The 126,102-nt window shown below is 41.8% G+C and overlaps 2 protein-coding genes and 1 long non-coding RNA gene across 8 annotated transcripts; 2 read left to right on the top strand and 1 right to left on the bottom strand.

Annotated features, from left to right (window-relative positions):
- Window positions 1-11,044: 11,044 nt before the first annotated feature.
- CNOT10 (CCR4-NOT transcription complex subunit 10) lies at window positions 11,045-47,953 on the top strand. Of its 4 annotated transcripts, none has more exons than XM_064444201.1 (20): window positions 11,045-11,207; window positions 12,665-12,718; window positions 16,564-16,655; window positions 19,385-19,546; window positions 20,074-20,224; window positions 21,186-21,331; window positions 22,194-22,280; window positions 23,102-23,185; window positions 24,186-24,303; window positions 26,023-26,172; window positions 27,053-27,255; window positions 31,246-31,367; window positions 32,044-32,220; window positions 34,850-34,930; window positions 39,873-39,986; window positions 41,839-41,969; window positions 42,748-42,783; window positions 42,871-42,998; window positions 46,020-46,095; window positions 47,649-47,953. In XM_064444201.1, the coding sequence occupies exons 1-20, from the start codon at window positions 11,186-11,188 to the stop codon at window positions 47,801-47,803; spliced, it is 2,289 nt and encodes a 762-aa protein (XP_064300271.1). In that variant the 5' UTR covers window positions 11,045-11,185; the 3' UTR covers window positions 47,804-47,953. The 4 variants fall into 4 exon arrangements, with proteins under 4 accessions (XP_064300271.1, XP_064300272.1, XP_064300270.1 ...); XM_064444200.1 differs by lacking the exon at window positions 11,045-11,207 and adding an exon at window positions 11,643-11,769; XM_064444202.1 differs by lacking the exon at window positions 12,665-12,718.
- A 2,199-nt stretch (window positions 47,954-50,152) lies between these two features.
- On the top strand, window positions 50,153-61,356 carry LOC135312047 (uncharacterized). Its single transcript, XR_010371685.1, has 2 exons — window positions 50,153-50,499; window positions 58,894-61,356. It is a non-coding gene; the product is annotated as an uncharacterized LOC135312047 (long non-coding RNA).
- TRIM71 (tripartite motif containing 71) lies at window positions 52,624-117,760 on the bottom strand. 3 transcript variants are annotated; one of them, XM_064444197.1, is made up of 5 exons: window positions 117,518-117,760; window positions 114,970-116,687; window positions 74,159-74,326; window positions 63,159-63,293; window positions 52,624-60,387 (listed from the first exon to the last, which is right to left on the bottom strand). In XM_064444197.1, the coding sequence occupies exons 2-5, from the start codon at window positions 115,882-115,884 to the stop codon at window positions 58,936-58,938; spliced, it is 2,670 nt and encodes an 889-aa protein (XP_064300267.1). In that variant the 5' UTR covers window positions 115,885-116,687; window positions 117,518-117,760; the 3' UTR covers window positions 52,624-58,935. The 3 variants fall into 3 exon arrangements, with proteins under 3 accessions (XP_064300267.1, XP_064300268.1, XP_064300269.1); XM_064444198.1 differs by having other exon boundaries at window positions 114,970-116,621; XM_064444199.1 differs by having other exon boundaries at window positions 114,970-116,616.
- Between the last annotated feature and the right edge of the window lie 8,342 nt (window positions 117,761-126,102).

Below are 126,102 nucleotides of genomic sequence, written 5' to 3'. Positions count from 1 at the left end.
TCTGATTATTCTTTAATAGTTCACTGCATTTTAAATAGCTTGTTAGAAAACGTATCTTTTCTAACAGAGCTCTACTCCAAAAATAAATCAACTCCACAATAGTAGGCATGGTTGGAGAAGAACCTTTTCTGCTCCAGCTATTGCTTGTAGATTGCTACTAGATGCCATATAAATAAATAAATCTCTATTTTACTGAAGTTTAGTAATGATACGGAAGGAGACGTGTTGATGTAGTGAAGCAACCGTGAACCAAATATTTTATAGACTGTTGCCTGGAGATTTTGCTTTTTTTTATAATTACCCTCAAGAAAATTTGTTGAAGAATTTTTAATTAACATAATACACTAGAGCATAAGATAGATAGTGTTTATTGTCATTAATTTGTCAAATAGAAACAATGAGACTATAAAAGACGACATTCTGAGAGATTTTCTCCAGCTTAGTAACTTTTTCAGCAACTTTACTTAGTAACTTTACTTCATACCTTGCCCCACTGAAGTTAGTAAGTCCATTCCTGAAGTTCTAGTCAGGTAGAATAATGGTTCCAGAATCTAGGTGGATAATCTTTTTGCTTATACACTGTTATCTAGCAGTGCAAGAACTGAAGAACCAAATGTTGCCTCCTTTGATTCGATCAATGGCTCATCAGAATCAGAACAAAGGATGGAAGCACTATAATTAAAAAAAATAAATAAAATTCCTCTCCTGTTTCTCAGCTAATACAATATGTTGGGGTGGAGAAGGTTAGCCTTGTGCATTCAGCAAATACTTCAGTGAGCTGTCCAAAATGAAACTGAGCTCAATTGATTTGCCTCTGTGCTACTCCAGTTCTATGTGTACTGAAAGCATTGGAGCCATGCTATTAATAAAATTAGGCTGAAATAGAGATAAATCATACACAGTTTCTTGCTGAAATGATGACAAGTAGTTTCTCTTTGATTTTATTATTCTTTTACACCAGTCAATATAAACATTTTGCTAATATGTTTTTCACAACATTAACAGATTAGAAGTAGTTGCCTAACTCCATTTCTGCTTACAAACTTAATAACAACATGCTTATATGAAATAGACTATGATGGTCATGTCTTCAGCTACTTACTGGCGTAGCTCCAACTGCATAGCTGTTGACTTCCTGAGGATTTAGATATAAACTTAAAAGTTAAGCCCATGCTTAACTGCTTTGTCAATCTGTCTCTCTCTCCCTCTCTCATTGCTCTTAATATCATACAAAATCTCTGAAATTTAGCTCATGCTGACATATGAATGAATGTTCAGCTATCTCTATACATTCTTTGCACCCGAAAATGTGGTTGATTTACTCTTGTTCCAAGTCCCAAGAAAAGACTGTATCCACTGTGACTTCCATAGTGGTGTGCTCTGGGTGTGAGCGTGTGTGTGTATCTATTCTCAAAGGTGATGTACAGGCCTCTTGTCTAACCAAAACTTCTGTAATCAGGTAGACCACATTTCAGAATAAACTCTTTCTAGCGAATCGTCTCCTAAACTCGTGCTTTTTGCAGGAGATGTAAATGAAGTCCTCTTCCTTTGTGTCTTTTATTTTAAGTCACTTAATGTTTATCACAGTTACTGATACCCATTTTTAATGGTATTTAAAAACATTTACAGCAAAATATTACATTAGTAATAGTAGCAAAGATTTAGAAATTGAATTGCACAGGAGCTATTTTATAGCCTGAGTCTGTCATCTCATATACAAAACATAAAAGTTATTACACAAAGTATAATAAATTTATGGCTGTAGGCATTTGCTTTAATAAACAGTATAGGTTTTTCTAATACTTAATAAACTAAGAGATTTTACCAGAACTGTAACCTCATATTTCCGTGATTTACGTGCATTCTTCCCCAAAATAGCGTTCCTCTACAATAAGATTTACTTGGGCATTTATGCCTGACCAAACTAATGAGTGTGATATTAGACTGTCTAGAGAGCTATGGATATATTTAAATAAAAAGATTTGTAAGTGCTCTAATTATCTTGATAAATCAGGAGCTAAGTGACAATATTGGCATGGATTAGAATAACAAATATATTTTAAGCACACATTTCCTTAAATTTTAGTTCCTAAAAATGCTGACAGCATATCCATGTATCTCTTAATGTTTTTAGTATTTGCTAGATGTACTGTAGTTTGCCCTGGCATATGTGTCCTGTAAGGCAAGGGACAAGAGAATCAAGAAATAAACATCTGACCATGCCACAAATCCAATTAACTCTGACAAGGCTAGTAAAGTCAAGTGAGTAACAAAGCAATGCTCTCTGGAAGCAGCTCTGTGTTTTAGATTGTACTGGAGATAGTAGGACCCCAGCTGGACAAAGCAAAAATACTCTGGGCAGCTGAATTTTCTGCATCCACTAAGACCATCTTATACTCTGATGAGGTCACAGCACTATGGCATTTTTAAGTGTCACATCTCATCTCTTCACAGTTTCTAAGCTGCAGAGAGGAGGAGGAAAGCATTCCCCTCACAGAATGTAAAATATGGGCTAATGTCATTACAAGGTAATGCAGTGAAGCAGAAACCACAGTTAACATCACACAGCCTGTCCTCAACCACCACCACCACCATGTTTGATTATGATACTAACCTTCCACAGATTTCAGTGCAAAAATCCTCAGGCAGAAATTCTAGTGATTGTCTAATCCCAGGACCTATGCATGTTAAAAGTAGCTTTCTTTTTTCTAGCTCTTGACACAAGTAGTTATCCTGTGTCCCATTTAATGAAACTGAGTGATTAAATGATTGCTTCCCTAGTCTGCTGCATTCATTCATGCTTGAGACTCAAAAATGTGAGTGAATTTCTCACCTTGAGTATAGCGGTGTCAATCAAGTGGTACTCTTTTGGAAAAATTATTTTGGATTTACCTTGAGAGGAGAATCCATTCCCTGACCTGAGTAGAAATCCAAATTTTTCACCACATGTTTCCACATAGAAGGGAAATACATACTCCATTTAGTTTATCTGTGTAACTCAAACAACACTGTATTACACTTGGAAGCTGTACAGCTTTGTCTCTCATCTCACTCAAACCTATTTCACAGTCCTACAGTACCCCCAAGTAAAATGCTCACTTTCCATTTACACTTGAGTAGAAAATTTAGACCCATCAGGATTGCACAATATTCACTATTATTACTGTTAATTGTCGATGTTATTTGCAACTCATAATAACCTACTTTTCTAGTTGCCAGAGTAGTCAAACATACAGTTTATTAGCTCATATTAGAGCTGATCTTAGGGCCTTAAAACTGGAAGAAACAGCTGTCCTCAACTTTGGGATGGAGGAAGGAATCTTTCTTTTGGAAACAACATGAGAATTGGGGTTAGCTCATATCTCGCAGCTAGTTTGCAGCTGACTAGCATTGGAAATTTCCCAGTACTTTTCTAATATTTCTATTTCATTGAAACTAAAATTATATTAACTTCATCAAAATTTTCCAAAGGGAGATTTCTCCGGTTTAGAGAGGCTTTCTGGTCTAGAAACCAGAAACAAATACACTCGATGACTCAGTGGTTAGGTTATTAAATGATTAGATTTGGAGTAGGGAGATGAAACTGTTTCTCCTCTCCTAATTCCACATGTTGGTATGCACTGCATCTTTTGATTCTTTTCCCCCTGCAACTTGAAGAGGTTGGAGTTTTGTTCTCACATAGAGGCCAAAAAAAGTAAGAACTTCAGAAAGTCTGTAGTGCCTGTTTTCTAGTTAATCTTAGTGTTGGTCCCATCTTTCCTGACACTGAGAATTTAACATGGGATGAGTTAAATTTCTTTTAACTGTCAGGATGGTCCCTGAGGTCAGGGAAAGGAGCAAGGAAAGAATAAATAATGTGCAAGATTGCTTCTACAGAAAATTAAAAATTGAATGTATCATCATGTTTCTACATTTTTCTAACTGCAATGAAAGTTGATCTTCTTGCTACAACTTTGGACACAAATAGAACTTAGCAAACGGATGTGTGCTGTAGATGCAGCACAGGCATACGCTGACATACGATTACCATATGTCAGTCCACAGTGATTCTCTAGCTCCTGAAACATGCTTCGTTCTCTAAATAGCTTTCCATCTTTTTAACATTTTGGAACGTGTGACTATTTTCATTATGCTTTTTTTCTCCTTCCTTGGAAGCTACATGCATTTACAACTGACTTAGATTAGGCAGAAAGGACTGATAGAAAGAAGGTAAAATAGCTTTCAGAAATTACTACTACAGTCAAATATATTTGGAAGTTGAAGAGCCAACATGAACTACTGAAAAAAAATAAAATCTACATTGGTCTTTGTAAGTAAAGAAAACTTTATATGGATTGGGATTTTTGTCCTGGATTCATCCAGGATCATATACAATGTTTTACTCCTGGTATGTAACACAGCAAGTTAAAATTTAATCCAAAAAAAGAGAAAAACTTTTTATTTAATCATGCGTCATTGAATACTGAGGTTTCAACTTGAACTGGAGACTGCCTGAGTCAGAACCTTACAGTCTCACACAGAGAACAATGGTAGCTGCCATCAGGGTATTTCCTGTTGGTTTTCACAACAAACAAACAAAAATATTTGATATATTCATATGATCTGCAGATGTGCAGTATGAAAGCATTTAGACGCAAGTTTTACAGAGGCCTACTATTTTAAGCAAATAAACAAACCTGTCTCATAAAAAATCAACTCCATCAGAATAGTCTTAACATCTTTCAGCAAATTGTGTGACACACAAAATACACTCATTCTTATGTTCTTAAGTTCCAGAAAGTTTTGGAGGAAAAAATACTTTAAATTTACTTAAATGTCTGTAAGAACTTTAAGGATAAGGAAGCTTAATGAGGACATACACAAAAATTCTGCCGAACTGTGTGAAGGTAGAAAAGATGTACAGAATCCATTCTTTTGCTTTTGCAACATCTCATGTAAGCTTTATCAGTGAAATATGTCGTTTGTATCTTTAGTGAAAAAAGAATTGCTTTATGCTTCTCAAGAGAGAAGCCATCTCTTTCTGAATGTTTGGAGAAATACTGAGAATAATAACTACCATAAACAAGTAATTAGTAAGAATTTACTTTTCTTTTCCAATTTATAGTTTATTCCTGCCTTGAGACACAACATAATTTCTCAATAAACTCCAGCTTCCTAACTGTTGCAATATGAAGGGTATCAAGCACTAGACTTCCCTACAAAATGTATGGCCCTACAAAGCTTAGGCCAGCACAGAAAGATTTCTTAAGACTGGGCAAACCAATGTTTACTCAAAGCCTCTGATTTGACACAGATACATTCGCTTTCTATTTCTGCATCTCAGAAAGGGTCAAAGTGATCTGCAGTGTAGAAGGGCATAAAGTAATGCTTGGCATGTTGGACATAAACACATATAGTATGCAGACATCTTACTGTTATGAATAAATCAATTTGTGCTTGTGCTAACCCTTATTGCCCTCTACAGCTACCTGAAAGGAGGTTGTAGTGAGGTGGGTGTTGGTCTCTTCTCCCAAGTAACTAGCAATAGGATGAGAGGAAATGGCCTCAAGTTGCATCAGGAGAGGTTTAGATTGGATATTAGGAAAAATTCCTTTACTGGAAGAGTGGTCAGGCATTGGAAGAGGCTGCCCAGAGAGGTGGTGGATTCACCCTCCCTGGAGGTGTTCAAAAGACGTGTAGACGTGGCACTTCAGGGCATGGTTTAGGAGGCAGGGCAGTGTTGGGTTGTCGGTTGGACTTGATGATCCTAGAGGTCTTTTCCAACCTTAATGATTCTATGATTCTAAAAGGCACTGATGTAACCACTATATGTTTTAGAGACCTGATCCTTTTACTCTTAACTGTGTAACATGGAAAATTTTGCCATTCTGCAAATTGAGTATTAAGCCTTAGTAGACTTCTGTTGAAACAAAGGCTTTCCTGTCAATTTGAGCATTTAAGTGGAAGCCAAAGTTCCATAAGCTTTAGGTGAGCCTTCTTTACAGGAAAGTAAACAACAACAAATGTTTGGTGGTATGTGTCTAGTTTTCTTTCCACAACTACCTCAGTTTCCAGTGTAATTGTAATTGGGTGCACCAATTTCTGCTGGATGACATCAGAAGGGAAAAATGACAAAGATGATATAAAACAATTTTTTGTTTCTTATCCTAGGAGAGTCTTAAAACATAGCACAATTTGGGTGATCTTGACTTAAAACCATTAACAGAAAAAGATAACAGAGCTATCTTAAGAGCCAAATGGAAAGAAAATACATAACAATACCATATACAAGCAAAATCAGAGCAGATGCAGAATGAGGGAAGAGGGGAGGTACGTCATGCCATGAAGGAGTTATTTATCAGGTACTATGATGTGAGGAAAAGATGAGCGCCTCTTTTCAAAAGGGGAATCAGAAATTTATTGAGGATACTGTGGCGTCATTCCACCAAACCCCTTATCCGCCATTGTTCTCTCTGCTTCTCGGTGGTACCCCCCTGCACCCAGAATTTTTGTACGTGCTTCTTCTTCCATGTCCCAATGTTGACGAGGTCCTGTCTGTCTAAGTTTGTCTCCCAGGCTCAGTATCTCTATTTGACTGTAAGCAAAGCTGTCACGGTGGTAAGCACTACCAGAAAGATACTCTGCCTCTCTTTTTTGTCTGTGAAAGCAAGGTCTAACAAACCCTTACTCAAGGTATTTTGCTGACACTTCTACTGTGGCTACAGGGTGAAGGTGAACATTCCTCCCCTGCACCACCAAACAATGCATGTTCCAGCATCAGAGTGAAAAGCAGGATCTGAAACAAGTAAGCCAGTGTCACTCAGAAACTGCAGGAGTGAGAAAAATTAGAGGGATTCCTTCCTTCTGCCTGTGAAGTTTCTATGTAGACAGCAGAGGCTGGTATGAAACATCTGCATGGGACAGGTAAAAGGGGAACTTCCTGCTTCTTAGAAGTTCTATGGTTGAGGAAGTAAAGTTTTGTGAGATAGCTTTACTTCAGGGAGCCTCAGAATGTGTAACAGAGATGTGTGGTACTGGGCCAGTCCCCACCTGATGCAAAATGGTATTCTGGACATGTGTGGAACCTCAGCACCAGCTGTTTACAGCTGTCAATCTACTCCTGCTGGTCCAAGTGAATGACTAAAGTAAACACAGCCTATGCCGGTTTATTCACTGCTCACAGGCAGAACAAAAACTGTAGTAGTTTGTGATGCACCACAATTTTCCAGGGAAATATATTCCATAGCACTCTGAAAGCAAAAATGCTGTATTTAAATGAGATTCATAACAGTATATTTTATTGACTTTGAGAGACAGATTCAGAAAAAGAGGATTACCAAGCTGAGACTAATAGCTGCATCTAACATACTCAAATTTACACTAGTTTACATTTTAAATAGGAACTCCATCTGTAGGGAGAAAAATAGTACTTAAACATCCCTTACTTTATTAAATAGTGCCACCTAGGGGTTAAAAGCTTTTAAACATTAGAGTGACAAAGGATAGGAAGCCCTATTAACAGCAAAGTGTTTCTTACATAAAATCATTTGTATTTTGGAATTTACTAGGCAAAAAAGTGCTGCCGAGATTTCCGTACTTTGTAACTGGCAAGAGAATTGTAACTTTCACAGTTCCCTTTGGAGCTGGCCATACCCTTCTTTCTCTTCCATAGTCTGGCAGCGGCTGGGGGATGTCACAAATCCTGATTTTTCTCCTCTAGTAGCCAGGTCTTGCTGGTATGGTCAGTGGAGAGGTTATCTATACCTACTGCTGCAAGGCCAGCTAGGAGATTGCTTCTTCCTGGTTTTAGGTCAGCAAGAACTTAGAATAGAGCATTGAAAAGTTTGCTTTGTGAGGCCAAAATCAGAGTGGAAACCCTGGCCTGCTTCCATTTAATCTAGTCTACTAAAGGAAGGTACTGTACAAGGGAGGAAGGAGATGCTGGGACTACTCTGTCTGTGAGCAGATATGCCTTATTGCTTCTGAAACTTCCCCTGCCCTCTTGCACATTACAATTACAGCTGGCTCCTTTTGGGTTCTTTCGATGTAGCCTAGAAACAGGCAAAAGAAACTTAGAAAACTCTGCCCATCACTTACCATGTTTCTTTTTTCAAACTGAGTTTTGGGCTAAAAGCCTGAATTGTGGTCATTTCTTTCCTGAAAAAAAAAAAAAATATTCCAGAAGAGCTGGTGTTTTAGGAGAAACGGGGGGGGTTTTCACATTTTTTATTCTCCGAAATGGTATTTTATTTCATTCTGTATCTCCCACAGCAGATGGCGCACCTGCCTCACTGAGACCAGACACACTGTGATCTGCTTGCTTGGCAAGATTTACTATACCTCAGGCAGAATGCAAATCATACATACATGTAGTCAAAAAACTCTCTCCCGTGTCCTTAGAGGAAGGTAGTGATGCTTTCACAATATTTTTCAAGCTAAATCATCAACAGCATTTTTGATTGCATCACTCTGTGCTTGAACTGTAGTGCTAATGAAGGGCATGTGTATCTTCCCTTCCTTTGGCACCCTCCACACACAAAAGCAATTAAGATTTGAGTATTATTAAGAAGGGGGGGAAAGACCTGATTTTATTCTTATTAAGTTCATTCCCTTTTAAAATCATCCACACTGAAAAAAGAAAAAAAGTCCAGCTGACAAAAATTGCTTTGTCTGTGCCTTAGAAATTGAAAAATATTTTTGAGCTACAAGCCACAAACTTGGCAAAATGATGCTGCAAGATATACCAAAGGTTTCCGTAAGCACCCTCAGGTGAACAAGCCCTGTGGTAAAATCATATCATGACGGACAGAGCAAACTCTTAAAACTGTCGTCCAGACATTATGATGTAGGAGATGAGAAGCTGGATACCAAGGCTGCCATACCTGAAGCTGAATAAGCTTTGACAAAAACGTTATAGAAAAACTACAGCAGGGAATAGTAAATTCATGTGGTGCCCATCCTGATGCGGCGTGCTCTGGAACAAGCAGGCTCCTGCGCAGATACTGGCAATGAACAGTGTACCAAGCCTGAGAGGGAGGGAGACGTACATTCGCATCAGGTCCGTGTTAGGCATGCTTGCTCTGTCACTCAGGTGGGTTTTTGGTGACTTTCTTGTTTTGATAGAAGTCAGAGAGTATATGCAGCCACACTAGTAGGACAGTGCTTTTGCCTTTATAGGTTCTATTGCTTACCAAAACAGCATGGCTTTTACATATATGTATGTGTATATAAATACATGTATAAATAAACAGTATGCTAGCATAAATAATTACACTAGTAAATATGTAGACATTAGGAGGGCTTGCTATTACAACTTTATTGGCAGATATTCTCTAATACAGATACAGCAGCTATTTCTTTCAAAAGAAGATACAACAAATTCAGCAACTTGGAATAAGATACTTATGAATAAGGATTGCCAGATTCTCTCATTTGTGTGTGTGTGTGTGTGTGTATATATATGTCTAAAGGAAAGTCTGAAGATCAGAGTTTAGTGAATTGGAATTGGAGAAGTGGTGATTAACAGAAGTCATCATACATAATTTGGAGTACTCAGAATTTCAATTACAAAATAAAAAGGATCATGCTGCTTTTGAAATTCCTGAAATAATGTTTTCAGAATCTTTCATTTTACAGGGCCCGGCTCATGAACAGCTGCAATGCTTTAAAGGTGTTCGGAGCTGGCGTGGCTACAAACTTGTTTCTTTTTTTCCAACTGTATCCCTCTGTTCTACAAAGTATCTCCTTTCCTTACAAACCTTAAGTCTCAGAGGTGCCTGGCAGTAGAGTTAGGGAAGACATTGTAGCGGGAGGCCTACCCCAAGAAGACTAGTAAGAGGGAATCCTGCTGCTACTAAATCGCTTTTGCCATTGAGTTCCCCAAGGTCAAATTTCATCCTCCATTCTGGTCTTTCTTCACAAATGCTGTCCACCTGGCAACAACGTCAAAATGACGTAACGCAGAATCTGTTGATCAGATTCGGGTGAATCCACATTTACTGTCACAAGTAGAAAAACAAGTTGATGTTTAACTGGAATAAACAATGAAGGGGGGAAGTCTTGGAGAACCACATCTGGAGAAACAATACAAGAAAGTTAACAAATGACAATATCACGGAAACGGTGTCTTACAGGAGCCCTGCCGTGACACAGAGGAACCGCCCAGAGAGCACGATGACAAAAACTCACGGTCACAGAACAGCAATGAAGGGTGACTGCCCCTGCACCTCAGCAGCTTGACTCCAAGGGACAGAAGCACAGGGAGCCTTTTGGTGCCTGAGACGGGGCACCCCTGAGGCCTTTTCTCCTAACCTCATCCCACCCCCACTATATACATTAAGTGTATGAAGGTGAACTCTTAAATACTATGTATAGTATATGCAAGTCATAAGCATTTACTACTCTTTAATATTTATAACGCTGCAAATGTCATTTATCCCACATCTAGTACTTTAATGGCAAAGATGATAACAATGGTAATTAGAGCCCTCAGCCTGGCGAGGGTTACCGCCCTCCACTCCCGGCGCCCTGAATTCCAAGGACACCTCGAAGCGGCGCTGTGGGACTGGGGGTGGGGAAGGAACTCCGGATAAAATCAGCTCAAGCTTAAGGCCTCATAAATCCACACAAGCCAGTGACTGTTTTGAAGGTTTCCTCGCCACCGGCTGCTGACACCTAGGGGAAGCCCCCAGGTCCCTGCTACCGGCAATAGCAGTCCCGGCACGCCTAGACCGGACAGAAGAAACAAAACACGTTAGAGACAGCAGCCGAGCCCTGTCAGCCACTTCAGCACCGGCGAAGAACCGGAGCGCGGCCACACAGAACCTGCCCGCCGTTGCCCGCCACTAATATGGCTGCCTCCGCGGCGATGGCGGGACGCGATGCGCATGCGCCTCACCACCCTCACTCCCTCACATATGCTCACATATACACACACACACCCCCACACACACCCCTCACAACGGGAAGTGCTGCGGCGTCTTGACGTCATGCGTATGGTCCCCCAGCAACAGCCAGACGTCGTGAGGTCGCCGGGAATACGGAAGCGGCGGGCGAATAGGAGCAAGCAGCGCAGCCAGCAGGGCGGGCTCGGCGCGCGGAGGGGGCAGCGGCCGGTAGGCGGCAGCGGTGCGGTCAGTGCTCGCCGCGGTGGAGGAAGGGGGCGGCCTCAGCCCTATCGGCTCGCTGGGAGTCCGCGGCCGGACAGATGGCGGCGGACAAGGCTGCCGGTGAGTGGGGGGAGCCGCGGCGTCCGCCCGCCCGCCCGGGGCCTGGGTCGCCCGGTGCGGAGGGATACGCTCCCATAGGGGGCGGTGAGCGGCGGTACGTCCCGGGCGGAAGGAGCAGTGCGCTACGGCTTGCTCTGTGCTTTTTGCTTCCGCTGAGGAAGTAGTGTCCCCGTAGCGGCAGGACCGCCGGAGCCTGCGTGGGGCCCGGCGCCCGCGGGCCTGTGTCCTGGCGGGTCACCGACCGGGCCGTGTGGGGACGGGGCCCTCCATGCTCTCGGGGAGGGGGCCGAGCTGTGGCAACCCCCTGGCCTGGAAGGGCTCGGTAGGGAGGGGATTGTCTGCCAGGGCTCCGCAGTTAGTTTGGGTTCATTTGTTGAACTGGGACATTCGGAAGGTGCTGGGGAGCTTTGAACAGCTCGTGTCGCTACTTAATGTCTAGAGCTCAGCCCGATGCCCGCCGAGTTGCCGCTTTGGTTTCACGGGGTGAGCGGGGCTTTCGTCAACTCGGGCCTGAAAAGACACTGTAGAGAGAAATCACCAAGATTAAAAACCAAATATACTGGTAAATACTTGAAATAAATCTCAAGTGCAGCCGCTGTGTAGCTCGATAGCATTGCTAAGCTACTCTTCCATCTCCCATAAGATCACCCTTCCTGCAAGAAGTCCTGTCAGGAGAGGTCCTGCCTTCAGATGGTAGCTCAGGGGTCGGGGAGGAGGGCGATGTGGAAGAAAGCCAAAGGGATCTATTTGTGTTCTTCGGGTTTTTTCAGTTGGTGGTAGCATTATTTAAAATTGCCTCGAGCATTTTTTTTTCTCTGGATACTAAATATGAAACTCCTCAGTAACTGAAAATGATTGTGGGAAAAAATAGTGTACTGAACTGAGGGATGTGTACTAAACTATCCAGTGTTTGTTTATAAGCACTGTAAGTGTCTCCTAAACGACAAGAAAAAAAATTGGCATTAAGTTTTTTATATTTTTTGTTGTTCTTGGAAGTGTTGAAGGAACTTTTCAATTGTCCTAGCTTAGAAGAAAAGTATATGCCCAAATGAATAAGAGGCATGAGCTATGGCAAGATATTCTACATACTGTACTTGTTCATAGCAGGGAGTTACAAGTAACTTTCCACTGAAAAGTGTTTGCTTTTTATTGTACAATATGGAGAACTCTTATATTTATAGTATATATAGTGCAGTATACACTTCATGTATACTATATGAATGTGGTGCTTCATAGAAAAATGTAGTCATTGCCACAGACTGTTATTATCTTAAAGGCTGAACACTCCGGCTGGCCTTCATACCCTTCAAAATGGTTTTGGAACAAGAGTCATGTGATAGATTCCCCCCCTTTCAAGGAAGAGATTATCCCCCTGCCTGTAGAGTTCGGAAATAAAAAATAATTCCAGAGATGCTCTGGTATCCAACAACACAGTTCATGCAAGATGTAATTTACAGGGCCTAGGAGCAAGAGAGCTCAGGAACAGCAGTCCTTGGAGATACGGAGAACAGGTAGGAGATGGATAATGATTGCAATCACTCTCCAGGTGTCTTCATATATGTGTATGTGGGAGATGTGGCTTCTTGTTGCTTATATGCTATGGCAGCAAGCCAACGAGGAGAGCAATCTGCTTCTTCAGGTAGTGGTCTCATGCTTTTCCTCATTCTTATCTCACAGAGCCAGTTTTCCCAAAGTTCTGCTGTTCACCATGAAGTAACTTCTCCAGTATGAACAGCTGCCTGCTTGAGCAAAGCGAACAAGCCTCCCTGACATAGTGTTTCTGCTGCTTGGCCCCAGGATTGCTAACTAGGAAGATAATTTCCTGACTTGCTTCTTTAAGTTCAAACTCAGTGCAGCAGCTTCCACCAGATCAAAACCTGAGCAGTTGATTTTTCACATCCCTTTCCAGGTTGCCCCTTTCGCCCCTCATCACTCACCTGACAAGCATGAGTTTTAGTTGCTCTGTACTCATGAAAGTTGGACAAAATGAAAAGTTAAACAAACAGGTCCATGTGTAAACACAGTTTACAGAGAAATCAAGTCCTGTCATTTGTAAAGCAGAGAATCTGCACTGTTTCTGATATTTCAGCTGATAATTGTAGGAGCGTGTTGGTAGTGACTGGTGTGCTGTGCGTTACCCACACACACCACATGCTCCTGCAAGAGTGCTGAAGATCACTAGATCTGAACAAGCAAGTGGCATGCTGTATGTTTTGCCAGGAAGCAATGCACCTACCTGTTTTGTTTTCAAATGCCTCAAGAAATATGGAAATAATAGTTTTATTTTCAAGCGCTTGATAGCCATTTGCAGCACAGAGAGCAAAAGTACTTTTTTCTCCCCCCATTTAAGTGGAACTGGAGGGTTCCTTTTCAGTATCTTGTACCAGTCAGCTTTTAGGTGACTCCTGCCCGTGAGACCTCTCGATAATAAACATCAGCTGAAGCAGTAGATCCTGGTCTAAACAAGAGTGGTAGGATTACACTAGATTAGAAGGACCTTTAGCTCTTTAACAGATTTCAACTGTGTTTGGGCAAAAAAGGTAGAGTAGCTGAAGTGGGTTTTTTCAAAGGAAAGAGCTATGCTGTGAACTACATCAACTGGACTTCAGTTTTATTCTATCTTGGTAAGCTTCCAGTTCAGGTTTTGCAAATCTGATTTGTTTACTGAGTTGTAGTAGGTGCAGTTGATTGGATTACAGGCGTAAAACTGAGGGACAGTTCTGTTTTCACTGTAGTATTCCCCAGTTTAATTTTTTTTTAACATACCGGCAGACGTAGAGACATAGTGAAATCTGTATACCTGTCCTGATTTTTCTCTAGGAAGTCCATTAAACAGCTATATAAGTGGTGATTTTATTCCACGTCTTGGACAGCAGTCTCTTTGGTTTATCCTTCACTTAACTGAAGACATTTTACTTCAGGATTCAGGCTTCCACCTTCATTTGAGAGGCTTGTTTTATGAACCTGCATACAATGGCTGTAATCAGTAATGCACTCAGTAGTTGATGACAGTCTGCTAGTTAAACCTGTACGTGAGGAACCTCTTGACCAGACCAAGTCTTATCAGCTTCAAAAGTTTGAGTCCCAAGTCTGCACTATGGTTATTTTTTTGCTAGCATAATCTGAAAGGCACGCTCGGCAACTAAAGCAGATAACGTAACTGTTAGCATGGAAGTTTGAGGGAAAACGTGTTTGTTTATTCGCTGCTGTTCTAGAGATCCTTGGAGGGTGATAGCTTTCTGTTTAGCTATACAACCACAAGATTTAGAACAGGAATTGGATCTGTTCTATATTTAGCTTGAAGATGAGGTGCTTCTTGTTCCTCTCCTCTTTTGCTGCAGGAAAACCTTGGCACATCAACAATTTTCTGAACTTTTTTGTGTTTTAGTGTTCCCTCCTGCCTTTCCCTGCTTTTCCCTTTCAAGGAGAAGGCAGTGCAACTGGTGTTGATCAACCCCTTATGCACAGTCAGATTTTATAGCAGGTGAATACGGTTCTGTAGCCCCCTGAGGATCTGTCCTTCTGGAGTACTGAAACTGCTGAATCCTGAATTTTGTCTAAGTCACAGTGGGTCACTTTAACTTGTGGGTGTAAGATTGTTGAGATTTTAAAATCCTAATTTGATTGGCATCTTGATGCAGGATTTAAGTCACAACCAAATAATGTAGTTCTTGCTCAAATGTGTTATTGCATAGGGCAATGGAAGGGGTCTTGCTGTCTTCCCAGGAACAAGGGCAAACTACCAATAGATTACTAAATCTGCTTTATTCCTACTGTGGATGTTAATTGATGAATCTTCTGAAGAAGTTTGTTTGCCCCTTACTACTGTTGTCTGTCTTACCATACTTGTAAACTTTCATAGTCAGTCAGTAGCAGGTGATCCAGATGTAATGGTGATGATGAGGAATGGATTTGCAGGGGAGCTCACAGATAAGTGCTTTCATTTGTTCAAAGCGAAAACAAAGTTAGCAGAGTTTGTGTTACATCCTTGAATTCTAGGAAGCGAAAGAAGCACTGAATTTATGAAGCCTACCATGCCAATTAATATAGCAAAATGTAGGTCAGAGCAAAGCTTCCACTGTGAAATTCAAGAAATTATCTGCAAAAGTGGAAACCACTTCTGGTTTATAAAGTCTTTTTTTCAAAAACATTAAAAGATTTTTGCATGTTCTAGCATGGGTTAATGATTCTAGAAATAAGCTGTCTGGTGTGATGGTTGTGTGGTATTTTGTGTTGTGGATTTTTTTTTTCTCCCTCCAGTACTTTGTGTTCAGTGCAAGGAAGGGTTTGGTGGGTTTTTTTCAGCTTCTTTGACATAGAATGTCTGTACTGTAGTTTCTAATGCAACCTCACTGGATTCTTAACTACATGATGACAAAAGGGTTCTGTAGATTCCTTTCTGAAAAATAAGCTCAACAGTGACTGAAAGGTGTAATGTTAGGAATTCTACGTAAATTAAATGGAAGACAATTAAAACCTCATTATATTACTATATAAATGCTCAAAGGGGCCACCCACAATCATAATTGCTACATGCTGTTCCTGTTGTCCTAATCTGGAAAAGGAGATGGTAGAACTGGAGAAGATCCTGGGAAAAAAACATATGAAGAAGATGCAGAATAAACTGTGCCTGCTCACCTCGGAGGAGAGATGATTCCAAGAAAGATCTATAAGATCAGTGAAAAAGTGAACAGGCAGCATTTACTCAAGTCTTGCAGTATAATCACTAGATAGTCCATCAAATGCTATACTGAAGAGTACAAAAGCATAAAGCATTTTAAAAAGTATCAGATCTGTCAGTAGTTATTAACAATGATGGCTCAATTGCATCCTCTTATTTAGGGGGACTTATTCTTCCCGAGCAGGGAGCTGGGTGGAAATTCCAGTGTTTGCTCTCTTTTTTTATATTGTCTGTAAAGCATCCCCTGCTGGTTGTTTAGGAAGCATCACAGAGAGGATGCATGGGTTTTTTATCTCACCCAGTGTGTTACTTGTTTTATGATGTGTGGCCATCACTGCTAATTTTTGTGCAGATAAAGCCAATCCTAGTGTATGGCTGCAGCTTGAAAGAAGTCTCAAATGTATGCATTGTCCGTTAACTTACGGGACTTTGGTTATTGATTGAGCACAGTAATTTAGCTGGGATTATTACATTTACATTTTCTGGAGAGGAATTCACTTGGAGTATAAGCGAACTTGAGATATTTTAGTGTAGTAGGGAGACAGTGCTGCAGTTACCTGGAAAGTTACTTGTACTGCCAGGAGGATCTTGAGAACTAAAAGAAACAAAATTTTTAAGGTGAATAGCTGTCATCACATTTGCAAACTTCCATGTAATCTTCTGTCCGCTTTACAGATCAAGGTACTGAGAAACATGAAGGAGCAGGTACTTCTGGGATTACTGATCAGGAAAAGGAATTGTCGAGCAGTGCGTTACAAGCTTTTCTGGTAAGACAAAGCCAAACTCTGAGACTTCTAATTTACCACATAACTGCTAAATGGGTTCATATAATTATTTTTCTTCTTTTGTAGCAGTTGCAACGTTATTAACGGGTATTATATCAAAAGTAGCACTAGTTTTTGTTATAAAGCCAGCACATGCGTTTTCTGTCTGCTATGATGTAAGGAGATTGAAGGGAATATTTGAATGAAGTGTGCAAGAGCATGTTTAATCTCGGTTCTCAAAATTTAGTAGCCTTGAAAGCTGCATAATGAGTCAATTACAAGAAGCAGGTTGCTGTTCTGTATCAGCATTGGGAATGCATGGTTTCTCTGAAGAATTAATTGCTTCAAGCTAAAAATTTTGTGTTAAGGGGTTTAAAGGAGCCATGTGTATCAAACAGCAACCAAACAATCCTTTTTCATTTTAGCATCTTGCTATATTCTTTGACAAAAAGCATCTTATACTGTTCTGTCACTTTGCATTAAAACACATTCTTCAACACATAATACCTATGGGCAGTGTTTCTTGGAAGATTTTGTGTTTGTGTGTGTGTTAAAATTCATGCACCAAGTCTTTCAATTTACTTCTTTCTTTGTATTGCCTCTTAATTTCATTTAGTATAGGAAAAGACAGGAAGTATAATTGCTTTTCATTTCAATTGTTGTACCACTATCTCCACATGCCTTGCATAATTCCGTTTTGGATGTGTTAAATAGATCAGAGGAAGAATTGAAATACTGTCTTTTGAGATTCTTGTTTGTTTCACTCGTTACTGTTATTTTGTCTGGAGCGTTGCTACTTGAAGTGCATGTAGCTGGTCCTTAAACTGCCTACAGCTGTTGTTCACTGATGTCTTCTTGAATGCTTTCTAGCCCAATTGTTCTTTGTCAGGAAGTTTTTGCTCATTGACATTTGATACTGAGAACTGAAAGCATAGGAAAGGGTGGCCTGTTTTCCACCTTGCCCACTGATCTACATACCTAAAATATTTTTGATCTGTTGACAGCTTCATCTTTAGTTTTTATACTGGTCCAGAGTGTCTTGTTTATCTCTTTCTTGCTTTAAGAACTCCCTAGGTTTATGATGTTGTAAGGTGGTGATGGATGTCAGCAGAATTAATCTGGTGCCTTGTTTTTCAATTTTCTTGCTATTGGTTTCCTTTAAATAGCTTTGTGGACTGCCTTGCATGCTGCTTTATCATACTGCATTTCCAACTTCTGTTGTGATAGAATTACTATAAAATCGTATATTCTAGATCCTGTCTAATAGAGAAAATACTGGCTGAGGAAAAACATCGCAAAATAAGCTGAGCGTTTAAGGGCTCAAGGTTTTAGTCCAGCCATGGTTAGAAGCCTTCTGGCTGTGATCTGAAAGCTATTCTTGTCAAAGAGAAGTTCTGAGTGTGAACACATAAAGAAAAATCATTGGGAGATGAACTGCCTCAGTTAAAGAGCATGCCAGGAGCTGAGTTGCAAGTCCCTGTGTTTATGCACGCGATCGCTAGGCAATCCATGCTGTTGATACTTAGAGTTGTGGAAATACCGCATGTCAATGTCCTGCTACATCTCTCTGTATATTGTATAACTGTGCTCTTGCAGGAGACTGAAGGGACTGGGATGGTTCTGTTGAGAGTAGCCGCAGAATGGCAGCTTTCTCAGGAAGAGCAGAAGGACCACAGAGCCTTCCTCTGTTGTAATTCGTCCCTTAACAGAGGGAGTTAGGCAGGAGCCCAGGAGAAGCTACATGGAGCAGCACTTAAAAAGGAGGAGGAAGTGGAGAGTGGTCGTGGTACTCAAGAGCATAGCTTTTGATTGTGAAGCGTTGACAGAGATGGAAACAAATCTGCTTATCTGACTGACCAGACTGGAAGTAACCCTGATACAGAAGAGGTGAAGGTGATTACTCCTGTGTAGGAATTGAACAGTAGAGAGTGAAGGATCGTTTAGGCTTAACATAGTTGAAAGAGTCTGGAGTTCTCTTTCATTCCTCGATGCCACTAAATTCCTCCAGCACAAACACAGAAAAGACTAAAGCTGAAAGCAGAAAGAGGTGAGCCATTCTGAAGTCCTTGCCTATTCCTGAGGTCAAAGAAAGGGATTTCTTGGTTAAATCACACCTCAAAGGAGCATCATGCTTGGGTCCTAGTTTCTGTTTAGGCATGCCTAGATGATAGGATAATTTATTCAACAGCTAAAACTTGTAAAAATATTAGTTAAACCTGTACTGGGAAAGTGACACCTTCTTTTTCCAACTTGCCTTAAGCTGACTTCCACAGACTAAAATTGTAACTCCCAGTCTCTCCAGATGAAGAGAACAATGAACATAAAATGATAGGCTGGGACTTAAGTAAGCAACTGCAGCTGCTCACTGTACATGTTATGGGGAAAGATTATGAAAACTGAGGAACCAGAATCTTGAAGCTCAAAATAATATGCTGAAGAGAAATCAGGATAACGCTTTTCATGGAAACTTCTGTTTATAATAATTGACTACTCCATTTGTCCTTCCTCCACAAAATTCTTTTTGAAGTTTGGCTATGACCTCAACTTTCAGACTTGCTTCTCATACATATTAATCTGCATAAATAATGAAGTATGCCTCACTTGCTGTTGATAAAGGGAAAACTACTTTGCTCTCTAAATTTACAGAAGATACTGTCATTGAGCATTAGTAGCCTGTCAGATTAAACTTTGTATCTTCTAATGCATGTTTCTGGTGTGTGCGCAATTTCCAGGCTGGAAACTATGATGCTTGTTTACAACACCTAAATACCCTTCAAGACATAAACAAAGACGACTACAAAATTACTTTGAATACAGCTGTTGCAGAGTTCTGTAAAAGTAACCAGACTACAACAGACAATTTGAGACAAACCCTCAACCAGCTGAAGAACCAGGTAATGCGAACATATTGATATGGTACTTGATTTTGAGTGCTGTTAATGGTGGTGAGATTTTCCAGTGAAATAGGAGTAAAACTTCTGCCCTTTTTCCCCTAGATTTAATAAAGGAATAAGAAAATAATGTTGCTTCTAAATCTGAGTCTGTTTAATCATTTAGGATGGTCTTCTTTTATAGTTATGTTTTTAGTTATTGTTGAAATTGACCTGAAGCTGAAATGTTTCAGAGACTATAAGCGTTGAAAGACTTGCTGTGTTCTTTCAATAGGCAGTTCCTTAAGCTGAAATAGTTTGTTAAATAATAAAAAAGTGAAAATGTTGCTTTACTACTCATTGATGGGTTTCTCAATTGTAAATTTTCTTGCTGGATTTATGTTGAACAATAATAAAGTTTATTAGCTTATGACTCTTACTGATCTGTCTTTAGACAGATTAATCCCTTTGGATATTTTTTTTTTTAATATTTGACACTTTTAGAAATCGTAGGTATTGAAAGTTTAATGAAATGAGTGGGGTTTTTTCAGGTTCACTCTGCTGTTGAAGAAATGGATGGTTTAGATGATGTTGAAAATAGTATGCTGTACTACAATCAAGCTGTTATTTTATATCATCTGCGTCAGTATACTGAAGCTATATCAGTTGGGGAGAAGCTGTACCAGTTTATAGAGCCTTTTGGTATGTAGACGGAAAGAAGAGTTTTGTTCATGCAATAACTACAGAAAGATCATCCAAATCACTTGTCTGATAATGAGAAAGACTGTAAAGTGCCTCATACAGTTCTAAAAAAGTGGGGTAGGCTTAGGAATGAAGAATGTTTTACTTACATCAAGGCCAACAATTGAATTTGGGGGGAAGGTACTTCAGAGACATTTAGCAGGCAACTGTAAAGAAACTGAAATGGATTTCTGACAACTTTAAAAGGCATTTATGTAAATAATATGTACAAGCTAATAAAATTATTTAAGAGCTAGTATTTTGGGTCATCATACAACTTCATGAGTAGGTGTGTATATGTCAGGGCACTCATATTTTTATATGCCTGCATTAGATCATACATAATTGTATGTGCTCATATTTGAATATAAAGTCTCCAGCTTTCATGAGCTATGGCACCCTGTGTATTGGAATTGCCATACTGGCATGAAATAACTTCATAATCCTTGTTAAACTTTAGAGGCGACAAGGCTGAAGGATGTATATATGTGTCCCACAATAAACTAAGTAAATGCTACCATGCTACCGTGAAGCCAGCCAAGCAGAGATGTGTTTGTATGGAATTCTTTTAAGTTCTATGGGATTCTATGTATCCACCTGTCTATTTAACACTGGATCTTTGGTGCTGATCTGCTTTGACCAATTCTCAAAATCTATAAACATGAAATACATGTTAAGCTGTCTTTAGTCTATGCTTTTATGCTGATGCTGATTGAATGAATTATTTTTTAAATCAGTACACATACTTATCTGCATTGTGTAGATGTCTGCATTTTTTTCTTATGTAATATATTTATTTTTCTCATAATGTTACATAGATGCACTTTATAGTCAATTTTTTTTCTTCAGTCATGTCTGGAAGGATTTTTATTAGAGCTGTAAAATGTTGTGGTTTTTTTTTTTTTTTTTTTGCTTTACACAGAAGAGAAGTTTGCCCAGGCTGTGTGCTTCTTGCTTGTAGACTTATACCTGCTAACTTACCAAGCTGAGAAAGCCTTGCATCTGCTTGCTGTTCTGGAAAAAATGATTTCACAGGGCAACAATAACAGCAAGAACGGAAAAAATGAGGTAAGCTTAAAATCATATGAATGCCGCTAAGTCTTTCCCAGAAGTATGCTTTAGCTCAGCTCAAAATTACTCTTTTAAAATACTTGGGAATTATAAAACTGTTAACTCACCTGTAACTTCAGAGAGCAACTTATACATGCTAGTGAGTTAATTGTACACATCATCTGTTTGTTCCCTTTCTTCCACCCTTTTCTCTTACTAAGTGTCTTAAGATGTATTTCTTAAGTCAGAGACTTGCATTGGAAAGACAGTTGTCTTCAGGGTCAAATATACATAGTTATCCTTGTTTGTCTTGGATTATCACCACATGAGACCCTAAGTTTGAAAGGGAAGTTGGTGTCAGAGAAGAATTGCAATTGCATACCATAGTATGGGAATTTTTTACATAGTATCTGAAAGTATGAGGCATGCTTTCAAGTTAAATCTTTTTGGATATGTCTTTTGGAAAGATCAGCAGAATGAGTAGTGGCTTGGAAGTGAGGACAATTCTGTCTTTTCCTGTTGATGGAATGTTACACTTAAGATGATATTTTATTGTTAAGCATATAGTAATTCTACTGAAGAGACTCTAGAACATGCGTATCATCCCTCTGTGTAAAGAGAATTCTTAAAATACCTCAACTGTAGAGCAACATAGCATAACACTAATGTTAATATAGAATGCCGCTCTTCATAGGCTGGCACAGTTGTTCTTGGATTTTGATTGTTAGGCTCAAGTTAGTGGGGTGTGTATTTTTTGACTTATCAATCTCACATGAAGAAAAAAAATAAAAATAGCTTATGAAAGAATCTGTAAATGGAATTTAAAATGTGATTATTATAACACTTCCCCCCCTCCCTCTTTTCTTTTCATGATGCCCAGTCAGGTAATAATACAAATAAAGATTCCTCGAATCAAAAAGCTGAAAGTGGAGCTTTAATAGAAGTTGCTAAATCTAAGATACATCAGGTAAGTGCCTGCATATGAGTTTCCTCACTTTTTCTCTTTTGATTCTCTCCCCATCCCACCAGGGGGGAGTGAGTGAGCGAGCGGCTGCGTGGTGCTTGGCTGCTGACTGGGGCTAAACCACAATGTTTATACAAGAACATCAGTTCAAGTTTTTCTTAAAACCAAGTGCTATCTGCTTCATGTCTAGTTCAGCATGAATTGTGATAGTCTGTCTCTCCTTGAATTTCATCTTGTGAAACTAAAGAATGAATTTATCTAACTCTTCCTTGTAAGATTCATGTACAGGAAAAACTGACGTAACACAAAAAAAATCTCCAATTTCAATCCCTGCAGTCTATCATAATTTTTTTTAAACTGCAGTTAGTTGCACTGACTTTATATCTGTTAGACCTCCAACAGTCCAAATCATCTGATGTTTTATTTCACTGTACAGTTCTGTGGAAAAATACGTGAAGAGACAAAATGCTTCTATCAGTGTTCTCTTATTGGTGTTTTCAGTTTAGTAGGTGAACTTCTGGGATTAAGTGGTTAGATTGTTTTAATTAGTTTGTCATTTTACATGCTAGTATCTGTGTTTGAATATAGAGTAGCTCTTGACCCTTGAACAAAATGTGCATCTGATACTGTAAATACGAAGCCTATAAATTTGTTGTTGAAAGTCTGAATAGAATTTCATTTTTGAAAAGGCTTTTTGAACAGCTTCTTGCTACCTATTTTTAAGACGTATATAAACTATTCTGTAATAAATCTCTAGATACGGTTCATCGTGCAAACCTGCACAAGTTATTGGTTTTTATTTAACGAATTTAATTGTTTAACAGTATAAGGTGAGAGCCTATATCCAGATGAAGTCACTAAAAGCATGCAAAAGGGAGATCAAGTCTGTTATGAATACAGCTGGGAATGTAAGTATTCTTAAGGCTATTGTTTCTCTTAGCTAGATCTGTCGTCTATTTTAAAACTGAATTTGCTAGCTTTCTTTACAAAGAAAGGTTTTATTGAGGATGGATGTCTGAAATAATGCTTCATGTAGTCAGTTGGGTTTGTAATCTCTTTTCTGCAAGTGTAATATAGAATTTTCTTATTTGTGTTGTTTTCAGTTGTTCAGAAAAATGCACTTTATGGTTAATGATACCAAACTAACAGCAAAACACTGTATAATAAAGAGGTTCAGCTTGCTTTATAATTTAAGCAATGAGAAACAAGTTTTAGTTTGGTATAAATGTTACAGGTATAACAAGCTTCTGATGTCATTGGTGGTTTAAAAGTTTATAGTTCATAAAAGATCAATGCTGGGATATGTGGTTTTTTCTTATTGTAATTTTTGGAGGCCTACCTCTTGCTAGAAAGTAGCTTCCTTTTTTGTATAGGAGTTCTCAACTCAGAATTACGTCCACCTTGCCAGATAAATTCTACATTAACTGAGGAGCAGGGAATGGGAGGAGAGCACTTCCCTTTTGTTGCCAGTCTCCACAGCTGCTAGTTTGACAGAAATCTTTCTGGATCATGAGGTCTTTGTTGGCAGACCAGAAAAATCACAGCCTAGGAGGAAGTTGTTGAACTTCGCAGGGACAGTGGCATGAGGAGGAGTGTACTAGAAGACAGGTTGAAGAAAGATTCTCATAAAGAAAAAAAGAGATCCTCTGCGTTTAGCGTTCCCATGAGAGTTCTCTAGAATAATGTTGGGTTTTAGAGCAGTAACAAAGAGTATACATAGTTTTGTAGTTTGGAGGACATGAGTTAATCATGTGCTCAACAAAGAAATGCGACCTCATGAAACAATTAAGGCCTAAGCCCATGTATTTTTAAAACAGCAGCAGGGGCAAGCTGTTTGTAGAGTGATTTAGCACTAGCAGTAGAAATCATAAACCAAGATATAATTAACTCTTGTTTTCTCCTTCACAGTCAGCTCCTTCTCTCTTTCTTAAAAGCAATTTTGAATATTTGAGGGGCAATTATCGTAAAGCAGTGAAACTTCTAAACAGTGCAAACATTGCTGAACATCCAGGCTTCATGAAAACAGGTAAAATAGAAAATGTAAATATGTAGTATAATAGGGCTACTCATTGATACTAATTTTAAGCATATTAATGATTACTTAAGGGAGTAGGCCCTGAATGTCATTGCGGTTTTATGCTGGATATGTTTCCATCTTTCTTGTTGTGGTCCTTCACGTAACACTGTGTTTTTCATTGAACATTCTTCTAGACAGTGCAGTGGTTCTCTAAGCAAATGGTTTTGTGAAGGTGTAAATATAATATTTGCAAGGCTTATTTGGGTGTCTAAATCAAGACATGAAACAAAAGGCAATGTACTAGATCTAGAAATGAGATTTCAGATTGTACTCAGAGGAGACTAAAGCAGTTATAATGATTGTTGGGGGGAAATGCAAATGTTTCATGAAGTGTTAAGGTTTGACTTCTATTATATGCCATTTTAAGTTTCTTTTATATCTAGAAAGCGTATATGTGTACACAGTCACAGACACAACAGCACATAAATGTGTATACTTCTTAGATATCTAAGTTGTTATAGTATATATAAACTCACTGTATCCAATGTTATTTAAATATATTTGAGATTGTAGTCGACTTTACAACATCAGTTGAAAAATCTGGGAGAAAGCTGTCTTGCATCAGTAGAGTTAGGATTACGTGCACTGTAAAACTACTGAATTTCTTTACTACTTTGTTCAATGCTGTTTTTGTATAGTACTCTTAATTTCTTGTGCTGTAAGATCTTTTATCTAGTAGATATTGGTGCATAGATTGCAGTTAGATTATAGAAACTGCAGAGTTGGCCCTGGGAATCACAAGACAGAGTATATCTTGTAAACTTCTGTATTTACTGATAAATTTCATGGAAAACATTAAAAATAGTTGCCCTAATGCTCAGTCTAGCATATTTTTGACACTTCTTTTAGAATTTACTGTATCTTATCTTTTTGAGAGTTTTTATGTTTAAAGTTCTCTTTATAACTTAACATTTTCTGGAATATTTTCTTTTCATATAACTTTTTTGCACAGTAGAATGTTCACTTAATCTTCCTAGGTTATGGTTAACATAATGTCTGGTTAATTTGTGAATGGTCTCTCTTGGTTTTTTGGATTATTTAGTGTTTTTTACCATTGATTAAAAAAAGAGAAACCCTGTAAAGATTCAATTACCAGCAGATAAGTCAAAAGTTTAATTTTCTGTCCTGTATTATTTAGGAGGAGCTTCTTACAGTGTTACCTGGACATGATATATCTAGGAAAGAGAGTGGCTTTCCTGCTTGTATGGTTAGGTTGATGTATTTGTTTGTTCTACAAAACTTAGGCAGGTAATATAATTTGAGAATTTCCTTTTTTTACAAGAGCCATCTGTTAAAAAACATGAAGTGCTTGCATGCTAAATGCTACGAAAACCTCCAGGTGAATTTACTTCAACTTGCAGTCTGCCAAACGTGCTTTATTCCTGTCTCTCCTAGAATATGGTGCATAAGATCTGGAAATCTGTGGCTGCTTATATACAGGTCATGTTAGGTCAACTGTCCAAGAGAACTAGAGCTGTATGCAGAAATACTGGTTATTAAAATGCTTGTGAGGCAGGGATGTAACTGCATAATCCATTAACATCTCGCTGAAGAACACTTTCAATAAACTACCATAATATGCTGACCCATGAGGGAGTGGTGGGAGCATTTTGTGGGCTCAGTGACACTTTTTCAGTTTATGAAAATGGTCTTTTGCTGTTCTCTCAGGTGAATGCTTAAGGTGTATGTTTTGGAACAATCTTGGATGCATCCACTTTGCAATGGGAAAGCACAATTTAGGAATTTTTTACTTTAAAAAAGCCTTGCAAGAAAATGATAATGCATGTGCACAACTAGGAACGGGTAACTCAGATCCAGGTAAGACATTTAAGAGATAAATGTAGGTAGTGGAAGAGGGGTGGGCGAAACAAGAAAATAGAGGATAGAAGCTTTCAGTAATTATCAGTAAAATTCCTGTTTCACCTCTTTGCAGAGGACAGGATAGAGAGGGTGAGAATTTTGATTGTAACTTTATTTCAAAGTATAGTTGCTGTTGCCAGAAATAGATTATGATGAAATATGTTCTTTTTTTGCTGTTTTCTTTGACATGCAGCGGGACTGGGGCCATAACTTCTTTCTTGTTTATAGTCTTTGACCATCAGTCAGGGAGATGTGACAAAAAGAAAGTTTCTGTGGCCTATTATGCATCTTTAAAGATGTTATTTATAGTCCTGCTGGCAGTAGGTAGAATCATCAGGACTTGAAGGATGTGTTTTGTTTTGTGTTGGTGTTTTTTGTGAGTTTTGCTTGCTTGTTTAGTGGTGGGGCTTTTTTTTGTTTTGTTTTATAACTTGGAAGATCTAGAAAATGTGGAGTGCAATACCATTAAGTTAGCATTTAGAAGATGGTGTATTTCTCAAACTTTCTTACTGAACAATTCCCAGACTTGTATCCTTTTTAACAGCAAAGTGGTTTTCTTCTGGAATTTGAGAGTAACAAAGATGTTGATTCTCTGGAATTCAGTAGTATATTACATTTACCTTGAGTGATAAGTACTTAATGTACTTCAGCCTTTATTAAGAATACAATTAATTTGTCTTTGGTATCAGTTTTGGTCTGGAAGGAATTTATTTACGGGGGAGGGTGAAGTTTTTGGGCAGTTTTTTGGTGTTTCCCACAGCTTCCTTCCTCTTCCCAGAGTTATGTTTTCAGCTCCCCTGACCTGCACAGCCAGTATAATGTTATCCTTTTTCTGCAGGTAAAAAATTTTCAGGGAGACCCATGTGTACGCTGCTGACGAACAAACGGTATGAGTTGCTCTACAATTGTGGAATTCAGCTCTTGCATATTGGGAGGCCCTTAGCCGCCTTTGAATGCCTGATTGAGGCAGTCCAGGTTTATCACTCAAACCCTCGTCTTTGGCTGAGAATAGCAGAATGCTGCATTGCTGCCAATAAAGGGGTAAGTAGGTTTCTAAATTCCTTATCTTGATTGTAGTTACAAAATAGAAATCACAGAATAGGAAGAACAATAGAATCACAGACAGGAGGAAGTAATACCTTGAGTTGAACTATGCTTTTTAAAAGCCTGGTGTCGCAACACCTCTGTGTAAGTTCAGATTCATTCTTTTTATGTATATATGTGTTTGCATGTTTAATCTGAAGCTGTGACAGGTGGAGGAAGATTACCATAGAAACAGTGTCTTGAGATGCAGTGTTTGACTTTTCTAAGATCAGAAGAATTTGAGTAGGCTCTTCGAAAGATTGGCATGAGAAAGCACCTAAGTTGCTGTTATAGCTCTTCTATAAAGGTACAAGTTTTTGCTGGAGAGACTGGTTAACCATGATTTTGTTTTGGCAGTTTACCATTCCATTGCACCCCTTTGGTGACCCAACTCATAATCTGAAAGGGTAATCCTGAATTGGTTTGAAGCATGCTAGGTTTTGTGAAGTCACCTGATGGTTTACCTTACTTTGTCTTGAAATAATTTTAGAAATAAACATAAAGATATTATTTGGAGAGAAATTTGTATTGTTCTTTAATGAGGCATCACTTCTGGAAGCAATATGTTCTTTCTGTAGTGCGTGCTCTCTACAATGTAGGTACTAACATTAACAGCTTGACCTACTATTTTTGGGTGTTTTATGATGCTTCAGCTATCCACGCTCACTTGGTATTGGTAGAAAAATCTTGGGGTTTATATATTTATGTATCTATGGTGTATATTTAAAACCAACCAAACAAGAAAAACTCCACAGGTAATTCTCTCTTGTGTGTGAACAGCAGAATTAAACTTGCGCAAGATCTTTTCTCTGTACTAAGTTCTGTACTTCCAAGGATTTCTGCTCCTGGATTGCAGAAACAGCAAGGTGAGATTGGAGCTGGTGACCAATTCTAGTATCCAAGGAAGGAAAATTTTCATGGCTGCTCTTCCAGGTTTGATGTTAGAGTTGAGGCTTGATGCACAGAAACAACTGTGATAGCTTTTGTTGTTTATGGTTTGAGGAGGGAAGGGATTTTTCTGTTTTGGGGAAAATTTTTGACTAAAACATCTTGGATTTTTCAGTAGAGTCTTAGAATTACATTGCAGCCTCTGAAATGATGAGTTGCTATCTCAAGGTTTAGCTGGAGCAGTAGGCGAAAACATACAACTATCCAGTAGAGAACCTTTAAGGCTATATACTAGTGTGTAAAAGGTACAGCTGAAAGTATGTTGCTACTGTTTTAGCAGGCAGTAAAGTTAAGGTTTTTTATGTTTTCACGAATATGGTTATTGAGTCAGGCAGGCGAATAATCTTGTTTAAAAACAAAATACAACATTGTGTCCTAGAACTTTATTGGAAGATGCAAAGACTCTTGTAGAGGACTGCTAAAAGTATTTGATTAAACAGAAGCTTTCTTGCTGGGATGTTCTCAATTAATTATTTACTGTTGTCTTGATGTACAAGTAATATAAACTCCTTAAATGCTTCTTGTTTAATTCTGTCTGCTGTAAATCCACTATCCTAATTCAGATGTGGCTTCATTTTATTTGACTAAGCTGGATATAGATAACCAGATGTGCTCTGATTTCCATTGAAATCTTTGCATATGTTCTTCCTTCTTGTCAGCCAGCCAGTCATTATTTTCTCACTTAACTGCTGCTGAAGGTTGAGCAGGTGAGACTAGTGTGGCTACCATAAAAGTGGCATAGGCTGAGGAAGCAGAGATCAGCCTTCTCCATCTGAAGCTGTTGTGATCGTAGCTGATGGGGAGCTTCTCCTGGCAAAGTTTGTGGAAACCAGCTGGCAGCAGATGTATTGCATGTCCTCTCAGGCTTCAATGAAATCTCTCAGTTTCAACATGTTGATCCATGTCTGTTTAGGATAAGACTGTTAAAATTCAGATGGGTAGTGGGGACAGGCATTGTTCATTCCTTTGAACAGAAAACTGCACCAAAATAGTATGTCTGTGAAATTAAGAGATGTTGTATTGATTGCCTGTGAAACTGTAATTCACCCCTCTAGCGTGTGGGCATGATGATATAATCTGTAATTGCATGATCCCATGCAGTTATTTCCACAGTATGCCCATTTCACTCAGTGCATGGCATAGTGGGATTAATTGAACAGCTATATTCATTGTTTATTCTCCGTTTTCCCTTTCTGGGTGGCCTCTGCACCTTTATTTACTGTATGTTATCCAAATCCTTCCAAACACAAAATTTGTAACTTTTCCCTTGGGAATTTCCATGGTGCTTGTTATTTTGGTGTGTCTGTTTCAGAAAATTTTAGATAGATGTTTACAGCTTTATAGGAGAGGTTTGCTTATATCTCCATTTCACAGGGACAGCATTGAAGCTTCAAGAGCATTGGGTCAAAAACGCACTGACTTTGTGTATGTGCCAGCTGTTGTCACATAGTTCTGAGTATTTGGTTTTATAAAGTACAGCAAGTGCAGGAAGAACAGCTTTCTCCATACTGATTTTTGCGGTTTTCTGTGTCTATCCTACTGGTTACAAGTTGCATATAGATAAAGAAGACAGCTCATCATTTCTAGTGGAAAGCTGGATATGGGGAGACTGGATTAGCATAGGTTTTATGGCAAAAAGAAAAAAAAAAAAAAGCTAGGATTCTGTTTACAAGGACAGTGCTTAGGAGTCTGCAAAAGGGAAATACAGACCCTTATGGGACACATTTACTGCAGGCTAGCCAAAGCAATAGATCATGCCAGGCTCTGAAGCCTAGCTTTCTTCCTCCTACAGTTGTGGTGTTGTGTAGTGTACCAGAGCTTGAATTCATGTCACCAGAACAGCTTGCTGTTTCCTAAGTTTGTGATCTTGTGAGGAAAAAAAATTAACTTTGGATGCTGTTAATATTAATGGCAAAGGGGAGGTGTTTTTAATTATGAGATAGGTTTGCAGCATGACAAGCAAGGCCCTAAAATCAATAGTGTGTTTAATTTGACCTTGTAATTAAATTTGCTATAATATTTCTTGACATCAAAGTATTGATTCATATTTATGCTCTGAAAACCATACAGAAAAGTAATTTCACTGAAGCAACTTTCACCTGCTTTAGTATTTTAGTTTATAAAATACAGATGGAAGATGATTCCCTTTCTGCACTTTTTAAAATACATTTTTTTAAAATATATTCTTCGTATCCAAACTAACTGTATGTAGTTTTTTTCTGTTTGACAGTGAATGCCATTATAATGTCAATATTTTTCATACCAGATTCTGGTAAATTTTCTGAAAAGTTTTATTTATGTTATATTTAAAATACAGGTCTAGGATTAATTTTTCCTTACAACTGCAACTCCTTATCACTAACTTCACTTACCAACAAAGTTGTTAAGATGGCTCATGGTAAAACAAAACACCCCAGTAAATATGGTGTAGAGATAATTCTTGAGACTGAAGGTTACCATGCTTTAAGTTTGTTTGACCCCCCAGAATGTCTGTGTACTCAAAAAAATCTGTTAAACAGGTTAATTTAGTGTAACATCACATATGTTGTAGTTCCCCACGGGACAGTTTGAAAGCAGCTTTTTCAGAGAGCATTTTGACTGCTGTGTAAGCAGGGAGAGAAGATGGCAAGTGTTACGGTGCCAAATCTGAATATTATTTGGCTGATCATATGACTTCTTTTTAGATATCCTAGCAGTTCTTCTAATACTAGGTTCATTGTTCTGCTTTCAAAACAGAAGAGAAACTAGGTCAGTAGGCTATCAGACAAGCTGTCAGAACTAATCTGTGGTTACACTGTGTGCCGTAAAATCCCTCTGCAACACAAAGACAATAGAAGGTGCCTGATCCTTCATGGTACTTAAGATTTAAAACTGTACCCATATAAACTATTAATTTTTTACGTTTTAGCAGGGTTCAAAGTCTTCTTCCAGCTTTCACTTATTTTGTCAAGCTCTCATTCAACAGCCTTGATATTTTAGTCCTTTTTTTTTCCTTTTTAGACATCAGAGCAAGAGACTAAAGGTCTTCCCAGCAAAAAGGGAATTGTGCAATCTATAGTAGGTCAAGGCTACCACCGTAAGATAGTCCTAGCGTCCCAGTCAATACAGAACGTCGTTTATAAGTAAGTATGTTTTCTGTGGGCTCCTTATTTTGTTATCATAGCTTTGATAAACAGATACATACTCCTAACAGGCGTTTTTAAAACTGTCGTGGAATAACTGCTAATTTTTGAATTATTAACATAGTGGAGAGACACATGCTAAAATACTCAATGAGTCCTACTTAAACATCATTTGGATGCCTCCTCTGTGATGGCCAGCAGAGGGCTTAACTGTGTATTCATTGTAACTAAGAAGGCCATTAAACCTTAAAATTTGTTTATCTGAAACTTATATTTCCAGTTAGCTAAATCTGCCCTCTTTTTCTCACTTTAAAATGTTTTTTCAGTAGAAGAATATTTTCACTTTATTAGTCTATTATCTATTCTGTCAGTAGAAAAGTATATCTTTTCACTTTAGAGAAGTGCAGGAAGAATCTAGTTGCTCTTTCATAAAACTTCAGGAAGTCAAGAAAAACAAGAGAATGACTTGAATTATGTAGTTGAATCTGCTCAGTCTATTTGGGCATCGTGGTGCAAGAGAAATACATCTTCATAAATTAAACGTGTTATATTAAAACATGATTTAACATTCTTAGGATAAAGTTTTTTTCTGCATTCAGATCTTACTGGAGCTCTGCTTTTCTTTTTTAACTTAGTAGGATTGATACTCACTGTTTAATTTCTGTGTCTCTTTAAGTGATGGGCAATCCTCAGCAATACCTGTAGCCAGTATGGAATTTGCAGCGATTTGTCTAAGAAATGCCTTGCTGCTACTGCCAGAAGATCAGCAGGAACCAAAGCAGGAAAATGGATCTAAAACTAGTAATCAGCTGGGGGGAAATACAGAAAACAGTGAAAGCAGTGAAGCATGCAGGTAAACAGAATTCCTTTTTGTCCAAAGTAACTCTGGGCTGACAGCCTATGCCTGTTACCTATCCTGTTTGGCCAGTAGAAAAAAATAATGTATTTGTAAATTCTCTTAGCAGTGTTGGGAGATCCAAGGAAATTGTTTAGCTGGCTTGTTTTTTTTAATCGCTGGTATGCTAACTTAAGAATAAAATACTGAGTTGATTCCTGCCATTCCTAACAACTTTAATAAATTTAACAATGAAATTCACTTCTTTTTTTACTGGCCATCTTTTTTTCTGTGCTGCAAATGTTATGTTTTCCCACACCCTCCCACAGTGCATATTGGTATTTCTCTAATTGTAAGTGAAGTTTCACATGTTACAATGATTTTATGGCGCATGTGCACACACACATACTTGATTCAATATATAAATGTCCAGCAACTCAGTTGTAAACATTTCCCCATGATTGGATTTGACATCCATCAGCCCTAGCATGCTTTGTTGTGTTTGTTTTAAACTAGAAATGGGAAACTAGATTTAGAAGATAAGTAGGAAAGCAGCATGAAGCTATTGCTTAATAAATTGCATTTTACAAAAAAGAGTTTTAGAAAAATATCTTTTTCCTCAGAGCTTCAGAAAATGTAATTTGTAGACAATGTATGACAAATGTTAAATAGCAGGAAGGTGTTTTGATTTTTTGCGTTGATCCTGATGCATTCCAAGCTTCCTTTTGAAAATTAACTTTGGGCTGTAGCCTGCACTTTCGTTAATGACCATTTTGAGATGGGGAGAGTTAAAATAACTAATCTGGAAAAAGTGGCTATGTTAGAACTTGGACTACTTAGAGAATAATGAAAAAACCACAATGTTTTTGTCATACACAAGTACAGATAAATGTTAAGAAGATAAGATCCATTTGTCACATGGCAGGACTTACTGCACGTATGCTTTGTTGTGTAGGCACAAGGTACATCTCCGTATATTCTGCGGTTGTCTGGGGATAGGCTAGGGCTGGGAGTCAGTGGCTGCTACTGCTGCAACAATATTTCAAGGCTGTTCTCTGTAACCCTTTTTTCCTAATGACAGTCTTTCCTGTCAAGTGACCAAACGATTTATAAGCTTCTGGGAGGAGGGAAGTGTTTCTTTTTTCCTTACTGAGGTTGGAGGTTGTGAACTAACTTCCTGTGGCAAGTTGCATGCAGCCCGTTGAGATGAAGCTCCCCTTGTTTAAACGCGATTTCAGTTTTAAGCTTATGAGGCCCACTGAGTGGCAGTGATGCAAACAATGTGGTGGTCCTTACTCAGACAAGACCCCCTTTTTTGTTTTGTTTTTGGTGGGGTTTTTGTAGGAGTGAGGAAAAGAAAACATGCCCTGTATGGGAAGATTCTTTACTACCTTCTGCTTTCAAAACCAGATGCTTTTTCAGCTTAAAAGAAATTTTAAAGAGACTCCCTCAGATCTCCCTGTAGTCATTGCCAATTTCAAAATATCCAGCAACAAAGCAGGCTGCTCTTGAATTTGTGTGTCACATTCTGAAAGTTTCTCTGTGGATTTGTTCCTTCTGACAAGGGACTCTCTGCAAGAGAACGGTAAAAGAGATAAAGCATTTGAAGGAAATCCCACTAATTGAACAGGATGGTTTTGAAGCAAATCCCACTAATTGAGCAGGCTGACTCTGAGATAGTCTTCTTCGCAAGAAAACAGTGAATACTTTCAGTGGTTAAGGGTATTTTTAATCTGATTTTTGGCAAAGGCATGAGGTATATACACACTGCAACAATGTTGAGTACAGGTTTCCTTGGTGTCTGCTACTGTCTGTTTTGAAGGTCTAAGTTGGGGTTATCTTACCTGTTTGTAATAAACAGATATGAAACTACATCAATTAAAAAGTTCTTGTTAGGTGGACAGACTCTGTTACAATTCTGATTTCTTTAGTCTGTTTAGAAAAAACCTTAGCGTCTCTCTCTGCCACAGTGCAGCTGTTAACCTTCTCTTCAATTCTCATTCCAGAAGGAGGTTGTCTTTCAGCTTGTTGGAGAGCAAAGTTGCATACTCTTTAAATAGAGCAAATACTTGCTCCCCAAAAAAATCCAAGAGTAACTTTAAGTGGAATTTTATTTAAAATAAAAACAACAACAACAACAAAAACAACCAAAAAAAGACATTTTAAAATAATACTACTAATAAGGGCAGCTAGAAGTCTAAAGAAAGCTGTAGCAATTAATGGATTATTTTTCTAGAATGTTTATGTAATTAGTTTTTAAGATGTCTAGGGAGAGAACTAGTTTACTGTTTTTCTTACAGGCTTAAAAGAAGAGAGGCTACAAATGCAGCAGGTTCTGCGTTTCTCCAGTTTAAAGTTCTTGTCCTACACCAAACTTCAAAAATAGCTTGAGGCTGTGGAGAATGGCGAGGGTCGTTTGGCCTGTCAGTCAAATCCTTCCCAGCAAATGTCCCCCTTCCTCCTTCTCAAATAGAACATTTAGGATAAGAGCATGTGCCTCAATTTCTGCGTAGCTTCTTTTCCCTGTTTTTAGGCTATAGAATTTTTGCTGTCCTTTTAAATGGAGTTAATAAATACCAATGCTTATTACACTGAGAATTTTTACTTATAGTCACTCCCTATAATTAATACACTGTTTTTATTCTAGCAATAAAAGTCATGAAGGGGATAAATTCATTGCAGCTCCACCTTCTTCACCTTTGAAGAAACAGGAATTAGAAAATTTAAGGCAAGTAAATAATATAAAATAGTCACCACTGAATGAGCCCTCTCTTAAACTGTGCTATGATTCTGGAGTCATTGCTAGCTTATTTTTTTAGGCATTTACAACATTGAATTGTAGCTGTTAATCTAAAGATGCCTATTTCAAATGCATATGCTTTTTTTTTTCTTCTGGGTTTTGAGTCTGAACAGGTAGAAACCATCCAGAATTTCAATTCAGAAGGTAGATCAGTTTGTCTTGGATCCCACTATTATGGGCTTGGCATTATATATTGGGCAAAACAAAACAAGTCCTATAAATGACAAAGCTAAAAACCTGACAGTAGTGGTTGTGATTCGTGGAAGGGGTAGAAATTACTGTATGGTACCATTTCCCTGTAAGGCCTTGGTAAGGCTAGTTTGGAATTCAGCCCCCCCAACATTATATGCTTGTTGGATGGAAAAAAAAATGAGTGGTAAAAGCAGCTATGCTGCTTTCAAATAAGAATGGTTTTCTCCTTTTCAGCAGGAGTAAATCCATAGTTTGCATAAAATGGAAAGAAAAATTGCCTCTTTCCAGGCATTTGACTCCTTCACTGTGGAAGAACATAGGTAAAAGTTGACTGTAGATTTCATGTTCTCAAAGATCCTTAAACTACTTGTTCAGCAGTCTTGAGTGCTCTCCAAACAGAGTAAATCCCATGTGTCAAAATAAATATCATGTTATCTGGAACCTCTTTACTTTTCCCCAACAAGATTATCATTTGCTGGCAATGTTAATTATTTCAGGTGGCTGCCAGCCTGCTGAAAATCTCTCTCCCTATAAAGCTTGCACCTGTTTAGAAGAAAGAAATGTGTTTTAAGTTTCCATTATGGACAAAGCATACAGTAATTTCCCACTTAAACTCTTGGGTAAACACTCCGTTCCAGCCTAACCCCAGGTAACCTGTGTTTTTATAACGACCAGCTTAACCTTTGCGTTGCTCCACTATGTGTAGCAAATCTACTTGTATTCGTTTAAAAGCAATTTAGCAGGAATCTGTGAGGAGACGTTACTGAGACCTTGATTGTTTATTCTGAAGTGGTACAAGAGTATGCTACTCAAAATAAAGCACTGGATTAATTACAGTGATGTGGGTTGGTTGTGGGTTTCTTTTTTCCTCCTGGCTGTTGAAAATGTGGTTGCCACATGTCAACGTTACATGGTGTCACACTGATTTTTTTTTTTTTTTTTCTTAATATGTAGTCTTTTCTTTCACAATCAGCTGTTATCTACTGATGAAACCTGGCAACACGTCAGGAAAAACTTCTCACTTTAGCAAGAATTACACTGCTTCTGGTAAAGAACATCATATAAGGAAAGGAAAAGCATTTATTTATTTTTTGCGGTATTTGCTTTGGTGGTTAAATCCAGAAGACATCCGTAGAGAGTGATTCTGCTAAAACGATTTCTAGGTTTCTGCAGATAGCTGTGAAAAGCAGAATACATTATACTCAAATGTTAGTATATTTCTGTGGTTTTGCTCACTACGGAGCTAAGTGAGAAAACTAAAATTCTCGTCTAGTCAGGGAAAACTAAGACAAAATTCTAAATGCCAGCAAGGATTATCCTGAAGAACAGGTGTCCATTCAATACAGTTTTTCCCAGTTAAGTCACTGGATTGAAAAAACTCTATTGCTTCTAGAACTGAAATGGGCAGCTTAAATGCTTTTTTGCATGATTATTGTATGGTTGCATATCCCAATAAGAGTTTAAAATGACTGACTGACTTTGCCTCTAAATATTTCTTACAAATTAAACATACCATCTAGAAAAGGCTTGTGTGTCATATGCATTGTTTGGTACTTGTGTACAAATTAGCTGACAGACTATTCTCATAATTAGCAATAATTCAATTGCAAGGTTTTAAAAGCAACAAGCAAAAGTCTGGGGACACCAAACATTGCTAAGAATTTATGCATAGGAAACAGAAACTACAGAGTTTTCTTATGAGTTTCTTTTAAACAATTCTGGTCCTTGCTGCTTCTCACCCTCTGAGAAGTTGATTCCCCTGCTCTGCTGTCAGCCTGTGGTATGTTTCACCATGCCAGAACAACCCAACATCAAGAGTAAAGGAGTTCTGGTAGACCACAGTGCTACATTTGGAAAATTTTGTGGATTTTTATTGTAAAAGTAGAGCACCAGTCCTTGTTGTAGTCTTTTTCTCCCTAGATTGAACAACGTTGTGTGAAAATGTTAATTTTCCCCTTCAAAGCGGCTAAGAGATAAAGGAATAGTTTGATCAGCTCCTTTGCCCTGAGTAGATTTGAACTGCAAGCCCTTGCTACAAGGCATGTGATACAATTTTACTATTATTTTTTTTTCTTTTGACTCTTGGCCCTCTCCAGTCCATCATTATGCTTTATTTACTTATGTATTTTTGAAGTGTCTGTATCCTAGTATTTCCAGGAGCATCACTGACATTGCTAATAATTTCACAAGTAATACTCTAAGGACAACCATTGCCCACCAATATACCATGTCTCTTTTCCACACCTACCTAGTATCACCTCATTTGTCCACTTCGAGTGCAGTGTACTGTCTGGCCCTGTCACCATCCTGCAAGCCTACAATGATTATCACCTGTAGCTGTTCCACTCTCTTCTTCCTCACCAGCAGCCACTGTGTAGTCCTCCCCCACCTCCCCTTTGCTGGTGCTGAATTTCTTCACTGAGTAAGCACAGTCTGCATTTTGTATTTCTTAATATGTTGGATAGTCTTGTTGATGTTGAAACATAAAAAATAGCTTATATCCACTACTGTGCTTAGATAGCTATTTTAAATTATTTCAGCTCGGTGATGTTCTCTAAATGGTTTAGAAGTGCCATTTTTGGTGCCTTGATAATTTTTTAACAACTGGATTTGCTCTGGCTCGTCCTTTGCCTGAGAAATAAGCCAAGTCAGATGTGGAGTTTGGGTTCTGTAAACTTGCAGGGAGTGTGGGCTGACAAATCTTGTTGCCTAGACCTACACAAGAGGCTGTTTGACATAATCTGGCAGTTTAAAAAAACATTTTTCTTTTTCCTGGTGCAAAGGCAGTTTTATTTAGGGCATGCAGAGGCTCAGTGATGCTGGAAGTCTGCCATGCTCAAAGGCAACCTGTGGAGTTTTGTCAGAATCCTGACCGGGGTGAAAAACTAGTTTGTCTTTTCCCTTGTGGTGCAATTCTTCTGCTCCGGTTAGCTGTCAGCTCTCTTGAGCGTTTGGTTTAGCTGGCTCAACAATGGATCCATGTGCGCGAGAACAGTACTGCAGGAAAGAAAACCTGAATGTTTTCCTCTTAGATGGCTGTTGCTGAAGAATCTTGCCAGCTCTTACGTGGCTTAAACAGTGACGAGTCCTTAGAGCAGAGGAGTAGGTTTCCGTTTTGCTGAACTTAACTGTTGTGCGATTGGAGTGCATCTTGTGTTTGAATTTACACTTTCAGAAATAAAAACAGGCTTTAAAAAAAAGTGGGAAATGGAAGGCACATATTGATGAAAGGGTAGTAGCAACCAACGCTGCAGGCCTTGACTTGTGTCTAAGCCTATTTAGCTGGTGATACTTAGCATCTCTGCTGGATTAAAAGCTGTGCTTCCTTGAGGCAGAGAATGAAAAGAGGCTAGTTAGAAGCAGGCTGTTATTAGAGATTTTTTTTTCCCCTATTCCCTCCCCCTCCCTAGTCACAACCCTTCACAAATATTTTAGGTTTGGGACTTGAGCTGGGGAAGCTTTCCTCTCCCTCTCTCAAGCTTTTGTATGTGTTCAGATTTGATGTGACATCTGGGCACGGTGGAGAGGAAGTGGGGGGGAGGGAGAAATGCTGGAGAAGGTGCTTATCCTTCTTGTGCATAATTAAGGAGCATGCCTCCTGGGAAAGGGGAATAAAGGCACCCCAGGTCCTGCCACAAATTACATGACTTACTGCTGGACCGAAAGTGGGCTTGACAGTTGCCAGAAGGTTGGCGTGGTAATAGCCCACCTACTGGCGGGAGAGTCGAAGGCTCTCCTCCCAACGTGAGACCTCACTAAGAGGATCCGCTCTTTCTCCCTGGAGAAGGACAGAGTCTGTGCTCACAGCAAGGGTCGTGGCAGAGGCTTGTGCCCAGAGGACACAGCAGCCTGCGCTGAATTATGTCTTACGAAGTGGAAAATATCCCCAAGTGCTGTGTTGGGAGTGGGGGGGGGGGCAGTTATTACAGAGTGTGAAGCTTGGCCTAATGATGGCATCCTGACGTGGGTTATTGTTTGAAGATGGAAACTGCGAGTAGTTCAGATTTCATTACAGGAACTGTCAGAGATTTTGTGGTTTTGGAAAGATAAAGTCTGTGACGGCAATAAAATGCTACATATCAGTCAGAGTCTTGGCAGCGGATTACAGCTCTCAATTGAACACAAAACTGGAAATGCCAAATTCTCCAGTGTTTATTGTCTCCCTGTGTGCAAACATTTTGGAGTATGAGTGAAATATGTTACAACTTCATTGATTGCTACTACGTGTTTGTAGACCCTATGTTATAGAAATCTACAAATGTACTACCCTTTGCTGCAGCGTGAGGGGAAGGCAGGGAGGTACAAATGAGAGTGCAAGGTAAAAAGAGGGTGGGAAAAGGAGACTGTCTATGAGAAAAATTGCACATATGGTGGGATCCATCTTTTTTTTTAATCTGTTATTTCTGGTTAAAATTGCAAAATCTTACTGAGCGCACTGTGGTGGTCAGTAATATACTGGTAGAACACTATATATCTCCTAATTCAGAGAATGTGATTGAGGCCATAGATAATTAAACACTAGCTCTATAGTTTGATGCAAAGACATTATTGAAAATTATTATTTATTTCTTCAGCACTTAAGAAATTTAACAGCTGCATTTGGAATCACAGAGTTCTCCGTTTAACATACTAGCTTTTTCCCATTATTTTTTTTTTTTTCCTCCTTTTTCCTCTCCAGGTGCTCAATACTTGCGTGTAGTGCTTACGTAGCTCTGGCTTTGGGTGATAACCTTATGGCATTGAATCACGCAGATAAACTTCTTCAGCAACCAAAGCTGTCAGGGTCTCTTAAGTAAGTGATGTGCTCATTTCTTCTTTCTCAGCCCTGCTTTTTGCTGGAGAGTTCTGAGTTGAAGCTTTCAATGTCTGTTGCTGCTTTTCAATTCTGCATCCGATGCAAAGGATTGCTTGCCCTGCTTCTGTTCTTTTTGAAGCCCTGACTAAATGTTCATTGATAAGCGGGAACGTGAGTCTCCTCGTTTGTGCATGAATTCCACATAATTCGGAATCTATCACTGCTTTTGGTGCTATTTGTTATTCTCCAGCTATGGGTCCCAAGGAGTGGCAGGACTGCCAGGTCTCTGTCCTGATTCACTGTGGGGCTGCACGTGCTGGTGTTGGCACAGCAGAAGGGGCAGAAATGGGCAACTGGGGGTGGACAACATCAGCCCAAGCCAGCGTGCTGCTGAAAGCTCACTTGTGAAGCTACAGCCTCAGAGGGGAAGGTTTCCTCAGTCACTAGGGTACCAGATCTTGGGTGTGCAGGGCTGTCACTTCACCTGCTACTGTTGCTTATATAGGTTCCATTCCTTAGTTTCTCTTTTTCAGTTCTCATTTGGCACTATATTTTTTTGAAAGATACTCAAAGCTCATTCTGTTTCTACCCACCAGTTCTCAGACATCTCTGCAAATTCAAAAAAGGCAGCTTTAGCCCCATCCTTCTGACCTTGTTTGTGCATTTAATTTCTATGTCATACATAGGACAAAATGGAGCGGAGGTTTTTATGGTAGTAATTATATTTTTCAAAATTGGTAATGTACTAGTGGAAAGCAGGCTAACTTGTGCTTATTTTTATATGCTGGCAGCATTCTCTAAAATGGTCCATGCCAATTAAATTCATTGGCCCCCATGTGTCAGACTACTGCAGAAGTTCATCTTTTGCACAGTTGTATAAGCAAGATCTTAGAGGAGTTTGCAAGGTAACACATAATTTTGTGAAGGCATTGTTACCATTATGTAATGCAAGAAACACTAGATGACAGATTTTTGCAAAGACAGAGCACCGTATATCTTGGTCCCAGGAAACTAGGTTTTTGTGCAAATTAGGAATATTGACCTGTTCCTGTTTTCTGAAGTGAAATAAATTGCACGTAGAAAGTTGTTTGCTGTATCAGATCTAAGGCGCAGAAGTTATTTTGGATTGTTGACTGGTATTTCACCTGATGTTTTGTAATTTGTTACAACCAACTATACAGTCAGTTTGAAATGTACTGTATACGGGCGCATAGAACATGTGTGAACTCCTTTACTCAACTTCTTGTTTCAAATTAAATATTTGCAACCTAACTATGCTGTCGATTGACAGGATTCCATCTGTTCCAAAGTTGAAAAGGAAAGCTGCTGATTAGCTGAGCTGAACTACAAGTGTCAAACATCAGACTTGGTTAATTCTTTTGCAAGACCTGCAGTTGGAAAGGTGTTTGTGCCCCATGGGCGGGCCTGTATAGCTGCTGTCCTTAGAAATGCAGCTATCTTACAGAATTAGTTTGATTTCTATTGAATGTAAAGTCATTTAACACCTGAAATTATAGCTGTATCTCTATCCTGGGGTGTTTTTGAAAGGATTCATTTTTTTAATTCTCTGAGATAAAGCTATACCAAGGTCCTGCCTTTCTGGAATGGCAATTCCTGTGCATGAATGAACTGTCATTACTCAGGTGCAGATTTTTTCACAACATTAGTGCCTAAAAGCAGTAAATGGCAGAACTGGGTATTATGACAATACTTTATAAGCAAGGTAACTTCCATGCAAGTCTTTAAGGTTTTCATGTGCTCGCATTAAACACTGCATTCATTTTGGTTTATATTACAAATTGTGGGGGTGGTTATGCTGATATTTGTACCTAACCCTTTGCTGTTGTAGGTTTCTTGGGCATTTGTATGCAGCAGAAGCTCTCATCTCTCTAGACAGAATATCTGATGCCATCACTCACTTGAACCCTGAGAACGTCACTGATGTTTCCCTTGGGATCTCTTCAAATGAGCAGGATCAAGGTTAATGAATCCACACTTCATTAGAACTGGTTATGCTTTTAGATGCCTTCCTCCTGTAACTTTCAATATACAAATATAATGATGATTAAGATATCTCGTTTTAAGACCATAGGCTGTTTGGGGGCTTTTTGTTTTCATTGCTGTGTTTTCGTTTTCCTGGCTGTAGTTCATGTTTGGTTTGTCTTTCGCATGTTTGTCCTTCCTTTGAAGTCACTAATTCTGTAACATAAATAGAACTGTGTATTGTAGCATTCTGGCTTGTTTGAAGGTAACTTTTGAAAGCTGCTTTTGTTAAGTGTGCAATTATGGTTAAGTTTGGGCTTCATAGCTGCTTTTCCAGCATTTTAGTCTCTATACCAGGCTTTGGAATACCAGTGAAGTCTACTTACTGTGTTTAGTGTGAGATAGGAGTGGGGAGAACTTAGCTAAATCTGTATCTTAAGCTTCTTGTAGTGCTTCCAGCTGGGAGTGTGTATTCTGTAACAGAAAAATACTTTAGAGCCCATCTGTATAGTTAAGTCTACAGCAGCTCTGATTTCAGTGGCAAGTCTACTGTTTAAACGTCACTGTACTCATCTGCAAATCTAAAAGCAAAACATTAAAGATAGGAAGTCTTAAATGGTGTAAACTCTTGATCAAACTGGTGCGTTTTCCTTCTTTAGTGTAGACCATGAAGAAAGAAGCAAACTTATATCTTTTAAAGCTTATCACAAAATGATACAAAAAGTTCATGGAACCTGATGTTTTTTGTGTTTTGGGTTTTTTTTTTTCTCTGTAGGGTCTGACAAAGGCGAGAATGAGTCGATGGAATCCTGTAAGTACCAGCCACCATATTCAGCACAGCTTACTTGGCCAATTTGAAATAGAAGTATAAGAAAAAGACAATTTTTTTTAATTGCAGCTGGCAAGCAGACCCCACAGTGTTATCCTAGTTCGGTCACATCTGCACGAACAATGATGTTGTTTAACCTTGGAAGTGCTTACTGCTTGAGGAGTGAATACGACAAAGCTCGAAAGTGCCTACATCAGGTATGGAAAACAATCTGAAGACAGCTTTAGGGACAGATGTACTTCCTTCAAAGTGCTATTTAGATGCCAGCAAATCCTGGTGGTTTCATAGCTCAGGCTTATTTGCAGACTTCGGTGACTCTCTTCTGTCTTTATGAACCAGCCTGTATTAGTAACATAAAGAAATTCCAAATTTTTCTTGTCTAAATAGTTCAGTACCACTATGTGACGCTTTTGTTTTTTCCCCTCTACATCATATCAAAACATGGAATATGACTAGGAAGCCATTTCACTTTTTCTAAGTTTTGGTTTTATTTTTTTAAAATGATCCAATAGTAATTGTTATTTCAGAGAAGAAAGCTCTTGAGGGCCTTGAGTTTACTTGTCTCTAATCAGTTGTTCAGTCACCATCTAAACTATCAACTTTAGGGCTGTGAGAACAACTACAGTTCTGCTGGAGGTGTTTCTTGCCTCTTGCCCCAAGAATTCTCAAGTACTGCTTTGGAAACTGTCTTCATTTAGCCTGTGTCATTTGGTTCTTTTTATGGCTGGGACTGATCTCTTTCAATGATGATATGTTTGTTTTTGCAACCATTCCTGTCTGTCAGGAAGACTAATCAAATATGTTGTTGAGCTGCAAACTGAAACAGCAGTCTTCCAAATGACTTCATACTAGTTGTACAGGTGAACAGGTTCAACTCCTGTGAAGTTCTCAACTGCTTAAGGCAGTTGTCTTGCACTTTTTCCTCCTGAGGCCTCTCAGGCTTGGGCAGGTGTCTGTACTTGGGCTCTGTAGCACATGCGTAAAGCCCAAAGGAGCGTAAGGCCACCTGTGGATGTAAAGTGTAGTAGGTCTCTGCATTTACAATAAATCCAGTGCTTTTGGGAAGCCTCAGTCATTTTAGTATGCACACATGAATTATTCTGTTGTGTGCAGCTACATTGTATGAGGGGGAGCAACAGAGAGCGTGTATCCTCCACTGAAATGAGATGTGTGGCTCCCATGGCGATTTGAGCCCCACTGAGCAACAGAATAAAGGCCAAAAAAGTATTACAAAGTGTTTAATTTATGAGTGAGACTCTAGGTTTGCTTGCTGAAATGCTGAGGCATTTGAGGTAATTGCTGAAAACTGCTTGTTAAGGTAGCTTTAAAAATGGATAATTACCGGTTGTCCATTCTGAAGAGCACCTTAGACTTCCTAAAACAAAACAAAAAAAAACTTATGTGGTGGTTCAGAGTTCTGAGCCAGAGTGGTACAGCAGGTCAGGGCCAGGGTGCTTGCAGAGACTAGCCCTTGCGTGAAGGGAGGAAGCAGGGATTGATGAACAGGTTATTTCCAGATCTTGGCTGTGGTGGGGTTTTTGGAGTGAGGGTTCTTCTGGTTTTTGGTTGGGTGTGTTGGGTTTTTTTAAGCACTAAAGGAAGTAATTTGCTTTGCATTTCAGCCTTCCTAATTCTTATGTTCCCTATGTCCTAATACGCCTTAAGAAGAGTTCAGATTCTGGATTATGGGGTGCAGATTATAGAGGGATGAGACGGATACTCTGTTATTAGTGGTCAAACTATGTCCCCAGTACAAGCTCCTGGTGAGATCGTGTCTGTCAGGAGCGGCTCACTCCTCCTCTGCCAGAAGAATATAGCCCATGTTACTACTGGGTATTGAATCTTGAACTGTCAGATATGAAATACTGTGTAGAATGGCTTCTTTGCTGTTTCGTGGATGGCCAGATCAGCCAAGTTTTATTTAGCTTGTTACCTAAGTGGTTTCTTCTGAGGGAGCATCTCCACCATCTCCTGTGGTACCAGGAACCACAACCAGGTATCCCTGTGGCAAATCATCTTCTCGCTCTCGTTTTTAATACAGAATCAGTCCTGTTACCTTGTGTAATTTGTGCAGATGTGTCCTCTCTTTCTTAAGAAATGGATGAGTTTGCAATTTAATTGTACAAATGTGAATTTTTCCCGCCCTCTGGACTGGGCACTTCCAGAAAAGGTGGACTTGAAGGATTTGGTCTTACTGAGATCATGGGAATCATCCTTGTACTAGGATTATCAAATGTTGACATTTGACATGTAGTTGAAAATACTAAGTTTCAGGGGTTGAGACAGAAATTCTTCCTTACTCATCATTTTTCTTTCTATTCATGGCTGGGCATTGCCATGCAGAACCATTGGTCTGGCACTTAACTACCAGTATGGTGACAATATTCAGTCACCTTGGAAGAGGGAAGGCAAAAGGATAAGGAAGAGGGAAATAATGTTTTCCTTTCAAAGGCCTGGTAGCCTGCTCTCTTTTTATGTTCCTCCTCCCTGCCCCTTACTTTCTCCACCCCTTACCGACTAAGATTTAAAACAGCAGAGTGCCCTTCTATTTGAACTGAAGGGGATGCGAAGCAGAGTCTGGTGATATGTGGTATGATTCTGGGTGTAGAAGCTGGTGAGACAGAAAGCAGGGACCTGTCTGGAGGTTGTTCTGCAGAGCTGTGTTGTTCTGGAGGCTCTCAGCTCAGGACACCTGTCAGGTGGAGCACAGGGACCTTCAAGCCAAATTAAATTAATGGCGTGTACCCAGCGTGCTGTGGATCAATAGTAGTGAGCTGGATCCAGAGGTAACGTAGAAGACAGCTTCACTGACTTCACAGCTGAAAAATACTTGCATATGGAAAGCTAATGAATGATCCTTGTTAACTTTGAAGTCTGAGCTTTGGAGCAGTGGAGGTTACCTTCATCACCTGTCATCTCACTAGGAAAATGTGGTAGATTGGCCTGAGAATTACCGGTTCACATTAACTTAAGTATACAGCAGATGGTGCTGCTAATTAGTGTGAAACAGTCTTGCATAGCAGATAATCCTTCGGTCTCTCCTTGCATACATAAACCTGATAAAGTGTATTAGTTTGAAAAATCTTATCTTAGTTTATGAATTATTTGTTTTTATTAGCTCAGATTATGGTAACAATCTTGTCAAGAGGTATTTTCTTTGAGCTGAATGTTTCCCTTAAGCACTTCCTCTCCCTACCCCTTTCTTCTTTTTCAATAAGGCTGCTTCACTGATCCACCCCAAAGAGATCCCTCCAGAGGCTATTCTGCTGGCTGTGTATCTTGAATTACAAAATGGTAAGGAACTGAATTTTTTCACAACATTAAAATCCCTACTTTAACATGTAAGCTGCAATGCTGAATGTAACTTGGTATTTTTAACATTTTGGATTTTTTCCTTGAAGTTTACAGCTAGCCCTCATAGGCAAGATGTTAAATTCTGAAGCTTTCACATGTTCTGTCGACCTAGATTTGGGATATGAGGGGAGGAAGGCAGTAGTCATCAATCCTAGTCTTTACAGAGTTCTGCCAGTAGTTTGAAAGACACCCTTTAGGCCCTGTCTCCATTTCACACTGCTACGAATCCATGTATCCACACCTTCATTTCCATTGTTTATCACAGTCCTGATGATCATACACAGTCCAGACTTCCTAAACATTCATTGTCTGAGCTGAAATCCTTTATACTTTGTGCAGACATCAGCAGCCTTGGATAGGCTCAGTAAAACCCTTGATGAGGTTTATATTATAAAGAGGGCTTGAGAGGCTTTTCATTAAAAGACAATTGTAATGCAAGTTTCCCAAAGAAGCCATGTCAGGAGCGCTGTAGCAAGTACTGTAACAAAGCTTGTAATATTGATAACTGTCTTCCAAAATCCTTCCTTTGGGAAGTTCACTGTGTTTGCATGGGAAAAAAAACTCTACATAATGGGAAAGTGGAAAGATGGCACTTGAATTCTGCAGTGGGAGCAGACGGGTACGGCTGCATCATTGAAGCCATCATGGTTGCGGACCTGTGCCCCTTGGGGCTTAATATCCGAGCGCTGTGAAATGTTCAGTGTGCTTGTTCCCCTGCAGTTGTCTTGCGTTGCAGGCAGGCAGGGGACTGGAGCATTTGTATTCAGAATTGAGACTTCTACAAAGGCTTTCTTAGATGTTTCCAAGTTGGAATTTTGGAAACCTTTCTTTCTGCAACAAAGTACAGAGCAGAAGAAAGCGGGATTTAAGTCTCTCACCCCCTTCTAAGTATAGAACCAAAAGGAGCTAAACCCATTTTTTATTCTGTAAGTGGCAGCAAAATGGTGCATCTCCTCTGAATCTAAAACTTTAGTGAAAGAAAAGTATTTGAGAAGAGGGAGAAATGATCTTTTCAGGACTTGGCAGGTGTTCTACAATTTCGTAAGTTTAATTTTTAACAATAGTTTTCCCATTTATATAGGTATTTATTTGATGGGCTATACATACAGTTGAAAAACAGATTTCTTGTTTTAAAAACATCTTTTATACACACCCTTGACACTTGCATTACTGTCTGTAATGTCACATTGTGAGGCCATTTTGTGTGATGTCTAGACTCTCACTGTGCAGATGGGAGAGAGAAGAGGTGCCCTTCAGGAAGTTAGAAGGTGCTCTGAGATAAAAGCTCAATGTCTCCGGCTAAGAATAGGTAGAAACAAAAAATACTGTTATTTCACATTTACTTCTCATGTCCTCCTCTTCAGTGAAATGCTGACATGGGCAACTAGTGTATGTGGCCAGGGCCCAGGGCTGGCTTGTCAGCTCTGTTCTGAGAACAGGGATTCATAAGTCTCACGAAGGTACTTTTTTTTTAATTGAAAGTTGTCTTGTAGGTAACACGCAGCTGGCGCTGCAGATCATCAAGAGAAACCAGCTTCTCCCTTCTGTGAAAACCCTCTCTGACATGCGGAAGAAGCCTGTTTTTCAGCCAGTCCACTCGATCCAGCCCATTCAGATGCCAGCTTTCACCACTGTTCAAAGGAAGTGAGGTGGTGCTTCAACCTGCTGCTGCCCGGGCTGTGAGGGCTTGGGGTTTTGTATATTTTTTTTAACCTAGGACACCTGCATACCCCAATTGCTGGAGTGTGTTCACTTATGTAAATTTTTAATAAAATATGCAAACAAAAAAGGCATGCTTAGTGGTGTTCATAAAGATTCTGTCATAAAGGAGGAGAGGTTGGCATCTGTTTTGAGTGTGAATGGTATTTTACTTACCAAAACTGAAGTGGTTAACCGAGTGTGTAATTCAGCTCTTTTTGAAGAGAATACATATGAGGGAAGTGACTGGAAGGAGAATGCCATTTACCTGAAGTCCTGCTGAAATAGCAGTTGAGTTGTGCAGCGTGTGCTGTGGTTTGACACATGAGCTATGGTGTTGCATTCCTCAGAGCCTTTTGCCCAACCTTTTTGTGTTGATGTAGGTGCGGTCCACTACCCTGCAGCAGCTGAGCCTTTGGTCCTTGATGTAGCTGAAGCTGGCCCTTCTCAGAGGCACACGGGAGGGTGTATGTGGGGAGGGGTGGGTGGGGGGGTGTGTGTGTGTATATGTACGTGGGGAAATGACCTCAGCTGTAAGGCGGGGAGGGTTTTTTCCCTGCAGGTCATAGCCAACGGTGGAAGAGGTTTGTGTGCCATTTGCTCCCTCCCCCTCGAGTTTCCTGTGGTTACCTTAAGACAATTTGGAGCTGTGCTATTTGCACTTAAGTGCTAACAGTGCAAAGCCCTGGCACCCAGGGTTGGCAGTGGCTTTCACATAATCTTTCTATCCTCCTTAAAGCTAGCAGCTGTGCTGCTGGCCAGATGGGTTTAGCAAGTGACAGGATGTAAGAAGTTGTGGCATAAGGCCACGCTAAGGCCCTTTTAACATTGCACTGCAGTACGTGGCCAAGCAGCAGTGACTTAACTGTCATTAGTTTGTTTTTCAAGGGTGGCTTGTACTAATTATATACAAACAAACAAAAAAACCCAAAACAAAACCCCACCTATCTGTGTGCCTTTTGTGTGGTTAAGATGGCAGAGTTGGAGCCTGTGGGAGAAGGAGCTGGTGCTAGGGTTTGGGACCAGGGTGCATCTGTTGCCTTGTCATATGCTACACTGTGAGGGTGATGGAGCTGGTTGGTAAGTGGCCCCTTCTGCTGCTTGCAGGCTGCAGTGCTTCTCTACCACAAACCAGAGGGGCGGTGCCTGCTCCTGCCTCAGTGGGGGTGAGAGCAAAGGGCAGTTTTCCAAAACAGGAGAGGCAGACGAGCTGACTGGTCAGCACAGACAGAACCTGGTACAGCTGCTAAACCGTTGTCAGTGCAGCAAGGTGGGGGTGGTCAGGCTGCAGGACAATGGTCACAGTGGGTGTGCTGAAGGGACCAGTGCTGGAGAGCACGCTGGCTTTAGCTGGGTGGGAGTTGTTTGTGTTGGGGGAGTGGAGAGGTTTGTGTTTGTTTTCCAACCTTAACAATTCTATGATTAAAAAAAAAAAAAGACCCTTAAGATCAGCGAGTCCAACCGCTAAGCTATCACTGCCCAGTCCACCCCAAACCATATCCTCAAGCACCACAGCTACCCTTCTTTTAAATACCTCCAGGGATGGAGAATCAACCACTTCCCTGGGCAGCCTGTTCCAATGCTTGACAACCCTTTTGATAAAGAAGTTTCTCCTAATGTCCAGCCTAAACTTCCCCTGGCCCAGCTTGAGGCCATTTCCTCTCATCCTATCGCTCATTACTAGGGAGAAGACACTGACCTGTCTCACTACAGCCTCCATTCAGGTAGTTGTAGAGCACGATAAGGTCTCCCCTCAGCCTCCTCCAGACTAAACCACCCCAGTTCCCTCAGCTGCTCCTCATAAGACTTATTCTCCAGACCCTTCACCAACTTTGTTGCCCTTCTTTGGACATGCTCTTTCTTCCTTTCTTCTCCCTGGTTTTCCTTTGTCCTGAAGGAAGGTGTGATAGTACAGGTAGAGTGGAAGAGTGCCTGGCTGTAAGAAAAAGGGAATTTTTTGTTTTTAAAATCGATTTCCACTTCAGAGGACTACCTCTTTCTTTCAGAAAATTTTCTTCCTTTTGCTCAACCCAAGAGGCTGTAAGATAGCAGCATAAGCAAGGACCTTCTGGTTACTTATTGTGAGCATAGGCAGAGATGAGCCATCCTGCCTTGGGACTTAATCCAGGCAGAAGCTAATCAGAGCCCAACATGGTATGAAGCCACTCATCACTTCTCCCTGATTGTTTTGTGCCATTTCAGCTATTCTGAGACTTTTGCCCAGATAATCTCCAGGGCAGAGCTGGGATAACACCTTATCTCCCTGTGCTGCTGGCATTGTACTTTGCCTCCAGCCACCACCAGGAAGGTCACGCTTCCAAGCGGCCATTTGGGACGCAGGTCCCGCAAGTTGTGCTCTCAGTAACTTGAGCATTAGGTAGTACAGATGTGTACAAGAGAGGAAGTCAGCAGGACCCTCCTGGCTTTGCTCCGAGATCGTGAACAAACAAGCCACAACTGCCAGAAGAATATAAGTAAGTTTGTTAAACAATGGGCAAGCTGTGGAATGCGTACAAGCGTGTGTCCCTTCAGCAGGCTGCTAGCCATCATGAAGCAGTACAGCAGAAAGCTTGAGACCTGCTACTATCCCTCTTCTGACAGATAACGGGCTTCTCTACTTTTCAAGGCTTTCAGAGCCATGACCAAGTAAGTATCTGACTTTTTCCAATAAGTTGTCTGTTGGCAAGGTGGCACCTACGCTGGCCTCAGGTGGGCCAAGCAGTTCCTGAGTATTAAGAATAAAAAAAAAAGTGTGCAGAGATCACCTTTCTGAAAGAAGAGGGAAGGGGAGCTGATACGTCCCTCAAGTCAAAGTAGATTGACTGATTAACCTTTTTTTGTATTTAAAGATGCTCGCTGTGTGGTCCTGGGCCCTGAATAGAGAAGATTCTTCTCTGCCCTTCCCCGCCCCCTCAGGAATGCGGGGCATTCACATGCAAAAGCTGCTAATGCCTTGCTTCGGCAGTGCCCAGCTCCACCCGGAGGCACCCGACGCTCCCCTCGAGGCTGGATGAAGGATGCAGTTGTTGCTCCCCAGATACCGCACATCTTATCACAGCTGCATTTGCATGTGAGCAGGAGCTTTCAGCCCCAGCTCTCCCCTCACAATGACTGCTCTTCTGCCCTAAGGCAGCTGCATTGACCAAGGCAGCTCTGGGTTTTGTCTTCTGTTTTTTGGTCGTTGTCGTCGTCCCCACCCCTCCCCGCTTGTGGCACTGCTACTTGGAGAGAGGGGCGAGTCGTGATGACTTTCAGCTGTTGGGTTTCATCGTTAACGGTAAAACTGAGGGGGGGGGGTGTGGAAATAAATATCAAAACACATCTAGCAAGGGAGCGGTCAAGGACCTGCTGCCCCCTCTGGCGTTGCCGTAGGCGCACAGTCCACTGTTGCCTTTTCTCTCAGTTGCTTTTAGGCTCTTTTAGTAAAGTGAAGGCCAAGTAACACTGCATATTGTCCTGTGGTAAAAGCAGCGGGAGCAGGCGCAGCGCAGGCAGGGCTGTGTGTTATTGACGTTCGTAGCTTAACACGTTATTTTGGTTTGGGCTGCTTGTTGAAGGGAAGGCTGGCTGTGCCTCTCTCCCTGCCCTGCCCTTGCCTTCAGGATCTTACCCCCTGCACTCATGTGCTGGCTCGTACCGCCGCAGGAGGAGAAAGGGGTTGCACTCCCCTTCTCCCAGGCACCACAGCCCCTGTTGCCATCGCAGCCTCCTTGCTCACATGCTGTCACAGGCTCAGAGCTGAAGCGTTTTAGGCAAGGAAGCGTATGATGCAGTGACCATAGCCATGGTGCACAAACTGTGCAGCACTTGTTCAGCTGTGCCCAGAGCCCTCTCATGGTGCACAGAGAGCTTCCAGGATCTGGTTTTGTTCAGGGAGAGAGCAGAGAAGCCAAGCGAATACAGACACAGTACCACACAAAGCTGGCCACAGTAGTAGCCTTGAAACTCACCTGAGCAGCCTTTTCCCTCTCCCTCCTTTCAACTTGAAGTTATCTCTGCACTGCTGACATGTTGCCAGCTGCTCCAGCAGGAAGAAAGAGCAATGGTGAAGGATTTTGATGGATAGAGCACAGCATGGTGCTGAGCAGTCCTACAGTTGTACACAGCTGGGCCCAGAAAGCATCTCAGCTTTGAAGAGCTAGTGCAGTCTGGAATCCACCTCCATTTCTACCCATACTAAGGGTTCAGTCAGCAGCCTTAAGTCTCAAACCTTACTCAAAGGGCATCTCCTATATGCTCACCATTTATTTTCCAGACCTTTTCCAAAGCTGTAAGGAAAAAGAGCACCTTTTCTGCTCACCCAACCCATGTCGAAAGTCTGCTCTGCAAGATGCCAGATATATACTATTAAATGTTCCGATGGCTTTGCTCTGCACTACCACTCAGAAAAAAGCATTACTTTCACAGTTGCAAAGGTGAAGTGAAAACCTAGAATAGGACCCAACAAGGTTAAACCATGAACTTTCTGGAAAAGTACTGGGGAAACTGCACAGAATACAGGTGGCGAGTCCAGTATTAAAGCTATTTCCTCCAGTCATGACAGTGAGGCTGTTTTTTTAATAGACCAGACAACTACACGTTTGACACCGCATCAAAATTTTAACACACTTCTTTCCACAGCACCCCAACGTTTTTCCTCCCTCCTTTCAAAGCAGGTGCCTCTGGTTAATGTTTTCAGTAGCCATCACCTGGAAGCAGCCAGGTTTGAATTCCGGCAAGAGGGGTTTTTTTGTATCCTGACATAAGAGAAGTCTTTGGCTGGGTAATAACAGAAACACACATACACAGATTTGCCATGAAAAAAAAAACTCCTCACATTTATTTGATTAAACAAAAATAAAATAAACTGCATAGGAACATTTTAAAGTCCAGAGAGACACTGACTTTGTTTTAAGGCTGCCAGTAGCTGATACATCATCTCCTTGCTACATCCTTCAGCCTTCCCTATGGACCACAAAGATACATTCAGAAGCCTCCATTAACACAACGGTTCTAACATTTTGCTCACTTATTCTACGTAAAAGTTTGCACATAACCTGTCATGCTTTTTTCTCTGCAGTACTCAACATCTGACATCTAAAAATGTCAAATTTTGTCCAAGTAGAAATATGATGCCCTTTTTGGAGCATGGAAGTTCTTGTCACAGCCTGTTTCATTATCAATTAGATATAAAAGCTCTGAGCAGCTCATTAAAAGCAGAGCACTGTCTGTCCTGCTGAGACATTTTTATTATTATTAGGAGAGCAGCATGATTAATCACTAAAGTAAAAGAGAAACAACTGCAACAGAAGAGGAATCTACAAAATTAAACTACCCAAGACGCCCAACATCCCAGGACTGACAAAATCATTCTGGATCCCGATGCAAACCTGCACCAATACAACGCTACTTATACACTGGTAATGAAGTTTTATGAGATGGAACCATACATCTACAGTCAATTAAATGAGGGAAAGGAGAAAAAAAAAAGCATATTTGTGGCATTGGTTTCAATGTGGACGACCTCCACTTTGTTCCAGGCTTCCAATTTCTACTTGACTTAAATTGCAATTGCGTGTTCAACTCCCTCACTACTCCAACAAATTGTGCACGAACCAAGCAGCGCATGACAGGTAATGCACAGTACAAAGAAGAGTCACATACAGTAAGAAACCCCCACCAACTCAGGTGACTAAGCACACCTTACAAACTAGTTAAAAACTTTTTTTTAGTCATTTTAGAAAAGAAACTAAAAACAAAACCCAGAAACAGACATGTCTCCCTCTGAAGGAAAAAACTACTACATTGTCTGAAAAGTACTCTACAAACCTATAAAAGGACTTTTTTTTTTTAAGCTAGTCTGGTAGTTCAAAAGGAAGTTACTTAGCTACATCGCTACACAGACACTTAACATTCAGTCAGTAAGGCTCTACGAAAAGAGCTTAAAATTATCTACCTGAGTTTGTAAGTTGATACAATCATTAATAGAAGGTCTAAGACCATGCAGGTACACAAAGCATTTTTAGAACCATTATTGGTTAAACAATGATGGAAAAAAGATGCCAGTCTGGCTCGTTAACCCGTAAGATCACTTAGAGACATCAATGTACATTTTCCACCATAACATTTACCAAACCCAACACAGCCTATCGTTATTAGGGGTCTCCTGTACCCATTTCTGTCACCTCCTAATATGAGCAGGGGAGGAAAAGAGATTCCCCCCTCCCCCCCAATATAGTTACCTGAAAATGTGCTTCTGCAACTTTACTCCACAGATAAAAAAAGGGGCATGTTGCATGTCACTTGAAGTTGCATAAAACCCCAACATACTGGTTTTAAACTGCCTCTCCTGAGAAAGTCTGAACCTAAACTGCCCTCCAGGAATAGGAACTTGGTTGCTTTGTCATGGTGGAAAAAATCCCATTGAGTCAAGAAAGCTACTAATACAATCACCAAGTCAAAAAAAAAAGTCAGGATCTTATTCCCTTCAAGCATTTGGTATCATGTTGTGTTTACAGCAATCGTAACATTAGTCTTTCCAAACAGGACAGATTTGTAGGCGTGCATAAAAGTTCCTCTTGTAGAGAGAAGACCTAAAGGTCTTATGGACATAAGAACACTGCAGATGAACATTAAGTATGTCATGTCAGCTAGTAATGTCATAATACTGTAAAAAGTTTACATTTCCAGACTTCTTAGTGAAAACAGGACAAACTCAACAAGTGTTTCAGGTATCTCGGTCCAGTTTGCCCGAACATTTGGTTTTATTTACAGATTCTCTAGCAAGGGCAGCTTAGTATTTCCATGGGCAGGCAGCAAAAAACAAAAGCTAGCAGTCACCACATTGTACACACTTGGTATCTCTGTTTCATTTAAAATGCTTGTCCAACAGGCAGGACAAATCCTTCCCCCAGGCAGATTCTCAATTATTTCTGAAACCTGTCTGATGCTAAATTGAGGTAGATGATTTACTTCTGCAAAGTGAGGTAGAACTTCAAGAAAAAGATAGTGGCATCTCTAGTTGTGCATTTTGTACCACAGCAAACTGGGTTTCAAACTCCCAAGGACTCAAAGACCAAAGGTACAATATTTGTCTAACGCAAGTACCAGTGTTTGTTTTTTATACAGCTCCAAACTGTTTGTCTAAATATCTCTATACTTTTAAATACCCTATTACCCTTTTGGCACCATTTGGCTTACACTCCTTTAAAAAAAAAATAAGCAAAACACTTTGGCACAATTTTTTTTTTTTTTAAACCAGAACTGAACAAAGAAATCTTATGAACAAAGTTATGGCAAGATTAGCCTATAAGTCTGCTGTCTTCAGAAATTAATTTGGGTTTAACGGTAACCTAACAGACTGGGCCCATTTTCCTGCAATTCCAAGGGAATGCCACATCCAAGTGCCCTGTTCTTCTTTCTCCCAACTTGGTTATGTCTGGCCCCAATATGCATTCATTTTCAGGTGCTGTCATCCTTCCCTTGCTTTCTTCACAAGTTTGAGGTTTATGGGCTTCCTTAAATAAATTATATTTAAAAGGTACTAAATAAAAAGGAGTGGATTATCTGAAGGACCTGCATTATCAAGTACTGAGTCTGCTTCAGTTTGCTACTGAGGTTCCCGTTTAAATAGTTCTAAGAAAGGACAAGATTGTTTCATAGGCTGAACCCAGAACAGCCGTGCTGACTGCTGACAACATTTTGTCAAGCAAAAAGTTTACCAAGAGCCACTGGTTTAACCCAGCATAGTGAAATTCCTTTGGGAGTTCTAGCAGACAGGTCTGTCACCCACACCTGTTGTTCCCCGATGTCAGAGCTAAGAGAGGGGGGCACAAGCTCACCACGCCCTTCTCCAGGCCACTTCCAGTAGTTGAGAAGATTACTCTGAATGCTTGTTCAGTTTGCAATCCAGCTTCAAAGCCTTGCTTTTTCTCTCTGCACCATGTATGTTATGATAGTGGGGCATTAACCTGAGAACATGCATAGCCTGAGAACATGCACGGAGAAACAGAGCAAGGTTTGAATGTCGTTTAAGTATTACTTTTTAAAAGCCCCTATGGGGCATCTGATGTTGGCATTGTATATTATTCACTACTTTCATTGCATATAAAACACTCCATTTTATAAGCTACACTACCACTTCTCAATGAGACCAAGCGTGCTTAGCACTATCTATGACAAGGATAAGGAATTATTTTGGGTAGCTAAAGAGTAGTGTTTTTAAAACGAAAGAAAGCTCCCCAGCATGTGAGGTCAAACACTTGAGGTTTGGTTTATAAGCAAATCCCACTGAATTAGACAGCAACTTAAAAAGTTAAAGTCATTTCTCTTCCTGACAGAGCTGGACTGGGGGTTTATGCAATGGCTCCATACAAAATAGCGAAGGGCAGCTTCAGTGTCTGTCACCTGCGTGGTGCAGGCTGGAGAGGGGCAAGAAGGTTTCTGCAGTTCAACACAATCCTGAATGCACACTTTTTTAATGCCTAGGGAAAAAAAAGCTCCCTTCTAGTCCTAGAGAAGGGGGGAACCCAACAAGCATTAAAGCACAAGAGCATTTCTAGCTTACTCCAACACTGTCAGCCACTCTGGTCAAGATATTAAGAGACCTGGCATTTTTAAGACATGATAGGACAAATGCAAGGGCACTGCAAACTAAACATTAAAGCTTTTTTAAACGAGTTTTCTTTGGTATCTAGATCTTGCAGGCTGTTAGTTTTCACAGCCCGTTGCAAATAATTCTTGGACTGAATAATACAAGACAAACGTGGACATCTGTCACAACTAAGGCCACCCCCCAGAAGGGAGGCATGTACACAAGCAAAACTTGGAGAAGTTGAAAGTAAACTAGCTTTCTCTCATAGCCATATTTTGAGTGGCCACACAAATTTAATGAGAGACATCTGTAAAAAAGATTATCCTTTAAAGACTATTTTTAAACCATGCTATCCTAAGATTAAGCCTAACTGAAACACACTGCTTTGAAGAGCTTGCTTCCTTGAGGCTTTGGCTGAAAGGCAGCACAGTTATTTTATCTTATTTAATTCAGGTGTTTTTTTTCTCACCTTTCTTTCAAAAGAGGTTTTGCCATCTCATGAGTCTGTCTCCTTCCGGTCCTTTAGTTTAAGCCTCCTCAAAGTGGCAGCTATCAGTCTGCACACATCATCAGGATTTCTACAAAACCCAGAAAGTTAACACTCCTTGGAGGGGAAAAGCAGCAAGAAGGAAAGTGCACCTTGTGATTTCTCACAAACTTGTAAGAGAGCCTTTCAATCTCGGGTCACTTTTGTGCATGGTGGCTGGCAGAGAGATGAACCCTTTCCTTGAAGGATGGTTAAGGCTCTTCAGACTTTTTAGATAACAACCATGTTTATGTTTCAGAGATCTTCTCTTGCCAACAGTAAGGTAAATCCCATGGCATTTCCAAGCCTAAGAGGACTGATACATTAGTTTTTCCACTGCAGAGAGACAGAAAAGCCCTCTATTCCCTATTTTAACCATTCTTATTTGCCACCAAAGGCCTTATCCAGAGGGTGAAGCAACAGCTCGGTAGAGACCATATCTGCATTAACAGCTAAACTGGAATGCAAGAAATCAAATAAAATACTTCCAGGGACTCAAAGTCACATTTTGCTAGAGATCTCTCTATTCTCCCAAGAAGTTTCTGCTTCTCAGAAAAGCTTTTGTTTTTTATATCCCCAAAAGGGCTAACTTCCCCCTGCCTCCAAGCTCTTAAGTATCATACGCATTTATTTTACACAGAATTCTTTGGTACTGCCCTGGGAAAAAAGCAGCAAAGTTCCCTCTTGATGCAGTTTGCTTTATGCTGGTACTGGTAACTTCACTTGGATCTGTAGCAAGAGATACACAGAGCCCACAGGGGCCAGCCCACCCTAAAAACTACAGTAAACCATCCCAAATTTTTCAGTCCAGCTCTCTAGGGAAGCCAGAAGATTTTAAAAAATGTCTTTGTCACTGATAAGAGTTATTGCAATCCTCTTAACACAAACTGTTGACTTCTCCAAAACGCACCCTGAATCTCCAAAGCTGTGCTTATTTCTTACTTTTGGAAAAAGGTACCACTTCTGTTCTAACAAATCCAAACGTTATTCCCTTAAAGTCTCTCTATGGGGAGGGGCAAAAAAAAAGCTAGTCATTTCAAAAGAAAGTAAATCAAAAGGGTTTGATTTTCCCTGTTTCAATGCTCCTTGTAACCTCTTCTGTTATCCAGATTAGGTGCACTGATAAAAGAAACAATCTCTTTAAAACTAATTTAGCTTTCAGGTGAAAGGGTAAAAAGAAATACTCAATGACAGGATACGTTAAAGGAAGCCTTGCTTTTTCTCTAAACTTTACAACGACCGCACTAAGCCACTAAAATGAACAATTTGGTTTAAACTTAAAGAAATTTTGTGCATTTTCATCAGCTTCACTTTGTGCTGTCGGATTACTGTGTTTAAGGAAAAAAATACACAGAAATGCCAAAAAGATGCAAACTTGCTCTTCCCAGCGAGTGAATCCCACTCACTTTCGCAAAATGTTCAAAGTAATCTGGGAACAAGACACTGTGCTTGCCAGTAAATCAAACACACTGAGGTATAAAAAGGAGAACAGGAAAGAGTTCTCTGCTGCAGCAGCAATTCAAAAAAAAAAAAAACCAAAACACAAAAGTCCCCCCCTCCCATGTCCCCACCCACAGAACTGCAGTATGGTCAAGAACACAAATTCTCTATAAACACCTACTATCATTTTCTCCATTTATAAAGTTACATAGAGCCTTTTTTGGCTTAGTCTACAGAACTCACCACACAAACCACCTAATGTGCACAGCAACACTTGTTTGTGCATGAAACCCCATCGGGGGAGAGGTAAAACGTTCTGAACTGTGAGTGTGTGGGGATGAGAAGGGGGCGAGAAACCAGGGAGGGAAGGGAGGACAATGAGGTAGATAGAATTTAACTTTACAGGCTCACTCCCTGCAGAAAAGATAAGTACATTCATCTGTAAAAAAATTAAAGATGAGGTAGGTTTGAATTAACGTTGTATTTTTTCATTTTCTCTTAGAAGAATTTCCCTGAGACAGTTTCTTCCTAATTCAAACACAGATTAGAAGACGAGAATTCGATTGTTTCCAAAGTCGACCACAACAATCATGCCATCAGGGGTGACGGCTATACCTGAAGGACGGTCCATCTGACCAAAGCCGCTTCCCTGAGTGCCAAACTTGCATAAAAAGCTACCATTTGACTCAAATATCTGCACCCGGTGGTTCCTGGAATCAGCCACGATGATGCGCCCCTCTTGATCCACTGCCACTCCCTGCGGGCGCAGGAACTGGCCGTTCCCGGTGCCCTCCGAGCCCAGAAAGCGTGCTGACTGGCAATCTGGATGGATGACCAGAAGGCGATGGTTGTTGAAGTCTGTCACTACCAAGTGACCCTCGTGATTGAAAGTCACACCTCTGGGGGAATCAAAGTGCTTCCAGAGTGCCCCTTCAAAGCCATACTTGTTAAGAAACACACCGTCAGGCCCAAACAGCTGAACACGATGGTTCCTTGTGTCGGAGACCAGGATCTTGCCCTCTGTGTTGACGGCCACATCCCATGGGTAATTAAATTGCCCGTTCTTTGTTCCCTTCTCCCCAAACTTCAGAATGAACTGACCCTCAAATGTGAAGATCTGGATGCGATGATTGTCCTTGTCAGCCACAACGATCCTACGCGAGATGTCACAGGCCACACCAGCAGGGCGATCAAACTGGCCCGGCCGGGAGCCCAGCGTGCCAAACTTGTGATGGAAGGTCCCGCATGGTTTGAACACCTGGATGCGGTTATTACTGCGGTCAGCAACAATGATGTAGCCTTCTTTGTCTACACTAACCCCCCAGGGGCGGCAGAGTTTGCCGTCACTGTCTCCCTCACTGCCAAAGGACAGCCCCGGCAGCCCAATGCCAATGTAGCTGCGTCCAGATTTCACCACAACTTTGAAGGGGCTGTTCTCAATGTGTTGGTTGCACATCATTACAGATACCAGGTGCTCTCCCTCTAGCTGTGGACGGTAGCTGATCAGGTAGGTCCCATTCTGCTGATCACTGACGTCTGCCCCGAAAAGGTTTCCATCCGGGCCCATCACCACTGCAGAGATCATGTCGCCTCCTGAAAGGCGAGGCTCACCATCATGGTCATAGCCTATCACTGTGAAAGAGGCCACTTTGCCCTGCAGTGCACGCTTGAGGCCTTCCCCAGTGGCTTTGGTCAGAGGAGCAAAAGCCCCGCTGCTGACAAAGCCCATTGATTTAATGGCCATATACAATGCCTGGTCAGGGGGAGTGAACATGATCCTGTCATCTTCCTGTGGCTGGAGAAGGCCTCTCACATTCTTCAGCTCCTGCACCTGAGCCAGCATGCGGTCCCGAGCCAAAAGAATATCCATGGTACGACCCTCCTCCAGGACCTGCTGAACAGCACTAATGGTGTTATCCAGCTTATTTAGGTTCTGACGTAACTTTTCAACTTGCAAGTAGAGTGACTTAGCCTTGACTTGGCGAATCTTTTCCACCTTGGGGGGAGACAGGAGGGGAGAGAAAAAGCACACTTAGATCAGGGAAGGCAACCTGTAACACAGGAACATTTCCTAATGTCGCTCTTCTACATAAAAACTAGTTGTGCAGTTGTTGCAGCATGTTGACACAAAACCAGAACAAGCCTCTAAAAGCTGTAACGTAGGGAAGCAGAAATGGGGAGGAGTAATTATTTATCCAAATTCAGGATTATTATTCTCTCCCATCCTCCAGCCAAAATCATACATTCTTACTCTGCAGATCTGCTGCATCAGAGTGCCATCTGAAAGGAAGAGTCGCTTGCTTACTAATAATGGATTTGCTTCCTCAAATGCTATTTCATTTTCTAGTTGCAAGGTACTTGGATGATCTGTCAAAGGTACGTCTTATTTAGGCTCCAGGGAGGACAGAGGTTACTGCAGGCTCTCAAGAAAAAGCAGAGGCTGAGGCTTCTCTAACCAGAATTGAGACCAATTTCAGAAGGTAGGCTGTCATCACACAAAAGCTGAGACTAGCAGTCAGCATCAGCTAATGCATATGGGCTCTTGTCATTCCTGTGCCTGCCAGAACTGTTTTCATGTGACTGGATAATACCAGGCATCTATCTCCAGGGATTTTTAGGGTCCAATTATTTTAATATTTTCTTGCAAATACTGGCAGCCCTGCTGAGCTAGTGCTTTACAACACGATGCTTCAAATGACACAGAAGGTTCCTGCCAGTCCCTGCTCGGGGACTGAAGCTCAAGCAGAAATGGTTTGTTTGTAACTTTCATATAAGCCTGTATTTATCTTTACATGTGAAAAGTCACTTTACTCCATCTGGCAAAAGACACCTGCCTTGTAAAGATAATGAAACATGTAATGGCTTTATTGTTGCAACAATACATTTCCTTATGTCTGAATACTTGCTTGGCTGCAGAACAATATTAAAATACATTGCTAGTGAGGGACAACTCACTGTCTGAAGACTCCTTGGTTTTACACTGACTAGATAACAGATGTACAATTATGCTATTTCATTTAAAGTTAAGGCATGCAGGTTTTACCAGACTGTTAGGAAAAAAGTCAGAGATGCTTCCTCCAATACATTTCTTAAATATTACTAATCCCAGGTCTCAGCTTAATCCTCGGCCTCAGCTTTGGTACCCAAAGCTATTAACTAACACACTTCACATGAGGGTTTAATACACTCAGGGTTTTTGTTTGTTTGTTTTCTAGAATGATTTACCAAGAACAACTTTCCTTCTTAAAATGATGTTTTATAACCTGAAGAGAATTTGCTCTCGGTGCAGACCTTCCAATAAAGTGCATTTATGCAGCCTCTTGGGGTACAAATAGCTTAAGGGCAGCTCTTACTTCATTTGTACCAAGAATACCTCAAAAGAGAAGGCTGCCAACCTTCTTGGGGAAGGCTAACAGTGGAAAGCAAACCATCTCCATCTCCCTCAATCCAATACTGCAGAAAAAGCAGCATTAGAAGTACGGCAACTATATAAAGTACATTTTTAATCTTGCCACTGACACTTACAAAAGAACTACAGAAAACCCAACTTTTCTTAAGCGATTAGTCTCACTGTAGCTAGAGCAGTTCCATGCAATAAACTCTTATCAGAGTGGTAATTTGGCTGGCAACATATAAGTCAGAAAGTTACTGTTCCAATCAAATTTGATGGAGAAGAGGCAGGGGTGAAGCACTTGAGCAGGATGGCACCCCTTCTTGGCAGCATCTGCCTCACCAACCACGTGAACATGCCATCCTGTCTGGCTTTGTTAGTATAGGCAACGGCCACACAGCACCTGGTTTCCGGCTGTGCTTTATCTGGTGTGACTGCATAATACAGGAGCATTCTCAACTTACTCCTCAACTTACCCCATCTTGACCACAGATTTCTCTCCCCTACACGAGTAAGCAATCATGTGGTCATAGAAGAAGTCAGTTTGACTCACAGATCTGAAAGACCTAATCCAACATCAGAGTGGCTTCTGTTCAATCCTACAAGTGGGGCCCAAGGGGCCAACCCAAACTACTCAATGCTAAACAAGCAGAGCCATGACCACTAAGTTACCTTTCCAGAATAAGAAACTTGGCTGTTATTTCCTTTCCTCCTCTCAAAATAACACACATGCCTCATGGCTGAAGTGAATATAGGAGTTTGGGATTGTGCAGATACTCTTGCTGCTCTTTTCTTCTACTAGTAAAAAAAGCCCAGAGGGACATTACCTTGACTGAGAGTACGGTAAGTTTTTAGGTGTGGGGACAATGAAAGTTAGGCTTGCAGAATCTCTACTAGTCTTTCTAAACAAGGACACAGCATATACAGCTTTGCTCCTTCCCTTTGTTTGAGAAGTGGATCACATAAGAAAACCCACATACTACGTACCAACTACAGCAACATAGTAAAGAGATTTTAACAACGCTCTTTAAATAAGGTGTTTAGAGGCAACCTCTTCTGATGTGATGCATAGCTGCTGAGCCAGCAGGGGGAGTGCCCACCCTACTTGTGGGCCTGAGCTTGCATGAGGATACCTTTGTCCCTACAAAAACCCAACTCAGTTCTCAGATTAAGATACACTCAAGCACAAAACCAACCAGGGCCAGAATCCAGCATCCTGCTACCTACCAAAAAATGAGTTCACAGTAGACTGTAGTGTTTCAATTTAGTGTTCCTTGAGAGGATATCAGAATCTGGGCATGTTCTAGTTAAAATGCATGTTTTCAGTTTGAAAAGGCACTTGCCAGCAGTTCAAACCACAAATATAAGGTGCATACCTTCCACAGCAGCTCACACTCCCGCTCTTCCAAGGCCTTCTTATGTCTAGTAGTCACTGCTTTGACTTCAGACTGTACCACCTTTGCTTTCATCTCAACCTGCTCTGCCACAGCCTGGGCCTGTTCAATACTTAGCTGGGGAGAAAAAAAAACAAACAAACACCAATACAGTTAGGGCTCAACCAAACCAATTAGAATTACATCAGAGCACTGCTGCTTGCATTTCACTACACCTTCAGGTGAAGGCATAAAGTGACAACTCTTTTTTTACCAGGCCTTTGCCCATTTCATACATCAGAGCCTGAAAACTGACATAATTTTAAAAATACATCTATTACAGGGAGTTTATGCCTTCATTGTACCATGCACCAACACCACAGGACTACCCTGTGCAATTCCAGCAAGCAACGAGTATGAACTCAAACTAGAGACTTGCACAGAAATTTATACTCGTGTTTTCCTACATACAGAGAACCCAGTTTGTCTTGTCCCTTGAAACAGTTGAGACTGTTGTGTGATGGTTCTGCTTCTAGTAAGAAATGACACTGTAAGGAACAGTGTTTTATCTATGCATCTGAGCTGCAGATATACCCCTAACAGAACTAATTTAATCAACTTTAAAAGAAAAAACCCAAATATTAGATGGTTATCATTAAAACATATTTAGTTATTCACACCTTGATAGAGACCAAGTTTTTGTAATAAGCTTGTAATACTAGTATTTTAAAGTGTTCTGTAGCAGTATTCTGCAAATATGCAGAATGGATCTGGAAGGAACATCTCCTCTCAAAGAAAAAATGTTTCCTTGAGTCTTCCCAAACTGCTCCCAGTTTCACAAAATATTACAGAAAAGGGCATAAAACTAAACAAGATAGAGCAGAGAAATCTGAAGGATCACAGCTCCCAGTGCAAAAGGTTCAACAGCATCAGTTAACAATCTTTTTCAACACTTTTGTCACATAGTGAGCCAGATTTACATGCTGATGAGGCTGTGAACCTGTAAGAGGTTAAAAAGTGGTAATTTATTACTTATAAAATTCTAGTACAAAGTGATGGAATGTGAAGATATTCAGCCTAGGAAAGAGAAACGCTATGGGGGATCTTACCAATGTATATAAATTCCTGAAGGGAGCACACACAGAGGATGGGGCCAAGCTCCTTTCCAGTGGTGCCCAGTGACAGGCCCAGAGGCAACAGGAACAAACTGAAACACCGGAGATTCCCTCTGACCATCAGGAAACACTTTTTTACTGTGAGGGGGTGACCGAGCACTGGCACAGGCTGCCCAAAGACAGGTTGTGGAGTCTCTGTCCTTGGAGATATTAAAAATTGACTCTAAGTGGCCCTGTCTGAGCAGGGGGGTTGGACAAGACCTCCAGAGGTCCGCTGCAACCTCAACCATCCTGTGATTTTGTGACCGTACCATCAAGCATTTACTTTCTCTTTTCGTAAGCTTGCAACACCACAGTATTTCTAGAATTTTAGTATTAAGCAACATACAAGACATCTAAACCACTACCAACACACTATGCATGACTGTAGCAGCTCAACAAGTTAACAGCAAACTCACCTTCACTTTCAACATTACATATGGAGAGCCATGGAAATAGCCATGGGTATTTGTTTTTAAGTACAGCCTTTTAGATGGACTTTACAACACTTTTCCCTCACTCTGGTCTGAGGAACTGGTCCACTTCAGGACTTGAGCTGTTTCAGACTAAGTAGCCAGAGAATGCTCTGCCAGAAAATATCTTTAATATTTTGAAATGCAGGCTTGGTAAAGCAGGCAAAAATGTAATTTAAAGGCTTTACTGTACATTTAGGGCCTTATGGAGAATATCCTCAGTTTAATTCTGTATATGAGTATCTACCAAGCTAAGAACCACCCGATACAACAATCTGAACTATCCAATATGATCCAGCTTTGTCTAGAAGGTCAGACAGGGCTTTTTGTTATCTTTTATGGAATTAGTTGTTAGTGTTTTCAAAGTCTGATCTGTCAAGTTCAACAAGTTTTATGCCATCAACAGGAATGCTAAAACATGAAAACCAGAACTGTACTGTTACTTGGACATTTTTGTTCCAGGTAGTTATTTTAACACAACTATTTTGAATTGGATGTCTTCCAGGTCACATAAGAATAGAACTGAAAGGAAAAGGAAGACTAACTTGGTCAGGTGAGATTTAGTCTCTGGAGACAAGGTGAAGACAACCCTTGTCTTATCTAAAGATCAGAAGCATTGCCTTGTCTTAATCCAATGAAGCCTTTTGCAAAAGGGCAGAGGGAAACAGGAGTGCTACGTGACAGCCCTCCCCAACCCCCCCGCCCCACAGCACAGGGCTCAGTAAGAGGAGCATACCTGTCAGCTGTTCCTCCTTCATGCAACTCCCAGGTTAGAGTCACCTTCCCTACATTTTCAACAGGGAAGGTCTTAAAACACATGGACAGTCTAAATATCCCTGGTCCCACAGGAGGCAGACCTGACCTACCTTCAATCAAAGCTTCTGGCAGACAATTCAATTCAACACTTCAAGTTGACAGAAAGTGAAAATCTCATTACAATGATCAGCAACACAGACAAGAAGTCACAACTGGTCCCAGATTAAGGCTTCATAGAAGCCAGTAAGTCTCAGTCATAGAATCGTAGAATCATTATGATCCTAGAGGTCTTTTCCAACCTTAAAGTCCAACTGTCAACCCAACACCACCATGCCTCCTGAACCACGTCCTGAAGCGCTATGTCTACACGTTTTTTTTTAATGCCTCCAAGGACTCTATCACCTCTCTGGGCAGCCTCTTCCAATTCCTGACCACTCTTCCAGTAAAGAAATTTTTACTAATCTCCAACCTAAACCTCCCCTGAGGCAACTTGAGGCCATTTCCTAGCTGGAAGAGTCTACATGTAACAATACTGTGCTTCTATCATCTCTGCTTTGCCACTCAAACACAGAACCAGCTTCTCCTGCAAGGAAAAGGTATGTATTTCTTCAAAACAGGCCTGGATTCTTGAAAACACCCTATTTCTCTTGCAAGGAGAAATGGGTCCTTGAGAAGTGTTAGGGAGACTATGCATTCAACTCATTCCAATTCTAGCAAGCATGTCTGTGAAAGCAGTAATGTCTGGGTTTACTTGTTTGAGCTTTCTGTACGGCAGTACCATTAGGACAGCTATCTGCACATATGCTTTCCTCATGCCTTACAGCTAAGGGCAACCTCAGCTTTCCTCACAATTGGTCACCACAACCAGAGTCCACCTTTCAAGAACTCCATCATAGCAGGAGAAGTATTAATTCCCCGTGGATGCTGTGATCTTTCATTTGTAAGAACCAGTTATGGTAGGGCAAGTAACTGTACTCAATAGCACAAGCTTGTCTACCAACAACTCCTGTCATCATCTGGATTTATTTTTACTTGCCTGAGTCTGAACAGCTCAGATCAGTGGTAGATGCCCAGAACACTAAGGCTCTAATACTGTCCAGGGTATTGACAAAGTTTTGGTCAAATTTACATGATCCTCCACTCTGCCAAAACAGGCTAGAAGAGTCTAGCAAGGCTGACCAGCATCAAACAGACAGCAGCAGGCAGTGGTATGGTGGGGAGGGAACAACAATAGGCAGGTTATCTGAAACAAAAGCCAAGAGCTTTAAGTACAACTTTCAGGAGCCTTCTTTACATGGAAATCCCTTGTTCTCTTTGATTACTCTAAGATATCACAGCTCTACCATGATAACTCTCCTGCTGTTCTGCAGGCATTTCCTGTGCAGAACTTGCCTTAAGAGAGGTCAGCTTCCTAGGAAACATGGTTAAGCAGCAACATTTCTTGTTCTGCTCAGGCACCGTACAATCTTTTTAACAAATCCTTTTGAAGAAAAGCAGCTTTTATGATTCACTCTCCTCACTGTGTGTCATAATTACACCAGTGCTAGTGAATGAGATGGTCAGCCAGCTCGCATGCTTGGGAAACAAAAGACAAGGCTCGTGATTAGCAGAGAACCTCATTGGGTTACTGAATCTGAGATGGATAACAACTATTTTGTTTGCTGCTGTTGGCTGATACAGTAAATTGCCTATGTGCAGCTGTACCTATTCACTTGTGGCTTTCCAGGGGCCCAAAGATGGCCAATACACTCCCCATTCTATTAGAAATGGCATCAGTGCCTTGTGTGAAAAAAAAGATAAAGAACTTTGCAATACATCTTGTAATCTTCAGGGTTGAAACTGGTACTTGCAATTCCTCAGAGCAAAATTTAAGTAATACAGGGTTTGTCCAGGTGATATGTTCCAGAGGACTGCAACAAAAGGAAACCTCGCAAACAGAGCTTCCAGTGGGGTGGACAAGCATCTTTTCATGAAGGAAAGCAATGCAGGCACCCATCAGTAGCTACTGCTACCAGCACATTTCAGAATTTCTTACTCTTATCAGTAAACCTACCCAAACAGCAATGAAAAGATTCAAAACACACACTTTAGCAGAAGATGACAATGGCATGCAGTATTACCTCTGGACATTTTGTACAAACCAAAAAGGCTTTGTTAACACCTCAAAGTAGTTATTCCTGTAATTCATACAGCATTTTTACATCATCTTAAACCTAGCTCTGCATAAAGATACTCCTATGTGAAGTGTCACTGGCACCCAGGTGTCACTGCCTACACACAACATGCTAAACCAGACACTCCTTCCCAGGACAAGGCAGCAGACCCAGGCATGCCTGGCCAGTTCCTACATGCTCCAGCCAGGTTTGAGTAAAAGGTGAAGAGCAAAGTCTAGTTGGACCACAGGTCTCCTTTGCAAGCCCCCTTTAGGTAGACACCTCTGTGAGCTCCCCTTTAGCTACATTTAACTACCTGGGGGGGGGGGGGGGGGGGGGGGGGGAATAGTAACGAACTCACTACAGTGGCTCTGACATGGCAATTGATGCTACAACACAAAGCTATGAAGAAACCGACTGCAAGAGCCAGGAGTAAAGTAGTATCCTAGAACCTGGCTGCCCTTCTGGATATCTGGGCTGACTATATAGGAGGAGCCCAAATCAGGATGTGCTGGTTTTTGTAGACAGCCAGTTTTCAGCCATTTTTCACATTTCCTGTCTATTATTGGGCATTAGGAACTGGAACCTCAAGTTAAAAGGCTTTCTACTTAAATACTCCATAGAAATATTTAATGTAATATTCTAGAAATACCACTGCTCCAAGTTTTCACTCGTGCTGCTTTTAAAAAGGAAATATTATGATCAGAAGCATGCAACACTCCAGGAGAAAGAAACCATCACAAAGCATGTGCTCCAACAGACTACAAACAAGAAATGCAGAGCTACTGTAAAGGTGCTGATGCCCTCACTGCATGGTTTCCACAGTCCAATACCCAAATTAAAATCAGTATGTTCAGTTATGTCCAGACAGCACAGTTAAAAAGGCTAACTTATATCTCTAAAACAGCAGAGCCTGTTAACCCAGACGCTGAGCCATGACATTAGTTGCTCTATCAATTCAGTTTAGAAAATTATCCATTTGAACAAACTTCAGCACAACACCATGATATGTGCAAAGGCTGCTTATGGTAACTGTATTGCAACTCATCAACGCTAGCTTCCATGAGCATTTTTGAAAAGGTCCTTAGGGTTTTAAATTCCATCCATCCAAAGATGGGAGGGAGGCATGATTTTTCAGGCATTAATTCCAATGAAGGTGCAAACCTCTGGAAAGAAAATTCAAGCTTGAAAGCAAACTGTTTTCTTCAAGGAATCCTTCAGTATTTCAGGGATGAATAGACCACAGGTAACGCCTAAAGAACCTTAAATACGCATTTCCCTACCTCAATATGGAGGATTTACTCTTTAAGCACCAAGGAATTTAAGAGGAAGTTAATCCTACTTAGAGAAAAAAGCTTTGAGATACATATTCACTGGCAAACCCTCTCTAGCTTTTAAAAGCACATACATGGAAATACTTAAGTTTTTTGCATTTTGTCTCAAGTTAGCCCTCTTCCACCAAATGCTAAATGTGTTCCATCCATAGATAGTTTTCAGTTCCTTATGGTAACAAAAAAATACAGAGGGCTTGTTTCAGAGCACTTTTCTAATTACTTATCACTCTTTCAGAGCAGGATAAAACAATCAGGACATCACAGCCAACTTTCTCCAGCATCAGGAACTGGATATAAACTTCCTGATATAATAGAGAAATTAATTGGAAGATCCTGTATGAACTATAGTTGCAGTAAATATACTAGGATTAATAGGCTTAGCAGTGGCTTTGCAGAAATATTGGTGCAGCACAATATAGCACAAATCACAGTAGTTGGACCAGTTGAAAGATTTCAGCCTAAAAAACCTTAACACACTAAAAAATCCTCACTTAAAGAAAAATTCTCATAAATAGAATTTTAAAAGAAGCTTTGAAGGAGGGAGGGCTATAGGCCAGGTTAACTCATGTCAGAAAGCAAACAATTGCTTAATTTTGTAGTGCAAGAACAGATTTGTTTGCCTACAGTTTTAGGCAGAACAGTAGTTTGGTCAGTGACACACGTCAAATCCATCTTTCTGATAACTATCCACTCATATGTTACACTACAGAACTCACTAACACACAATTACTACAAGTACAAAGAAATTCAGCCTCTGTTAAGAGAAATCCTAGATTTAGAAAAGCACAATTGGATCAATTTTATTTACAAGGCTTCATTTCACATTCTCAAACCTGCAAGCCTGACTTCAAAGCCACACATAAGGGTGCCTGAGCTAACTTGATGTGACAGCCCCAGAAGGATATCTTGCGGCACCGCAGTGCCATCCTTCTCAGGTATCAACCTCCCAGCAGCACAGATCCATATGGCAACCCACAGAGAAGCTTCCACTGAAGGGCAGAAGCTCAAGGCAACAGATCAGCTTCCTTGTCCGGCTGGCCAAGTTTCTTATAGTACCTCCCTCCCCCCTTCCCTAGAATAAAGATGTTAATCTACTTCATACCACCTCCTCCACAATCTGGGAGAGAAGAGGCATTGCCTTAATGGCTGACTCACCTTACCACCAACTCTTAAGCCTTTCATGCTGGTAGATGAGAGTGGCTCCTTCCATGTCCTGCATATGACCAGTCTCACTGCATTAGTTTAAGTGTGGAAGCCTGCACTGTCAAACATCCCAGCAAAAAAACACTATAGGCTCAGCTAGGAAAGAATTTGTTTGTTCCCAATAAAACCACTTTTAAGACAACTGACATGAACAGTTCAAATTATATTTTTAACATGTTCACCTGGAAATTGACCCTAAACAGGAATAAACACTCAAGGCTTTACTGTTACGCAAGTGCATTAGATTACACACACACATATATACAATTACACATGTATAGATGTATTTTAAGAACATGACATTTTGAAGAAGCCATCTATCTTTCATCATAACAGATTTACGTTCAGTTTGTGGCCTAGTCCTTGGAAAAAATTATGAAAGAAGACAGCTAAGCGTGCACTTCCATGAGGTAAACAGAGGCAGCAGGACAAGCTCTTCCATATAGATAAGCAGCAGTCCTGCTTCCCCCCACCCTATTAATCCAGTGTCAACTTTGGCTTTCATATCATCCTGTGAATCAATTCAGGTCTCTGAAAAGGCTACAAAAGCATCCCAGCAAGGAACACAGCTTTCCACTGAGACAAGAAAGATGTCCTACAAGCAATAGAGTTGGGTGCTTCTGCTCCATTCCCTGGTACCATCAGCAGTCCTTGTAGCATTGCAGTGAACCAGCCAGGGGGCTGACCCAGCCAAAAAGTCATCCTACAGAACGGTTACCCCTTCCGCTGGATCAGCTCACCACCCAGGCATACAAAAGTTCTTGCGTTAGGGAAAGCCTTAGAAATGTGCGATCCAGGCCAGGACTGGCACAGCACAGGGAAGCAGGGGAAGCTTTCCATTGCTGCAGAACCTCACTGAGGGGAAAAAAAGCAAGCCTCTTGCTGCCGGGATTATTATTTCTTACAGAGGACTTCAACTCCTTTGAACAGTGAGGTCTGGACTTTTCAGGAGTGACAGACTAGATCAGACTTCAGTAGATCAAGAGGCTGAAATGTATCCCAACCCACAGCATTTTTTTTTAAGTCTGAAAAACAATCTTTCCTCCAAAGCAACAGGAAGAGTTTAAATAAACATTTCTTCTTAAAAGCCTTCAACTTTGGTTAACTAGATACTCTCCAGCCAGTTGACTCACGGCTTGATTTCCTCTCTCCTGCAACGCCCTTCAAATTCCACCTTTTCCCCTTCACTCTCAACTACCCCTCCTCGTTCATCCTCGACATCTCATGTCAGAAAGCTATTACAGTCACAGCCTATTAAGAAAAGGTTATTAGTACAACAGTATGAATCAGTCCCACTAAGAAGTGTTACTACACTGTATTACTTTCCAAAGCCTCATAGAGCTCCAGTCTATGTTCCTCATTTTGCAACTTGTACTTGCATTTAATTCCCTGTTGACTGTTTTCAAACTTTAACAAAAGCATTTGAGCCAATTTCTTTTAATTTAAAGGCTAGTTGCTTAGAGTTTTAAATTTAGGCTGACATGCTGTCTCCACCCTAGGATAAATATATAGCTTCACAGCCCTATCATCCCAAGAACAAGGAAAGCTCTGCTCCATAAAAACTTTCATACACTCACTGCATCAACCTTAAAAGCAGAGATGCCCAATTCAAACTGCATCACATGCTCTCCTAGTTGTTGCTGATGCTGCTTGCTCAAATGGCAGCTGTCTTGAGTCAGACAGTCTTCCCTTTCCTGCATGTGCACACAAAATCTTATCACTGATTTGCTTGCTCACTACACCCTTTTTTCTGTACAGCAGTCCATATTAAAAAGCCCACTAAACTAAAAAGGCAACTCAGTTACTGAAAAGCACGGTTAATTTTACAGAATCTTTACATAAGCTGCCCAGTCAACACTTCCACGACAGCCTCTTCACCTGAGTGGGCTGTAGCTAGACCAGTGTAAAACTGCACAAAACTAAGTTCAGTTGAGCTGCTTGTTCGAGTTACACAAGCATAGCCAGTACCAACCACCCCTTTACCAGTACCATCATAAAGTAGTCAGCTCACCACAATGGCAGGAGCCTCCAACCTAAAAGGCAGAAGAAATGGGGGAGGAATAGCAAAGTAAACCCAGTAGGAAGCAAGCTGGCACAAGAGAATTAATGCAATAGTAGTAGAGTGGTACTCAATGATATTCTGCTAGTTTCTACTCTACGAGTCAGTCCCTTCTTAGATGATTTATCCACACCAGTTAGATGATTAAGAGCCCTGGAGGTCAAAAGCAGTAATCTAATTACTAACAGACAAGCCCTTGTCTAAAACAGCCTGGAGAAGTTCAGAACACTGCACCAGTGAGGTTCTTTAAACTAGTATAATCCCTTTCTTCTTGCTCGTTTTGGGGACATGTTAAATGTTTCATTACGGATACTGCTGAAGAGCCTTATGACCCAGTTTAAAACAAATTTTGGAAAAGTTTGCAAGATTCTGTCTTAAGGTAGAGTTTAAATTAGCCATCCAGCTCCAAGAACTTGCTGTTTGCTGTCCTGTTCTAACAGGATAACATCACAAGCTAAAGGGGAACATCAACAGTTTAATATCTATACCATCATAGTACTTATTTCATTCCGCAGGTACAAAGACTTAAGGAGAGAAGTTAGCTGCTCCTGTCCAACTGAACAAAAAGTTATTGCTATCTGACAAGCTAAAAGTTACGGCTTATTCTCACTAACCAGTGAGACAGAAATCACATCACAGAAAGGGATCTAACTTCAAAACACCAAGACATACAAGCTCTACATCTTGTAACTTGCCCAGAGTACACAGGAATTCCATAGTACTGCAGGGAAGTGAGCTAGGAGAGACTGAAGTACTAGTCACTGCCAACAACAATGGCAGAACAGACATTTTAACATTTAGTAAAAAAAAGAAATTAACATTAGAGACCCACTCAAATCCTCATCTACTAAAAACAAGCAATGATGGGTGGACAACAGGTTGGTTTGAGATTTTTTTAAATTTTTTCTACCATGCACATGCCAGGAAAGTACACCCAATTCAGAAAGTAAGTTTACTTTCTATACATGGCATTCTACCGATGTTTACTTAAAAAGTCTCATTAGTTAAATCACACAGAAGTGTTGAGTTTCAGAATATCCAGCTCAAATCTACAGCATTTGAGGTTAACAAAATGAGAAGCTAGTGGTATAGAGTGTAGCTTCCCACAATGCTTTCCCCAAAGTCTTTTACACAGGCAGAACTACTGCTAATATCATATAACCATTGCTACAAGATATTATTCAGCAAAAATAACTATCTACATATCTCTACAGGCCACTTCCCTGTGTAAATTTTTTCTGCAGTTTGAAGCACTGAACTACCTTCCTTCCAGTCCTTGCCCAGTGTTAATATTTGCATTATAAAACATAGTGAGGTAGAATGCAATAATAGGCAGTTACAGTAGGCATCCGTCTGTGCAGAGTAATCCTTATAAGGCTCTAGAGCTATCTCCGTCGCACAGGCAGGTCAGAAGTTTCACACTAATCCAACAGCTGATTAGTATTTTATATTTGGTGGCAACACTAAAGACATAACCAAGATTCATAGGTAGTTACAGTGCCAGATTCCATACAGGCATGAAATACAGCTGAAAACAAGTCTAAGTTGTAAAAGACAAAGCTAGGCTTGGCACTGCTATGCAAGATCAGAACTTCCTTCAAAATGCTTCACGCTCAAGTACGTTTGTACAGAGCTTCATATATAATGTGATTTACATGACAGGGTTATATTGCAAGGATGCAAAATTCATATAACAGTACTTTGTTTTCAGCTCCACAGCCACTTCTGTCAGATGTGAGAGAACAGAAGGGGTGAGAAGACTGACAGCAGAAGCAAAGAGCTTTTTGCCTTGACACCTTGCCCTGTAACAGACAAGCTGAGTGGGAAAGAAGGGGCGGGGGAATAAAGTACTCAAGTTGGGAGTATCTTACTTGAATAGCCTGTCGTCCTTGCTGAGCATCTGCCAGGAGCTGAATGGTCAGAGTCCTGGAGTCCTGTAGGGCATCTTGGAGGTAGATAAAGCTGTGACCCACATGTCGTCCCATGGTACATTCCCGACATATGGGGACAGAACAGGTATCACAGTAGAAATGCAGTACCTAGAATGAAAAATAAAATATCTGTATCACTATCTAATGAAGAATTAAAGAAAACAGTGTCAGGATGAAAAAAATTCCAACAGCTCAACTACAAAGGAGATGGTTAGAGGCAGTAGCAATAGGCAAAGACTTCACAATAGTTTGTCTAAAGAGGAAGAGCTATCCCTACCAGTAAGCTCCAAATCATACTCTAACAGTTAGATGGAAGTGTCATTGTTTTCTTTGCAATACAATACTAGGAAGAGTGTCCACATCAGCTCCTCTTAAGAGCGGAAGCCATCTGCCAACACTTGCAGATTTGAGATGTCATCTATGGCAAGTTTCAGGTGAAGACTTTTCCTGCATACACAAACACTGCATTCTCTTAAGTGGGTTGTTTAATAACCACTGCACTGGAGATCCACAGCACCAGCACACTCACCTCCCAGAAGGGCAAAACAAAGTATGCATGCCAGAGAACCATCCTTCTTTCTTCCTCTTCTCTCCCTCCTCCCCCCCACCCCCCCCAAAAAAAGCAAATTCCTTCTGTTCAGGGTAGTGACAACATTAGGCAAGACTCCCTTCTGCCATTCCCAACAGCACAGCAAAAAAACCCTTTGCTATAACATAGTGTTTCTATGCTAGTGATACTCAGAGATGCTTGAGTTGGAAGAGAACAAGACTGGAACATTAGCATGTCCATCAGAGGATTTGAATGCTATGGTGAACTGTGGGTAACCACTAAAGCCCCATTCTATTCACAAAGCACTTAAAAACCCTATATTCAAATCACAATAAAAGTCTTACACGAGATGTTACCCTAGGAAGTTGGATCCATTAATCAGCCATAACTGTTCCCATTCCACCCAGTAGAGGGAAGCAGCACACAGAAATAGCATCTTCCATGGAAGTGTGTTTTCTTACAGGCAAGCAGAAATCAGATGGTTTGTTTTCAAAGATGCATGTGAAGGAGCACAACATTTAAATGCAAGAAAGTTCTGTATTCAGTCTTGCTCTTAGCTACTTCCACTTTTTTTTTAAGAGTGTAGCATTAGGAAAATCCAGATTGCTATGGAAGAGTCAAAAATCTACTATACAATGGCAAACAAGGTTTCATGGTACAATTTTTCCATCACTAGCTATTTTGAAATCTACCTCAGAAAAGAGCAAGAACAGAACAAAAGACTGGACAAGTGTTTGATATGCCTGTCTTCTCACAGCTGTCATCCAGCCACTCCTGATTCCAGCTAACGGTTTATGGTATGGTACATAACTTCCCCCTTTCCCTTCTCCCCCAAAAGGAAGGGGGAGAACAGGACAGGTGATTCCCTCAGATTGCCTGTGCTGCATAAAGTGACATTTTAAGCTCCTATAAGCGCAACAGCTGAAGTGGTATATGGATTAATTTCTCAAAGGGGTATGTGTGTGTTTGTGCACATGTGTCAGATTTTACTAAACCACCACTTCTTCCCCCCCCCCCCCTTTTTTTTTTTTTTAGGTTTTGCTGTAGGGAAACTGGACCAGACTGTTACATTTTTGCTTCTGTTCAAATACTAAACCCTCAAGCAGTGCCTCAGATCTTCTGTCTTTTGTAAGGAAAAAGCTGCCTTGGCTCTGAAATGCCTTATTCAAATGCATCATCTTCCTCAACTAGAGGGTTCCTTTTCTTTATGCTGTGGTTGTCTAAATCTGTGTACAATGTTCACTTGCTAATGCAGTTCTGTAATTTTGCTGTTGAAATTACAGGGAATGTTTATTACATGTTGCTGAATGACTCCACTTAAACAACTGAGAGGTTGAGAGAGAATGAAAACCAAGACAGGGTATCAAGTTAAGTCATATGAATCCGATACACTTTAAAAAACATACAGCAGGGATTTGGGGCCTCAATCAAGCAGAGCAGCTGAAAGGAAAATGGTGACCATATGAACATAAGTCCAGAAGCAAGTTAAAACTTATTAGTCCTCCAAAATAGTCGACACCAGAAGCAAAAGCTTGGTAAAACACTACAGATCAGTCCTGTCACCCAAGCACTCCTGCTGCAAGGTAACAGCACCCAGTGAGAGAGTCATCCACTTGACACCCACCAAAATGTGGTGGAAAACACCACTCCAGAATTTAGAATGAAGAGGGACAAGAGGCATAATTTAATTTCAGAAATACGCAGATTATGTAGGGCATGGCAGGGGAAGTCTTTTGGGTAAATACTACAAAGCCATTGGTAAAACCTCGTATTTGTTTTAGTCAAAATTATTAAAACAACCTAGATTTAGAGTCTGAGAGAAAAAGAGTTAACAGGCTCGTGTGACTGAGAAAGGGAGGACGTAGACAGTGATGGACTGATCTCCATCATTACACTGTTATTTAAAACGGTTACCTTAAATACACACATGAGAAAGCACAAATGCACAATCCATACTGCGCTCTGTGTGGAAGTGAGTGAGTCACCAGGAGTGAACTGGAAGAGTCACCCAGCTTTCAAGATGAACTAGGAACCCCCAGAAACTCCTCTGTGGACATAAAGGCTACAACAGAAACCCCAGCTTGGCAGAGGTACAAGGACAGTCCTCCTCCTGTGGTCAAGCTCACGTACTCACTGTCAGGAACACCCAACAGGCTGTACATCAGCTCTACCAAGCACTAGAACTACACTCCCAGAGAACTGAACTGGAAAGTACCCAGCTGTGCAGGCCGCAACATAGAGGGGGATCCCTACCAATCGGGCTAACAGAGCTTGGAGCACAGCATCGAGCTTGCCTGCGCTTGCAACCACCACCAGGCATTTATTGTTAAGCTCACGCCTGCTCCCATCCCAGTCCCTAGGCCATGTCAATAAAGGTCATGGACTACTAGATGAAGTTTCTATGCCTGTTTTAAACAGAAGGGAGAGAAAATAAGACAAAAAAATCCACCAAAACCAGCAATCCCCTGCAAAAACACTCATAGCAACGATATTGTCCTGCTGAAGTAGGACAATACGAGAGAGTTTCTCAATTCAGATTTGACACAGTTGTAGTGTACCTAAAAGGCTAGCAGAGCCCCCTTCTTCCACGCTCAGCATTTTGAAAAGGCCACCCCCAATTTCAGTTGCACTGCTCCTTTTACACTCATTATATGACAAATAACAAGACTGGTCTTGATTGTGCATGGGCAGAGGTAATGGGAAGGAAGGGAAGAAATACTAAGTTTTCCGTAACAGAGAGATCAGCTTATGATGCTGAGCTTAAACACACACACAAAAACCAAAACAAAACACAGTACTTAACAGAAAGTCTTAAAACTTCCCTCCCTCCACCTTATCTGAAAAGGCAGAGATGATACAGTGAAAAGATCCAATCTGTAAATTATTGTCCTGTTAATTTCACAATTTCCCCAAACTATGAAAAACTTGTACAAGCAAAAACCTTCAAAGATGCTGTTTCTTTTAACCCACAAATGTTCTGACAGGCAGCAAGAGAGAAATGAGAAGGAAAGACATCTCCCCTTTCGAAGAAATTCAGAACTGTGTAAATTGCATTTAATGAATTGTTTGTTTCTGTAGTAATTATTAAGTAATTAAGTAAAACTACAATTGTTTTAAGGTAAGAACTTCTGCCTTTCCAACACCCATTTTGGTAGCTATCTAGTAAGGGGAAAAGATTCATAAGCAAGTTTAGTAGATTTAAAAAAAAAAAACCTGCTTCAGTACATTTAGTATTTTAGAATTTCCACCAAAATTAAATGAAAAGAGAAGTCAGAAGTAAAATGGGAATAATTTTAGAGACAGTTAAAAGTGATTTATTTTAAAATAAATCAGCTATGGGTTGATTATTTCCCAAACAGGAAATATTTCCTGAATTGGTGGCATACAATTTTAGACACAAAACAATAAAGAGAGCCTACTTCAATTTAAACAGAATCAGTGAACCATATTACAGGGCTATTCATCTTTTACAGCCACAGCAGCCCAAGAAATACAACAGCAAGGCCATAAATGTGATTGCTTCAGGAAAGGCTGTACAGTGCACCGTAAAAACATTTTACAACAGCAGGAATTCCTGGGTGTCGCTCTCCCCATTTTTTGGTCCATCTGCTTTCAAAGAGGGCAGGGGGATGGGCGGAGATGTTGTTAAACGTCTCCTGGGACTGCACAGCAATCAATCATCATCTGATGAATGGCCACTAAAGTTAAACCCTGACCCCACTCCACAATTCCCACACCAGCGCTCCCCTCCTTACTGCTGACCAGCTTCCAACGTGTCCCCCCCCACCTTCCAGCCCTCACCAAAATTTCCCAAATACCAAGCCCAGACAAAAGCAATGGAATGTAGTAGGCACCATGACAGTGGAAAATTCAGCAGAAACAGCAGTTGAGGAGGCTTATCCTTAACCTGTGTTTAAACAAATGTTCCTTCAGCAATACTCCCAGTGCCCTTCTCCTCCCAGCTTGCAAACACTTGATTTCTCTCCTTTCAGAGCACATTTAAGAGCATATATGCATGCGGTTGTCAAAGCACCATGTGGAATCTAACCATGTTTAAGCATTTGTTTTCTCTCATGACATTTCAGTGTCTTGCAACAAATTTATTTAAGCCTACAGTGTTAAGAATTTATACAAGGCAGCAATACATAAGGTCACATTATTTTAAAGTATGTCTGATGCTCTGAAAGCTACCCTGTAATCTTAACCAACAATAAAAAAAAATCTACAGGAAAAACAGTAGCCTCTTGGTTTCTGCTTTTGGAAAAGTTTCAGCATGGCATTTGTAAGTTAACTTAGTTTCGAGTTTATGACCCAAAAAATCATATTTACCATAGTCTAAAGTTTTCCATTACTTAAGGTGTTTTATTATCTAGTTCCCCTGACAATAACTCAAACACCAGTGGCTTTGTTAGGTAGTATATAAAGCTTATATGACTGTGAACTCAGTATAAGCTAATTTTCCAAATGAATTTTTGTCCTCCCCCAGCACTGTGTTTTGTTTGTTTTGGTGCACACACACACACACCCCCAATTGGAGAAAAAGCTGCTTCCCTGTATCATGCATGCAGCATTTTTTTTTTATTTTTTAAAGAAACATAAATACACCACTCAGGATGACTGGCTCAGAGCTTGGTGCAGATAACTGTTGCAAGTTTAAATGGAAAGAGGTAATATTTTTACTCTGTAGGAAGCTAGCTGGTCCTCAGTTTCCATTTTAACAGCAATTTGTGACAATTAACTTGCTTCACACCATGGTCAGAGTTTTAGGAACCTTAACATCTGCACTAATGTAACTCTTGAAATTTAAATACAAAATAAAAGACTGAAGATATGAGCAAGCCACATGATACACATCAGAACTACAAGCTATTTCCCAGTATATCTCATTTTGCTGTCAGAGATACTTAAAACCCTCATGTTTCTGTGTACCAGTTAGTGATCAAGTTACTCTTAGAATCTGTATTTTGACTTAATGCTCTGGTGTAGAAGAGACTGGCTTAGCACCAATTTTCCTCGCTGCATCCAGTAGCAATGGGAAATGGTACATGAACTCCAGAAGGTCTCCAGAGCAGACAAAAGAGTTAGTTCTCAAATTCAGGTCAATATTCAATTATAAAATTTCTACAAGAATATGGGCACCCTGAAGCATTACATCCCATTACACAGGGCGTGCAGTACACACAGAAAGTTGTACCAAGTGAGATTAGTGAAACCAGTATTACCTTCCTTTGTCACTTGGATGAACAGAGATGGTGTTTGGTCCATTTTTTAAGTTCGTCGAGTGCAAGAGGATCATTCAGCCCTTCTGATAATTTCAGCTTGATTTCCTTACCCCACATGGAATAATAAAAGCCACAGATGACTTTAGAACTCATGCAAGTCTATTTGGAGGAAATAAAGCTGTAATTCCACATGCATTTTTTCCAGCCCTAGTGTTAATACCCATCCTTCCCTAGATGCTCCAGTGGATTCTGTTACTTGCTCCAGTTTCTCAGCCACACAGGCCCAGCACATGAGGAAGAAGGAAGCTTACTTATAAAACCCCCAATCTAACCAGCACTGCTCCAAATATGAACCACACACAGCACAAGGCTGTCATTTCACTCCACAATTAAACTGACAGCCACTCTAGGAGGAAGCCCTATACCTCCTGCCTTCCTCCTTTCCTCCCCGCTTTCACTGCTCCTCCAGTCTCAGAGGAGAGATTTGGGGATCTTTACAGAGAGCAGAAAATTAATTTTAGAAAAAGTTTTATTGAGTCGGCCCACTCTGGGATCAGAATAGCAGTAGGGCCAGCACAAAGGATGAAGAACCACCCACAACTAAGGGCATGGAGACATCAGATGACAACTATCTATCAAGCATCAGCTGAGCTACAGTGCTTGCTTAAGCCACATGGTTCAGTTCTGGTACTTCAGTTCTGCCAACCTCACAGCTGGAAATCTAGTTAAATCTTCTCATTGATAGCATTCATCTCAAATTCTAATTGGAAGAACAGTATCTAACTGGAGACTGGAGCTGAGTCTGATAAACTAAAAAGGCTGTTAAACCAAACAGACTACCATACTCTCAAAATTCTTGATGTTTACCTTCTCCAATCCTCCTGTGATGTCATGAAGCCAGTAAAAACAGCTGTGTATTTTAGACAACGGTGATGTGACAAGTTGGGTCAGTCAATTCATCTAGTTTAAAAGCAAGGCATTTTTGGAAGACATAGTTCCATTAATCAAGTTTAGAAAACCCAGTGAGTGTTAACAGTCCTGTAGGAGCAGAGCTGTTTAAACTGTCTTTGCCAATGCAAACAGCATTTGCAAATGCAAAAGGACTTGGGTTAGAAGGGACAATCAAGACCCACTTTACTCTGAAGGCCACATCATCACTGTAATGGTGAGACAACAGGCTGCAAACTGGCATGAGGAGCAGGAAGTCACACCTTTGACAAAGCTGGTTACTGGATCTGCTGGCTCCCGCACACTATAAAATTGCATCCTGCATTTCTCACAGCAGCACTCCCCTGCTCATCCATTCTAAATATGGAGGGACCACTATACCACTCACCTGGAATTTGTCCAGTATTTGGAGATTAACGTCTCATCAGCTAGCTTTCTAAAAGCTCTTGGGTGCAAGGTAACTTGGCCAGCTGATCTAATGTACTACCTCTCAAAGATTCACACTATTGATGGACTGGAAAGAAGACCTCACATACACCTTAACTCATCACTCAAATTCTTCCTAAATAGGGATAAGCAAGGCTTAATATTCTTCTGTTAGTACTGAGGTGGCACATGTAATAGTTATCCCACACTGTGCTATCGTTTAATTACTGCGTAACAGTTAAGCCTGCATTCTACAGTTTTCAAGAAATTCTTAAAGAAAAACCTGCATTTCTTTTAAGACACAGCATAACTTCAGCACTAAAGCAGGTAAAGTAGCCAATCTATGGAAAGATGCAGTAGTATCAGTAGCTAGTAGATTACTTAGCCAGTGGTAAGTCAGCTCTTTTACAGATTTCAATAGGGGAGACGGGCCTGTGCTTCAACATGCAACTCATTAGCTGTTTAAATGCAGCTTCTGTGCCAAATCTACATGACACGAGTAGCAGCAGGGTGGTCTTGGCACAGGGGACAGTGGGTGGATCTAAATATTCAACAGTTCAAGCAAGCAAGCTAATAGCCTGCTGTGGAAGCAGACATTAGAGTGGGTCAGGACCCACTTGCAAGCCCATCTGTCCAAATCACTGCTCTAAGTCCCTGCAAATCCTTCACTGAGCCTCCTTCCAGCTCTCTGCAAAGCTAGAATGTCTTAGTTTTCAGCCATAGCTTGGCCATGTTTTCTCTGGTGCTGTAAATAGTAATGGCTTGACAATTGCTTTGCTACTGCACATGGCATTTTTCTTAGAGAGAATCAAACTTCAACATCCCTACAAACTCCTTATTTAACACATTTTCTCTTTTCCTGCACAGCTCAGCATTAGAGGTTTTGAAGTTCTATGTGAAGGAAGGGTTAGAACAGGAGTCAAGGTACACTCGAAGCCGCTGCATCCTGCTCTGTGACTAACATCAGGATAGGCCTCACCTCTCAAATCCATATTCCTCAACTCCTTGATGTTCCTACACCACTGCAGAGAACGCTACCTCCAGTCAGGCCCTTGGCAGCTGTTGACCTTCACATGGAAAGCTGACAGCAAGGATGCTATTATATGCCTTGCAAACAAATAGCTAGAAAACATTTTGTCTCACAATATACTGGAAAAAACCTTACTCCTTGTGATTTGATGGGGAAAGGGAGCAGCAAGAGAAGCAAACCCTGAAGTTCCCAGATTTCACTCAAGGGCCAGCAATCCTCATGCTGAAGCCAATGCTGAAGCCAACTGAGAAACAGCATCTTAAGCCGATGGGCTGCGTGCAGTTTGCCAGAGCAGTTTCCTGATCCCAGCACAAACAGGTCTTTTGTAGTTTTGTAGGATTAATTTCCTTACAGGGCTAGTCTGTAGTAAACCACCCACTACCCTAAGAAAATTTTCTTTGGTGCAACAAGATTCCCATTAATATTTTTAGAGGGCTTCTCTGGGGGGTCAGAAAGCCTATCAGGCCAGGCATCTTGAATTCATAATGCTCAACTGTTAGGGAAAAAATGAGTACAAGGAGAAAGAATACATTTATCCAGAGAAACTGTGGCTTTACCTATTTTAACTCTGTGATAGGCTCTACATGAGTTTGTTTTGTGTAGGGTTTTTGGGTTGGTGTTTTTGTGGCTCCCTCACCCTTTTTGTTTTAAGCAGTACTAGAAACTTTGGTTCAGAAAAAAATATTCTTTAGAACATGAGTGTGTGCTTATTCTTTCACAGTGTAATGGTTCAGGTTACATCATTTAGTACTTACTTGTTACAAGAAAAAGATTGAAAGTGGACATTTGAAAGCTCTGACAGTTTAACCACCACATTTAACCTGCAATTCTAACTGCAGTAGCTAGAGAAGACTAGAAAGCTAAGTATGAGAAAACTAGCCAAAGAACCCAGAACCAAAACTAGAGAACAGTGCTCAAAGTAGTAAGTTTCAGATAAAGCCATTTTTATACAGAGGTACCATTAATATAAAACCAGAGGTATATAGTAGCTCAACATCTTTAATATCTCCAAGTGCATACTCTGAGTGAGGTTTGTCTCTGTACCAATTATTCATTTAAATCATTTTAATAACATTGCATAATCTCTGCAGAACTAAAAAGGCATCTCTACACTTTTTTTTAAAAGGAATATTTACATTAGGAAAAAGGAAAATGTATCAACTTTTAGACTAACAAGTCTTTAAGCAAAATGAAGCAATTCAGATTTTTAATGCCACCACTACTAGACTGATCATTCCAGTTTGCATAATAGCCTGGTAGGCAAATCAGCCCACATACTTGTACTAGACACTGTGCCTGTCATTCCCCCATCTATCTTCTCTCTCTCCCTCCCCCCCCCCCCCCCCCCCCCCCCATTTCCAATATCAGCTCTTCAGAGATTTGCCTAGTATTATGCAAGCTAATGTCACTATAGAGATAGCAATTACTGAAGGGATAAGGCCGCTTGCAGTGACTTCTTGTGATAAGACTTGCATACACAAAAAAATTAAATACCTCTATCAGTTCAAATTTAGAAACAGAACCATAGTGATCCTATGGCAGTTTGAACTATTATGTGGAGTAAAAACAAAGAACAGTAATAAATTTATGCATTAGGGCATAAGCTGATCACCTGGGATATTACAGGAAAGAATTCCTCCTTCCTCACACACTTGCTCAGTGGAAACTGCCCAGCTGGCCAAGCGAGTGAAGCAGACAGGAAGAAGAAAGCGTCATCCTTCTCTCCTCTCCTCCTCCTGCCACCACCCCAGCACTAGGCATTGGCTACTACTGCAGCCTGGATGTCGGATGGGAAGAGTGCAGTTAGTTCTGCTGTTCCTCCCACTTCTGCCTTGCACTCCTGTCTTCAGAGGAAAGCTGTAACAGGAACAGCCATGGTATTGAACCCCCACAGCAGGAGCTGTTAATTTTTTTTCCCCTTCTTTAATTGTGAAACAATCCATGCCTATTAACCAAGTCCAGTTACCACCAGTGCCATATGCACATCAAACTCAGGTCAAAGTGAATATGACCAACTATAGCCTTTTATTAGGAAATACAGGCAAGACTGTTGTCTGGGAAAACTGACATATAAACCCATTCCAAGTGTTTTATACTGCAATGTTTTTAGTTACTGCTTATGTGGAACAGCTTTTGTGGAAAGCACAAAGGCAGCACTGAATTGTCGCACTCCGTTCTTTGCCTTCCCTGCTCTTCTTGCCTTACTCAGGCCAAAAAGTTATATTTACAACAGTTATACACCCACATACCAAGTCCTTACAGAATAAGGCCTTTGAAGGAACTTCTCTTTACTGAAACCCAAAAATGGCTAACACGAACATTTGGCAGGTATATTTTCAAAAAGCATTCAAGCTCTCTCTATATACCATCCTCTGAAATGCTCACACACTAAAATATGCAAGTGTAAAATTTTTACTAGCTTAAGTACACATGTTTCAGAGCAGGAAGAAAAATTACAACATGTTGAGGTTTCAGTTGGGATTCCTCATAAATGAGGAATCTTAATTAAGCAAAAAGAAATTTGGATTGCATTGAAAGAAAAAAATTGTTTGTTCCAGATGCAGGCAGCAGTTTCTAAAAGTATTACATACACACTGTATCCTCAGTTAATACCATCAAATAACACCATCCATATCAAAAATAATCATTGTCTGCTCCCAGCATAGGACTTGGCACATTTACTTTGGAGAGAAACAATGTTGTCCTTGATGATCAAAGCTTTGCTGCTTGTAGTAGAATACCAGGCTAAATTTGTCAGATTAATACACTTGTTATGATTCCTCTTAATTTTAAGGAGGATTATACAGTCACATGAAAGATTCTTCATGGAAGTGTTATCCTATGGGTGCTAGTACATTATTACTTCCAACTGAACTCTAGTATTTAATGTTTGTTTTGGAAGACCTAGCTGTCTTAACAGCCACAGGGCATTCCAATAATCATATAACAAACATTACTGCAGGTTACTCTTTAATCCCTTGCAAGTGAATGAGTAAATTCTTGTCCATCTATCATAGAGTGACACAGCTCTACAGGTACTGCTGAAAATGTACTGTAAATCATAAAAGAAAAATATCTAAGAATAAGGAGATCTGCTCTGGGAAGTCAGAAGTATTTACTCAAAATAATTTTTTCTTCATCATTATAGAACAATAAGACCAACAGATAAACCTTCGTTTACAAGCCATTAACACAAAATTAGAGACATTTATTTCTATCTCAAGATTTAAGGCAAGTCCTGATGGACAATTTAAGTATGTCTTCATATATCTCTAGCTGTTTGCCTCTGACAACAGAGTAGAAGCAAGGCCTCAGAAGTATCAGAACTCTAAATTAATCACTTACCTGCCCCACACTTATTTTTAAAGTGGTGAAATACAGGTACAAGCAAATTTAAAGTCTATGTCCACACCCCACCCCCACCCCCGCCTCCCACCCCCCATGGTGGAGTTTTTTTATTCTCCCCCCAGGCGAGGAAAAACCACACACAATAAAACCCCACAACCTACCACAAAAGGCAGCTTTTGCCTTTCTGTCATAGATTTAAGTGCTGTGGTGTCCTACTATAATAGCCCTTTTCCTCGTGGAGAGGACTTCAGATTGCCTACCTTTTTTGAATTTGGGAGAGATGGGAAGAGATAAGCATTCCAGGATTAATAGTCGGTTAAGTGAAAACTGAAGCAGAGCAGAATTACTGCTCCTTCAAACTGCAGGGTAGATTTGACATGCTTACAGACAATGAATAAGAAACACTAACAACTGCACTTTGTCATTTTTTCATAGACACCATTATTGAGTCATAGGGTCAGTTTTGGGACAGTAAGGACAATCTTCTACCCCAGTCAAGGTTTAAGTTATGATTGATACACACACTCTATTTAACCCATTCCAGTGGGCTCCCGTGGGTCAAGTATACAGTGCCAAATAAATTCTGTTGTAGAGCATTACACTTTTGTTCTATCGAAACTACAGTGGTTTGGTGCTGCCCTGTCATGGTTCAGTTTTTTTTTTTTTCTGAAAAAGGTTTCAAGGATCTTTAAGAATTTGAAAGCCTTTTGAATTTTTAAAAGTGCTAAAATACTTTAAATCCTTCAGTGACAGCACCAGCCTTTTCAATTGCTGCATCAACCATTCTACCTAACATTAGCTTTAGATTGCTTATGTTTTGTGCAGGCAAGTTAGCCTTACCCTAAACCTTAATTGTGGCTTTGTTTGAGCTTTGAATCAGGATAAATGTAAATATAGAAGGCTTGCTCAATCATCAGTGAAGGGAAGAAAAGCTATCCAGGCTGAACTAGAGGGGAAGAGTCAAATGTGACTCACTTTACCAAAGGAAGAAGGGAAAAGGGAAGGCTAAGAAGGTTAAAAATCCTTGCACTAGTCTTACTATTTAAAAGCTATTTTATATATGACAAGACAGCAAATATTTTATCATAATACAGTTCTATGGAAGAGACTATTCTTACAGTGAAAGCACATGAAAGCACACCATGAACATGTACATTAGAAATATGCTATTTCTGGCAAGGACCAGCAGGAGTTTGACTGCCATTTGGGTATACCAACTTACCAAAAGGCTGGGTTTACACAAGGTACAGTGTCCTTGTTTTCCCCCACCCCCCAGCCCCCCAGGGAAGAAGCAGGTAGACAAGGCAGCAAGGCAGAAGAAATTGTTATCTCTGCAGAATCAGCAAAAGTTTTTAGGAACACTCCTGTGTATACACAAGTCTTACATGTTAAGCCCTGATCATTAATTTTTTTATGTATTGCCAAACAAGTCCTACACGTCCCCTGCCTGCTAAGAAGAAAGTTTGAGGAGGTCATAGTTTAGATTTATTCTCTCTAAAGAAGAAAATACTTTCTGCAATCCAAGCAGAAGAACAAAACATGTTTAACCAGATTTCCAAGCACAAGACAATTAACCTATTGAGTCAAGTTTGCTCAGTCAAGAGACTTTCGAGGAAGCTACCTGTCTGCCTCTAGAATATTCTTCTATGTAGTGTTTTGTAGCACAGGAACTCCAAGACAATATGCTGAATTTAAAAAAAGATGAAGGATAGGCTTTTGGACAGCATGGTCATGCAGTTCTTTCAGCAGCTGTGTGCACAGTGCTCAGCACTCTGCTATGCATGATTCCTAAATAAATTATTAGGTTAGTTGATTCTAAGACACAAATGGCTTATTGGGAGAGTGTAATAGGTGTGTGATCAAAAGTGCATGGAAGAACTAACACTCTAAGTTAACGTAATAAGGGTTTCGGGAAAAGCTCTCTCTCTCTACATTTGCCCTCTACCAAAAAAGGTTAGCTTGCTGCACCCCACATACCACTTCTGCTATCAAAGTAACAGAGCAGCTTTAAGGAGCCACACACAGGCAAGCACCTCTGGTAGCTTACTAGCAAGACAGACCTACTGCATCAGGAACATCGCTTCCTGTAACTCTGCTTTCAAGTAATAACCAGACCCACTGATTCACTTAAGATTTAATGAGATTACAGCTTGAGGTGATTTGACTGGAGACCGTAAAAGTTTTAGGAGCCCATCTGCTCTGCAAAACTAACCTCTCACACAAGCCCGGGTACGAGCTGACCTTTTGAGAGCTGCAGCGTAGTTCAGGCAGGAATCAAGCCCGACTGGTACTTGTGATGGGCAGACCAGACAAAACGGGAGATTTGCACTTTCTGGCAAAGAGGAGTTTCCATATGCATCAGTACTCAAGGGGAGTCTTTCCAAACAATCAGTAGTCTTTTCATTAAGAAAAGGCTACCCACCTTAGGGTGCCTTCCCCACCATTATCACACCATTAATAGCAAATTCAAACTGTACTGGCAACGATTGCAAAATTAGCGGCGGTGCAAAAGCCTAATGCAATATTCACCTTGTACATGCATCAAAAATCCATGACAAAGTACTCTTGAGCAAATGTTACAGTGCTTTAGGAAAAAAAGGAACTTCCTAATCACACTAAAAGCACAATCCACCACTGCTTTCCATCTCACTTTACACTTATTCCCCCACCAACAGCAAGCACGTGCGTTTTCAAGAACCAGCTGGTTATTTTTCTGATGTTTCCCAGTATCAGATCAAACATGTGACTTTTAATAAAAGAAGAAATACTGATTTGGAGAAACAGGGCGGAAAGGGAAAGAGCTACTGGTTTTGCTCTGTTACTTTTTACAGAGCTGTAAAAAGCGCACCATTTCAGCAAGACTGCCATTAAAATACTTTACATCTAGATGCAAATGCTGGACAAATATTCACATTTTGTTATTCTAAACCTGACCTTGTTAGCTGTAGAAGAGTCAGTCTCACTGGACAGCTGTATTTTGTAGCATAAAAAAAACCTTAGGTGCTGTTATTTTTCCTTCCTCTTGTAGGCTGAGATGTTTTGTTGTTTTGTTCTCACTTCAGTAACAGGCCTCAATATGCAAGTTACATCTGGAAACAGACAAAAGCAAACTGCCCAGCAGTATTGGAAAATTAAAACATTGGGTCAGACTCAAACAGACTAGGAAGCCAAAGGTCAAAGCAGCATTAAATCATTAGTTTCCCAGCTGCCACCAAGGCATGGAGTTGACCTTTGATTTTGTAAGAAGTGGTCCAAGCAATTTTCTGGTGGCAATATGGGCAATCTGGCACAGTGGAATATTATCCTTGAAAGGGGTGGGTGGGAGGGAAGGAGGAGTTTAAGGTCTTGCAGGCAAAGATTAAACTCTTTAATCTCTCCAGACCAAATTTGCACTGTGAAGCTGTAAGTGCAAATAATGATAATTTAATTTCATTTTCAACTTTAAAGCAAAGACACTCAGGCATTTGAATCGTTCGAGTAACTTTTGTTCATCTAGCAGGGAGCGCAAGTAGAACTTAAGAACATAATGAATGTACATCAGAGAATACTAGAATATTGTATTTCTTTCCTGGAATGATTTAAGCTTTCAGAAATTACAGTTGAAAGCAGTTTACCACATTGCAAATTTTTGAAACAATACATCTGAGACAGATATCCTGCTTCTTCAGACTGAGAATGACCAGAACACTGCATTTAGCATATTTGTATCCTCATTAATGATCACTTTTTTATATAGTTGAGGTAGCAAAGACAGAAAGCAAAGGCCAAGCTTGTTTTGCCTTTCTCTAGCCTCCATGATCTTAAATTTCATCTGCTACTGCCCTCTGGTAGTATTTTCCGACTGGTCCTTATAAACTGCCCTGCTGAACGTCTGCCTTGTACGTGCGGAATTCTGGTCTGGCTGCTTCCAAGTTCCTAGAAAGGGGTTGGTTTTACTGCCGCTTGGCAAAGGATCAGCACAGGTATCAAAGGGGTTTCCGAAGTAACCAAGGTACATTTGGAGAGCATGTTTGATCCTCCATTAGTAGCTGAGCACGTGCACACACATGTAAAACCAGTTTGCATGCAATCAGCTGTTAATAAATGTCTATGTGTATTTAAGACATTTCTATGCATCTTTAGTCAATTTCAAGCTATTTCTGTGGTCTAAAAGGGTCACCCAGCCCACACGTGCTATTGCTTTCCTTTGTGTTTTAGAGAGCAGCAAGCTGTCCACACAGAACACGAAGAGCCCTCTGCCCATCCTATGCCCCAGTGTTCCAGTATTAGTTACTACCAGCTATTCAAGAAATTAAGGCTGAGTCTTAATTAAGGCTTAATTAATTTCTTAATTAATTAATTTCTTAATTAAGGCTGAGTCACTGAAGTGACTTCAGGCATGGACCGAGTCATATACCCACAATCCCTAATGGTGGTGGTGGGAGGGGAGGAATAGTATTTTCAGAAAAGTGCAATTAGGCAATTAATGACTTGAGTAAAATACATAACTGTGCTGCTAGCCACCTGGACATGTTGGGTCAGGTTTGTTTGGTTTGTTTTTAAGTACAATCAGTATTTTCACTGGCAAGGTGAAAAGCACGCCACCCTTAACAAATACGTCAGTGAATAAGGACGAACAGAACAACTTCTCTTCCCACACCCTTTCTTTCTAGGAAAGGTTCAAGATCACACAGCAAATATAAACATAACACATTCTGAACATACAGACTGTTATATACAGGTCAGAGCACTAACCACAGGAAGCAAGACTTCTCTCTCCAAAGAGCTTGATGTTATAATGCTTGCACTAGTGAAATAATACTTAAGTCTGCTTTAGTTATAAATACAACCAGAACAGAACACTGAAAGACCATGTTGATCATTTCTTAGAGGAAGCAACTTCAAAGTTCATCCAGTTGGCAAATCAGAGATATACAGATGGGCAATTAATATTAACCCATTCTGCAAGTACCCAGGTAGCACTGAAGGAGCAAAACAAGTAACAAGAAGCCTTTTACTACAGAGACTTGGGAGACACATATTTCCTCCTCAAGACCTTTCAGAGAAAAAAAATTCTTCGTTAATATTCTGGTTTACTCACATTAGCACAAACTCCAATTCACTACTGAGACACCATGGAAGTGTTACCCTCACTTCATGCAGTCTGCACATGCCCACAGTTTCCCAGATAGAAGATAGGTTCTACCACTGCAAATTTCCGTCCAAGGGAGAAAGACCAAAGCTTGCATCAGGTCTGCAAGCTCCAATTTGAATTAACTTACAGTTGTTGCTGCACTACCTTCCATGGTCTTAAGAGGACATAAGATGCACAAGGCTAAAAAGAGACCTTACTAAAAATAGCTGTTCTTCACATTTCTAGTTTAAAAATAAGTAGTTCTCAAACATGCCAGTCACCAAATGACATTGGTTTTGGACTGGATAGTAAGGCTATTTCTGGAATTGGATACTACACTGACACAGCTTCTGCCACAAAAACTTATGAAATCTAGCTACTTGGATGCCTTTCCTGAAAGGATAGTTCTGTTTATTGCTTGAGCTAGAAATATGACAAGACTGTGCCCTAGAGCTCTTCAGGGGTTCAAGTATACCCTCTGGACCATAACCAGCAGCCAAATGCTGGACCAGCATTACAAGGTAGTAATTTGCTCTTCAACATGGCATGGCATGGGAGTGGAACAAGATGGGAATCATCCAGGTGACTGACTTGCCCTGATCTTGCCTCAGCCTTATTCTGCCATGTAAAACTGAAAAATATCTTTTCTGTTTATACTAGAAAAAACTATTTTTCCATTAGACCTCCATTCTAATCTCTGTAAATGAACTAGAACCAGGACTTCAAGTTTACAGGAGAATAACACTTTAAACCATTCACAAGAAACTCCTAAAGAATCACCAATGTAGTGATTTATGTGAGCATCCAGTCTCAATGATGAAAATCCTACATATGCCCATGCAGCTGAAGTTTTAGAAATAAGTCAATAGGCTTTTTTTTTTTTAATTGAATAGGGTAATAACTGCCAAAGGAGTCCATCAAGATAACACATGAAAAGGGCAGAGTGTTATGCAACTATCCCCTTCCACACCCCAACTGAAGGGGCCCATTTGATATCACCCAATGACAGTAAGGGACCTTGTATCCTTCTACAGTGAAGGTTAGGGAGAAGGAAGACAGACCTTTAGGAGTTAGACGATGGGCAACCAAGAGGCCCCCTTCTGGGACTGTATGTTCCTCCTCATCTTTGCTGCTTGTCTCTTATCACTAGAGCCAGATGCTAGGGGAGCCAGTGGAGAGCACAACAGCCAGCAGCAGAAGCAAGGGACAATAGCCTGGATGTTCGGGTGTGGTGGCCAATAGCAGCTAAAAACAACTACTTAACACAAAGTCTTGGGGATGGCTGAAAGCACCCCCACGCCACCATACATTCTGAGAGGAGAAGCAGGAGACACACATGGACCCCCTCACCTAGCCCCAGACCTCTTATGCACAGTGCCAGAACTTACAGCCTGAATCCTCCCTTCAGTGCGGGTAGTTTGTTTTGTCTATTACCAAGCAGGTAACAGGCCCGCTTGTATCTCCACAGCAGCGTTTGTGTGAAAGGCCCTCTTGCCTCCAAATCCTTTGTGATGCACACAAAGCAACAACAAGGTGTTTTTTGAGATGTGGTCTTTTTACTTGGTCCTTAACATGCTGCTCTGGGAAGTGACAAGACATTACTAGCCATCATAATTTTCTTACTGGGAAGATGATCCTATAACCCTACCTCAGGGCAGGAAACAAAAAGGAATTTGGAGATGCCTCCAAAACAGCAGTTAACAAAAGCCAGTAACCCCCACAGTTTCAAGAACAAAAGGCTATTGTGTCTGACTCCATGGGCTTAGTGGATGGGCTTTCTAGTCCACTCTCTCACTCCATGGGACTATGGGTTTCACCAGAGGCAGAGCTTCCATTCTGTTTGCTTTCAATAGGAGAACCACATCCAGTTTTACTTTCCAGCTCATGGTCTACTTCTACCTTTGTCATTTCTGCTATTCAGAAATGTGTTCAGGTCTGTACTTTGTCAATCACATGGCTCAGTCCCCTTTGGAACCATTCCAAGCCTGATCTGGGGTGCAAAAATGAATCTCCAAGTAGCCCAGGGTACCAACAAAGTGCTCCTGGGAACAGGGAACATCTGGCATTCCTCTGATCTGAGCAAGGCCATGAACCTAGAACATCTTATCAGCCAGCATCACTATTCAGAGATACAAGGCAGGTTAAATGATTTATTTCCAGATGCTAAGTCTTACCCTGGTCTTTCCTGCTTGAAGAAAAGCAAGGGCCAAGAATGAAAGATTACCTTTGACATGCAGCCTCACAGAAAGAGGTTCTAGGAGAAGAGGAAACAGACCTTTGCTTTTTATCCCACTGGCTTTCTTCAGCTTAACTCTCTCCCTCAGAGCTGCCATTAACAGCTTAGAAGAGGAAGCACAAGCCACAGCAGCCTTCTCAAAATCCAGATCACTCTGGGACGCAGTGGGTCGGAACAACTAGCTCTGGCAGAAGTGAAATTTGAAGTCTAGATATGTCTGCTCCTGGGAAGTTCAGGTCAGCTGCCAGCCACAGGCAGTAGGGGAATACAGGGACCCATGGGCGATTTGAACTGAACACGTATTCCTTTCTGCTGCTGATATAATCTGGGACTGGCTGGCAACAGACCCTTGTACCTTAAAGTCAACAGCTCCCTTAAAGGCATAACAAAGATGTTGTCAGTAAAGACAAGCATGGGGTTTTCTCTATTAGGAGGTACTATGTATGATCTCAAATATCCTCCTCTGCTGGCAGAAAAAAAGAGAAATTAAGAGTCACATGCAGTATTCTTGACACTGCCTTACCTACAATGCAAATACTGCAGATCAAGAGGATTAATATAGTGCTCTAATCTGGTAGATCAGTAGCTGAAAACCTCAGTTAGGTAAAGCTTTAAATGTGACCTTTATGAGCAAAACTGATCTTGCAGGAAGTTGCATGCTTGAAAAAGTAATTCCAGTGAAACAGAGGCACTCAAGATGCTTGAGATCTGGAGCTAATACATACCAGGAAGGGATTTCTTTTCTTGGGAGAAGGGAGGAGTCAAGAAGTAAAAAAGGAAAAAGCTTACTGAGAATGTTAACAGCAGACATTGTATCTAATTTCTTTGCATTCCTTCCCCCCTCCTTTTCCTCCCATTTTTAAAAAACAGGAGCAAACTTGCGAGTTAAGGATTCTGATCAATGCAACATGTTAGGAAAAGAGAGCAGGAGGTCAAGAGGAAATGATTAATCCTGTGCAGAAGACTGGCAGGATGGGTCCTGGAATGGCTTACCAGAACAATGCCCCCACTAATAAGCAGGTCAAAAGACCCTTACAGTGAACAGAAGCCCCAGTTACACTGTACATTAATATTCTTCCCTTAACCCAAAGTTACATTTGTTCATTAAAGCCAGATTTAAAAAAAAAAAAAACAAGTGTTGAATTAGAAGACAGGTGAAAAGCTCTGGTGCAGGACACAAGCAACAAGTCTGAGACAAAGGATTACAAACAACCCTGAAAGTGTTAAGAGCTCCATTCTAAGATGGTATTTGCAGAAGTCTTCAGTAAACTGACGAAGGAGGGAAGAACCCACTATTACAGATTTCAGTTGTAACACTGACTTTGTGCTCAGCTCATGCAGTGGACCAATGCCTCTTCTTGATAAAGACTGCTCTTCTGGTAGCAGCATGGTTCAATGTGCTATACAAAAAAGAACCAGCAAATTCACTGCAGGTAATACTTTGGACTTGAAGGTACATTTCGTTCAAGGTTTACTGTAAGAGATAGCTGTTTAGTACTGTGGTTTCATGGTGTCAAGCAGAAGCAATGCAATCCTGAGAGATTCTCAGCTTCAGGTAGTTATCCCAATCCCACACCATTTCTCCCCACTAGTCAGCATTACAAGTTCCCAGGGCTGCACTGTGGAAGCAGTCAGGGCAAGTCAGCTCTACTTCCAAAGAGATTACCAACTTATATAAAGCATTTGACTCCATGATGCAGCACTCAGTACGACCTCACAGATTTCTGTTTGCAAATACGCAGCAGGGGTTTCACAACTGCTTCAAGGCTGGCCCAAGCAAACCCTCCTATCATTAAAGAGCCACCAACCCATCAACATCCCCCCGGTTTAGTCAACTCCCTCATGCAAGCATTAGCACCTTGTAGTGCCATCAGAGAACTGATCCAGCTGAAGACTACCCTGAACTTGTCCATAATCTACGAAGAATAAAGTTGCTCACAAGTCAGCTCAGTTCCTTAATACAGCTTGTTGTACCGATGTTGGGGAAGCGCTAGGAATACTACTACAGGTGTAAAAGCTGGTGCCAATGTAAAAGCAAGTGGTGGGAACAGCCAGCGGGAGAGTAAGAGGGGCCAGGCTGCCCCTCCTCCCCGCAGCAGCAGCATGCACTTCGCTCGATGGGGCCACTGCAGAACCACAGCCTGAAGGAGCAAAGTGGTGGGGAGGGAACGCCCTCCGGCAGCATTGCTGATTGCCTTTGTATCAGCAAACAGCCTCCATTTTGAGGAGCTGGAGGCATTCAGGGCAGTCTGGAGAGGCCAAACATCAGCTTCCAATGACTAGGAATAAAAATGGCAGATTCGTATTAGCGCTTTCCAACGCAGGCTGCTATCACTAATGCCCGCAGCGTTCCCCCCAGTCATATGCTACTTCTGAGTATACTGGACATTTATCCTTCAGGTCCACCTCCCCAGTAACCTGGGCACTGAGCCGTCCTCCCACCCCATCACTGCACACAGCACTATGGGCTAAGTGCAGGATTTTTGCAGCAAGACCAGTCCTCACAGCATGATCTTGGGAAGTCAGAAACTCAAAATCTCTCCATTTTTACTAAATTGAAAATGAAAGCAAGGGCTAACCATTTTATTATATTAATCTGCATGCCCCTCCCCCACCCACATTTTTCTGCAGGGAAAAGACAGACTGTAAAACAGTACACGTTTTCAAAATAGGGAGGGTTTTGGGCATTAGCAGGTCATTTCAGCCAGGGAAATCCACACCTCTCAAGAGCAGTCTGAAGACAAAGCTACAGTTTATTTACAAGCACCTTTGGACTCAGTGGGCTCCACAGCTCTTGTGGTTATGACAAAACCCAGCTAGTGTACGCGTCAGTTTATGCCAGCACTTAAATCCCACCAGTACAGGCACAGTTAAGCAGGCGCAGCCTATTCCAGTTTGTGACCTCTTTCAGGTCTGCTGGGGAAGAAAAAGAAGAGAGATCAGATATTAGGCAAATAATTTTTATTAAATCAGTGAATAAAACTGAAATTTCCCCCTTCAAGTCTGGAAGAAATTGAGTCAAGAGTTATTAAATTCATGTTCTGCAAGTCTATTTCCCTATTTAATCCACATTTTCAGAGAGAAACACATTTTAAAAGCACTCTAGTTTTAGGCCTAAGCTACCCATTCTACAACAAGTTCTGCAACATGTATCAAGAGGGACTGCCTTGAGGTAGAGACTGTCCTTACAATACATCTTAGACACATGCTGCAAAATCCTTGCTCCCCAACACAAGCCAGTGCAGCCTCAGAACCAGGTTAGGTTATGCATCTCTGCACATAATCACAGGCCAGTTTTCAGCAACACATGGTTAATGAAAGCAAAAGCTCCCGCAGACTGACCAGGTTACTTTCTGCGCCTCATGTGCCAATACACAGGGGAACCCTGTGTGGCTGGTTGAACATGCCAAATACAAGGATGTTAAAAAGCCAAATAATTGTTATCTGAAGCTCAGTGCACGTGCTAAGTTCAGTGCAAACATCCATTTTGCTCTGCCTCCCCACACAAAAGCCGGGAAAGTGGATTCCAAAGTTCAAGCACTGGTACTACAGAAGAAATACTGAAATGAAACCCAGAGTCTCACTCTAGCAATGTTTCCACAAAATTTAAAAGGATACCTCTGCCACACCAGTAATATGCAGACTATTTAGGCTGCATCTCCTAAGCTTACATATTTTGTCCTTATTCCATGACTCTTTAAAAGGTCACAATGAACAATAGAGATCATAAATCTACAGCAATTCATCACTGCAGCATAAGCTTGTTAAAAAATGAAATGGCTAGTAAGTTCTTGGACAGATAAAATTAGTAGTAACCATTATTAAAACGAGGGGTAAACGAGGGGTAACATGAGTTCTTACAAGAGCTATTTCTTCTGCTGTTATTTGTTTCTCCTCTGTTCCCTGCAGTTCATTATAATACACATTACCCGGGGTGGGGGGTGGTAAAGGGACTGCTAACCAAAAGCCAGCACCTCAGAACAGCCAGACACACACAGGTTGTGATGTAAATGCATGAGAACATGCTGATGTTTTAAGACAGTCTCCTCTTATTTTGTGTGTAACAAGATACTGTCATCATAAGGGCAAATCCATTTCAACTGTAGACTGAATTTTATAAACAGGATCAAGTCACATTGCTCTCCATTTCCCCCCACCCCTCCCAAGCTGATTAACCTTTAAAAAACAGAACCACCACTCCACAAGATTATAACACCAGTCTTGACTGGCATAGGTTGTCATTGTCCCAGCCTTCATCCTGCACTTAAAACAGCAGAAAATTCCCCCGAAATAGGAACCACACTGTCCTCTATCTGCCCCACATAATTACTCTTGCCTTGACAGTCACCATCTTTTACACCACAATCCCCACAAAACATCAAGCACTGCTCAGACCCAAAATCAGTTTTTAATGCTGTCCCTTTTAACGCAAGTACAAAAGCCCAGTCTGCTGTCAATGCAAGCATTTTATGGAGTTGCAAACCTCCAAATTCCACCCAGAGCAACACTATCCTCTTTGAAACTTTTCCCAATGGCTGTCTCAAAGAAAGAGCCCATAAAAAGAGTTTATTTCATCGAACTGGAAGTTGTACAAGGGGAAACAGTCCTGTGAACACCACCATATTTAACTCATTAGACTTTTCAAATGTTTTGGAGTTTGACCATTTCAGGGAGGGAGGGAAGAGACAGCATTTACCAGCCATAGCCATGATTGATTTAAAAACAGTTTAGGGAAACAGGCAGAAGCAAGTGCAGGGCTTCCTTTCAAATTTGAAAAGAAACATATCTTGTTGTTGGCCCTCCGGTCACATTCTGTGCTGTTTTTCCTTAGGACCATCTAAACAAGACAGATGTAGCCAGTATCCAGGCAGCAGCTGAAGCCTGAGCACTAGAAAGGCACTCTGCAGTGGGGGATGGAAGGGAAAAGAGGGAGAAGAGAAGAGGAAGCCATTTGGCTATAAAAAGGATCTTTCTTTCCTGTTGAAATGCAATGGTAAAGAGTGTCAAAATGGCTTAAGGGTGGGGAGGTCAAACACGTTTTGAGATGTTAAAACTCTTAAGCTTTGTCAAAAAGCCTGAAAACAATCTTAAGGTAGGTTTTTGTTCTTCCTTTCAAAATACTTTGCCCATCATAATAGCTGTAAGCAATTCTGAAATTTCCATTTAGCCAGAACTATTTCGTTAATACTTTATCCTAATGAATCTGCCACTAAGAACACACTTCTGAACATTACTATTTTCCAGTAATTTTCAGATGCACCTTATTTGCAAATCCTTCCTCCCAAACCTCCATTTTAAAAATCAGTCACTATTCTTTATATACTATGACTGACTCTGCAATAATAAGGATGCTGGAAATTAGACACTAAATGGCAATTTCATTGATGACACAGCATCAGCACTCTGCACAATACACCTTTAATCTGTATGCCATCAAAACTAAACACAGCATAGGCATTATTTTGCTGCTAAACAAAAATTTTAGGGACCTCCAGGATTGTCATATTACTTGTCTCATATTACTTGCCATTTAAATCCAAGACTGACACTTCAGAGCTCTTCTAAACCTTATGATTCAAAGCTAGACAACTAATGGTGCTTACAAAAAGTCAAGATGTGAGAGAAGGCTTAGGAAAGCTTGTATAGTATCTTTCATCCTTTTTTTATTTCCTCACTCTAAAAAAAAAAAGGAAGCATACAGCTTACACAGTAAAACCTTATTTGCTATGGCTACAGTACATCTTTAAGCAACTCCAGCTTATTTTCTAGTTTATACTGCAGTTAATACAAAAGTCCTCATTTAAAAAAAAACTCAGGATAAAGAATTTGGTGATATGAAACCACTGGAGCACAGACCGGCACCCCAGACTCCCCCCCCCTCTCACTGAGGAGGAAGCCAGGCTCATCCTTGCTCTCTTGGGCCAGTCACTCAGGTTCTGCTCTATAAAGTTGAACAGCTCCCACAAGATACACCAAACCACCATCCCAGAAGTTAAGACTTGAAAGTTAATTCACAGGAAGTTGGATTTACACCTGCCTCATCTTTGAGAGGTGCATACAATAGGGATACAACAGAGCAAAGTCACTTCTCCAACCATGACCTCCCACACTTGAAGGGGCTGGGGTGGGAGGTGTAAGAAGGCAACTACCTTTGGGAAAGTGTTTTGAGCTACAACTTCTGAACAGATGCTGGAAACCCAGATCCTCTATCCCCATCATGGAGCTTAAGTTACACATCAAGAAATCAATTCCATTTGCTAATATAGAAGTCAGGATGTTATTAGCATCCTGACAATCCCACTCAACCACTGAAGTCCTCTCATGTTCTATAAGTACCTTGGTCTCTGTCTCAAGTTTCTGCATTCCACCAAAACTTGCTGCTTGGGGTGGGGATTGCACTAACCGGTGTTACAGCCCTTTGGGATATGGGCGTTACTGCTTTCCACCAGATTTGGTCTATGGGAAAAGTCCTCAGAAAAACAGCAAGTCAGACTTCTCTCCCCCCAGCAGGTTTTAAGCAGGAAGTCTTCCCAGCACCCCATCGGATTGGCTAGTTAGAGTAAGAACCAGCATCAGGGGTGTTCCTCAAGGCTAGGTTCAAGAAGTCACCCTTCTCTATGCATTCTCAGGAATAATGTTCACTGCATAACCAGACCAACACCTGGCCAGCACAACACTGGATGCTTACAGGAAAAGACAAGGCTGCTTACAGCAAGAAAGGGCATTTGGGTAGAAGCATAACTTTCCTCTCAACTGGGAAGTCTTCTGGAATTAAGGGTTAATTATTATAACCCCACACAATATAGGCAATACTGAAGCTGCAATGTTTTAAACAACCCCTCAAGCCAGCTTCACTAAAACTGCTATCAGATACATGGTCAGAAACTAACATGACCCTCTTTTTCCCCAACTATTCAGAATTCAGTATTTGATCAACATTGTTTGAATTTGGTCAAAACTAAGATCAGTAGGAAATACTTTATCAATCCCTTTTTAGGGCATAAAAGCTGAATCCCCTTGTGCCAGACATTACTTACAGATTCCAGCACTGTTGCCAATTTGTCTGGACACTAATCTAGCAAGGACAGAAGCCCATCTTAGCCTAGTATATATTTTTTAAAGGGAGATATACACAGACATGGGTCAAATGAGTGGAGGAACCAACCAATACCCCCTTCTTTCTTTTGTTCCAGGGTAGAATGAGCAAATGATTAAGATTTCCAACAAAATCTCACGTTTACAGTACATGATATTAAGACTTTCACCACACAGCCACATCATTATTCAGAAACATAGCATCAGAAATTATCATAAGAAACTAGCAAAAGTATTTTTTAAAAGGTCAGGACCATGAATAGCCAAGAGGTGGCAGTGTCTCTACCTGGTAAACAAGAAAGACACCAATTGTTTATAGCATTCTAGTAGGGAAGAAAGTCCAGTGGCATCAGTGATATACTGCAAGAGGCACAGATTTTAAGCTACTCCTCTCTCCCTTACAGTTGCAGCCCAGTTAAACTGAAAAGTCTCTTCAGGCACTACATCCAGTTCTTGGTTAAAAGCAATTGCTTGAAGTAGCAGTAGTGGTATACTACTACAAACATCCAGATTAGAAATAATCTAGATACTTCGAGACAAGAAGGTGGGAATATTTTAGTGGTTTAGTAGGCTCCAATAAATGAAAGCATTATAAGAGATTGTCTATGCAGTTTGGGTTTGGCTTTTTTTTTTTTAACTTGACAAAGAATTCTCACCTTTGCAAAAGAGATTTTAGCTTTTTCAATTTGACTTAGATTTACAAAAAAGGAAGAGTAACTGTATAGATCAGTACTTAAATTTCACTTGGCATTTAAGCTAGCCTAAGGAAATCCCAAGACTGCCTCACCTCTGAATTTTTAACATGGTTATTGAACACTAGAAGATGAAGTTTCAGTTCACATGTTCAGTGCAAAGGTCACAAGCTCTGCAAGACCATGATCAGAAACATTCCAGGGCAGTGTTGCTTAATTCATGGCAACAGCTTTATTTAACAAAAGCACTCAAGGAATGGTTTCCCTCCGTAACTCCATATGGGATCAAACATGAAACAAGTCAGCTTACTCCAAGAAGTGGCTTCTTTGACCACATGAGAGCTGGGTGTTTTGAGAATTTGTTTGGCTGGTTTTGTTTCTTTTTGTTTGTTTAAGCTTTGATTTATAAAGATCTTTCATTCTGAAAGCATTTCTACCTAGTTGTAGCAGAAAGAGCCACGGCACGCATATTTGGCAGGACTATCCCCCCTGCTTGGAGAAAAACAGATACATGAAATGGGGAAAAACAACCCACACACCATGATCTTCTGACTCTCACTGATTTAGGAGAGTATCTTTCAACAACAGCCATTTGCTCCTAGTGAAGTGCTGGCAGCAGTTTGCCTGGGTCAGACAGGGGTCTCTGAAGAGGAGTTTCCTTTCTTAGATCACGAGTATAGTATTTTATATAGTTTCACATCATGCTGCTCAAAAACATGCTACTTCATTAGAATATGTGCATCTAAAACAAGTTACTAGATTTACAGCTGTGGAAGTCACCTTGGATTATTTCTGCCTCCTTCAGGCAAGGGTCTATATAAGCTGTCTATCAATGTATCTCTGCCACAGGAGCAAAATGGACAATTACCAATGTAGTTCCAAAATGAGACTCCACTAATAGAGGTGGCAACTGTATTTCTTTACACACACCTTAGGAAAACTGATACCAGCAAGCTTTGTAGTAAAACCATAAGCTACAACAGAATGATGTAATTGTTCTCAAAGCAAGGAATAAACAAATTCTAGCTGTCTGTTCTTGGGGAATTGACAGAATAGAGTTGTAATGAGCATATACTCATTATCATGAGTAGTTTGTCAGATTCCCATCCCAAGGTAAGCTATATACAAATGCACTTGAATTCTCCAAGAAGGTAACACTGTTCTCTCACATGCTGAGGAATACCTGGAACAGTAAACAATATTTCCAAGACAGCCTAACACTTCAGTGAGTCTCTCACCTGCCGATAACATTTGGATAGCACACGGTAATCTCAGCTGGGAGGTATCACTATTCTTTTTTTTATTATTGTGGTGTTTGTTTCAACCTGCTACACTCCCTCTTTCCAATCTATCCCATAGCTTATGAGAAGTGTTTCCTTTTGTTTCCTCCTTGGATGGCATAAAAATGAATGTAAACTTCAAACAGTAAAAACACTGATGAAAATAGTGTCTTCTCTAGCCAAGATAATACTACACTTCGTGTATTATATGGTATTTTCAGTAGAGACCGTGTTTTTTCTGATGCTTATATTAGAAAACTAATGTTAAAGAGTGCAAGACAGGACACCTTCAAGGCTTCCTCATGATAATTTTAGATATAAATTAAAATGGAAAGACACCTTGTGGACCATTTGCTCTAGAACTACATACCATACAGCCTTCCAGATTTTTTTTTCCCCTGAAGCAGCTGTATTGAACACTGGTGAAGACAACACAGAAGTTCTGACAGGATACTGGTTCAATACATTATGCCTAGATTGATTAACTGTCAAGACTTACCTTTCATTTAGTAAAAAATAAAGCCAGTCTTATTATGCTAGCCAAACCCTCATAAATACTATATAAAAATGTTTATATCTGTATACTGACAATATATAATGAAGACAAATTAATAGCAACAGAAAAGGCATCTTACTAAACAGCTGAGAGGAATGGAACACATGCTCCGTGTTTAGACAGTGACACAGACTAGCAAAAAAGACTTAATTTATAAGTGAGATGCTTGATCACAAGAATGCTTTATAATGAAAAGCAGAACTATGGCTTCAACCAGAAATTCATTCAAAGCATCCAAGTTATTTAATTCCCTTTCAAAGTCTGCGTTATTAGATTTAAGGCAGATCTGGGAAGAAGTAGTGAACACCTTTGGACAAGAGAAAGGGAACTTCAGTACTTTTTCTCCTTATGCCCTACAGTATCTTCTGCTGAGGGTTTTGCTACCTCCATTGTCTAATCATTTCAGCCAGCCAGGCACTGGCTTCCTTCCTCTTAGATTTAAGCCAGTTCACCCAGCTACTTGTTGCTAATCAATGTGTGAAGTGATCAGGTACAGAACACAGACTGTCTGAAGCAGAAAAGGAAATAGATCTGGATGACAAGGGATACACCTGTGCCCAGTTACAGTGAGGCAACTAGCTGGGTTTTGTGTAAGCCACCTTGCTTTGCCTGCATATCAAACACTATCACTTCTCTCCCCCCATAATGAATGCAGGTTTTCATGCCTGGACCCTGCTTGGAATCCCCTCCATTGAAGGGTTCATCAACTTGAGCTCCTTTACCAGCCCTGTTCTTTGCTGAATGGCATACGCTGGCATTAAGAATAGGTTTCAGAAGTGACACTATATACAGAATAAAACCGCTAACTCTGAATTGTATTTAAAAGGATGTTACTTCTCTGTAAGAAGCTGGTTGCTGAATGAGCCAGTTGACTATGTCCTCCACAAAGTTTCTGTGGCTAGATGATCCAATTGAAAACCAGAGAAAACCAAGTTATGAATAGTTTAACACCCTAAATGACTTCAACAACTATAAAAATTATGGTTCTTTCTGTAGATAAATACAATTAAAGTTGCTGTGCAGTATCTAAGGACCAAGATATGAAAATAAAGCTATTACCTGAAAGAATGGTTCAAGGTTATTTGATGTTCCAGTTTGTAAAAGTAAGCTTAATGTTAACACCTGCACTTTTAAATTAAGGTTCTTCCATTTATACTCTCAATGTAGAAAGCTTTTTTGGCATTGTTGCCAAGAGACCAAGCTAGGAACACTAGTTAGCACATACTAGTTGAACTTACTTCACTGACTCAGAGGCATAAGAAAAGTAATGAAAGAACTGACAAGGAAGTGCCCAGGTGAAAGAAGAGCTTTTAAATCTAATCCAAGCCTAAGTATATTATGCCACTACAAGCTTAAGTACCCAACTACTCCAATCTTCAGAGAGCTCCAGACCTTACCTATATCCAGTCAATACCAAAGGCTCACACAAGGGGAAATGAAGGTATACACTGTGTTAATTTTAATTGCAGTGCTTCAGAACTTCCAGCAGAATCTCCCCAATAGCTGTCTGGAAGGCCTATCTTCCTGGACCATCAAGAAGTTTTAATTTTAACTAGCAGCATCACATGCAATCAAAGCCTACAATTGGCTCCCTGAAAATATTATTTCAAGAGTAAGCCGCTTGTAATGGAAGCTGCCCCACCCATCGCTTCAGGCTCACATGAATATTGCTGGAGAGGTTTTCCCCTTGATTTTGGTACAAAGACAGTTAGGCTGGCCTGACACAGCTGCTACTGTTTAGAGAGTAACAGTTCAGGTTCAGAGGTACTTACTGAACTACTTTTTGACAAGATGCAAAGATGGGATAACATCACCTTTGCCAGAAAGGCATTAACACGAAGATAAAATAACGCTTGTTTTAAAAAGACAATTGTCTAAAACTTATCCCAGAAAGTATATCAAATTTGTATGCATTTGTACACAGTCTGTCACTGGGAAGAGCACCTCTCAAGAGTGGCCCAAGGTTTGGAGTAGACAGCCCTCCAGCAGCATGCCAGCTATGCAGAGGGAATCGGCTGAAGGCCCTCCAGCCTTGCTTCCACTCACACCAGCCTGCATAGGCTGCCTGCTAACCTCCATACTAACCATCTCACCAACAGCCATACAGGGTAACTCAAGTAAGGGAGCCATGCTTCAGCAACAGAAAGCTCAAGCATCACACATTAGTTCTCTCTGCCCTAGTAAGAGGCTCAGAGTCCTTGAGAAAGTAAGTAGTGCTGGAAGAGAGCAACAGTTACCACAAAACAGTACTGTCAATTAAAATATGTTGTCTAGAATGGAGAAAGTAGATGACACCTTCCTAAAAAGGGGCATGCTGTTACCTTTTGGGACGCTCAACAGTCACCATTTATAACCCTTACCTAATTCCTAATTCTGATCTTATCAATGCTTCCATGATATTCAGGAGGGTGGTGTGGGCGAGATTGCAATTGTATTAAATACAAGAGGGGAGGAAGCAGTAAGAGTATTACATCTTCCCTCCCTTACTATTATATTAAGTGCAAGAGCAGCACTGGGAAAACTGGGACCTCAGTATTCCAGTAGTTCTTTTGTATTTCACCCTCTCCAGTTCCCTGAAGTTTTGTTGTTGTTATTTGAAGTTGTGGTTGTTATTTCTTTCAGGGTAGAATCCACTCCAGACTACAGCCTGACACTTCCAGTTCTGATTTTTTTCTAGTAAACAGTCCCCTTCTTCCCAAAAGTATTTGCCCATCCATTTAAAAGCCTTTAACAGAAGTTGACACCAATTGTGTTGGGATACCACTATGATATTACAGCTGCATCTACAGTAACTAGAAGGGGGGGAAGTTATATTTGCCATTTGTTCAGTCTAGTGCTCAGTCAATTTGATTCAATAGATAATTTAGTTATCTGCACAATAATTTATATAACTTGCAAGCACTTCAATGGGAGAAGCACAATTGTCATTTTTCCTCTGCAAATAACCATCATTCTCTGAAGGGAGATGGTTCTTGCAACAACTTTGGCTGGCTTACTTATCAGTCATCAATTAAAAGGAAATCTGGTTTCCAATTGTGGCTCATCTAGCTACAAAAAACCTGCTTTTAGGACACACTCAGCCAGCTCATTTGGCAACCAGTTTCTTACAGAGAAGTCATGCCTTTCTCAAGTAACATCCTTGTATGGATCAAGTATTCTTGAAATTTGAGTGACTTTGTCTAGCAGCCTGCAGACCCCCTTCACGCTCCAACTTCAATGTATTAAATCTCCAGTGCCTTTGGGCACGCCATATATAGCAGTGGGGGCGGGGTGTGCTGCAGGGGGGTGAAATTTAACTCTTTCCCAGCATTACTTTTAAAGGAAAAAAGGCTGCTTGGAGGCATGGTGATTCTTTCCATTCTCTAACAAGTTTTTCCTCAAAGTAACAGACTGACTCTGCCTCACATATACATGCACTTACTAAAACATTTTAGAACTATATTGTTGACTTCCAAACCACAGAAAGACACAGCAATCGGAAGCCCCTAAAAGCTACCTGATCTTTATCTCCTGTACCCTCAATCACCTGACATGGCATTACTCAAGGTTACAGATGATCAGGAACAGTAACCTTGTCAGGCAACAGGGACCAGTACCAACTAGTTCACTGGCAATTCACAGACCACACTACCAACCCTCGTATAGGAAAGCAGCATTCCCTAGTCCCTCAAAACAGCAGTAGGATGGATTACAAAGCTTAGAGACATCCATAATGCAGATAGCTCAAGCTTTGCTTGCACCAAAGGTTTAAGGCTATTTTTATATTGCACACTTAACTGTCCGACACTGTGAATGGCGTTAGTAGTAAGAACCACTTTAGTGGAGGGAGAGGGAAAGTGGGAGGATTTGAAGTTTGATAGCTGACATTTTCCCCTAAATAATAGTTTGCCTTTTGTTAACCAAGAGCAGCTGAACAAAAGGCTGTATAAAATTTGTCTTTAGGATATGCCTGCCACTTTGCACAGTGAGTACCTAAACAGGCAAACAGAACACACAAACCCCAAGACAACATGGGATGAGGGGAAGATACAGCAACAAGCTCTAACACTACCATCTGTTGAAGTTTGATTTCCGAATCTCAGGTCCCTGCCAGTCTTTTAATCCAGCCAAACACAGCATTTGGTAGTTCTGTACATTTACAATACCTTAACTAGAGAAAGAAAATATTTACAGTAGCTAATAGTTTATAACAACATTGGCTATCCACAAAATGTATGTGATGGGCATGTTACACAAGCAAGCAACTAGAAAAGATAAGGTTTAGAAAACTTGACAAAATACCTTTAAATATTTGTTATGCATAGAGACCAAGATTAAAGAGGTAAAAATTATGCAACGCAAGTTTAGCTTTTACCTTTAGCTCACTAAAGGACTCTTCTTCCCCTCTAAGCACTGAGATCCAAGGGCAGGCAGTTGCTATTCTGACAGTCCCACAGAAAGTACTGGTACCCAGAGCAGCCTTGGGGATTACTTGTGTGGTCTTAGTGAAGATTGTACCATGGTAACTAACAGAAGTAAAACATAACTACTGAGGTAAAAACAGGAGGACAACAGCCTTTGATTGAATTAATCTGTTCACTTCAGAAAAAAGTTTAAAGATATTTCACATTTCTTTGTTCAGAGACCGTTTCCACTACAGCACTGCAGATATACCTCCCTGTCCCCAAAATATTAATCAACCCCGAGAAGTTACTTTTACCCATTGCTAGTGAGACACGTTTTAAACACTTCCTCAGCTTGCCTACCTACTGCTGGAAGGTAAGCCATTTTCTCCAAGTCAGCACCAGTGCAGAGGCATAGCATAAAGCGTACAGAATCATAAAACAGGCTTCTCATTTAGAGTTTCCAGATCAAGTCTTAGTCACTTCAAAAGTATTTCACCTACATATGTAACAAAACTGCCGACCAGACATCATCCTATCCAACAAGTTCACCATCTGAGGTTTTAGAAGCACACTGCATACATTCAAGTGAAATAAGAGCTCCAGTCCTGTTATTTCTTACAGCTGAACATGTAACTATGAATTAATTCTTGTGAGGAAGTGTCAGTATTGCACACATGTCTAAGAGGCAGCACAGTAGGACAATACACAGCATGCATTTGTGAGCCTCATCTGTGGGTACTGAGTTTTATTCCTTCTCATATTAAGCAGCTAGAGTATTCAAAGCTGGTCAGCACCGTTAGTTTCTAAATAATCTTACTAACTACAGACTCAGTTGAAATTTTTGTTATTTTGTTAAGTGTTGATAAAGAAGAGGAAGAAGTAGCTTACAGTCAAAAGAACTTTAAGAAGTACTAATCCTTTATTAGCCACATAGAATTTCTCTTCTTTAAGATGGGAGGGAAAAGGGGAAGAGGAAGAGATAAAAATTGTCCAAAGGGATATTGCATAGTAAAGAAGCTTTTGATCTCAAGTTAGAACACAGTTAGAGAGTATTGCTCCCATTCTTTATCATGTTTTTGTTCTATTCCTGTGACTTTCAAAACTGATTTGGATGCACAACAATAATTTGTTAGGCAAGAGGACCAAACCCATCCTACCCACACAGCACTTCAACAAGCACAGCCAGGGAAAGGAGACAACAGCCTGTGGAAGAAACTACAGCTGTTATTGTAATGGGCTCAGCTAAGACAAGGACATATGCCTAATATATTTTAGGATCAAGGACATCCATTCATTACATTAACCAATACTTGCATTACCAAGCAGTAGTCCCATTCCCATCCAGTATTTCTACATTTTTTTAATTAAGACTTAGGGTAAAAGCATTACTAAAGATTATGTGCTATATAATTATGATACAGGATTATATTTGTAACTGCTCTGTTGAAAGTTGATTACAGCTAAAGACAATAAACCCCTTCTGTGAAATCTCATCTGTGGTAACATTAGTCTTACATTCGGTACATTGCTCGTACAGCTTAAGATCTGTGCTCTCAACACATCACGATTCTTTGATGGAAAGACACCAACAACTTTGCAGGAAGGAAGAGAGTATGGGAGGAGAACTAGGAAGAGATGGGGTCAAGACAGTATTGAAAGAGGAATGATACCTTCCTAACTTTAAAAGAGAGGAACTAGGTAGTTTTCCTCTAAGGAAGCATGGTCTAGCAAGCATGTTTATGTGCTCTGAAGATTTAGCCGAAAGAAGAAACTTCTACACATGATGCAAGATTTAACTAAATCAAAGCAAAATTCAATCAGACTCTCCAAGTTCTGAGATACACTTCAAGACATCAGTTTTGCTAAAACTGAAGCTAAAAAAAATTAAGTTCTCAGTATACAATAGACTAGTTTCATGCCTGTTTACTGTATGCACATCAAGGAAGTTCCTATAACCTCGTGAGTCTACATTGCAGCCTGCAAGTTCCTACTCTGTTGATACCACTGCTTTTTTCAAAGACGTTCTCAAACTAAAAACAGTCCATGAAAGTTGTCTGAATAGACAAGGCATTTCTGTTTCTTCCAGTTTTTCCTCACCAGAAACTAAATCATGTTTAATTAGGCCAGTACTGTAATGATATCGGGTTATCACCAGGAAGACAAAAAACCCAGACCACCAACCTTGCTATATTTACCCTAAAATGTTGAGAGTATCTGAACATTAGTCACCCCAAAGAAGGGGAGGTTTTGATTCTGCCCAGTGTGGTTTTAAATCTGTTTCAAGCCCAGCAAAGTTCTCATTCAAAACAGAAGCAGTTAAATAAAATACTTTTACATACAGAGAAGAGCCAGGAGCTCAAGGTATGCTGAGGAAGGGGCAGCTGAAAGGGAATTAAGGCAGAGTAATCTAAGAGGTGACACCAGATATCCGAACATTATTTTAAGTTAAAAAAAGTGTGAAATTAGAGATTACAACCCTTCATTCCAAAGATGTTAAGTCCACATTACATAGACTACTCATGAACAAGATAACTCACTGCCCTGCTTTCTTCACCAGGAAAAAATTAAAAAGGAAAACACGAGTGTCAGTAACTGAATCTGACATACCTGCATGTGCATTTGATACCACAAAAGACACAGTAAATACTACGAATGAAGGATGTATCAGTATAATAAGTATACGCACAGTTTCTTACATATACTGGAAGCATGTATTTCTCTAGCTCATGTGCACATTCTCCTATAAAGCTGAAGCTCTAGCAGCCACAACAGCTGCAACACAATGAAGTATTACATGCTAGAACCAGTGCCTCCAGGATGCACTCCTAAGAGCTTTAATAATTTTTGTTAGGAGGTAAAAACACTCATGATGAGAAAAAGGAACAGGAAGAGCCTGCATCACATTTGTATCACACACTGCAGTTTCATATAAACAGCCTTTGAGCAAGACACACAAGTGGGGACACAGGCATACTCCCTTTGTGCTAGCCAACTGTTCTGGTGAGACACGTGGATGGATGGGGTTAAGAGCACCAAGCTCAGTGTTTGGCACTGATGGCAAGCCATTACACAAAAGGGACCATATCTAACCTACCCTTCCTTCCTAGCCACGCTATTCCTCCTTTTCCCTCATAACAATTCAGTTTGGGCCAGACTCCCCTGCAATTCAAATAAACTTATACCAATGCTAGAAGGAGGAGGAAGGGAAGAAAGTTTTCTACCCTATTAAGCAAGTTAAACTGGCTCACAGAAGCATCTCCTGAGTGCACACAACCAGGGCTGGTGAGAATTGAGGAGGAAGAAAGATTGCCTCTTTGAGTAGCCACAAGATGTTAGGACAGCTTGCTCCTTTACTGTGAAACCAGAGGTCTTCCCTACATTAGAGCAGCTAAGGTATAAATTAGGTATAAATTCAATCAGCAAATTTAGCCAAGGTACCAGATAAGTAGCTTTCAGTTCATCTGAAAGTTGTGTTTGAAAGCCTTCCCCTATGCATACACAAGCTTTCCAAAGCTGCATCTTTTAGAGTCTGTGAGACAAAATAAAGGGAAGTGTCTTTTTAGACTACAAAGAAAAATTACAATAAATTCAGGAATATATACATTCCAGAATTCAATATAGCAATCTAATTTTAGCCAGTCTTGTCCACATACACTGATAACCCCATAAGCCATTTCAACTCACTGATCTGGCAAGAAACTTCTGAATTTGTGAATTCATCTGATCAATGAAGTATCTGGAAGCAAGCAAAAGGAGGAACAGCGTGGCTTAAGGGAAGGGGAGAAAGCTTTAAAAGTCCTTTCTTGCAGTGTGGGGGGGAAGCTACAGAGTTTTGCCTTGTAGTCTGTGAACTATTTCTAAAATGGAATCTGTAAAGCAATATGAGAACTAAGGGGTCACAGACCATTAAGTTGACTGAATTTGGCAACTCTGCACTTTCCCTAGAAAGTGTTAGAAGTCTGCTATTGAAGTGTTTTGACCATCCGCCACTGTTATCACCAAGCGATACTAAAGCGTGTAGCAGCTGAGAGTTGGCATAAAGGAAACCTCACATTATTTAACTTGAGGCTTGTGGCCTTTTCCACTTTCTGCAACAGCAAAGTAATTCAAATCCAGGTAGTTTATCTATACAAGCCAAGTTTCCTACAGCTGTTCCGACACTCTAAGTATCTGGTTTGGTTGGTAGGCTATAGAGAATTCTATGAAAAGAAAAACAGAGGTGCTCTTTCAGTCTGAGAGATGAGGCGATCAAGCACACTTTGACATAGCAGGTAGTATATCTGATTTAATTATGGGTAAGACTAAGACAAACATTTTCCAAGTTTAAAGTCCTGTTCTAGTGGCTTTTATGACAATAACATCTAGTTACTATTGTAATGTCGATAATTCTATCCATACAACAAACATGGTCACACAGGAGAAAATTTTCAGGGTTGCAACACAAATATTGCTACATTCGTAGAATGCTTTGAAGCATCTGACAGATGAACCATTTTCCTTGCTTCCCTGATAGCATTTTATATCAGACAGCTAGGTTCCAAGTGGTAAGCAACCATACTGGGTTTCAACAGCAGCTCTGTGACAAAGAAAGATTGGCTTTTTTTTTTTACAGGAAAAGTTTACTTTCCTTTCGTGCATCGCTGCAGTATTTGCATGCACTCTCCACCCTGAAAGTAGTGCCTAGAGTTCCACTTTCTTTAGCACGCAACAGATTACTGCTGTTTTACATGAGTCAACAGCTCAACTAAGACCAGAACCAACTCTATTAAAAAGAGGCTGCTCCAGACACCCTGGTAAAGAGCTGAAATCTGCATTTCTCTGCACTGAAAGGATGAGCAACTACGTTGATCCTGTATTGCAAATGCTTATCTGTAGCCTTGTTTTGAGACTTGGGACACCCAGTAAGTAACCACCCACAGTGCTATTTCCCTCCTCATTTGAGGGAGTCTCAAAATGGGGGTGGGGAAGAAGGAAAATTATGGGGAACAGACAGCACTTTCCAGGAGGAGGAACAGAAATACGAGAAACTGAACCAAAAGGTAACAAGTGAAGTTGCAATGCTGGAAGGACAGGGGTATCATGTTCTAGGCAAGGGGACAGAAAATAAGGGAGCCAGCTGTTTGGCCCAGAAAAGCCTCAGGGACAGCATAAGGTTAGAGTCAAACTCCTTATAACTCATCTCAAACAGGGTGAGGAGGATACATCCCTGGGAAGAACAACTCCACAGCCAAACTACTACTCTAGCACCTTAAAGCTGAGATCTGCCTGGGCTGAAACTTAGCTGCATGACATCAGTCTGTGGGACTATCCCTGTTCTGTCACCAGCTTTTCCCACTCACATGCTGAGCAGAACTGGAGTTTATAACTACTAATATTAAGGTTTCAAGCTGCCATTCCAGCTTTGCATTTTAGGTTTGTTTTAACACTATTAGACAGCCAAAGTACTTAGTGCATCACTTAAGTACTCTCTTGGAAGGCTGCCTGTCTATTATCGTTCCTTTTATGAGGCTGTAAATAGCATTCTTAGAATTAAACAAGCAATAACCCTCACAGTTTTGCAGCCACCCTTTCTCAAAAAAAACCTGTACACCTCGCCCACATTTTTAGCGAAAGTGAGAAAGACTTGTGGTATAAACTGTTCCCAACAGTCATAGATTCTCCCAAACATTTCCCCTTGAGTGAATAATAAATACTTGCAAATACTGATCTGGCACACCCACATTAAAGAACCACCAAAACTCACTAATCAAGAACAGTAGTAGATCATTAATTTGCAGAATAAAAGCCTTTCTCAACAGGAGCCAAAGGCTTGAAAATGCTCACTTGTTTTAAAACAATTTCTAGATCTACAGGACACAAGGACACCCAAAACCAACCCTGAGAGACAGGTACTCTTTTCAAAGCACACTGCTGAAAACAAAATATTAGTTATTTAAAATAAACAAACAACTTTTACTAGTTACTTCTAGAAAAACTGTACAATTCAAAGAAGGCTAGATTATCTTTCTTCCCTTTGCAACTTAAGCTTTCAAGTCTACAAAATACCTTGGAGCTCCTGTCCCAGCAACTCTTCACCAAGTGGTAGAGAATTCATCTGCTTTAGAAGCTGGATACTCTACACAACAGCCAACAGCCCTCCATTGTTTCATTTTACACACTTCAACAAGAAGCTTTACAATACTGAGAACACAAGAACTAGAAGCTTTTTAGCCCATACCACAAGTCCAGAGTTATACTCCAAAATGAAGGCAGAAACATAGCTTTTTTTCAGTGCATTAAGAACACCGTGCTTCATTTCATTCCGGCATTCAGCATTATATATATGTTGTTTAGGAAGCCCACTAGCAGGAAGATACTTAGATACCACAAAAAGCTGTAAGCAGCCCAATTGCCAATAAGGCAGTTTAGGTTGTTTGGTTTTTGTTGTGGTTTTTTTTTTTTTTTTTAACTCCTAGCTCCACGAGCATACCCCACCCCCCAAATGTCATTTTTGTCCTTTTCCACAAAATTCATACTTTCTGTCCTCCGACACTAGCAACTTTAAGAAAGCAGAAAAGTTCTTCCAGAGCTTTCTAGAAATTTCAGAGGTGCAGTGGCATTAGGGGAGAACAGGAAAAGCAACACATCCTTGCGAACTGAAGACAAAGGCATCACCGCATTTCACTAGGCTGGGTGCCTTCACTTATCAGTTAAGCAAAGCATCCCACAGAACACTCTTGTACTACCCTGTCCTCAGGCAGGCTTTTCCCCTGAAGCAGTTTGTTGTGTTGTCCGATTTCGAACTGGGAAGAAACCACCTCCAGCACTGAAGTTACTGGAAAATTCCAGCGAAATCCCCTGCGTTGACCCCCAGAGCAGAAAGGGGGGGGGGGGGGGGGGGGGGGGGGGAACAGCAAACCGCCATTTTCCAGTTTCAGATGAAAATCAAGTTTCAAACTATCACAGCAAGAAACTATGTCCCAATGAAACTTAAGACACTTTCAATACGTTCTGAAGAAGCCGCAGCCTTTCAGATCTGTGAACCAACACTTAGGATCTATCAGAAAAAAACCTGCCCGCAAAGCGTTTTAAATGAAGACCATGTAAAGCAAGCTCCCATTTTCACGTAAGTTCTCAGTTTGCGCCGCAGGGGCAAGCTAAAATGTTAGCCAAAAGCAGGAGATGTAGCTGCTATAGGCAAGGGTGAACATCTTTGCTAGCTTTCTGACTAGCTTCAATAAAAAAAAAAAAAGGTCCTTTCCTCGTTAGTTATCTTCCTTCCCCATTTATTTGTTTTTTCAAGGCGTTACACACCGAACACACGGTACAAAGCAGATTCCACGAAATAATTTAGCTTTGCATTAGGAACCTTAGAGGCCTGGGGGGCGGGGGGGACTCCAGACTTTCTTCCTCGCTTGCACCTCCGCGGTCTCCCTACCCCTCGGCAGGCGCCCGCCCAGCTCCCTCAGAGAGGCGGCGCCCGCCGCCCCCCGCACCGCCTTCCCGCCGCGCACGGGCGGCCCGAGGCGCCGACGGCCGCCTCCCGGGACAGCGGCTCCCGCACCTCGCAGCGGGACTCCCCCCTCCCCCGGCTCACCTCCACCTCCTGGGCGGCGGCGCGGAGCGGGGCGCCCGGGGACACCACCGCCGCCTCCTCACCGCCCGTCCTCCCCCGTCCCGTTAGCGGTTCCCACCCCCGCGCCCCCCGGGGCTCCAGGACCCCAGCGCCGCCGCGGGCAGAGGAAGCGCCGCGGCCGGTCCCCGCCGCCGCCCCTCAGGGCCGGCCCGCCGGGTGCGAGGCGGCGGGCGGGGGCCCTCTGGCGCCGGCCGGGGGCGGGAGCCCCGCCGCCACCGCCCCCCTCCTCCCCTCCCGCGCCGCGCACTCGCTCACCTCGTCGTCGTGGTGCTGGCAGTAGCTGGCCCGGTCGGGGAAGACGGAGAGGATGTTGTAGGGCGAGGCGGGGTAGGGCGGGCTGAGGGCGAGCGGCGCGGCGGGGCCGGCGGCGGCGGCGGGGCCCGGGGGGGCGGCGGCGGCGAAGCGCTCGATGAAGTGGTCCTTGGTGAGGCGGACGCGCTGGTGCGCCCGCACGCAGTTGTCGCACAGGTGCTCCTGGCAGTCGAGGCAGCGGGAGCTGGCGGCGTTGCCCTCGTCGCAGGAGCTGCAGCGGGGCTCGCCCTGCCGGCTGTGGGGCCGCCGCAGCAGGAGGGCCGCCGACCCCCCGCCGCCGCCGCCCGACGAGGAGGAGGAGGACGACGACGTCGAGGAGGGCGCGGCCGAAGCGGCGGCGGCGGGCGAGGAACCGGCGGCGCGGTGCGGCGGCGGCGGCGGGCGGCCGTGGTGGCGGTTATTCCCGCCGCCCCCCCCGCCTCCCGCGCCGGAACCGGCGGCGGGACCGGCCCCGGAGGCCCGGCCGTTCTTCTGCTCGTCGGCGGCGGCGGCCACGACGACGACGTCCAGCAGGTTGCTGAGGAGGAAGTTGGAGGAGGGCAGCGCGTCCATGCCCGAGGGCTCCGAGATCACCACCTTCTGGTCGCAGATGGGGCAGCGCAGCTTGAGCGCGTCCCCCGCGCCGGGGTGCCGCTGCGCCTCCAGGCACTGGCGGCAGAAGGCGTGCAGGCAGGGCAGGACGTGGAGCCGCCGCGGCGGGCCCCCGCAGGAGGAGCCGCCGCCGCCGCCCCCGGAGGAGCTGGAGGTCTGTGAGGAGGACGAGGAGGTGGAGGAGTTGGAGGAGAGGGGAGCCGGCGAGCCGCACATCTCCTTGCAGAGCGGGCAGATCTGGAAGTCGGATTCGGGAAACGAAGCCATTTGCGATGGGCGGGTGTGTGTGTAAAAAAAACAAAAATTATATATATATAATCTCCCCTTCCTCACACACAAAAAAGCGTGGGCGAAAAAAAAAAATAGAGGAGACGAGGGGCGTTTGGATAAGGTAGTTCTGCAAGCGGCTTTACGAGCAAGCTGGCATCGATCAGTAGTTTTGCCAAGTGGGATCGATTGGCCGGTTTTGCAAATACGGTGTCATCGATCAGGCGGTCTGCAGGGAGCCGGATCCTCGCCTCGTACCTCGCTGCTGCCGCTGCCGGGCTCGCTGCCGCGGGGCGGGGGGTATTTTTGGTATCAAGGTGTAGCTGTCCCGTTCTGTCTCAGCAAATGGATCCTCTCTTCCCTCACATGTACTTAACCCCCGATCCCCCGTTGCATTAGACAAATTGTATCGATTCCCCGATTGGTCAATACCTCACACAGTCTTCTCATTTCCCCCTTGGGTCAGCAGTTTGACAACGTGGTTTGGTTACTCGTCTTCTTCCTAAACACAAAGTGCATGGGCGCCGATGGCCCGATCCCCACCGCATCCAGCGGGGACCGGACCTCTGTCCGCCGGGGTTCGGCTCCGGTTCCCACGGCCGCAGGACGGGGTCGGGGCGCCGGGGCGGCAGTGCAAGTCCCTCTTGGCCGGGCGGGGGGGCACCAGGGCTTTAACTCAAGTTTCGCTCTTTCTTCTTGGGGCGTTGGGATTTTTCCTCTTTTCCTTTAAACCTGTGCTTGTCGGGGGGGAAGGGGAAATTTCGTTTCAGTTCCCCCCTCCACTTTTGCAATCCAGAGCAGCTCTAGGAGAGAGAGAGGCACTGAAACACAGTGGCCAGGCAGACTTCTCCGGCTCCAGTCCTCCCCCGCCGACGCCTGCTCCACCACCGCATGACTGGGGGGTGGGGATGGAGGGCGGCGTTGGTGCCCACCCCACCGGCAGAGACTCACGCTGGCGGGACACGGAGGAGGAGGAGGTGGGAAAGGAAGAAGAAAAGGGCTCCGGGGAGTCGGGGGGGGGGGGGGAGGGTTGGGAAGAGCAATCCCCCTCTCGCCTCTCAGAGCGCCGGCTCCCGCCGGACCCCCTCCTTTAGGCGGGGGTCCTCCGCGGAGGGCAGCGCCGGGCCCGCAGCGGCCCCGCCACACGCGGTGCCCGGCGGCTCGGGTGGCTCCGGCTCTCCCCGCGGCCGGCGGCGGGCCGGTCAGCAGCGCCGGGGGCTCCGGGCGGCTCGCACAAGCCGCGGCCGGGCAGAGGAGCAGCGGCAGGTCCCCGCCGGCCGCCCTGAATTATTCATGGGGGGTGTATTATATTCGCTCGCACAAATTGGAGCCGCTGTGCAATGCTATCCGAGAGCGCTACGCTCGCCCCCTCCTCCTCCTCTCCGGTTCTCGCTCGCTCTGAGCCCCTGCAGCGCCTAGGATCACATTTCCTTTGTCATCTCGCCTCTTCGCGTGGTGTTTTATTGAGAAAACAAAAATAAAATAAAACCCGAAGAAGGGGAGGGAGGAGCGGGAAAAAAAAAAAAAAGGCAAAAGCCAAAACGCCCGCCTCCCCCGCGATTTGCCGCGCCGGAGCCCACCGGCCCCGGGGGCGTGTGTTGTGTTGGGGGGTGAATTAGCAGGAATTACTCACTGATGCAGCAGCACCGTCCCGGGCGGCGTGGGATCCAGGGAGAGCCATCGCGCCGGGCGCCTTCCCCCTGCGTGGCGGGGTGCGGAGGGGCAGAGCCGGGCGGCCCGGCCCGCGGGGCGAGGGAAGAGCTCAGGGCGGGGGGCAGCGCATGGCCCGGCCCGGCCCGGCTCGGCGCGGCTCGGCCCGCAGGGCTGGCGGCGGCGCTGGCTCCGGCCCCGCTGCGGCCGCCGGCACTGGGGCGGCGCGGCGTGCGGGAGCCTTTTAAGCTCCGACGGCGCGGGCTGACTTCCGCCCGGCTGCGGGGGGCGGCCGGGGGGCGGCGGCGGCGGGCAGGAAACATTCGCCCTCCTCCTGCCCGACCTGCCCCCATCCGCCCGCATCCAGCCCCGCCGCTCAACTGCCCCCGCGGTTTTTTAATATCGCTCTTTTCGTCGCCGGGCACCCCCCCCCCCTTTTTTTTTTTTGCTTAATTTGACGTATTCAGGCGATTGCCAGCCCCCCCCCACCCCCCTTTTTCAGTTTGAGATGGGAGCGGGGCTGCGGGGCCGTTCTTTGAAAGCATCGGGGCGTTAACGCAGCTTTAAACGTGAAGTCGCTCGATTAATTGTTTTCTTACGCCCGGTCTAAGGGTGATCTCTGGCTCCTTTCCGCGGCGTTGCGGTTGCTGCCGGGTCTGCCGTGCCCGGGAGGGCGAGCCCGAGGTTTGCTGCTAGCCAGGGGCAGACGTTTCCTCTCCTTTAAACTGACGCGATGAAGTTAGGGGGGAAAAAAAAAAATCACCAGCGATGCCATTTGCAGTGCTGCGGGACCAAACTTAAATAAAAACGCAAAAATTATTTCGTTTTCGTGAAAAAGCTTTCACAACCAGCAACTGCTAAAAGGAGAGTTTCAGCTGGAGCACAGCTGAGTGGCCACCCTCTTGTTTTCATGGGGCTTGTACTGGCAAGGGAGGGCACGTGGCGTTTTACTCTTCACAAGGGAACTGGAAATGCTGAAAAGTTTTAAAATGTGAAACAGACTCAGGGATTTGAAAGCCAAAAAATAGGGAAAGGAATAAAAATTGGAAAAGGTGCATACAGAACTGCGAATGAAAGCATTTGTAAACGAGCAAAATAAACTCAAAACAAATTCGTGTTAAGTAATGATAATAAATTTTTAAAAAACACCACAGAAAACAGGCTATTAAAATAGCTCAGATGACATTCCTCCTATGTTTAGGCCTCAGACACACAAACAACTAACACTATTTAGGCCTCAGACACACAAATAACACTTAACTTAAATTGCCTACTTAAGAATTAAAATGTATTTTGCTGATGGGCACTAAACACAGCGATGATCCATGACTGTGAAGGTCTCTTGCCAAAAGCCCTTCAGAGAACCGACAAACTCAAGAGCGCTCCTGTCCTTATGCAAGACCAAGCAATGGGAACCACTGATGAAATCCATGGGGCAAAAAATGTACATTAAGTTGTAAACAAGCATGAATATTTATTTTGCCCTTCAGTAGTATATTCAGCTGGGAACTTGCCTTATGTATCACTAAAGGATTTGGCTTGGGGGCTGTGTTCTTTATATTACGTATCCATATGTTCACATTTGAGCGCGCAGGTGAAACCCATCACAGCTTTGACTAGCAGAGGTTAAAAAATCATCAAGCCTTGCCTCAGCTCTGTTTGTTTGTCCTGTGGTTGCTGCAGAGGGTTACGATGCTCCGGAGCTTGTCCTTTTCCAGATGAAGCCAGTTAGTTGCGAAGAGCAGTAACTCCCCGAACAACAAACGTGTGGTTGATCTGTTGAGGTTTCCCAGATAATGCTTTCCACTAGCTCCCTCAGTAGAAACCGTCATCTTTTGCATTCAGAAGTATTTTAATTGGGCAGAAATTCCCAGATGCATGTCTCCAGGCATATCTGACACCCTTGCCTTCCTCAGTGACAGCTGTTTGCTTTCCAGCTAACCGGCTGAAGAGGGGAATTCTGCGAGTCCACGCTTCAAATGGCTCTAACGGGTTCACTACCTATATGCTGCAGAAGGTCCTTTTCGCTGACAGGATTCACTGTATTTGTGCCAAAGCTCCCAAACCTCGTTTATAACTTACACCCTCCCTGAGCTTGTAAAAGGCTGTAAGCAATTCACTGTCCCTGAACAGTGGGTCCTTATTCCCCAGCTGTCATCCTCGTATTTGAGCACCTCTGTCTTTCTAAATCAAAGTCCTTCTTCTCTTCTCCCTCCACCACCACCAAAGGAATGCAACATTTTGAGGATTCCTCTGTTTGTGGATGGTGTCCGTCTCCATTATGAGAAACGTTGAAATAAAGATAAAGGCAATACACCAATATTACGCTCTGAAACATTAGCTGCTGGAGTGCTTGTGTCCTCAACTCCACGGCAGATAGCATCATGCATTTTTCTGCTTAGTGCATTGATTTGAGGGGTTTCGATCCAATTAACTTGTCCTGCTATAAAAAAAAAAAGCCTCAGCTCTCCTCAGATAGAGCGAGGCCTCAATGCATTTCATTTGTTTTCTAAGCTGACAAACACGTGGGTGAATAACAGCGCGAGGGCAATAGGTGAAGTACGAGAAGCTTCTGGTTCCTTGGTAGACAGCAGGATGAGAACTTATTTTTATGATTTTTCCCTGGGAAGCTAGTGCTTCGCATTTACCCTTTTTGTTTCTTAAAAACAAAGGAACAATAGCTATCCTGGTTAGTGGGGCTATTGTCCCTCTGTGCCAAATAAATGAAATCTCACTGCTTACGTGAGCGTCTGAGGCATTTCTCTGCATTCTGCTCGTTCTCCTTTGTGTCGCTCTGCTGAGGTTTCTCGCATTTATTCCTTTCTCTCCAGTATTTTTCACACCCGTTCCTCTCATCTTTCTTTTGTCCTCCATTCATATGCTGTTGCTGGTCTGAATTTGAAACGGTGTAGTTTATACTAAAGGCAAGCCCATCATTTAAACCGTGTTGAAATCCTAACTGCGTCAAGATCACATCAGAACATTATGTTAAAACATTAACCATTAAAACATTCTAACAACGCTAAAATCTGGGCATGACTGGCCAGACCTTCAGAGTCACCCAACGAGCAATCAAAATAGCTCTGAAGATACAGGGTGACTTCCACCTAGTTGGAAAATCTCTATTTGGCAACATTAGTCTGTCCTTGACTAACTGCCCAGCCACTGCAGCTAAACTATACATTAAAAATACATAATTTTTTTTACCCTTTCCCCCTTTTATTTCAGTGGAAAATAGGACGCTGGGGCAGAAGACTGCACCTGAGTCATTCTCTAGCATCTGCTTCCAGTGTCGGGATGTGCTTTCCACTGTCCGAACTTGGAAGCTTCATTTGCTTGAAGGAAAGCATCTGCTTTCCACCAGCAGCACTACAGGACAAACAGAATGGTGTTCCTGCCAAAAGCAATACAGCTGGAAAAGCCAGGGGTCTGGAGGTTAAAAGCTTTGTTAAATAGAACCAGGTACAGTAATTGTGGGTTTGGGGATATTTTACTGTAATTTTAGAGGCAAACATTCACATAAGGAGCTCTCCCCTATACCACCTGCGTGAAATGGTCCAGCAGCCAGATACTGTTTGCCCTGTGATGCTGAGCGCTAAGGCAGTGTGCAGGCTCAAAGGTCGGCAGGGCTTGTGAACAGAAGTAGCTGATGCAAGTCCCTGAATGTGCACAGGTAGTAACAAATGTATAGGGCTGAAATTCTGTTGTTATTATTACTGTTTTGTGCCTAAGGACCCGGAAAACATTTCCGTCTCCGGTATTGCTATACCAAAGAGGTCCGCAGACGTAAAAAGCCAAGACAGTGGTTCATCGCTACAAGTTCTGCATAATATTTTCTAGCAATTATAAAGACCTAAAACTCTCCCTGTCCTGGTGCACCTGAGAAGCCCATTCCTTCTTTATTTGTTACAAAGAGGAAAGAGACACAGCATTGCATCCTGCTTGGATCTTTCCCTTGACGCTTAAGAATTTGACCAGTAAATCAATGTATGAAGGGAGCACTTCCAACAGGTCTGTCCACAGTGAAGGGCTCCGGCAAGACCTTGATGCTGATGTAGTCTTTGAGGATTTCACATTCGTCAAACAGTCCCAGGTAAACGAAAGAGGAAGGTTTTGCTGTTGTTTTTCAGCTCACTGTTAGCAACTTATTCATTACACTCAGAGGAATATCCATCTTTTTTTTGGCTTTCACCATGACTGTACTCCACGGACAACTGTGCCACTTAAGACCAGCCACTTTAGCGCTGATTTGTGCTTTTTTTTTTCCCCCCTTTCCTCATTTTTCCTCTTGCGAGCACAAACTTCTAAATTTGCCTCAGATTCCAAATTTGCCATGCCTGCTCTTGCACACTGACTCTCGCTCAACCATATATCTGTCATTGGATCCATTAGTAAGTACAGTAGTAAGTTCAACTTTCTGCATGTGTTGCTGAGCTTCCTGTATGGTATGCTGGATCTTGAGCAGGGTGGAGGGTTGGGGAGCAAAGGAGCTGTAAGTGTTGTCCCCATGGTATAAATCATTAGGAACTGGCTTGCTCAGCATATTCATTCAAACTCTTGACACCCCCTCCTCCACCCATCCATCTCCCCTACAGCAGGGTCACCTTGAGTTTAAAGATGTGCTTGTTAGGACGTGATGGGATCCAGAGGAGAACAGAGATAGCCTCCCCTATACACATGTGCAAGTGAAATCTATAGATCTTGGTGGCATGGAACTTCGCATCTTCACACCCTTCACGGGCTGGCTTTGGAAAGCAGGGATCTTGCACTCAAACAGCTGGCATTACCTTTAAGACCAGAGACACAGCCAGGTTTAGGGATCAATCCTACACTCTCCGGTCCCAGAGAGAAGTAAACCCCTACGGTCTTGCCTTACAACATGGAGCTCTTCAGGCAACTGATGCAAAGGTGTCATTTTTGGACATGATAAAGAAAGGGTTTTTTTTCACTTATATTGATAAGAGTGTCCCAGAGCACTTTTTCTGCTTAAGCCTTGCTCTAGCTCTCCTACTACTTGGTACGCATCTGAAAGGAAACTAAATTACCTTTCTTTTCTTTTCCTCCTGTGGATCCACATTAATTCTCTCTTCCTTTCAGAAATTCTGGCTGAAAACCGTCCATTCCTAACCACATAGTGGGATTTAGTATCACAAGGAATTTTAGCACCTTTACCTCCCGATGACTGCATCTCTAAAACTAGTTTCCTCTTCCAGAATTCTCAAATCTCTCTCTATTCACCGTCTGTTCAATCAGATCTCTTGTTAGGCTAAGTACCTGTGTTGGGCTTAATCTTTTATGATGACAGTGCAACTATTGCCCCCCAGGATGGGCTCAAGGCCAGAAGACACAAATGTCTGTTCTTCTCACCCTGGCTCTGCTCTAACCTTGTCACAGCTTTCAATGGCCTAAATCCAGGCTTTGGCCCACAAGGGAGTGACTTCACTGTCTGGATGTTGGACTTTACAAAACATATGCAAAAACTTATGCTGGAATTGTGTGGGTTCTCAAACTCATCTTCAGTGAAATCTCCCATCAGATCACTCTTCCTTTCAGGAAAAGCTTGCCAGAATAGCCATGTCTTGTAACCATGCTCTGCAGGTCAAGAAATGCAAGCTCCGAGCAGCTGGAGGTAGAAAGCAGGTGCCAACATTATGGGCTAATAATTGCAAATGTTTTGTTATTAGCCTCCTGTTTCCTGACACTGCTGCTGCTCCAATACCTCACCTGCACTTATCCTCTCCGCACAGTTAACTCGGCTGTAACTCAAAAGTCCACCCTGCCTTCATTCTTGTTCACATCCGCAAGATCCTTTTACTCAGCTGGGGGAGTGCTTTTAACTGCAAGAGGTGGTATACGCTAATGCTTAAGGGAGAATGGCTTGTCAGCTGCTAATGCTTCCACACAGCTGTGTAAACTCCGGGCGTGGGCAGCTGTTCCCCTCCAGATCTGGCTGCAGGAGCTGGGAAGCCTGGCACCCTCAGCTATTCGTTACCAGCACCCAGTTCAGCCCTTAAACTGGGACGTGTGAGTGTCCCCTAACACGCTGCAGCACTGCGATGGCTGACCTTGTGCTGGGAAGGGTGAAGCGCTGTGCAGCCTGTTCAGAGGGACACTAGTATCTTCCATCTCTTTGGCTGGTTGTGAAGAGACATCATCCACATCTTAATGCTATCTGCATCCAAGGGCTGCCTGTCTCATTCTGCCTCCTCATCATTCCCCGGGAGACCTCGGCAGACTGCTTCTGCCTCAGAGCCATGCAATGTAATTCCCTGAGCACCGGCAAACTGCAGCCCTCGGAAAGTGGCACATGTCCTCAGATGATTTTGCGTTATGTGCAGCACTAAGCCTGAGCCGCATTCAGGTGCTGCTCTCTCCCACAGTCGCACTGATCAAGGCAGGTCAGTTCCAGAGTATGAACTGAATGCTGAGAGAGAAAAGTGGAGCTATTTCTGCATTGCCCTTAGAAGGAAACAGGCTCTGAGGTAATCTGGACCGTAAATGTTTAGTGTTTTATATCTTGAAACTGCCACTGATCAGGGACAGTACATGCAAGGGGAATACGTTGCTTTACGAGAGTGAATGAACAAGCAAGCAGCCATGCAGGCTGATAATCAAAGTTTCTGGTTCATGTGAGTACTTATGGTTGTTATAATTGTGTTTCCTGTAGGGAAAGCTGTAAGATGGACTCAGAGGAAGCTTTTGCTACCTTGCATCACGCAGTTCCTCCAGACTAAGGTTACAGGATGAGGCTGTTGCGCACTCACAGGACATGCAAGAGGTTGAAGTCTTAGATCCTGGCTTCTCTGCAAAGTCTCTGGAAACATGAAGAGGCCTTTCTCTTGCTCCACCAGGGATCCAAGAGGGGAGAAGCTCTTGCATGGGCAGCTCTCCCTGGCAGTGGGTGCAGGTGGCTGTCTCCTCTCCTACGTGAGACCCCGATGGCATCCCTACGGACCTTCGTAAAAGTGGACTTACAAAAGCAACCTGGCACTCCCGTCACAGCCCGAAGCCCCTCTCACCTTTACATGCCACTGGGAAAACATGGCTGAAACCCTTTGGGTTAGAGCCTCCTCCCGGAAAATGCACACTAAGGAGCCATGTGTTTCTCAGAGGCTATTAAATGTCCCTCTGCAACATGCCTCCTCTCTGTGCGCAGAAGGGCCCTGCGCCTGCTGGTGTAAATCCTTCCCAGTATACCTCTGCCACAGGAGCTATAAATAGGCTGGGGGCTAAGACAAAGGGAAGCTTTCTTAAAATGGAGGATACCATGGGTACTGTTTGCAGGAGCGGGAACTTTAAAGAGAAGGCAGGGATTCAGGAAGTTTCAAAGCTGTTGATTTGGCTGATGCTGTAGGTCTCAGAGAGGGGAACAATGTCACTCTGAGGATCTCTCTGAGGATCTTTTCCCTTTTCCACTTTACTAAAGCAGGGTGTTGTCTCTCCTTTCAAATAAAACCCATGTACATTTACGATGATGGATGGCTGCTGGGAAGAGAAGTTTGTATATCTTCTGTTTGCTAGCCGCAGAGCAGTGGAGTTGCATCGAGCCTGACAGCCCCTTTTGTGAACCACTGCCTGGCAGTACAGATGCTCATTTGTTTAAATAAAAGCAGCCAAGGGGCTTGTGTGGTCTCCGCAGTGCAGACCCTACCCTTCCTCAGTGTTTCACAGCTACCGGCCTTTGGATGCTACTGCAAGCTGGAGAAGTGAAAATAAGGAAGGAGGGAGCAAGCCTCAGGAAGCCAAATCAAATGGCGGTAGCAGCATCTCAGGAAGCTCACCCAAGGTGGTGGGGTGCAGGGCAGGTGAAGAAGATCAGAAGTGTAGGAAATCAGGGAAACAGATGTGGCCGTGCCAGGCTTTGGGGAGGGAGCTCCCGAGATGCAGGGCCAGCATTCCCATGCATTCCCATCTGGCGGTGAAGGAAATTATGTAAAGTGGAGGGGCCAGGGGCCCCCTTTCTTCTTTTTTCTTCCAATTCTTTTCTCCCCTTACTTCCCATGATGCAATTAAACAGCCATTGCTGACATCATCATGTATGCACGCTGAATGCAGCCATTGTGTCTCGGCTGCGGTGCTGTACTATATATAGATTAGTTGCCAATCTCTGCTATGTATCAGCAGGGAAGACACCCAAGGAATTAAGTGAGCAGTTGCACTGTAGGAGTCCTGGCTTTTGTCCCATGGCCTCAAGATGCAATGGACTATACAGTGGTACTAGAAATAATCAAAGATAAGTGATTTGGAGACCGAGCCAGGAAACTCTTGAAGGATTGATTTGCAGCAGTGGTAGGGAAGCAGCCTTCTAGGTTGTGGTGCTTGAAGCAGAAAGACCATTTGACCCATGCATGTTGCTAGCTTCTTTTATGTAAAAAGAAATGGTTAGTCAGTAATCTCCTCTCGCCAGTCTCTATGCCAGGCAACACTGCAGATCCTGCTTTCTTAGCCTTAGGTAGATGGAGGAAGAACATCCATCTGGCCATTGTGGTTTTGTCCTTGCAGGCACTTGAGGGGACAGTGTTGGTGACCTCCCCTCTGCGGCTGGTAAATATGCCCTGCAATCCCCTG

Source organism: Phalacrocorax carbo, chromosome 2 (genome assembly GCF_963921805.1).
Source record: "Phalacrocorax carbo chromosome 2, bPhaCar2.1, whole genome shotgun sequence".
Taxonomy (NCBI): Eukaryota; Metazoa; Chordata; class Aves; order Suliformes; family Phalacrocoracidae; genus Phalacrocorax; species Phalacrocorax carbo.
The sequence above is the reverse complement of the archived record's forward strand: the minus strand, read 5'-3'. Positions and strand labels throughout refer to the sequence as shown.

Excerpts from the sequence above, each read along its gene's own strand:
- CNOT10 (XM_064444200.1), top strand. The coding sequence starts at position 11,658 with ATGCCCGCCGAGTTGCCGCTTTGGTTTCACGGGGTGAGCGGGGCTTTC. Across the intron at positions 21,332-22,193 it reads GCAAGAACGGAAAAAATGAG|TCAGGTAATAATACAAATAA; the intron begins GTAAGCTTAAAA and ends CATGATGCCCAG. Across the intron at positions 23,186-24,185 it reads TTATGAATACAGCTGGGAAT|TCAGCTCCTTCTCTCTTTCT; the intron begins GTAAGTATTCTT and ends TCTCCTTCACAG.
- TRIM71 (XM_064444197.1), bottom strand. The coding sequence starts at position 115,884 with ATGGCTTCGTTTCCCGAATCCGACTTCCAGATCTGCCCGCTCTGCAAG. Across the intron at positions 63,294-74,158 it reads AAGGACGACAGGCTATTCAA|CTAAGTATTGAACAGGCCCA; the intron begins GTAAGATACTCC and ends TTTTCTCCCCAG. Across the intron at positions 60,388-63,158 it reads AGTGTGAGCTGCTGTGGAAG|GTGGAAAAGATTCGCCAAGT; the intron begins GTATGCACCTTA and ends TCTCCCCCCAAG.